The sequence below is a fragment of the Capricornis sumatraensis genome, chromosome 3, assembly GCF_032405125.1.
Source record: "Capricornis sumatraensis isolate serow.1 chromosome 3, serow.2, whole genome shotgun sequence".
Lineage (NCBI taxonomy): Eukaryota > Metazoa > Chordata > Mammalia > Artiodactyla > Bovidae > Capricornis > Capricornis sumatraensis.
Window position 1 is genome coordinate 75,676,269 of NC_091071.1, and position 144,179 is coordinate 75,820,447.

General features: G+C 39.0%; 1 protein-coding gene across 2 annotated transcripts; it reads left to right on the plus strand.

The window, feature by feature from the left end:
• Positions 1-35,865: 35,865 nt before the first annotated feature.
• On the plus strand, positions 35,866-101,007 carry SLC38A11 (solute carrier family 38 member 11). Of its 2 annotated transcripts, XM_068969208.1 has the most exons (12): positions 35,866-35,904; positions 36,582-36,699; positions 40,844-40,918; positions 47,737-47,871; positions 48,841-48,906; positions 50,069-50,175; positions 52,561-52,640; positions 75,062-75,132; positions 75,794-75,955; positions 78,835-78,947; positions 87,772-87,903; positions 100,714-101,007. In XM_068969208.1, the coding sequence occupies exons 1-12, from the start codon at positions 35,866-35,868 to the stop codon at positions 101,005-101,007; spliced, it is 1,392 nt and encodes a 463-aa protein (XP_068825309.1). The 2 variants fall into 2 exon arrangements, with proteins under 2 accessions (XP_068825309.1, XP_068825310.1); XM_068969209.1 differs by lacking the exons at positions 35,866-35,904; positions 36,582-36,699; positions 48,841-48,906 and having other exon boundaries at positions 40,858-40,918.
• The last annotated feature ends 43,172 nt before the right edge of the window (positions 101,008-144,179 follow it).

A 144,179-nucleotide genomic window follows, 5' to 3' on the forward strand; every position in this document is an offset into this window, starting at 1 on the left:
AGATCTTCCACACCACAAAGCCCTACAGATACAGCTCAGCATTTTGTAGGAGCAAATCTTAAAAGAAGTAAAATGCTACCCTCTAGTGGTCAATGTACAAAACTGATGAAAACTTTCATTGTTCTGCCCTCATTACTCAACAGGGGCCAAGGCCTAGGCACAGAGCAGTATCCAGATTTTAAAAGAGTGGGCTGCCCTCTAAGGGGTCGCACAGAGTCAGACACGACTGAGCGACTTCACATTCACTTTTCATTTTCAGGCACTGGAGAAGGAAATGGCAACCCACTCCAGTATTCTTGCCTGGTGAATCCCAGGGATGGGGGAGCCTGGTGGGCTGCCGTCTATGGGGTTGCAGAGTCGGACACGACTGAAGCGACTTAGCAGCGGCAGCAGCAGCAATTTAAAGGACCAGAGCACCTTGATATGATACAAGTAAACCCTTCAAGAAATGAAATTCTGAATCAGGCAGGACTAAAGTGTTTTAAAATAGGACCCAGCACTCTAATTACCATGACTCCGCATATATGCATATTTTTCCTGCAAGGAGTTCAAAATTGACTTAAAATCCAACTTATCTTAATTTCTGGTCCAATCCTTACCATATAGAGACCTATTTAGACTAACTGTTCAATAGAAAATTTATCAGAACCTATCTCTTCTTGTTCCCAGCTCTATGTGTTCTTTCCCTGATCTAAATTCCAGTCAGACTTGATTCAACATTTGTACAGGTCTTGTGTCCTGTTGGCAAGGAATATTCCCAGTCTTTTTGTGTTCCCTTGGATGGGCATGGCACTTGGGGTGGGCCTAATAAACGTTCAAATGAATGAATGAATGAATGAGAATTGAATAGAGACAGACAGATGTCATCAAGAGCAGAACAATCACCATGTTTATGAGCAGAAAAAAATACTATTCATTGTGCAGATACCAATGCCTCCAAGGCTCACTACATTGGCTCGGAGGTTACACAGCACAGGTATTTTTTAAAAATCAGAAAGGTAAAAACAAATCCAAATTAAGCTACCACACTGTCTGTTGACACCAGGAATGGACACCGGTTCTGCCTGTTCCTTCCATAGGATCTATAAGGATTATGCAGGTGCTTGAGCACAAAAGCAGAGGAGAAGAAAACTTGAGAAGATTAGAGCAGGTTCCTCCTACCCTCATGGAATGCTCTTCAGTGGACTGTAGAACTAAACGTATAAGTCAAATAAATGCTTCCTAACCCTAACCCTAACCCTAACCCAAATAAATGCTTCCTGAGAGCTTTGTAGACGTGTCATAAACAACGGCTCCTGTGCTTCTTACCTGACCACAACAGCAAGTCAATCCCCGAGTTCCTGGTTCTGGCTCAGGTCGTGACATGTGAACAGTCATTGATACTGATGGTTGTGATACAGCAACATGTAGCAGTGAGTCGGGAAGATCCGCTGGTGAAGGAAATGGCAATCCATTGCAATATTCTTGCCTGGGAAATCCCAGTGGACAGAGGAGCCTAGAGGGACATAGTCTGTGGGGCCGCACAGAGTCAGACACGCCAGCAACTAGACAACAACAATATTAAGATCCTGCCCAGTCCACTGCTTAAAGGGCCCCTGCTTGCCCTCAAAGGAGGCAGCTGGGGAAGAGCAGACAGCAGGTATTTACATTTGGCTCCAGGATTCTCCACACAAGACCCCACTGGTCCTCTCCACAGTGGGTTGTTTGAAACCACTCCCTTTTTCTGAAAAGCTCTTTTATAGATAACTTAATAGAGGAGGCTCCAGGGTAATTTTTAGTATCTGCCTCTGACTTTCAGCACCACAGTGTGAATAAATAAATTCAATGTTATGCTGTGCTCAGGCACTATGACAACTGAATGACAGGCTTGCCTTTCAGCTGGGATTCCATTTTCCTAAAGAATAGGAAGTGTTGGCAGAGATAGAACATAAGAGGAAAATGAACAAATAAGGGAAAGTGGCCCTCCCCACACACACCATACACAAAACAAGCAACACACATTCACACACACACACTGTAAAATTCTAGTTGCCCGACTCTCTTATAAAACTTGTTTGAGACTACTACCATTTTCTTACCATCTAATAATTCTTTGGCCTCCTTTTATGACAATACTTGGACCCCTCCCTTAAGGCACTCCAGTGGTCTTGGTGAATACCACAATCCTTTCTCTGTCTTTACTCTCTTTGATGTCTCTTCAACATCTGACACTTCTGATATCTTTGATTACCCATTCCCAGAAGAGCCTCCTGATTTTCCTCCCAATATAACCGTTGGTTAGTAGAAGTCCAAGCCACTTCTTTTTTTAATATTCCAAACAATTTGGTGTGTTTTAAGTGTCTACTATTAGTAAATTAAGTGTGAATACATACAAAATACAGTGGCATGATCTTACTCAGAAATTACTTCACAAATCTAAATTTGAAGTTACAAGGCCTGCTGTGAGAGGTATGTGACAGGTGTGTCCTGCTTTTCTATCTGGCTTCTGCGTCTCCTTCAATAAATCTTCTTCCTTACTTTTGCTACAAGATTCAGTCTTCAGTTCCAATATCAGTTCATATATGTTCCCTTGAGCTACTGATCCTGCCTTCTAAAGCCAATGATCATTCCCTACTATGCCTACACAATTGACTTCCCAAACCTAACCTCCCACCTAAGCCTCAGTTCCAATCCCTCCACAGTAATCTCCCACCTAAGCCTCAATTCCAATCCCTCCACAGTTGCCTTCAGGTCATCTAAACCTTCCTATCTGCAAACTGAACACACCACCCTCCCTCTGAGTGGCAAACTAGCTTTCCTATTTCTCCTGTATTAAATCTCAGCTCAGTAAAACCCAAGGATTCCATATGCAGAGAAGAAGATACCTCTCCTATTTGATGAGCAAATAGGATGTTGAGACAGAGAAATCCAACTGGAGGAGCTTGAAACAAAGAAATCCATCTGAAGGAGACTGGTAGAAAAAGCTAGTTACAATGTGATGGATTGTAAGCTGCTAAACCATTCTAGAACAAGAAAGTCCTCAAAACAAAAGACAGAACTTTGAGTTTTTAGATGGAAACAGGAGCGTAGGTTATGGCAGGGTGGGGTGGGTGCTTCCCTGGAGGCTAAGAGGCTAAAGAACCAGCCTGCCAATTCAGGAGATGTAGCAGACATGGGTTCAATCTCTGGGTCAGGAAAATCCCCTGGAGAAGAGAATGGCAATCCATTCCAGTATTCTTGCCTGGAGCATTCCATGGACAGAGGAGCCTGGCAGACTACTGTCCATGGGGTCACAAAGAGTTGACATGACTGAGTGACTAACACACACACAACAGAGTAGGAAGCTATCTCCTTTATGCCACAGAGCCAAGTGCTATTTATTAACTACATGCACATCATAGTAATATGCTGCAAAATATAATTATAAATTACATTTAACTTTTTTTATCCCTCTGTAAATTATTTATTCTGTGAATTTCTATAAGCAGTTGTTAATCCCAGTATTAAAATAATGTCTCAGGAAATCTCACTATAGTCAAAGATTATCCAGTGGCACCATGTACAGCCTCATAGATGCACCAGAGTCAATCTTAAGCAACTTACTACAGGTCCTTGAGTGTCTTCACAGAAGACAGACTGTGCATATTATGGAAGGAAGGAGATCAGGTGATGTTGGTAACTTCCCTGTGAAAAACCCTTCTAAGATTAGACATCATGATTGCTTGCTTTCTGAAGTTTTCATCAAACAGAAAAACGTGTTCCTCAGAGTCCTAATGAGTATTACCTTGAGGTAAGATAATCATGATTGGATATCACCACTGGATCACAATTTCTGTTCTGAGAAAAGTAATAAAGGTTGAAACTTCCCCTTTAAAAGAGTCTCCCATTCTTATTGTTAGAACCTAAACTGTAGGAAGTGGATTTTCTCTGATAAAAAGCTGGACTGGCCCAGGTTACTCATTCAATTCTGTATTTGCAAAGATACTGACTCTTCATGTCTTTCCTCAATTTCTATAGTTCCTTTAACCCCTGGTTTCCATTCCTACAACTCTTTTGAAATTTGCTCATGAAGACTATTGCTGCTGTTGCTGCTAAGTCGCTTCAGTCGTGTCCGACTCTGTGCGACCCCATAGACGGCAGCCCACCAGGCTCTGCTGTCCCTGGGATTCTCCAGCCAAGAACACTGGAGTGGGTTGCCATCTCCTTCTCCAGTGCATGAAAGTGAAAAGTGAAAGTGAAGTTGCTCAGTCGTGTCCAACTTTTAGCGACCCCATGGACTGCAGCCCACCAGGCTCCTCCATCCATGGGATTTTCCAGGCAAGAGTACTTGAACGGGGTGCCACTGCCTTCTGTTACTAATAACCAAATTCTTGAGTCCAGTACCCTTTTCTCCATCTTCATCTCAATTTTAATCAATATCTGACCCTGCTAATGTCTTCCTTTTCCTTGAAACTAATTTTTTTGGCAGTTTTATTCTGGCTGATCTGCATTTTTTTAGGATAGTTCCCTTTCAGTTTCTACCTTTTCCATTCACTAAGAGATTTTCTTTGGTTCTCACGTCTCTCATTTACAACCCCTAGTTCATAGAGCCCCATTTTCTATCTCTCCCCTCTCATTTTCCCAGGCTTAAACACTTGCAGAAATTTTCTCTTACCACTCCTCTAAAACATGAGTTTACCTGATGGAGATTTAATAGAGCAAACGCACTCTCCATAAAGATATCTTTGGACCTCTAAAAATTCAATACTGTTCCCAACTACATTTTCTCCATTTGTATTATTAATGGAAGTTAAACACACAATTCTCCAAAATGACAGTTTTCACTCCCAGAATTGCTTAAGAAAATGAGCACATATAGTGCCCTGAGCTCTAAGAGATGTTAATAACAGTGTACCTCTGTACTCCTTTAAGATATTGACAGCAGTTTTCATCAGGGTAAAAGTTTAGGACATTTTAGTAGGACTCTCCTTTTTTATTGGCCAGGACAGTTGCAGACTCTGCTTATGTCTTCCCTGGATTCACCCACATAATACTGAACTAACACCATGATAAAGCAGGAATATACAAGAGCTTACACCTAATAATTAAGATCCGAGCAAAGCCTTGGTGGTATAACTTGAAGGGAAACCTAGTCATTTAATACAATTAGAGAGAAAAAAAATGCCAATCATAGTCAACACAGATCTAGCCTTAGTTTCGGTTCTAAGTCATCAACAGTCCTTAACCCAGAAGGAAAGATTACATGACTGACCCTACCAGAGAACTTCAGTGTAGCCTAGTCCCAATGCAATCTTGAATTCAGCCAAAGTTAGCAGCAATAGGGCCCCTCTTAAAAGAGCCTTTAACAGTCACCATCATTTCCCTTTAAGTTATTGCACTGGCTCATTGTGTACTTCATTTAGGAAATCTTTGCTTGGGCCATGAATATCTTTCACCACTCCCAGTAGTTGCTTCTATTTTTCCTTTTCAGACCTGCAAGTGTTCACTCGGGACTTGAATAATTTCATGCTCAGGACATGTATAAGATAAAGTGGACTTCTGGACAAAGGACTGGCTCCAGGAATCCCAAAAGTCTGTGGGTGATCATACCAAAGTTTTAATCTTCAAAGTCATGATGACCAAACATTTTATAGCTAAACAACTGGTGTTCCTCCACAATAAGATCTTCTTAGTAGGTGACACTTTGACCAAAATGGGTTATTATTTAATCCCATGAGCTCCTACAATTTATGCTTTCAGGCTAGGACTTCTGGTTCTGGCTCATTTACAAACATTCACAATTTATGCTCTTGTGATGATCCATTTATTGTCAACATGTTTCCATCAGAAAAAAATGCTCTAAATCCACATTTTAAAATGTCTCTATCATTGCAGCATTATTCACAACACATAAAAGGTAGAAACAATTCAAACATCCATCTATGGATGAATGAATTAAAAAATGTGATCTATACGTAGAGTAGAATATCATTCAGCCTTAAAAAGTGTGAGAATTATGACATGCTGCAACATGGATGAAACTTTAGGACACTGTGCCCAGAGAAATAAGCCAATCACAAAAAAGACAGCTACTATATGATTCTACTTATATGACTAACCTGGAGTAGTCAAACTCAGAGACAGAAAGAGTAGTGGCTGCAGGGGCTGGCGGAGAGCAAATTGAGTGATATTGTCTAAAGGGTAAGAGTTTCCATTTTGTAAAATGAAAACTTCTCTGGAGATGGATAGTGGTGATGTTTTCAATACAATATGAATGCGCTTAATACCACTGAACTACAAACTTTGAAATAGCAAAGATAGTATATTTTATGTTACATGTATTTCACCACAATGAAAACATTGGAGGGAAAATGACTCTGGTAATGTATCACTATCCTAGGACAAGTGTGTATTTTTCCTTCCCACTGCAATGTTTTCTCATATTTAATATGTGTTTTTTCTCATATCTCATATATGCTTTTTCATATTTTATGAGAAAACATTGTATCCTCTCAGATACCCCTATTCACACTGAGTACACTGAGGTTCTGATTTCAAATATAATAATTCCAGTCACGGATTATAGTTAATTCCAAGTGGTACAGATTGAAGAATGACTTACCAAGCCTTCAGATACAAAGACAAGCAACAGAGTTTTAAATAACCCAAGCTGGTGATAATTTGCCCACCTGGTGTTCATATTTACTCACCTCACTGAGTAGCCATCTGTCTTTTGTCTAGTGAACTTCAGTCTCATTAACCCTCTTAGCAGCAGATACGATCACAGCCAGCTTTGAGGGAAAGGTGTTCCAAATTTTACAAAGCACTGCAGAGTAGTCTGAGTCTAGCCCCATGCTTTTAAGACACTCTACTCTACAAATGCCTCGATGAAACATAAAAGCACTTTAAAAATTACACTTTATATTATCAGCAACATATTCCTATTCATTATAATTATTATATTACAAAGACTGATGCCGCTGCTGCTGCTAAGTCACTTCAGTCGTATCCGACTCTGTGCGACCCCATAGACGGCAGTCCACCAGGCTCCCCCGTCCCTGGGATTCTCCAGGCAAGAACACTGGAGTGGGTTGCCATTTCCTTCTCCAATGCGTGAAAGTGAAGTCGTTCAGTCGTGTCCGACTCTTTGCGACCCCATGGACTGCGGCCCACCAGGCTCCTTCATCCATGGGATTTTCCAGGCAAGAGTACTGGCGTGGGTTGCCATTGCCTTCCAATTACAAAGACTGGAGTCACTAAATCTATCTAAAGAGCAAAATCTGGGATCATTAACAGTATAGTCTCATAAGGGCAAAAATGTGTGAGTCAAATTTAGAAAGCCAATAGAAATGGAAAAAACAGCAACTTAATGTCTTTACAATAGGAGGACCCCTCATGGATCACAGCCCTGTCATGGCAAAGCGGCTTGTGTAACTCAGGGAAGCTATGAGTCATGCCATGCAGGGCCACTCAAGATGGACAGGTCATAGTGAAGAGTTCTGACCAAAAGTGGTCTACTGGAGAAGGAAATGCAAACCACTTCAGTATTCTAGCTGCAAGAATCCCATGAAGATTGTGAAAAGGCAAAAAGATATGATACCAGAAGATGGGCACCCAGGTCAGAAAGTGTCTAATACGCTACTGGAGCAGAGCAGAGGGCAATTACTAATAGATCCAGGAGAATGAAGTAGCTGGGCCAACGTGCAAATGATGCTCAGTCTGGTGGTGAAAGTAAAGTCCAATGCTATAAAGAACAATATTGCATAGGAACCTGGAATGTTAGGTCTATGGATCAAGGCAAATTGGACATGGTCAAGCAGGAGATGGCAAGAGTGAACATCAATATCTTAGCAATCAGTGAACTAAAATGGGACAGGAATGGGCAAGTTTAATTCAGATGACCATTAGTACAACTACTGTGAGCAAGAATCCCCTAGAAGAAATGGAGTAGCTCTCAGTCAACAAAAGACTCTGAAATGCAGTACTTGGGTGCAATCACAAAAACAACAAAATGATCTCTGGTCATTTCTAAGGTACCCCATTCAATATCACGGTAATCCAAGTTTACATCCCAGCCAGTAATGGTGAAGAAGCTGAAGTTGAACAGTTCTATGAAGACTTACAAGACCTTCTAGAAATAACACCAAAAAAAAAAGGTCCTTTTCATCATAGGGGACCAGAATGCAAAAGTAGGAAGTCAACAGACACGTGGAGTAACAGGCAAGTTTGGCCTTGGAGTTCAAAATGAAGCAGGGAAAAGACTAACAGTTTTATCAAGAGAGCACACTGATCATAGCAAATACCCGCTTCCAACAACACAAGAGATGACTCTACACATGAGCATCACCAGATGGTCAATACTAAATCCGATTGATTATGTTCTTTTCAGTTGAAAACGGAAAAGCCCTATACCGTCAGCAAAAACAAGACCTGGAGCTGACTGTGACTCAGATCATGAACTCCTTATCATAAAATTGCAGAAAGTAGGGAAAACCACTAGGCAATTAAGGTATGACCTAAATCAAATCCCTTATGATTATACAGTGGAGGTGATAAACAGATTCAAGGGATCATATCTGGTACACAGTGTGCCTGAAAAACTATGGATAGAGGTTCATAACATTGTAGAGGAGGCAGTGACCAAAACCATTCCAAAGAGAAAGATATGCAAGAAAGCAAAGTGGTTGTTTAAGGAAGCTTTAAAAGTAGCTGAGAGATATGAAAGGCAAGAGAGAAAGGAAAAGATATATTTAGCTGAATGCAGAGTTCCAGAGACTAGCAAGAAGAGATTAAAAGGCCTTCTTAAGTGAACCATGCAAAGAAAAAAAGGAAAGCAATAGAATGGGAAAGACTAGAGATGTCTTCAAGAAACTGGAGATATCAAGGGAACATTTAATACAAGGATGGACACGATAAAGGACAGAAATGATAAGGACCTGACAGAAGCAGAAGAGATTAAGAAGAGGTGGCAAGAATACACAGAAGAACTACACACAATAAAAGGTCTTAGACCCAGATAACCACGATGGCATGGTCACCCACCTAGCACCAGACACCCTGGAGTGAGAAGTGGGCCTTAGAAAGTATACTATGAAAAAACCTAGTGATGGAATTCCAGCTGAGCTATTTCAAATCCTAAAAGATGATGCTGTTAAAGTGTTGCACTCAATAATATGTCAACAAATTTAGAAAAATCAGCAGTGGCCACAGGACTGGAACAGGTCAGTTTTGATTCCAATCCCAAATAAGGGCAATACCAAAGAATGTTCAAACTATCACACAACTGGGCTCATTTCACATGCTAGCAAGGTTACGCTCAAAATCCTTCAAGTCAGGCTTCAGCAATAAGTGAACCAAGAATTTCCAAATGCACAAGCTGGGTTTATAAAAAGCAGAGAAACCAGAAATCAAACTGCCAACATCTATTGGATCATAGAAAAAGCAAGGGAATTCCAGATAAACAGCTACAATTGCTTCAGTGACTACACTAAAGCCTTTGACTGTGTGGACCACAACAAATTGTGGAAAATTCTTAATGAGATGAGAGTATCAGACCACCTTACCTGTCTTCTGAGAAGCCTGTATGCAGATCAACAAGCAACAGTTAGAACCAGACATGGAATAACTAACTGTTCAAAATTGGGAAAGGTGTATGACAAGGCTTTATATGGTTACCCTGCATATTTAACTTATATGCAGAGTGAATCTTGCAAAATGGGGGGCTGGATGAATCACAAGCTGGACAAGCTGGGATCAAGATTGCCAGGAGAAATATCAACAACCTCAGATACGCAGATGATACCACTCTAAATGACAGAAAGTGAAGAGGAACTAAAGAGCCTCTTGATGAGGGTGAAAGAGGAGAGTGAAAAAGCTGGCTTAAAACTCAACCCTCAAAAGATGAAGATCGTGGCATGTGGTCCCATCACTTTATGGAAAATAGAAGGGGAAAAAGTGGAAACAGTGACAGACTTTATTTTCTTGAGCTCCAAAATCACTGCAGATGGTGACTGCAGCCATGAAGTTAAAAGATGCTTGCCCTTCAGAAAGAGAGGTATGACAACCTAGACAGTATATTAAAAAGCAGAGACATCACTTTGCCGACAAATGTCCCTATAGTCAAAGCTATGGTTTTCCAATAGTCATATATGGATGTGAGAGTTGGACCATAAAGAAGGCTGAGCACCGAAGAATTGATGCTTTCGAACTGTGATGCTGGAGAAGATTCTTGAGAGTCCCTTGGACAGAAAGGAGATCAAATCAGTCAATCCTAAAGGAAATCAACTCTGAATATTCCCTGGAAGGACTGATGCTGAAGCTGAAGCTCCAATACTTTGGCACCTGATGTGAACAGCTGACTCATTGGAAAAGATGCTGGTTTGGGGAAAGACTGAAGGCCAAAGAGAAGAGTGTGGCAGAGGATGAGATTGTTAGATAGCATCACCGATTCAATGGACATGAACTTGAGCAAACTCCAGGAGATAGTGAAGGACAGGGTAATCTGGCATGCTGCAGTCCACGGGATCTCGAAGAATCAGATGTGACTGAACAACAATCAAAGTTATAATGCACAATAAAAATATACTAAACATTAACAATCCAGATAGCATCAGTTCAGTTCAGTTCAGTCGCTCAGTCGTGTCTGACTCTTTGCGACCCCATGAATCGCAGCACGCCAGGCCTCCCTGTCCATCACCAACTCCCGGAGTTCACTCAGATTCATGTCCATCGAGTCAGTGATGCCATCTAGCCATCTCATCCTTTGTCGTCCCCTTCTTCTCCTGCCCTCAATCCCTCCCAGCATCAAAGTCTTTTCCAGTGAGTCAACTCTTCGCATGAAGTGGCCAAAGTACTGGAGTTTCAGCTTTAGCGTCATTCCTTCCAAAGAAATTACAGGGTTGATCTCCTTCAGAATGGACTGGTTGGATCTCCTTGCAGTCCAAGGGACTCTCAAGAGTCTTCTCCAACACCACAGTTCAAATGCACCAATTCTTCGGTGCTCAGCCTTCTTCACAGTCCAACTCTCACATCCATACATGACCACTGGAAAAACCATAGCCTTGACTAGACGGACCTTAGTCAGCAAAGTAATGTCTCTGCTTTTGAATATGCTATCTAGGTTGCTCATAACTTTTCTTCCAAGGAGTAAGCATCTTTTAATTTCATGGCTGCAGTCACCATCTGCAGTGATTTTGGAGCACAAAAAAATAAAGTCTGACACTGTTTCCACTGTTTCCCCATCTATTTCCCATGAAGTGATAGAAATATATAAAATATAAACTGTTAAAAGGAAAGAAGCCATTTACTTAAAATTTAACATAGCTTTTAACAAGTGGATCAAGGAGATGAAACAATTTCAAGAAGAATTATAAAATACAGTAACAGGCATAGGCTATGGTTTTTCCAGTAGTCATGTATGGATGTGAGAGTTGGACTGTGAAGAGAGCTGAGTGCTGAAGAATTGGTGCTTTTGAACTGTGGTGTTGGGGAAGACTCTTGACAGTCCCTTGGACTGCAAGGAGATCCAACCAGTCCATTCTGAAGGAGATCAACCCTGGGATTTCTTTGGAAGAAATGATGCTGAAGCTGAAACTCCAGTACTTTGGCCACTTCATACAAAGAGCTGACTCATTGGAAAAGACTCTGATGCTGGGAGGGATTGGGGGCAGGAGGAGAAGGGGACGACAGAGGATGAGATGGCTGGATGGCATCACCGACTCAATGGATGTGAGTTTGAGTGAACTCTGGGAGTTGGTGATGGACAGAGAGGCCTGGCGTGCTGCAATTCATGGGGTCGCAAAGAGTCAGACACGACTGAGCGACTGAACTGAACTGAAGTGAACTGAATAGGCATAATTAAGCTGTACTTTATACAGAGAATGCACACTTTTCCACAACATTCACAGAATATTAAAATTGACTTTACTGGTTTTAATAAAGCAGCATTTTTACTCATCCACCCCATAGAATATATTCTTTTCACATCCATCGTGAAACTCAGGATGTTAAGAATATTCTTCAGCCCTTAAAAGATCTTAGTCCTGAAGACAGGAGTATTTTGTTGCTATCCATGGGATCGCACAACGTCGGACACGACTGAAGTGACTTAGCATGCATGCATACATTGGAGAAGGAAATGGCAACCCACTCCAGTGTTCTTGCCTGGAGAATCCCAGAGACAGAGGAGCCTGGTGGGCTGCTGTCTATGGGGTCACACAGAGTCAGACATGACTGAAGCGACTTAGCAGCAGCAGCAGCATAATACTCACAGACCACATGTAAACAAAACTCACAAAAATCTCTTTTGGATCTCCTTGCAGTCCAAGGGACTCTCAAGAGTCTTCTCCAACCCACAGTTCAAATGCATCAATTCTTCGGTTTTCAGCCTTCTTCACAGTCCAACTCTCACATCCATACATGACCACTGGAAAAACCATAGCCTTGACTAGACGGACCTTAGTCAGCAAAGTAATGTCTCGGCTTTTGAATATGCTATCTAGGTTGCTCATAACTTTTCTTCCAAGGAGTAAGCATCTTTTAATTTCATGGCTGCAGTCACCATCTGCAGTGATTTTGGAGCCCCCAAAAATAAAGTCTGACACTGTCTCCACTGTTTCCCCATCTATTTCCCATGAAGTGATGGGACCAGATGCCATGATCTTCGTTTTCTGAATGTTGAGCTTTAAGCCAACTTTTTCACCCTCCTCTTTCACTTCCATCAAGGTGGACCTTAAATGCAATCACAAGTGTTTTTATAAGAGGGAGTTAGGAGGAAATTTTACTCCAAAAAAGAAGAAAGCAATAGGACCCTAGGGGCAGAAGTTGAAGTAGTGCAGCCAGAAGCCAAGGAATGCCAGCAGCCACTAGAGCTAGACACCATGAACAAATTCTCCTCGTTGACTTCCAGAGGGAACATGGCCCTGCTGATACCTTGGCTTTGGTCCAATGATACTGATGTCAGACTTTGGCCTCCAGAATTGTGCAGGAATAAAACTATGCTGTTTTAAGCTATCAAGTGTGTGCTTTAAGTCACCTGCAACAGGAAATGAACACACTGACCTGACAGGTATCCACCTAATTCCTCTCTTTGAGATTCTCAATGTATCAGCAATGATACTATCACTTTCCTTGTCACCCAATCACCATGAATGTCTCTCCTTCTTTATAACCAACGTTTGGTGTGGGGAGAGAAATAGAGTGAATTTATATCCTATCTCTTTCTTTTTGGGTGAATAAATTAAACTTTTAAAAATCTCCACAAGAGATAACTACATTGTCATTTAAAAATGAAATCACCTCAGTTTGTATTCTTGTCCTTTCCTGGTGAGACGGCCAAAAATAAAGAAAGTATCTTAGCAACCTAAAGACAGTGGCGATAAAAGAAATGCAAGAAAAGCATAGTGCTTTAGCCAAATCTGTAAAACAATTTCTTACATCTCTTTCTTTTTACCAAAACTTTAGGTTGGTAATACATTTATCACTATAATTTTATTTTCATTGATATTCTTGATGGAAAAGTGATACACTCTGTAGATGTAGAGGGTATAATAAAGACATTTTTATGTCCTAAGACTCAAGAACCACACAGTCTAATGTAGTACTTCTTTAAAGATTTCCCCCAACCAGATTTACATGGGCATTAACGTTCAAAAGATTCAAGCTGGTGACTTCAGTAAAAAAGTAGATCCTGTATTCCCTTCAATAATTAACCAAAAGGGACAGAAAACAAACATTTCTTTTGATGCCCGTATTCACTGTACGATTTAGTTTGGGTCAGCTCAGTGAATGTATCTATGTTTATATTTTTCCTCCTCAATTGTTAAGAGCACTTCACTGCTATAACGTAAATAGAAAGTAAACACTGTGGATTAGTCACAGTCTAACCAGAAAAACAGAAACCATTTCCAGTGTTCACAGTAAAAGGAATGGAAAATACAGAGGTTCATGGGGAATGGTGAGGCGAAGAGTTAAACAGCCACTGTAATTAACCCTGGCAATGGGCAATAGCAGGAGGTTTATCATTCTTAAACTGTAGGAACAATGGTAAAATGAACAATACCTGGAACCAAGAGGCCAGGATGACCCTGCAGAAACTGGGGTGGGTCTGGACACGGTAGAGGCTGAGGCCACAAAGGAGGTAAAAACGACTAGAAGTCATGCAAAGCTGAGAGGAGCAAGGGGTGGTCTCGATTTCTTTCGCCTCCAAATCCACTTGTTACCCTGCCCTCCAGTCTTTCACCATTTACTTGAGCCTGCCTCGCCTTGACTTAATCCTACCAGAAGTCAGCTAACACTGGAGCCTGGGAAAGTCACCTGCAGGGAATCACTTGACCCCCGGAGCAGAAGGGAGAGGAGCGAACAGCACTGGCGGCAATCAGGCCCAGCACGACTCTGGTGAAATGATTTTGTAACGTTAGATAGTGTAAAATATCATTTAATTCAACCCCTTCATTTTACAGAGAGGACATAGGGTCCAGAGAGATTAAGTCATGTACCCAAATGCAAGCTTTTAAATCCCAGCACAGTGTGCTTTTATTAGGATCTACTATTTACTATAAAACTGTCATCTGTGTAATTGAAGCCACATGGTGAAGAGCTTGATAGCTGGGCCAATTTCCTATTCACCCCTAGTATCTGATTCAGCACCCACTGCACAGAAAACACTCAAGAAAATATTTACCAAACTAATATAAATTAAAAGAGAAACCATAGCCCATCGGCCAATTTAAGATGGCTTTAAATATTTTCCAATATGGGTTCCTGTGCAACATAAACAAAAGAGACTGCCAAAACCACATCTCTTATATGTTTTAAAGAAAGCACACATTCTCATTGGCCTGTGATGGTTTCAGCTCTCTGTCACTCAAAACAAGGGCAAGGATATGATCTTCTCTGAACTACCAAACTGACCTTTTATCTGAAATCAGTGATAAACAAGGATGTCAGCAGTGAAAAACTGTATAGATTGCGTAGGACAGAGATATACAAATAAAAAACTAATAAACACTTATGTGGTCATGTGTGTGAGGTGTTGCCTTGAGTGTTTCCCCCACAGCCCTGACCACGGAGTAGGAAAGAAAATGTAGGGAAAAATATGACCCAAGAGGGATACTTAAATAGCATGGTGGGAGGTGGGGGAGCGATGAGTAATTGTGCTGTTAGTAGTGGTTTGGAAACAAAGGAGACAAATCTGCTAAAGATCTTCTGAATTCTTCTGTTACTGTTCCTCTTTAAAGCTAACGCTGGGAATAGGAAGGAAGCGGGAGGTGAGCAGAGAGGAGGGAAAGAATAGAGAGAGGAGAGGAGGGGAGAAACCAGGGAAGGGTAGACACTGGAGATAATGCAAGTTCAAACCCATTTCCTGTCTTTGGCCAAACAGTAATAAACATATTTAATAACTCATTTTGCTGGGAACCCAAGTTAGGTCAAATGAGTGAAACTCCAGCACTATCTAAAATATTAAACTTGTTCCCTTCTTTATTCATAAAAACATGCATTGAATCAACATACTAACACCCGACAGAAGTCAAAGAAACTACAGTTCAGTATTTAGGGAAAAAGAAAATACTATTTAATTTGAAGTGAAGAGAACTGGAAAGATAAAGAGAGGATGGCTAAATAAAAAGGGTTTTCCTTGAAATTACAATTAGTGGGTTTTTTTTTTTTTTAGAAAGCATCCTAGGCATTGGAAGAGAATTTCTGATCCTCAGATCAGTCATCAGTCACCTACCACTGACTACTTATTTAGGGCTGAAAGGAAAGGAGATCAAACACATGAAACTCGTAAGAAAGAAGAAGGAGAAGGAGAAGGTAGGGGAGGGGGAGGAACTATTCTGTTTCACCTGAACTATGCTAAGTAAAGTTCTGTTCAAAACTGTTACGCAAGAAGTCACATTAGGGATAGATGTAATGGTAGGTTTGCCCTTCTGTAAACAATTTTAAAATATTAAATTTTTTTTTAATTTAGGATTTTTTCTAGGTTACTGAAATAAAATGAAACTGTAAGTAGTTGATATGTTAAATAACTTTGTTTTCAACAACTGATGTTAGTGGATTTAGATCAGGAGAATATACATAATGGATTTAAGCTGAAAAAAATTAATATCAGACCTCAAAGTAAGTGGAGTGTGTGCTCAGTAGTATCTGACTCTGTGACCTCATGCACTGTAGCCCACCAGTCCCCTCTGCATGGGATTTACCAGGCAAGAATTAAGTGGGCTGCCATTTCCTTCTCCAGGGGATCTTCCTGACCCAGGGATCAAACTCAAGCCTCTTGTATTTACTGCATTGGCAGGCAGATTCTTTACCACTGAGCCACCTGGGAAGCCCAAAGATGAGTAACTTAAGGTAATTTCAGCTACATCAGGGTTTTCCCTTTCTTTTCTTATTAATAAAACTATAATTAATTGTGTTACCCTGCATTAAGTAAATAAACTAGGAAAAATCAGAAGAAATTCAAAATGCATAAAACAGGATAAATTCAATTTAAAAAGTCATGTTCCCATTTTACTTGAGTGCTGGCCAAAAGATATCATTTCTTAGAAGAAAGGCAATATCAGAATTTAAACATTTTACAGTCTGTATTAGAAAGATACATCATCATCTATCTAGTACGCTTGCCAAAAATATTCTAAATATAACCATGAAGAAATAGTCAGGCAAATCCAAGTTAAGAACAATCTGTGAATGGAATACCTTGGACTCTGTTAACATAAAAACATACAGGAAATTACAAAGGCAGAGAAACTGTTCTTCCTCTCTCCCATGCATAGGGTAGGACTGTACTTCCCAGGCCCTGGTGGGGGTGGGGGGGGGGGGGACTGATTTCAGGTGGACTGATTCCAGCTGAAGATAGTGGTGAGTGATGAGTAAATACTCTGGGCCAGAGTATTTAACTTTAAAGAGAAATCCACCACCATTTTCCCTTTTCTTCAGCACAAGAGAGGAGCAATTTTCTAGGTAGTAGCTGCCCTATAAAATTAGTTTCTGAATGATCACCATAGATAGAGATTTCCTGCCTACCCATGAAGGGTAGTATGAGCAAGCATGAGCACTGGGACAAGCAAGAAACACACACTTGTTATTTAAGCACTGAGGTTTAGGGATTTCTATTTTTTCTACCAGAGAATTAGCTAGCCTATCCTGCGTCTGCTTGCAATGCAGGAGACCCGGGTTCGATTCCTGGGTGGGGAAGATCCCCTGGAGAAGGAAATGGCAATCCACTCCAGCACTCTTGCCTGGAAAATCCCATGGACGGAGGAGCCTGATAGGCTATAGTCCATGGGGTCACAAGGAGTCAGACACGACTGAGCGACTTCACTCACTTATCCTGACAGATAAATTAATCAGATTGCAGAATATACTTGTGAAAGGTGTGTGCTTCAGTCGTTTGGCACCTTATACAGCAAGGGAATGGCTGCTGCATATATTGCTTAAATGTTTAACCCAAAACTTCCAGTTTAGATGAACCCCTGAGTTCATTGTTCATTAACAACATTATAAGCTGCATATTTGTATAACTGTCTTTCTGTAAGCAAGATATTTCTACAGTTCTTTATAGAATTATACTTACATTATATAGATCATTCTTCATTTCTCTTTAGAACTTCCCTGGCGGAAGGCTTGAGACTTTGCTTCCAATGCAAGAGGTACGAGTTCGAGCCCTGGTCTGGGAGCAAAATACCTCCCACATTCCTCGAGGCCAAAATACCAAAACATTAAAATAAGAAAAACAATACTGTAGTAAATTCAATAAAGGTTTTTAAAAATGGTCCACTTTGCCAGTTAAATGAAGATAAACTATTAAAATTTAATCTTAGGGAATCCAAAGACTAGAAGCTAATGGACAACATGTGGCCAAAGAATACATTAGCTGAACTTTATTCCAGGAGTTGCCACCATTAACTGTGTGATTGTAGACAAATTACTCAACTATGCTGAATATATGTTCATATATGTTCAAGTTTACTTCAGGCCAACCAGGCCTAAAAGAAAAATCAAACTCTTGTCAATCCTTTTGCTTAAAGAATAAAATACCATATGTGGATTGTATTTATACCTCCACTTTCTTTCAAAAAAGATTTAAAGCAGATTTCACAGTATTATTTAACACGGGAAAAAACTCTCAAGTAAACCCATCTAGCTTAGTCTACAGACAGATTCTAAGAATACCAAAATTAGACATTATTTTTATCTCTAAATTTCAAGGCAGTTGTTAAGAGCTGTGATTAAACTACCAAAGTAAGGAGTCTTAGAGCAATAACGAATATTGACTACAAATTAAGCTGATGCTCACATATTCTGTCTGGTGATTTGGGAGCCCACTTCTCCTTGTACACTATAATTCAGTGGAAAAAATAGCATACACAAAGCAAGTACTTCAGAATAAGGAAAATTCAGACTTTAAATGAGCTGTCGATGTAATGTGTCATGTTAGAGAGCAATAATGATTAAAATATGCCTTAAGGGCTAAGTACACTTTTTCCGTTAAAGAATACTACAAAGGAGAGGGCTTCAGGGAAAACAATTTTGTCAAAATGGCCAAATCAATGACGCTTACAAGAGTTTCCTGTTCTTGACATCTGAGTCTTATTATAATGCTCTATTTCCTGTATCTCTTTGCCTGAACAGAATCTTGCTTCAGGCAAATTTTTGTCTGAACTTCTATGTGTAAAACCAGGGACTTTTTATCAGATTGCTTCTCACTGGCTACTTAATGATAACAAAGCAATGAAACAGACTGATGCCCTGGGTTGTGCAATGGATTGTCCCAGCCTATCAGTTAGTTACGGGCTTCCCTGGTGGCTCAGATGGTAAAGAGACTGCCTGCAATGCAAGAGACCTGGGTCCGATCCCTGGGTCGGGAAGACCCCCTGGAGAAGGAAATGGCAACCCACTCCAGTATCCTTGCCTGGAAAATGCTATGGTCAGAGGAGCCTGGCAGTCTACAGTTCATGGGGTTGCAAAGAGTTGAACACGACTGAGCAACTTCACTATCACTAAATTGAGAATGAAGAAAATGTGGTTTTCAATCTTTGTTCTGATACAGCTATGTGGCCATGAGCAAACTGCCTGGAGATGATATTTGATAGGCAGAAGAGAATGTACAATTTCTTTTAACTTCTTGAGAATTAGTTTTAGCCTTCTCCTTTGATAACTTGCTCAGTGACTCATAAATACCAGAGAATTATTTAAACTTGACACAATTCCTTAAATGAGTGACATTTTCTGTATTCAGTTATTATCAGCTCAACAAAAATTTATTGAGGGTCTTTTGAATTGTGGATACTGTGTCTGAACAAACTATTTCAAATGATGTGCTTGTGCAAAGTCCTTTCAGTTCATGTCTGACTGTGCGACCCTATGGACTGTAGCCCACCAGGCTCCTCTGTCCATGGGATTCTCCAGGCAAGAATACTGGAGTGAGTTTTCATTCCCTTCTCCAGGGAATCTTCCTGATCCAGGGATCAAACCTATGTCTCCTACATTTACTTCATAAGATAAGATATATGATGTTCAATTCATTAGCCATCAGTAAAATGCAAATCAAAACCAAAATGAGGTATCACTATATTTCTACTAGATTGTCTAATATTTTAAGGCTGCCTATATCAAGAATCGGGAAAGATGTAGAGCAGCTGGAACATTCATACCCTGCTGATGGGAGAGAAAATTGTGCATCAGTTATGAAGCTAAACATACGCTTATCATGTTACCCCAAAATACTAAGTGTTCACCAAGAGAAAACAACTGCCCATACAAAGACCTGTACATGAGTGTTTACAGTAGCTTTATTTATAACAGCTGAAAACTGGACACAAATATACAAGTAAACTGATAAACAAATTATATTGTACCAATTAGTAGAATACTATTGAGCAGTAAAAAGGAATGAACTGATGATATACTCATTGACATGAATGAATCTCAAAATCATTATCCTCAGTTGGTGAAGCCAGACACAAATAAATATGTACAATATGATTTTATTTGCATGAAATTTTATAATGGAAAATCTAACCTATAATGACAAAAAACAGATTAGGGGTTGCCTGAGTTCAGGAGTGGAAGAGGACTGACTGTAAAAATGCACAAGGAAATTCACTGGAGTGATGGGAATATTCTATATCCTGATTGGCAAAATGGTTACAAGGATGTATGTCTTTTTCAAAACTCAGAGCATACACTTAAAATATGGACTGCCAGATTGCCAGGATCTTTTGAGGGAATAAACAACCCTTGGGGTAAAGTTACAGGAACTTCAATAGAGAGACCACCAGTAATATAAGAGGAATTTTCAGATCCCATGAAATCAACCTACAAGAGAAAGAGAAAGCTTTTATCATTTAAGTCTAAAGAGCAGACGCCTGTTTAAAGGACACCAGTCATGAACTTGAAAGAGAAACATTTTTTAGACTCTCAAATGCCAGAGATACCAAAATCTGTTTGGCAAAATGAAGAGAATAAGGGGGTCAAAGAAGAGAAAAGAAGCCACGTCTTCCCTCTGCCTCCTAGACCTCCAGCGCCCACCAATTTTACTGGAAAACTTCAACTATTGAATCAAGACCCTAAGAGTCTATTACCTATAATCGTCATGGGAGCTGTTGCAAATACTATTTTGTAATGAGGGAACATTTTCCTACCAAAGAAATTTTAAGGGGAAAAATAAGAAATAAAAATAAAGCTGTATTTTAATTAGTGTTTGTTATGCCAAGGTGATTTCAAAACAAACACGGTAACCACCAACCATCCCCTGGCCCCCAGACTCCTCTTCTCTGGCTCCAATCAGATTGCCTAGAAAATCCTGAAGCTTCCATCTGTTATAACAGAGAATAGAGTCATTTGGCTAAAATGCAGATGCTGTTGTTCCTTTTTTTGAAATGTGTGTAACTATTAAAAATTAAAATGGTAAAGAGAGAAACTTAATAAGAGCATATGGAAATGGTGAGCATGATTTAGGCTGCAGGTAACAGTTGACAGTGTTAACCAGTTGACAGAGTTAGCCTTTTCTTGTTCCACTGCGTACAAAATGTAAAGAAGGATCAAAGTTCTGCCCAGAGACAGTCAAGACTCGACATTACTACATCCAGACTGGAGTCTATCCTCTGAGAAGAGAGAGGAAGGAAGAATGGATTGAGATAACTGATAAAGAGAAGAAATTGAAAACAAAAGAAGAAGGGGAAAAAGGGGTGTGTGGAATTCCCAGATTCCTGAGAGAGACTCTATTTGGGCTGGCTGGTAACATGAGAAAAGTTTTAAAATGTTTGTACCATCCTCTAGACCCCAAATACACCTCTTTAGAGATGCCAAATTGACTAATAGAAGTCTAGGTGATCTGAAGTCCCTGTAATATTGATCCCAGGTTCTATGCTTCCTACCTTGAGGACTAGATCACTGGATCTTGAAAAATGAATTATGAATAATTTAACCACTAAACATCATGTTTGACTGTGAATATTTTTATTATAACTGCAATCGGTGAAGAGGTTGCCTCTCTCAAATCTTATCAGCAGACACAAAAAGATGTCAGTTGGTGGCTTATCATACACAAAAAGATGTCAGTTGGTGGCTTACCAGAAAAGTAACTAGAGATCATATGAACCAACATAGAAACCTATCACAAGCGGAATATGGCATGACAATAATTTCAGAGTTTGTTGTGTTTTACATTTCATTTTTAAACATTATTTTTAATCTTATCCTTACCCATAAATATGTGGGAAGTATAGAAATGAGACAGAATAAAACAAGTACACAAAGTCTCATAATACTTAAAATAGAAAATTATTTCAAAAGGAATTTCTAAAAGGGAAATAGATCTTTTAACTAGGGTATGGAAAAATGAACAAACAAACAAATGCAGTTTTCCCTCTAGCTGAATCAGGGAAGAGTTAGGGTGCCTGATAACCACTGGGTTTAGAGAAGGCAATGGCACCCCACTCCAGTACTCTTGCCTGGAAGATCCCAGGGATGGAGGAGCCTGGTGGGCTGCAGTCCATGGGGTTGCGAAGAGTCAGACACGACTGAGCGACTTCACTTTCACTTTTCACTTTTCACTTTCATGCATTGGAGAAGGAAATGGCAACCCACTCCAGTGTTCTTGCCTGGAGAATCCCAGGGATGGGGGAGTCTGGTGGGCGGCCGTCTCTGGGGTTGCACAGAGTTGGACACGACTGAAGGGACGCAGCAGCAGCAGCAGCAGCAGCAACCACTGGGTCAGGTTCCAATCCTTCAACCAGTCCATGACCAGCTACTTTGGCTCCCCTACCAAGCACTGAGGAAAAGAGTTTGAGCTAAAGGTGAGCCTGAGCTATGGCCTGCACCATGATCAGCATAAATGGAAACACCACATAGTTCTCAGTTTCCTCTGGAACTTGTAATTCCCCAATTACACAGGGCAAAGTAGGGTTGGAGCTAGACCTTGATCATTAAAAGTAAGATAAAGATGCAGTTATGACAATTCCCCACAAGGGAAATAAGACCGAAAGTATACATGATTTATTTTCAGTTTCCCCATTTAAGGGAAGGGGGAGGGTGGAAGGGGTACATTAAACTCATCAGATTGCTCTTATTTTTCCCTAGAACTGATTAATGGAGAAAATTTAGAGGTTTTCTAGTAGGACACACCCCATACCAAAAACGTTCTCTGATTTTTACATTAAATTTCAAAACATACACATAGCCTTTTTATTATCTTCTTACTCTGATTGATGCTACTATTTCACATGTTCAATCATCAAGTCCATGGGTTCTTCCTTTTAGATGATTCACATTTTGGTTGCAGCATGTTTCACATTATTCAATTACCATTTTCCCTACCTTTGTAGTGGGGACACTCAAGCCCAGAGCAGCATCACTCATACAAAAATTCACTAAGGACTCTGCTGTCCTGTGTTTCTCACAACATCTGGGTCAGGTCCCAGCAAAGCAAGGTCGTGAGAATGTGACCGCCTTCCGTGTTGCTCTTTTTCTGGCCCTTAGGAAATGTAGGTGCTTTTGGAAAGTGGAGAGTGAAAAAGCTGGCTTAAAGCTCAACATTCAGAAAATGAAGATCATGGCATCTGGTCCCATCACTTCATGGGAAATAGATGGGAAACAGTGGAAACAGTGTCAGACTTTATTTTGGGGGGCTGCAAAATCACTGCAGATGGTGACTACAGCCATGAAATTAAAAGACGCTTACTCCTTGGAAGAAAAGTTATGACCAACCTAGATAGCATATTGAAAAGCAGAGACATTACTTTGCCAACAAAGGTCCATCTAGTCAAGGCTATGGTTTTTCCTGTGGTCATGTATGGATGTGAGAGTTGGACTGTAAAGAAAGCTGAGTGCTGAAGAATTGATGCTTTTGAACTGTGGTGTTGGAGAAGACTCTTGAGAGTCCCTTGGACTGCAAGGAGATCCAACCAGTCCATTCTGAAGGAGATCAGCCCTGGGATTTCTTTGGAAGGAATGATGCTGAAGCTGAAACTCCAGTACTTTGGCCACCTCATGCGAAGAGTTGACTCATTGGAAAAGACTTTGATGCTGGGAAGGATTGGGGGCAGGAGGAGAAGGTGACGACTGAGGATGAGATGGCTGGAAGGCATCACTGACTCAATGGATGTGAGTCTGAGTGAACTCCGGGAGTTGATGATGGACAGGGAGGCCTGGCGTGCTGCGATTCATGGGGTCGCAAAGAGTCGGGCACGACTGAGCAACTGAACTGAACTGAACTTGGACATTAAGTTGAAGAAGGTAGTAGTATTTATAACAAACACACAGAGATTCTTATCATTCTTGCCCATACTACTTTAAAACTTTTTTATAACTGGCCTGAGTTCCTGCCTAGCTATGCAGTAAGAGATTACTTTGTTTACACTGACATTTTTCTAGAAAATCTCTGAAGAGTCTCATATCCACCTGCCAATGCAGGAGACGTGAGTTCGATCCCTGGGTCAAGAAGATGCCCTGGAGAAGGGAATGGCAAGCCACTCCAGTATCCTTGCCCGGAGAATCCCATGTACAGAAAAGCCTGGTGGGCTACAGTCCATGGAGTCACAAGAGTCGGACATGACTTAGTGATTATTAGTGACTAAAGAACAACAATTAAGGAGATAGCTTGGAATAGTTGTGAGAAAAAAACACAGCTGAGAAAAGGAAAATTAAAGCAAAATGAACTGAAATTAAAAATAAGTGCCTTAAAAACAAAAGATCAATTTTAAAAAATGCTTTGTTTCTTCTTGCTTTCACTTCATTTTCCCATATGGCTTTCAATATAGAGAAATCAGACAGTAATGATATAATATGTGATTTTTAACTTTATGAAATACTCACATTCCTTCATGTTTTAAAAAAATATTTTTTATCTTGAGAAAGTGCATATGTTCTCTACTTTTTGTTTAGCAGTATATACATGGTAACTCCACCATTAACAGGAGGAAAGTATTTAGTAAAGATCAATATTGTGAGAGAAAGCTGCTCAGTCATGTCCAACTCTTTGCGACTCTGTGGACTATACAGTCCATGGAATTCTCCAGCCCAGAATACTGGAGTGGGTAGCCTTTCCCTTCTCCAGGGGACCTTCCCAACCCAGGGATCAAACCCAGGTATCCCACGTTGCAGGCAGATTCTTTACCAGCTGACCCACCAGGGAAGCCCAAAGATCAAACCGAAAAGTAATGAGAAATAATAATAAAACAAACTAAAATCTGCTTTTATCTAGTTCCAAATGCCCCTTTTTTATTTCTTATGTTATTTATTCCAATAATACATGTTTCCACCTTATTCTTTATATGGCCATAACCTAGCCTTATCTTATTTTTAATTGTAAATGTGCAACTCCAATTCTATCTTGCATCACAGAATTGGGAAATTACAAGTTCCAAAGGAAACTGAAAACTATGTGGTGTTTCCATGTATATTGATCATGGCTCAGGCCATGGCCCAGGTCCAACTTTAGCTCAAACTGTTTTCCTTAGCCCTATTCCCCAGTGCTTGGCAAGAAAGCCATAATAGCTGGTCCAATGGTCTGGCCATTGACTGGATAAGGGATTGGAACCTAACCCAAAGAGAACTCATCTCGAGGCTGGCAACTTGCCAGGAGGAGTTATGGTTCAAAAGGCTATGCTCAACGGAGGTGAAAATATTTAGCTGAACCTGGAAATATGCCAGGAAAATTGAGTGACTAACTGGTCAGCTGCAAGACAGGAATGGATAGATCCACAGAAAAAAAGCCAAAATTCCATGAAAATAAAGATCATGATGGCTGTAATAAACAGAAAGCAAACATCCGGGGCTATTTGGAACACAGCCAAGTTTTCTAGTCCTCAATCCACTGTGTAAATTTTTCTAATAACCACCTCTCCTCATTCGTAAAGAAGCTCAAGTAAGTTTCTGTGACTTGCAAGTAAAGAACATCCAACATCCTTTCTATCCCTCATCATCCCACATAGCACGCCATCATACAACATCTCTGCCTAGTGGTCATGCCCATGTTTAAATATTTCCTGTAGAAATTTACCACTCAGGTTAGCCCAGTATACTTCTAGGTAATTCAGTTATAAAGCCATTTCTTATACTGAGTAAACTTTTATTCCCCTGAATCTTACATTCTCTTAGCTATCTAAAGTTTCATGGAACTATTCATCATTCTGATTACTCTCTTCCGAAAATGTGGCAGCATATTTTGCAGTTCCCCATATTGTGACTTCCATAGCTGAAGACATCTGTCCATGTGTGGTATGACCAACACAGGGTGGCCTGGACTATCACTTTCCTTGTTCTGTGTAATATATCTCAAGTACTATTGGTTAAGATTATTTTCAATGACATTGTTGAATGATTTTCAATTTATTGTTAACCAACAGCACTAAAAACTTATTTTAATATGAGTTTCAGATAACTCACATATCCCCGTCCATGGACCTATGTAGTTGGTTTTCAGATCTAAGATCAGGATATTAAATTTATGAGTTAAATTTTATCTTTGCTAGGCTAAAATTTTACCAGTTTCCAGTTTTCCAACAAATGTCCCTGACCACCTACCCCGGCCATTTATGATGATTTAATCCTCTTTACTGCTATAGAAAATGTCTATTTCATTCACTTGGTGCCTCATTTATACCACTTAATCAAGTTATTTATTCTTTAGTGAAGGTTGACTTCAAGGTACAGAGCTGCTTTATCTTATTTTCTGTATGTAGCAAGTACTATACTCAAAAACTTTAGTTGTAACTAACAATGATCAAAAAATAATATTTTGAGAATATCCAGTGGGTCTTATCTTGTTTATATGGTCAACATCTATGGGCTTACATTTACGTGACAGAGAGGGCTTATGCATTGGAGACTTGTACATTATTTCTCCTCATTATGGAGGATGAGTGTATAATTCTTTTGAAACATGAGTGGATAATTTTTACTTTCAACTGCTAATATTGTGGATATGCTTTGTATCTATTTAAAACATTTCTAGTGAACCTTTGTAAGACAGCACTTGTCACAGGTGGCTGAAAGGTTCATTTGGCTTGTGTTTTCAGCTTTTGAAAATTCTCAGATTTAGACATCAATTTTAAATGAAATTGTCTACACAGCAACAGAGATACACAAAGTGGTTAAATTATGTCACTCAATAAAGTTTAAAACACCACTTCACTTTCATGCATGAAGAATTAATGTATTTTAAGATAACCTACTTCCCAGGTGGCTCAGTGGTAAAGAATCCACCTGCCAATGCAGGAGATGCAGGAGATGTGGGTTTGATCCCTGGGTCGGGAAGATCCCTTGGAGAAGGAAATGGCAAACCACTCCAGTATTCTTGCCTGGAAAATCCCATGGACAGAGGAGCCTGGCGGGCTGCAATCCATGGGGTCGCACAGAGTCGGGCATGACAGAGCACACACACATCTAATTATTGTATGAATCACAGAATGATAATGCACTGTATTTTGGAGTTAAAGGAAAAGCATTAATTTGTTAAATAGAAATATTTAAGACCACATCACAACTTTGTGTCACCCTGTCCCATAATTTATTTATATTTTCTGATATCCTGGTTGCATTAATAAATGGCGATGAGCCAGGCCTTTCTCAGTTTCACAGAGGCCCTTGAGGCAAATGAGCATCATAATCTCATTATTGAAATATTCTCCTGACGGCCCTTATTTCTGGCCACATGAAACTTATTCTCACTTAAGAGCAAGGCTTTTTACAAGCTGATTCCTCTCGAGATTGTTTCTTCCATTTGGTACATTTTTAATAAGAAGCAGTAATCGTACAAATCACTGTGCTAGGTTCAGTGAAGGAAAAATATCATCAACAGAACAAAATAAATGTGATCCTTTCTCTCAAGGAGCTTGTCATTCTCATAGATAGGTCCACAATTACCAACAGCACTAAGTAAAGGACTAGGTATTGTATCGGGTTTAGGAGTAAACAAAATTACCTGAGACCAGAGAGAAGGAGACAGAAATCAGATTCAGAGATTTGGGAAAAGTTCCATACTTGGCCAGCTCCATATACTATGGGCAGTCCTGCCTCTGTCATAAAGTTCTTTGTGGTCCCTTTGTTCCCACGTCCTGATTTTCACTCTATATGCCATTCTTGGTGAGAAAAAATATTTCTGGCCCACATCATGGAGGAGAAGGCAGTGCCCCATAGCACTCTGTAGATTTTTTTATCTAATGGTGTTCAAGCTGAGGAGGGGTGGAAGACTTAAAAAGCATGGATTCTTGTTTATTCTTTAGTTAGTATAGCAAATTCAGAGAAGACAACGGCACCCCACTCCAGCACTCTCGCCTGGAGAATCCCATGGATGGAGGAGCCTGGTGGGCTGCCGTCTATGGGATCACACAGACTCGGACACAACTGAAGCGACTTAGCAGCAGCAGCAGCAGCAGTATAGCAAATTAGGAGTCGAGGGTCTGGAATTGGCAAAACCTAGGAGGCATTCAAAGCTCAAGGGATCTTGGCTAGCTGCTTAACTTTTTAAGTCTTGATTTCCTTATTTGTAAAAAGGGATATCCTTTTCTTAAGAGTGGTTATGGGAATTAAATGAAATAACCTATTCGTTTTCTATAGCTCCTGTAACAAAGTGCCATAAACCGGGTAACTTAAAACAAGAGAAATTTATTTTTACTGTTCTGGAGGCTAGACGTCCAAAATTATGATTATCATCAGGGTTACGTTCTTTCCAAAACATGTAGAGGAATCTCTTCCCGCCTCTTCCTAGCTTTTTGTGGTTTCTTGGCAATTTTTGGTGTTCCTTGACTAGAAGGTGCATCACTCAGTACTTCATTTTCACATGGTATTTCCTCTGCAACTCTTCACTTACTCTTCCCTCTGTGCGTGTCTGTGTCTGTGTGGGCTTTCCTGGCGGCTCAAGTGATAAAGAATCTGCCCGCCATGAAGGAGACACGGGTTTGATCCCTGGGTCAGGAAGATCCTCTGGAGAAGAAAATGGCAACCCTCTCCAGTATTCTTGCCTGGAAAATCCCATGGACAGAGAGGAGTCTGGCAGGTTATAGACCATAGGGTTGCAAAAAAGTTGGACACAACTTAGCAAGTAAAATGATAACAACAAGGTGCCTTTGTAGCAAGATGTTGTTGATCTCTAAACTGAGACACTTCGAAGAATGAAAATGATGCTATTCATATTACAGAGAAACAAGAAGCCTAAATCAGGACTATCTCAAACCAGGTCTTACAGTTACACTAATTTTAGCTCATTCTTGAGTACCTCATCCAATCTGACTCCAAACCAAAAATATCATTTTAGTGGTTCTATGGAATTCTAAGAATTATGTTAGAAAGTATCAAAACACACTAATTATGAAGTCATAATAACAAGGTACCACAAGAATATTCCTCAATAATGAGTAATATGGTGATCATAGAATAAAATTGTAAGAATTATTTTGGAAGATGATAAATCCTGTTTTAAAAAGAACACATATTTTATTTACTCAGCCAAAAGTATCTGAGCAGTCCTTCCAAACCTCTAAAGACTGAGTACCCTCATCTCTGGAAAGTTAAAAAGCAAGAAGAAAAGTTTATCTTGTTTTAGACTGCATATGAAGTCTCTACCAATGCTAGCAGAATTAACAATCTAGTGCTGTGGAAATCACTTCTATTTTTTTAAAAAAAAAGCATCCACTTTTTTTTTTAAATTACTCATCTTCTAGACTCCTTTCCAAAACTGAGGAAAATGTAACTTCCTAGAGATGAGAGTTGAAAATTATTGTCTTTAGTTACAACGAAACTTGAACCTTAATGTCAGAAAGAAATCAGGTTAGCCATCAGGAAGAGCTTTGTAAGCTCAAATTTCTGCCAAGATAAAGCATTCTCTGATTATTTCTAAGAGAACTAGGTGCTCTTAGAGGTCAGTGCTGCAGTGCATGGGGTTGCAAAGAGTTGTATACAAATGAGCAACTGAACAATAACAAGAAGTGTGGACTGTAACCAAATAATAAAGAAAAGTAACAACTCTACGTGAACATAGTATACTATGTACATAATTATACAATCTGATTAAAAAAACTCAAATTTAGGCTCTCTACATTCCTGAAAGTCTGACACCCACGGCCTTTATCTGGGGCTAAGAGAGACTCAAAAAACTGTCTACATGCAGGTGAATAAGCACTTTTCCTCTACATCAAACACTGTCTAATTTGAGTAAACTGTAGGGTCCTAAAACGCTAACTGTGTTTACCTCTGCATGGAGGGATTTCAAGTGATTTTGTTCTATTCTTTCTTCTTCAGGTTTTTTCACTGATAATATAGTATTTTTTAAATTAAACAAATAATACTTTTGAAACTAGAATAAAAAGAGGTTGTAGGAAATATCATTAAAATAAGTATAAAGAAATTTCAGTTTCCAGTCCAGCATATGAGAAGCTGGAATATGCCACTGTATCTTAAAAAGAAAAAAATAACCAAATTGAAAAATCAACAATTTTTCTGAGAACCTTCAGAGAAGTAAGGTCACAGGGCAAACCACTGTCCCTGAAATGAGACAGACCAATAAACAGGGAATCACAGAAGTCCATGGGAACTAGTGCCAGGAGGGGAAATCTGAGCTATAACTGATGCATTTCTGAAGGATTAGCATCTGAGAGATAAAAATTCCAAAGGACCCCAATCATCAGGAGGCCCCACACTTTTGTGAATTTTACCTCCAGAAACTCAACCAAGTTCTCATAATAAATACTGGAGAAAAATCTCCTCTTGCTTCTCGCAGGAGGAGGGAGAAAGAATCACTCCAGAGCATTAAACACTCCAAGCATCTGTTTAACAAGTCTGCTGTCAAGATAAACTGTTTAACCAGAGCTTAACTGACCTGAGGGAAGAAATACACATCTCCAGCCTACTATAACCACCCTGCTTCCCCTAAGGAGGAGGGAAGTACTGTTATGCCCAAGGTCCCGATCCCCAGAACCGAGAAAACAAGACATCCACGGCAATGCAAACGCAAAAAAGGGAATTTATTGCTAGCTCGAGCGAGGGCCGTGGCTGCATCCAACACAGTGGAATAAAGCCAGAGCCCCAAGCACTATATTACGGTAGTATTTATAGGTTTAGGACAAAGACAGGGAATTGGCAAGGTTGGATTGGTTACAAGGGTTTCTTTGCATCTACTAATTGGCTAGATTTTCGCGCTCGTGGGCTTTCTTAGGAGATATCTATCCTCGTCCCGATTGGCACAGACCAGGCTACTGGGAGCATGCTGACAGACTGAGTCCTCCCGTCGGGGGTAATTAATTTTGATCCCGCCTGGGCAGTGTCTCAGCTGTTTCCAGGATGCCTGCTCCAGCCTATTTTAGTCATGGCCTCTATCAGGCCTCAACAGTACCAAGAAGTGCGTGTGGAGTTCCCAACCCAGCGGTATAGGCTTACTAAAAGACTGCGACCTTAAAAAAAAAAAAAAAAAGGGTCTTTTTTTTTAAAAAATAGTAATAATAGGTTATAGTAATAAAAATTAGAGGAGAAATAGAAGATTTAACAATTAAAAAAAAAAGGTTAGAAAAAAAAAGAAGAAAAAAAAAAGGAATGATTTTTAAAATAGTAAAAATATATCTGGCTCTTAAATGGGATCTAATTAAAATTAAAAGCTTCTGCACAACAAAGGAAAATATACGCAAGGTGAAAAGACAGCCTTCTGAATGGGAGAAAATAATAGCAAATGAAGCAACTGACAAACAACTAATCTCAAAAATATACAAGCAACTTATGCAGCTCAATTCCAGAAAAATAAACGACCCAATCAAAAAATGGGCCAAAGAACTAAATAGACATTTCTCCAAAGAAGACATACGGATGGCTAACAAACACATGAAAAGATGCTCAACATCACTCATTATCAGAGAAATGCAAATCAAAACCACAATGAGGTACCACTTCACACCAGTCAGAATGGCTGCGATCCAAAAATCTGCAAGCAATAAATGCTGGAGAGGGTGTGGAGAAAAGGGAACCCTCCTACACTGTTGGTGGGAATGCAAACTAGTACAGCCACTATGGAGAACAGTGTGGAGATTCCTTAAAAAATTGCAAATAGAACTACCTTATGACCCAGCAATCCCACTGCTGGGTATACACACCGAGGAAACCAGAATTGAAAGAGACACATGTACCCCAATGTTCATCGCAGCACTGTTTATAATAGCCAGGACATGGAAACAACCTAGATGTCCATCAGCAGATGAATGGATAAGAAAGCTTTGGTACATGTACACAATGGAGTATTACTCAGCCGTTAAAAAGAATTCATTTGAATCAGTTCTGATGAGATGGATGAAACTGGAGCCAATTATACAGAGTGAAGTAAGCCAGAAAGAAAAACACCAATACAGTATACTAACACATATATATGGAATTTAGAAAGATGGCAATGACGACCCTGTATGCAAGACAGGAAAAAAGACACAGCTGTGTATAACGGACTTTTGGACTCAGAGAGGGAGGGAGAGGGCGGGATGATTTGGGAGAATGGCATTCTATCATGTATACTATCATGTAAGAATTGAATCGCCAGTCTATGTCTGACGCAGGATACAGCATGCTTGGGGCTGGTGCATGGGGATGACCCACAGAGATGTTATGGGGAGGGAGGTGGGAGGGGGTTTCATGTTTGGGAACACATGTAAGAATTAAAGATTTTAAAATTTAATTAAAAAAATAAATAAATAAATAAATAAATAAATAAAAATAAAAATAAAAGACTGCGACCTACTCATAGGACCGCAGAATGCTTCACCTCCCCCATTTTCACCATCGTGTTGCTAAATGTCTATTTACAAGAGTTCCTTTTACCCAGTACATCATGTCCAGCTATCAAAAACAACTGTAAAACATACTGATAAGTAAAAAATAATCTGAAGAAACAGAGCAAGTATTAGAACCAGATTCCAATATGGGAGGAATGTTGGAATTGGAATTATCAGACCAAGAATTTTAAAACCACAATTAAGATGCTAACTATTCTAATGGATAAAGTAGACAACATGCAAGTATAGATGGGCAAGCAGACAGATGGAAATTCTAAGAAAGAACCAAAATAAAATGTCACAGAAATGAAGAATGCCTTGATGGGCTTGTTTGTAGATCAGATGTGGCTGAAGAGTCTCTGAGTTTGAGAATATCTAAATAGAAACCTCCAAAACTGAAAAGAAAAAAAGACTGAAAAAATACTTCATCCCAGAATAGAATACTCCAAAAAAGGGGGGCAACTACAAAAGGTGTAACATATGCACAATAGTAATAACAGAAGGAGAAGAAGAACAGAAGAAATGTTTGTAAAAACAGTGATTGAAAATTTCCCCCAAATTAATATCAGACACTAAATCACAGAAACAGGAAGCTCAGAGAACACCATAGAGGATGAATGCAAAAAAACTACACTTAACAAATATCATTTTCAAACTACAGAAGACCAAAGATAAAGAAACAAATTCTGAAAAAAAATAGGAGGGGGGAAAAACACCTGGCCTATAGAGGAAAAAGGTAGGAATATGCCCAACTTCTCCTCAGAGACTATGCAGTCAAGAAGAAAGTGACGTGAAACCTTGAAAGTGCTGAGAGAAAAAACCTAACCTAGAATCCGGTACCCTGTAAAAATATCCTTCAAAAGTGAAGGAAAAATAAAGATTCTCAGACAAACAAAAATGGAGGGATTCTGTTACCAGCAGACCTGCCTCGAGAAGCTTTTTAAAATTAGTTATTTAGGGTGAAGAAAAAGGATATGTCGGAAACTTGGATCTGCAGAAATAAGAGAAGACACTGGAGAAGTGAATACTTTTATTTTTTTATTCTTAATGGATCCAAGAGATGACAGTTTGTTCAAAATAATAATAGCAACGATGTATTCAATCATATATGCTAATCTGTGTCCTATTAGAATGGCCAAAATGTAGAACACAGACAATTCCAAGTACTCACAGGAACTCTCATTCATTCATTGTACCATACTTGGAGAATACTCAATATGATCAGGATATTGTTAACTTTCTCATACAGTGTTGGATTCAATTTACTAATACTTTATTCAGGATTTTGAATCTATATTTTTTAGTGAAAAGGCTGTAATTTTCTTTCTCTTAGTGTGTTTACATCCAAATTAGGATTACCAATTCTGAATATCTCAAAACTGAAAATGTTGCATTAAAAAAAAAACACACAATTTTAAAAGAAAAAAGCTGGGAGAAGATACGTGCACAATATTGTTGGCACCCCAGATATATAAATAACTCTCACAATAAGAAAAAGACTAACAACCAAAATCAAATGGGCAAAGGATTAAAAAATGAGATTAACAGAGGACAACCAAAATATTTAATTATATTCAGTAAACACTATAAAAAGATCCACATCACTATATATTAAGTTAATGCAAATCTATACAATAATTACATACCATTTTAAAACTCACAAGAACATCAAAAATTTAAAAAGAAACTAAGTCCTGATGTTAACAATGCAGAACAGGAATTCCATCTCAGCTGGTGGAAGTGTAATTGGGACTATCAGTTTCTAGAGCAATTTGGAAATATTTAGTGAAGTTCAATATATGCAAGAACTACTTCCTAACAACTCTACTTCTAGAAAAACGGTCATTTAATATGCTCTACAAGAGTGCAAAATTGGAAATAATCTTAAGGGCTTCCCTGGTGACAAGATGATAAAGAATCCATCTGCAATGCAGGAGACCTGGGTTCAATCCTTGGGTTGGGACGACCCCTGGAGGAGGGCATAGCAACCCACTCCAGTATTTTTGCCTGGAGAATCCCTACAGACAGAGGAGCCCGGTGGGCCACAGCCCATAGGGCCACAAAGAGACGGACTCAACTAGTGAATAAGTACACAGCGCAGGAGGATGGCTAACTGAACTAGTGAGAAAGATAAAATAAATATGCTGTATCTACATATAACATAAAAATATTGAAACAGTATACTGGGTAGACAAACAATAATGCTAACAGGAAAACAGTGCAGTTTGGAACCATCTTTATAAATCTTGAAAATATACATATCATTATATATTGTTTGGGCTTCCCTGGTGGCTCAGCTGCTAAAGAATTCACCTGCAATGCGAGAGACCTGGGTTCACTTCCTGGGTTGGGAAGATCGACTGGAGAGGGGAAAGGCTAACCACTACAGTATTCTGGCCAGGAGAATTCTGTGAACTATATAGTCCATGGTGTCACAAAGAGTCAGACACAACTGAGCGGCTTTCACTTCACTTCATATATTGTTTACAGCTGCACATGAATGAATTAAAACATAAAGCATGCCTACAAAAGATGCACACAAGCTTCATGAATTAGTTGAGTCTAGCAATGAAGTGAAAGGAATGAGGAAGGGCAAAGGGATGTCTATTGTGACATTAAATGCTTATTTTTGCAATTTGAAAAAATATGACAAAATAGTAACGCTTGTTACTTTGATAGTGGAGAATATATGAAGTTTATAATTCTCTTTAGGTTTTTCTACATTTTTAAAACGTTTCATAGTTTTAAATAAATATTTATGAAAAAGAACCTCTTTAATTATTTGATAAGAAGATGTTATATTACCATTCTTACAGTCCCTGAAACTGTTCTCTATGTATTCTCTTTGTGGTTGAATATTCTCTGGGCCTGTCTCCTCATCTTAGGGTAACAGGGGTGAACAGAGGGTCATTTAAGATTCTTTGCGGCTCGGATACTGCAGGTGCCTTTTCTTTCCCATCCCCTGACTCCTCCTTACCCCCTTTTATGGTTCATTACCTGACTCCACTATCCTTCCATCTTCCTTTCCTTTCTGTAAGTCATCTATTCTGAAAACAGCTGACAAAAGCATGCTTAGTAAACAACTCTGCTAAAACTTTAGAAAAGTTTTTTGTTTATTTTCCATTTAAAACTCTTAGCTTTTCATGGGTCATCTCTAACATAAAAGAAGTAGAGGGAGCAGGAGAAGGTGGCAATAGAAAAGAGGCTCCGTGAGTGCCTTCTTACCTGGGTATCAGATTTCAGCCAAGGGGCAGCTAATTTGGGAGTGGACAAGAATGAGGCCATCTTAACTCTGTGCCATCTGGGCAGGTCAGCGTGGGCACAATAAACTGTACTTTGTAACTGGAGGTTGGGTGGGAGGGTTGAAAAAAAAAAAGAGGGAGGGGCGAAATACGGGAAGAGAGGGCTACCCTGTCTCAAAAAACTCCCTGTAGCATCTCCGCCTCAGCAGGAAGGTGCGTTTGTCTGGGCAAACCCGGAGGGGAAAGCGCCTCGACTGCAGCGGCCGAGTTGGAGCGGTAGCCCGCGGGAGGAGGGGCGAATCGCTTCCGCAGAGCCTCAACCCGACTCGCTCCCGGCGCGCAGACGCCGGGCTCGGAGGTCGCGGAGGAGACGAGGACTCGCGCCCGCGAACCTTCCACCTGCCGAAGACCCGGGTGCAGCCATGGGCTACCCGGGGCGGAGGCCCGTCATCCCGCCGCAGGTAAAACTGGGGATGAGACAGGTTCTGAAGGCAGGACCGTTCAAGTTTCCTTCACCTGCAGGAGTTCAGCTGCCTTCACCTGGGGTCTTGATTTAGCACCAAGATTGAGGGCAGGAAGAGAAGGGAGCAGCAGAGGATGAGATGATTAGATAACATCACCTACTCAGTGGACGTAAGTTTGAGCAAACTCCGGGAGATAGTGGAGGGCAGGGAAGCCTGGAGTGCTGCTGTCCACGGATGGCAGAGTCAGACACGACAGCGACTGAACAACAAGGTTCTCGAAGAGAAAAAAAATTGCCTTGATCTTTTTTTTCGTGGGGGGGGGGGGTGCGGGGAGGGGGTCAGGCACTTTTCAATATAACCCCTTTCATTTCACACACACACACACAAAATCACATCATTTGCTCCCTGGGAGATCCTGTACTCTAGGAGTTCATGCAGCAGTCCACGAACTTGGCCCAGCTGTAATCAGCACATTTTAGGATGGAGTGTGTTCAGAAGCTCTGAATTACTAAATATTATTGTTACTTTTTATTATCTTCATCTTCTTACCATTATTGACATTACTTGTTATTATTACTAATACCATGTTAGTCTCCTACTTTGCGTATTTATCTTGAAATTTTCAAAATTTTTGATCTGTCTTTATTTAATCGCATTTTTATATGCTGAAATAGAGCCATCAAGATGACAGAGAAACCCTGGTTTCTGAACATAAGCACAAAGGGAAAACTTGCCGTCAGTCTGCTGCCGTTTTTAATGTTGTCAACTCAATTATAGGGTCTGGTATAATAGGTAAGTGTTTGATTTTTTTTTTTTAATTTTTCAATGAAAAGGCCGAATTTAAGACATTAATTATGTTGCTAGTATTCATAGACTACTTTTAAAGGAAAAAAATTTAAATTATAAAATTGGTTATTTTTTTTCATAAAAGCCTTCCTGTTTTCCAGTGTGCACACCATCAGTCTCTTATACTAAAGATGGGGTGGTGATTCACACACTCTTTCTACACTTGAGAGTATCCTCCGTGTGTGGTAGATTAAGGTGAAGCTGCAGATATAAGATAACTAAAAAATTTTTTTCATGGGCTGTATCTCAGTTGGTAATGTTACCAAGTTTACCTTTTCCCCTGTTTCTGGAATATCTACTGTTACTTGAATCATCTTTCTATAACCTTTTGGAGGTGTACAACCTCCAGATATTTGGATATATTGCAGATACAAAACTTTAATGTGAAAACATAGCAATTTCGTGAAAAATCAAATCCATGTAATATTTCCTTACCCATTTATATAGTATTAAAATTTAAAGTCCAAACTTATTATGATATATTAATTTTAACTGTAATCAATAAATAGAAATTGTTTTTAAATGGATTTTTAAAACAAAGGAGCCAAGTAATCAGAATTGAAAGAAATGAGCGCTCATATTTTCCCAGTCTGAAGCCAGGGGTAAATTTCTGGCAAAATTAAGTGCGTTGCATTATAATAATAAATGCAGCTATTTTTTTTCAGTGCTTCTTATTCTTTTTGTTATTTGAAAACATCCAATTTAAGGAAAAGCTGAGACAAATCAAAATCCTGCAGATGCTCCTTGAGACTATTACTTTTTCCATATAAAGTTTTGACATTTTAGTCAGAGTCATCTGAATTGAGTTACTTCTCTTGACTTTCTCAGACTGATGTGTTTCTTGATTTTATTTTCCATATATAGGCAATTTTTTTCATATGATAGATAAAATGTAGGAACTGACGCAAAGTAATAACTGCTGCTGCTGCTGCTGCTAAGTCACTTCAGTCATGTCCGACTCTGTGCGACCCCATAGACAGCAGCCCACTAGGCTCCTCTGTCCCTGGGATTCTCCAGGCAAGAACACTGGAGTGGATTGCCCTTTCCTTTTCCAATACATGAAAGTGAAAAGTGAAAGTGAAGTCGCTCAGTCGTGCCCGACTCTTAGCGACCCCGTGGACTGCAGCCTACCAGGCTCCTTCGTCCATGGGGTTTTCCAGGCAAGAGTACTGGAGTGGGTTGCCACTGCCTTCTCCGAAAGTAATAGCAAGTAGGGGCAAAGATTTGTTTGAAATTCTGCCTCCATGTGCCCTGGAGGTGTAGGCAGAATCCCGGAGTTAATTCCTAATATGAATACTTTAAGCTGATCCATGTCAGCAACCTTGAAAAGTACCTCTTAATTAAGCTCAGCAAATTTTTTAAAGGGGAAGGTTTTCAGGGAATAAAGCATCCTGGGTAGAAATAGTTTATTTACATTTTATTTTAAATGTTTCATTGTACACAATCTAAAATTGCCCATTTTCCCCCCAAAAAAAGTTCATAATAAATAATGTTACATACTCGGTTCAGCTTTATAAAAAATACCTTTGCCTTCTTATTTTCCTCTCCTTTTCCTACAGAGTTGCCCATCTTGACCCCAGAGTTAGTCTTTCCTCGAATCTCATAACCTTTCTATTCTATTTTCTAAGATTTTTTTTTTTTTTTGGTGTGGACCATTTTTAAAGTTTTTTATTGAATTTGTTACAATATTGGTTTTTTATTTTTTTAATTTTTATTTTTACTTTATTTTGCTTTACAATACTGTATTGGTTTTGCCATACATTGTCATGAATCAGCCACGGGTGTACATGAGTTCCCAATCCTGAACCCCCCTCCCACTTCCCACCCTATATCATCTCTCTGGGTCATCCCTGTGCACCAGCCCCAAGCATCCTGTATCCTGTATTGAACATAGACTGGCAATTCGTTTCTTACATGATAGTATACATGTTTCAATGCCATTCTCCCAAATCATCCCACCCTCTCCCTCTCCCACAGAGTCCAAAAGTGCATTCTAAACATCTGTGTCTCTTTTGCTGTCTCGCATAGAGGGTTATCATTACCATCTTTCTAAACTCCATATATATGCATTAGTATACTGTATTGGTGTTTTTCTTTCTGGCTTACTTCACTCTGTATAATAGGCTCCACTTTCATCCACCTCATTAGAACGGATTCAAATGTATTCTTTTTAATGGCTGAGTAATACTCCATTGTGTATATGTACCACAGCTTTCTTATCCATTCATCTGCTGATGGACACCTAGGTTGTTTCCATGTCCTGGCTATTATAAACAGTGCTGCAATGAACATTGGGGTACACGTGTCTCTTTCAATTCTGGTTTCCTCGGTGTGTATGCCCAGCAGTGGGATTGCTGGGTCATAAGGCAGTTCTATTTGCAATTTTTTAAGGAATCTCCACACTGTTCTCCATAGTGGCTGTACTAGTTTGCTTTCCCACCAACAGTGTAAGAGGGTTCCCTTTTCTCCACACCCTCTCCAGCATTTATTGCTTATAGACTTTTGGATCACAGCCATTCTGACTGGTGTGAAATGGTACCTCATTGTGGTTTTGATTTGCATTTCTCTGATAATGAGTGATGTTGAGCATCTTTTCATGTGTTTGTTAGCCATCCGTATGTCTTCTTTGGAGAAATGTCTATTTAGTTCTTTGGCCCATTTTTTGATTGGGTCATTTATTTTTCTGGAATTGAGCTGCAGGAGTTGCTTGTATATTTTTGAGATTAGTTGTTTTTCAGTTGCTTCATTTGCTATTATTTTCTCCCATTCAGAAGGCTGTCTTTTCACGTTGCTTATATTTTCCTTTGTTGTGCAGAAGCTTTTAATTTCAATTAGATCCCATTTGTTTATTTTTGCTTTTATTTCCAGCATTCTGGGAGGTGACTCATAGAGGATCCTGCTGTGATTTATGTTGGAGAGTTTTGCCTATGTTCTCCTCTAGGAGTTTTATAGCTTCTGGTCTTACATTTAGATCTTTAATCCATTTTGAGTTTATTTTTGTGTATGGTGTTAGAAAGTGATCTAGTTTCATTCTTTTAGAAGTGGTTGACCAGTTTTTCCAGCACCACTTGTTAAAGAGATTGTCTTTAATCCATTGTATATTCTTGCCTCCTTTGTCGAAGATAAGGTGTCCATAGGTGTGTGGATTTATCTCTGGGCTTTCTATTTTGTTCCATTGATCTATGTTTCTGTCTTTGTGCCAATACCATACTGTCTTGATGACTGTGGCTTTGTAGTGGAGCCTGAAGTCAGGCAGGTTGATACCTCCAGTTCCATTCTTCTTTCTCAAGATTGCTTTGGCTATTCGAGGTTTTTTGTATTTCCATACAAATTGTGAAATTATTTGTTCTAGCTCTGTGAGAAATACCGCTGGTAGCTTGATAGGGATACAATATTGTTTTTGTTTTATGTTTTGGTGTTTTGGCTGGGAAGTATCCTTGGTTTGACCCCCAGGGATCAAACCCACATTCTCTGCATTGAAAAGTGAAATCTTAACCACTGGACTGTTGGAGAAGTCCCCCAAACCTTCTAGACTCATCATTGTCTCTGTTTTCCCAGCCAGCCTGTAAGGAGAGCTCTGGGTCATTACTCTCCACATATTCTAGGTCAGGTGTCCCCACACCCTGAGAGTGAATGTTGCTCAGTCTTGTCTGACTCTTTGTGACCCCATGGACTCTACAGTCCCTGGAATTCTCCAGGCCAGAATACAGGAGTGGGTAGCCTTTCCCTTCTCCAAGGGATCTTCCTAACACAGGAACTGAAGCCAGGTCTCCCACATTGCAGGCGGATTCTGGTAAAACCCTGAAATGAACATTATTTGTGTGAATTGGCATCTGTTTTTCATGTGATGCTTTCTTATCGTATTCTGCTACCTCATAAACTCACTCTAGCGACATCTCCTTAATTTACAACATTTTATTCTGCAGTATTATAATGCTAACATTTAATTTTAGTATTCAGATGCACTGTTTACAACTATCTCATATAAATATGTTAATATTCTTAACCTATTGTATACAGTAATTGGGGGAAAACCTCTCTATTTGCATGTTTTATTAATGTGATGGGTGGCACATTTTTTTTTTTCCAGGATTGCCTTATTCAATGAAGCAAGCTGGCTTTCCTCTGGGCATATTGCTTTTATTCTGGGTTTCATATGTTACAGGTAAAAAATTCTATATAATTATTTATTCCTGCAACTTAAATTATGCAATGATTGTTTTATACAAACACACAGATACATCCCCTGTAACTGAATTTCCTAACTAAAAAGTACATCAAAGAATCCGAAAGAATTTAGACATTTATGACTGAGGAGATTTACTTTTCTTGCTAATCCTCTGAACAGATTAGAAGAGTGTTATATATTACCAGGCCTAAATCCTTTTCATGTGCCGTTTTCACTTTCTGCCAATAGTGGTAGGTGGAGGAGTCATTTTAAAGACTGATTAAGGCTGAGACTGTACTCTGAAAATATAGATGTCAGGAATTCCTTTCCCACGAAAAACATGGACAGGTGCACATGAATGAACAGCCTCTTCAAGCTCTGTTCATGCAGATGGCACCAAGAGCCCAGGTTCTCAGCCAGTGGGGGTTCCCGCACCACCACCACCACCCCTGCCAGTCTTCAGAGGTAGCAGTAAGGCACTTCTGTATCCCTTTTGTCCCGCTTCCCACTTTTCATGTAATAAGTTCATTTACACCTATGTTTGGCCACTTCCCCATCTAAGTACAGGCTTTACAACTAGTCATCTTATCTTACTGTGTTTGCATCCCTGCCCTGTCATCCCCCCAGTACCCCTCATGACGAACACAAAGGCTTTCCTCTGCCTTAGGATCTCTGTGCCACAGACAGTCCTCCCCACCTCTGCACTGGTGGCTGCTGTGGGCTGCTATGTGTGATCACCGAGCTGCCTTTTACCAGGTGATGCGAAACACCTCAACAGTCCCCTTCGGTGGAGTGGCAACCCAGGCCTCAAGAGTGTCACCTTCCTATGAGGCTATGAATCCCAGCCATCATTTCCCCAAATGACTGCTAGAAACCCCAAAGCTGGCCTCCTTGCCCCCAGGAGGGACCCATGTGCAGCACAGTTGGAGCTGCAGAGCGCCACCCCCTCCGGGCTGGGCTGCCTCCGGTCTCCACCAAGACAGTGTCCTTTTGAGCTATGCCCCTGGCTTATCTTTTCACTCTCCATCTCCTAAGAGTTCTCCCTTAAATCCCATGCCCAAGAGTCTCTGTGTTAGCTCTACTTCTTGAGACTCTAAGATGCCATCCCCTATAAAATCTCAGTCTTCCAAAACCGGCCTGTAACTCAGCCATCTTTCCTGAGGCTGAGAAATAAAGTAAAGATTGCCTCAGAGCCTACACTCCTTCCTCCCTGCTGTCTTCTCATTACCCCCAACCCCCCAAACCTAAGCTGCTTTTAGCTTCTACAGCTCTTAATTTGTAGCTTAAGTAATAGGAAATCTGTAACTTGGTGCTTATTCGGAGTTGCTGGTGTTTAATTTTTATTTTATTCAAGAGAACATTTAGCACACTAAAAAAATCCCATTCAAGGATTTACCTTTATTGTTTTTAATTTCTTGTTTCCCAGTCAATCAGTATGAACAAATAATTAATTTCCTCCCAGGCATAATAACCATGGCTTATTTAAGTGCACTGTGAACATTTGCACACATCGTAAACCAGAAGGTAGAAAAAAAATTAAATATATATCACCAAAATCTCAACCAACACTTGAGGAGAATGAATAGTTCCTTAAAGCAAAGTCACATTATACATACGCAGATCATTATGTGAATGTTTTTCAACTGATGCTGTATATAAACCTACAGCAGTGTCTAGGAGCAGGCCTTTCCCAAGTCATATATTACAAAATTACTAATCAGTGGAAATTAGTTACTCTTATTAATTTAGTTGCATGATGAAAATCCTTGCATAGTTTTGATAAATAAAGGATGACTATGCAGAAGCAAAAAAAAAATTATAGACTATGATTCTTTTTTGTTTCTTAATTAGGATTTTAAGAGCAAAATCTACAAATAGGGTTATAATATTGAGTTATTCTTTAAATTGATGCTGTAATTATATAATTGTTTGTCTCTACAGTTATTCTTTTGTCTTTTTAAGGCCTTTGTCTTTTTAATGAGATACGTCCAGTTCAACAAATGGTGTTTCTAAGTTCTGTTTTCATGTTTGTGAAATGTTGGGGAAAAAGGAAGAATTGTAAATATTTACAGCAAATGATTTTTAATTTGCTTTAAGGTTCTCATATTTGTTGATTAGAGTAAAATAATTTTTATTGTCTAAGCCTATGGAACGATGTAAAAGAAAATTCACCTGTTGAATAACATAGATTCATTCATGGTTTATCTGTGATTTGCATATAATATACTTAAAGCAAGATCAAAATGTTATAATGAAAGGAAATGTTATGATGATTGATATTTGAGATTCCTAAAACTTTTGAGAGATTTATTTATAGCCTGTATTTTACATGTAAATGAAAGCATCTATTATTGACTAAATTCTTAGCAAATTGTTACTTTTAAGCAATACATTTTGACCTTTGTAAAATTTAGCAGTCTCATTCCAACCACACAGTTCTTCATCAAAACTTCACGGCATCTGTGAAATTGGTTACCTCCTATTACCAGTCGTCACTGATTCCCTTCCTTGGCTAGTAAGTTGCTGTTTAATTTTCCTGCCTTTAGCCTATATCCTTAACTTTCTAGTCTCTCCTTCGTATTACTACAAGAGTTATCTTCATAAAACCTCAGCCTGATCTGTTATTTCCGAAGTCAAAATGTTCCAAAACTTTGTTATGACCATAGGAAAAAAAATTCATTTAAATTATTTTGTGGTTCAGCACAGTCTGCACTTTTAGTCTCAACCCCTGCTAATCTGACCTCTCTTTCACCCTGTCACTGCCACTGCCTTGTGTGGGACTTGGATCTTAGCCATTCTGTATGATTCCATTACCCACATATAGACTATGCCGAACTGACTACCTATGGATAGTACCCCTGCTTGACATTATTTTTTCTTCTCTACCTGGTAAAAGCCTGTTTATCCTTCAGGACACTACTCAACTCATATGTGACGGTTTTTCTACTGTTAAACAAAGGATATAGGATGAATTACTATGTCATTTGTGCTTGTAGAATATTTTAAAATTTGTTTATTAGGTTACTTTATCATATTAAATTTCTATCAGATACGTAGACATCTAGCAATCTTGTTTTGCTGATCATTGATTCATTCAATAGAGTTTTACTAACACTGCTGCCATTATAGCAATAAAGAACATTTTTCCTGGCACATGAAGCTCACAATGTAGTATGTTAGGCAGAAAAAGAAGCACATAGTTGTGACCTTCATAAAAAATACCATAATATAAATATGTGCATGACAATAAGGATTCTGGCATTTAACCTAGCCTCAAAGGAGCAGGCATGTTTTGGGGAGGAAAAGACCCCTTCACTGACTATTTTTGAAAAAATGAGAATGAGCAAAGAAAATAAAAGGATGCTCTAGGCTGACAGAAATGTGGAAATGCAAACGAGAACGTGTAAGTCATTCTGTCTGGCTAAAGTATAGGGTTGATATTGGTAAGAGGGAATATACAAAGTTAGAGAGGTTTGCAGAGGCATTTATGAAGGCTCCCTTGTAATGATGATCATTACCATTTCCTGATGACTGGCCTGACTGCAGCCACTATAGTTAATCTTTCTGACTCCATGGAGTAGGTATGCATGTTTTACTTTTTATGAAGGTGGAAATTGAGACTTTGGCAGGTTAAAATGATTTGCCTAAGGTCAGTAGTTACTGGCGGAGAAGGCAATGACACCCCTCTCCAGTACTCTTGCCTGGAAAATCCCATGGATGGAGGAGCCTGGTAGGCTGCAGTCCATAGGTCGCTGAGGGTCGGACACGACCAAGCGACTTCACTTTCACTTTTCACTTTCATGCACTGAAAAAGGAAATGTCAACCCACTCCAGTGTTCTTGCCTGGAGAATCCCAGGAACGGGGGAGCCTGGTGGGCTGCTGTCTATGGGGTCGCACAGAGTCGGACACAACTGAAGCGACTTAGCAGCAGCAGCAGTTACTGGCAACAGAGTTGAGATTTTGGTTAAATGCATATATGGATTCTGGGGCTAGACTACCAGGGTCTGAGTCCTGTCTCTTCCTTATGAGCCCTGTGACGTTTAGCAGTTTGCTTAAACTTCTGTGCCTCACTTTTCTTATCTGTCAAATGGAGGATTGTAATAGCACCTACGTAGGGTTTTAGTGATGGTTTGAGGGCTGAAGAATTCATGCTTTTGAACTGTTGTGTTGGAGAAGACTCTTGAGAGTCCCTTGGACTGCAAGGAGATCCAACCAGTCCATTCTGAAGGAGATCGACCCTGGGATTTCTTTGGAAGAAATGATGCTAAAGCTGAAACTCCAGTACTTTGGCCACCTCATGCGAAGAGTTGACTCATTGGAAAAGACCCTGATGCTGGGAAGGATTGGGGGCAGGAGGAGAAGGGGATGACAGAGGATGAGATGGCTGGATGACATCACTGACTCAATGGACACAAGTCTGAGTGAACCTCGGGAGCTGGTGATGGACAGGGAGGCCTGGAGTGCTGTGATTCATAGGTCACAAAGAGTCAGACACGACTGAGCGACTGAAATGAACTGAACTGAACTGAAACATGTCAATAAATATAAAGCATTTAGGAAAAGGCTTACCCACAGAAAGTGTTAAGTATTTGTGAGTGCTTTTGTGGTCATCATCATTACTGTCATTCTCATCAGATTCCAAATGCAGTGCTTTTTCTGATATCATATGCAGCCTATAGAAAATAACTAAAAATAGCACAAGTTTTCATTCCTTTAGCATCTGTAGCATGCCAGGCATTGTGGTAGGCATTTGAACATCATCTCCTCATCCTCATAGACTCTTCAAGGTTAAGGTATTGCCTTACTTTTCAGATGAGACTCAGACTTTCATTCAAGATCCCACAACTAATAAACATTTTTTCTGAGAAAAATTATGAAAAGAGTTGATTTTTATTCAAAACCATTAGAGGATTTTCCTGGAGGATTTTAAGCAGAAGACATGGTCGTATTTATGCTATGGTCGTATTCATCTGGTGAGAGAGAAAATGTCTGGAAAGTACTGGTAAGGAGAGGATGGGGAATGAGAGAACTAGTAGGAGTTTTCAGGCAAGAAGTAATAGAGGGGTAAACCCTTCAAGCAGGTTAGAGATTAGACATGAGGAGATACAGCTGAATAATTTATGATGCGGTAGTTAATGGATTTAGGGGCCAAAGGAAAATAGAAGGTGGTGGTTAATGGGAAATATAGTGTGACTCTCAGGTTTCTCTTGATACTGTTCAGTTTGGAGAAATATGAATGCAGAAGCAGGCTCCAGAACAAATATATAAATTAGAATTTGGACACCTAAATCAAGATGCCTACAAGATCTTCAAGGTAAAATATTTACTAGACGGCTAGACACAGAAATCTGGAGTTTTGGGGAAGTCCTGACTGGAGATACAAATTTAGGAGTTCCTAACATCTGTGTGAAAATTGAAGCCGGCCATGAATAAGATCACAGTAAGACATCTGGAAGAGTGAGGGAAAAAAATCCCAGAATCCAGGATTTGGAAGAGTTAAAGAAACTGGTGAAAAAACTAAGTATAAATGGCTCAAAAGGTAGGAAATCCAAGAGAAACTGGTGTCAGAAAGGAAAATGCTACTGAAAAGGCAAATACAATTAATATTTAAGAGGTTTCTACTGGATTTATCAACTTGGAGCTCATTGATGAACTTGTTAAAAGAAATTTCAAAGACGTGAGAGAATCAAGGTGGAAATGATGTTGCGGTGATTTGTATTTTCTTCTTTGTACTCTAATACATTTCTGAATAACGTAAAAGACAAAAAAAATCACTTGTAATGGAAACATGAGCAAGACTAAAAGTAAGAATTTCTTTTTCTTACTGTGATTTTCTTATACTAAAAAGTAAGAATCATACCTTCTGCACAATTGTGTATCTAGTAGAACTGCAGTATTATTCTCTAGGTGCTCAAAAAGCATTGAGTTAAATGAGAGAGAGACTAACTTTTCATTATACATTTTTCTGTATATTTGTATCTTCAATTTCAACTCTAAAATTGGAACTTAAATCTCTAAACAGTAAATTTCAAAAAAATTCTTAGAGTAGCCTGTTAACCTGGGGAAGGTGATGGCACCCCACTCCAGTACTCTTGCCTGGAAAATGCCATGGATGGAGGATCCTGGTAGGCTGCAGTCCATGGGGTCTCGAAGAGTCGGACACGACTGAGCAACTTCACTTTCACTTTTCACTTTTCTGCATTGGAGAAGGAAATGGCAATCCACTCCAGTGTTCTTGCCTGGAGAATCCCAGGGACGGGGGAGCCTGGTGGGCTGCCATCTATAGGGTGGCATAGAGTTGGGCACGACTGAAGTGACTTAGCAGCAGCAGCAGCAGCCTGTTAACCATAATGATTATAAAACAAAGATATTAATTGTACTCTGTTATAAAACAAATTATCTGATTCTCCTCATTCTATTTTTTTTCTGAATGTTTAACAGCATGTTTTATTCTCAGTCTTCACATGTTGAATGCCTGTGAAATATTGGATAATCTAACTTCTGTTGCTTGAACATTTGAGCCACATCCTATTAATAGTTGTTGCATTGGTTATGTTAGGAAAGTGAAATAGAAAACTGAAGCTTTAACTTCATTGCATGGATATGTTAAGTCTGTTTGCATCTTGATTAAAAAGTATATAACTGGAAGCAGTACAGTTTCATGAAAGATAATGTTTTATGAAAATAAAGTAAGCCTTGCCATGGTAATTTACTTTAGCACTGAACTCTTCTTTGAAGCTTGTATTTTTCTTTAAGTCAAAATATTTTTTAAAAAACTAATCTGACATTTTTTTAATGGTTATTTTTGCCACAGATTTTTCCCTCATTCTATTGATAAAAGGAGCTGCCCTTTCTGGAACAGACACTTACCAGTCTTTGGTCAATAGAACTTTTGGCTTTCCAGGATATCTCTTACTCTCTGTTCTACAATTTTTGTATCCTTTCATTGGTAAGGATGAATATGAACATGAATATTATAATCACTTTCATAAATATACAACCATTTCTGAATAAAATAATTTTAATAGTTGTTAGTCACTAAAGAATATTAATAGTTGAAATATTTTCCACACTGGGTTTTTAGCTATATTTCCATTGTTTTCTGTTCCTTTTGGTCTGTTTTCTAATTATTTCATTAAAATAAAGTAAGATTGATTTTCACTGGATTAATGCTTGTAATTCCCTAGTTTGGTGAAGAATATTAAGTTGACCAAAAAATTCATTTGGATTTTTCCATAAGCTGTTATAGAAAAACCCAAACAAACTTTTTTGACCAACCCTGTAGAATGATCTGGGAATAAAAGTAAATGAGAGAAATAATAGATTTCTTCTAAGCTAAAATTTTTTTGAAAAACTAAGGATTTGTGGAAGTCATGTCCAAGGCCAACATGCTACTTTAAGTTTGCACCCAATACTTCTAAAATAAGTAATGTGTTAACATTCACCAATGGCTGAATTGATTTCATTTTAAAAATTAATAACACAGAAGCTGTTATTCAAACCACAATTTCCTTATGTCTCTACAGAAGGCTAAGAATATTTCCCCCAAATATTGCTTTTGAAGTCGTCACAATTTTGTGTTATTTTTCCTCACTTTGAGCAATACATGTGTTCCTAAAGAGTATTTGGACACTGAACTTTAATAACACAACAAATCACATTTTAAATGCCTACCAAAACTCACTATTATTTAAAGATGTTCTGAAAAGAATCAAAGTGAAAATCTTTCTAATGCAAATTGATATTCTCCCACAAATCTGCTGTCTGGTTATTTTTAAAGTCTTACATATTTGTAACCAAAGTAAATATTTGAAAGTAAGCTTATGCCACTATTAGAGAAGTGATAACTGTTTACTTTCAAAATATTCAAGGTGAAACATATGATGATTTATTGGTGACTGTTGTTTTGTGTTTTTAGCTATGATAAGTTACAACATAATAACTGGAGATACTTTGAGCAAAGTTTTGCAAAGAATCCCTGGAGGTACGTCAATATATTTATTTTATATAGTTATTCATAATTAATCATAATAATTTGAAAGTATATATTTGCAAGTGGAGGAATTGGATGACTTCAGATATCCAGTGATATCTACAATCCAATCTGATTCTAAAGTATTAATCCACTTTTATGTATAATTTAGTTCTAATTTAGCTATTTAAATATTATTATTTATGCTACATAAATGCTACATATCACCAACTCTCTGTGTATCACTTTTTCATGAACTATTTATGCTACACCATTTCTTAAACAAGCAAGATAACCTTTGTCCCCATTATTTGTATTACAGTATAATTTAATGTAGTAAAACTAACCCTTTTTCATGTATAGTTCGGTAAGTTTTGACAAATTATCCAGTCATACAAACACAGCCACAATCAAAATACAGAACAAGTCCATCATCTCCCCAAATTTTCCTCATTCCCCTTTGTTGTCAAACTTTCCCTCATCTCCAGCAGTTGGGAACTGCTGATCTGACGTCTCGTCCTGCTTTCGCTTTTCCCAGAATGCCAAAGAAAAGGCATCTTGTAGTAGCCAGCCTTTAGGGGTCTGGCCTCTTTCACTTAGCATATTAAATGTGTGTGGGGGTTTGTTAGCGATGTACTCCTTTTTTTTTTTATTTGCTGAGGAGTTTTCTGTTATATAGATATAAACAGTTTATCTGTCATTCAGTTGAGTTTATCTGTCATTTGGATTGTTTCCTGTTTGACTTGATTATGAAAATGCCTCTGTGAACATTTTAGCAGACCTTTTCAAAATTTGCCAAAGCTCCACTCCCCATTCATCCTTTCACCATATCATGGCTATTTGAGTAATTTAGAGATTGTGAGTCTTTTTTGTTTTGAAAGTTCCTCTTCTAAGCCACGTAATCTCCAGTAGGAAATATTCTCTAAAGGGGCAAAGGAAGGCAGAAGCAGGAAACCTGAGTTGGAGGCAAACTACTGTAACACCATGTGAGTTATAAGTGAATCTGATGCTGTTATTTCTTAGAACCATGAATAGGCTTCATGGCTCTATGAAACTTATTCAAAATTGTCACTTATGTATCATTTTATAGTAATTGTCATTTTCATAATTAAATATTTGACTACTTGGGTCACTGGTATTATTCATATCTAATATAATAATTATTGTATTTCAGTTGATCCTGAAAACTTGCTTATCGGTCGCCACTTCATTATTGTGCTTTCCACGGTTGTCTTTACTCTGCCTTTGTCCTTATATCGCGATATAGCGAAGCTTGGAAAGGTAATTTTTACGTTTTAAATAAGCAAAGAGATGCACTATGTTACCTGCATTAACTTTGTAAAACTACTGCCTATATGACCAAATTCTTAATTACCGTATTCATCTTTAGTTTCTTTTAGTTTGCTTATACTTGTATTAGAGTGAACTTTGATAGTTTATCTTATTTGGGAGAACTGATAGTTAAATGCTTGATGAATATGAAATGAATAGGTCCCTTTCTTATTCATTTTTTAAGGCAGATATTCTGATATCAGACAGAACACTTTAATTTTAGAAAATATAAAGAACTATATTAAACCAACTCTATTTACTAAAAAAAATCTATCATTTTTTGTAGATAGTTTAGACAATTTAAAAGTAAATTAACTTTAATGAAGTAAGAATGAATCAGGTAATTTTTTTGTTGTAAATCAGCTTTGTAAATGGCTTAATTTTTTTTTAATTACAATGTCTATTCTGCCCATTTTTTATCCATTGAATTTAAATATCAGTATATTGATTGGTTAAGAATCTGGCCAATATTTGTGATTCTTATTGCTAAAGAAAAATGGTGATTTATTTGTAATAAAACCAATCAAATAAGTATTCAACTCACCACATATGCTTATCTCTATACATTAGCCTTTATTTGGCTGTATTTTTCTCCCTCACTCTCATAAAATGTTTGTATTTTACCCAAAATGTTATTGGCGCTGCATCTACATTATGCCAAGCATTCTGAGGAAAAAAAATTTTCTTTAAAGAATGAGTCATATATTTTTTCAGTCTGTTTTGAAAAATCCAACAGTTGATTAATTTTACTTTTCACTGTGATGTTTGTGTGTGTACACAGTGGTGAAGCCCCTCCTTCCAGGCAGAGCTGAGAGTGGGGATGATATTCCAGTTTTCTGCCCATGATGTCTTCTTTACATAACAGGGATCCAGAAATAAATAAAAATGTATTAAAAGGGACTTTTTGGGTGAATTATCTGAAATATATGAACTATTTCCTATTTTTTATGTTCAGTATAGACATAAATGTTTTCTTCTGAGAGGAAAAGGCAAGGCATTTATGAGAAGACAGCTAATATTCTATCATACTGATAACATTTGAACATTTTGTCCCGAAATGTCCCTTACAAATGTCATACTGAAGTATCTAAATAGATCTCCCAATGCAAAGCAGAGTGGTTAGGAACACTCGTCTGGAGTCAGGCTGCGTATCTGAATTACCCTTCGGCCACTTTCTTACTGTGTGACCTTGGGATTTTTTTCTTAATATCTCAGTGGATCAGAGGACTCGTAATAAAACCTGCTCTAGTTTAACAACCCAAGAAATAAGATTAATGACAATCAAATGAAATAAAAGCAATTTTATATTTGTCTTATCAGATAAAAAATTCTAAAATGTGTTTATTCATTATAAAAAATTGAGCAGAAACACAAGTTTAATGTAATGAGTGAACAGAACACATACACACACAGGCCAGTTTATATTTTGACCTTTTGAAATAGTAACAGATGAGAGAGAAAGTAGCAGAGAAGACTCTGGAAGCGCAGCTGCTGCTGCTCAGTCATGTCTGACTCTTTAGTTAGTCAGTTAGTTAGTGAAGTCGCTCAGTCGTGTCCGACTCTTTGCGACCCCACGGACTGTAGCCCACCAGGCTCCTCCATCCAAGGCAAGAATACTGGAGTGGGTTGCCATTTCCTTCTCCAGGGGATCTTCCTGACCCAGGGGTTGAACCCAGGTCTCCCGCATTAGAGGTAGACACTTTAACCTCTGAGCCACCAGGGAAGCAGCTTTGTCCAACTCTTTATGACCCCACAAACCATAGCCTGCCAGGCTCTTCTGTCCATGGGATTTTCCCAACAAAGATACTGCTGTGAGTTGAACCCATGTCTCCTGAGTCTCGTGCATTGCAACTGGGTTCTTTACCACTGAGCCACTGGGACACATCAAAGGGAGAAACTGCATGGGAAAAATGGACTAATAGAGCAGGAAAGCAGAAAGGAAGAAGCAGAGGCATCCCAAAATGTGTGAGCGTGTAGGTGTAGGGGGATGTTGTGTAGGAAGGGCCAGGGTAAGATAAAGACAGTAACAAGAAGCAATTATAGATAGAAAAAAAGCACAAGTCAACACTAAAAACCTGACAAAAAGTGAAAACATCACTTCACTTTATGAAATAGTCATATTTGGTACTTGCTGTATTTGTGGGGAAAAAACTAAGAGTGTGATCTGATAAAAATGATAAGATTATTAACAACAATTGGTAAGAATAAACTACTAAAGAATTATATCCTAAAAGCTACATAAATTTAGTCAAGTAAAAAGTAAATCACCTAATATTTTCAATAGAATTGTCTCTATTCTAAATTGATGTTATATCTTTACGTTTTCTTTTGCAGATCTCTCTTATTTCTACAGTTTTAACAACTCTGATTCTTGGAATTGTAGTGGCAAGGGTAGTTTCACTGGGCCCACACATGTGAGTTTCCTTGCTTTATTGGTTGATATTTGACTTATACCCATCATTTAGGCTTTCAGATGATATACTATAGATGCAGAAAAGTTGTGATAGTACCAGAAGCATCACTTAACTTTAGTATTTGATAAAATGCAAGAATGATTACATTAAAATAGACCTACATTTTCCCTTGGACCCTGCATGGCTGATGAGATTAAACTATGTTTACTTACTTATCATTTTAATAACCTGCTCAAAAGATTAAAATAAGGAAGGGATTTTGAATAGAAATAGGAACAAGGTAGTGCAGTGGTAGATAGCAGAAGGAGGGAAGATGATAGACGGTAGAAATTCCTGTCTATCCCAGAGTTAAATCTGTTTTTAACAAAATTTTCACCAGTCTAGGCTGAAATGAGAATGATAAAGAATATAGTGGATGTTTTCTCTATTAAATGAAATACAGTCACCTTGAAAATCACTTTTTTCTCTACTCAGATTGTGTTCTTTTCTTGTATTAAAATGCTTTATCATTTGTGAACTGATAGTGATACTTGGTAGTAATATTTGTTTTTTTATATTATTTGGCTAAATAAAATGTTGGCAACTTGGCATTGGGTCCTCAAATTTTAAAAATGTTACTTATCAGTAAAATTTGAAGTATAAGTTCTATTGATCTAAACCACACAGTTTTTATGCTTTGATTATAGAATAGATTTATCAGATGAGAACTGGATAATTTATGTCTGTAGTCCCAAGAGAAAGCTAGAATGAAACTAGCCTAAATTGGCTTTAAACATAAAATTGGGTTCCCACAATGCAGAATAAATATTTGTTGAATAAATTAGTAAATAATACATTATGGAGTTGCTGTGATACCTTAAATATTTTCTTTATCTTAAATAAGACAAAATTAATTTAAGACATAATGTCTAACACAGTACAAGGAACATGCTGGGTCTTCAATTAATGTTATCTAATAAGAAAACAACCTGGTGAATAGCTATAATTGATAACAACATCCCCAAGGTAACATTTTTTTCCTACTGATCGTTGATTCTGCAAAATCACTTCATTTTCCACTATATATGCTTATGTCAGGCTTTTTAATTTACCAGGAAAATACCGAAAATTATGCTTTAAATTTATTTGAAAAAAGAGTGAAATTTCTGAACTAACTTTATTTCATATGGTCTTTACAAAAAGCATTTATTTTTTAAGGATCTTAATAAAAAGGAAGAGTACAAATATCCATAATATTTATATTAATCTTCTCCTCAAATAACTTAGGAGAAGGCAATGGCAACCCACTCCAGTACTCTTGCCTGGAAAATTCCAGGGATTGAGGAGCCTGGTAGGCTGCAGTCCATGGGGTCGCATGGAGTCAGACACGACTGAAGTGACTTAGCAGCAGCAGCAGCAGCAAATAACTTAGTCCCAGGTCATAGTTGTATTAGTCACTTTGGGCTGCTAGAACAAAATACGATAGACTGGGTAACTTGAATAGCAGATATTTTTTCTCCCCTATTTCTGGAAACTGGCAGCTTGTTGGGTTCTCCCTTACTTGCAGATGCCTGCCTTCCTGCTGTGTCCTCAGTGGCAGACCATGAGAGAGACAGCAAGCTCTCTGGTGTCTCCTCTCATAAAGACCCTAATTCTAAACCTAATTGTCTCCCTAAATCCCTCGTCTTCAGACACCATCGCACTAGAGGTTAGGGCTTCAGCATACGATTTTGTGGGCAACACAATTCAGTCCATAGCAATAGTGTTTTTGAAATATACCTGGTTCACTTCAATGTGGCCATATATTCTTTCATCTAGTAAGCACTTGTTGAATGCCTGTTGCTTCCGTTTTGCTGTGCTGTGCTTACTGCATGTTGTTCATGATCAACTATGGAGAAGGGATTTATTTTAAAAGAAGAAGAAATGACAGTGCAGTATTAGGAGTGAAAAATGGAAGCATGAATGAGGGGCAGTGGCAATGCTGGAGAGTCCTTAGTAGTCCAAATTAAGGAAGGCTTCCCAGAGAAAGAAAAATATGATCTGGGAGTTTTGAAAGAGGAATCTGAATTTTCCAGATAGATAAAAGTATAAAAGGAATTACAGGCCTTGGAAATGTAAGCATAAAAACACATATTAAATTCTACTAGATATACTTAGCATCTATTATTTGTGGTTGTGGCTGTTTAGTCACTAAGTTGTGTCCAACTCTTTTGCAACCCCATGCATTGTAGCATGCCAAGCACCTCTGTCCATGGGATTTCCCAGGCAAGGATATTGGCGTGGGCTGTCGTTTCCTCCTCCAGGGGATCTTCCCAGCCCAGGGATCAAACTCACATCTTATGCTTTGCAAGCAGTTTCCTGCACTGCAGGCGGATTAGTTACCAACTGAGCCACCAGGGAAGCCCATAACATTTATTATATTGGTACTGTACCCAGCTCTGGTTTTCAAAAGCGGAGTTCAGAGCCATAAAAGGCTAATAGCAATATCGAACAGAATACAATAATAATTTTTGGTTAAAATGTTAAATTGTATAAGACAGCTATTTTAATTGAAGCGTTTATCATGAAAAGGAATTCTAGAGAATAAATCAAGTTTTAATAAAAGGTTTTCTAGATCTGATAAATAGAGTACTACAGGACAATATTGAAGGGGAAAAAAAAAAGTAGCTAAAAGGTGGAAGTAAATAAATGTCATTAGTTGACTCCCAGCAGAACATTTTAAAACAATGATGTTCAACTCTCCTTCATATTAGAATTACTTGAGTAGCTTTAAAAAATGCTGATGCCAGACCCCCACTTGCAGAGATTCTGAAGAAATTGATGTGGGGGCCACGCAATTGGGTCTATTCCTTAATGATTGTGAGTCTGTGAATGAACATCTAGAGCGTCTTAAGTTGAAGAGATGAAAATCACATTTTAACTGACACTGTTTTCTAAAAATAGACCAGAGATTTTGTGTTATTTATTTTAGTTATTTTGTGTCATTATTTTTCATGATTCATCCTTCACTTTTTTTTTTTCATTTTCTTCTACATACACAATGTGTGAGATACTGTTGTGAACACAAAAAGAAAATCTCTCTGCTCTGAGGGGCTCACAGTTTAGTGGGAGAAATAAGATGATGAAATAACTGTCATATGTGCATTGTATCTTGATAGAAAGGAAAGAGGAAAGAGAAGACACTTCCTGGTGGCACTGAATGAATTGATTTTTTTATGGCCAAAGAGCTATTTATTTCTGTTATAAACAATATGTGACCTGTATATTTTAACCTTCCTCTAGTGCTAATATCATATTTTATCTGAGTCTATGAAATTTTCCTAATAACAGGGATTATTTACTTAACTATTCCAATATTTAGATGTTAAAGAAGTGTGTTTTTAATACTGTGCTGCCTTTTATTTCTGTTTAAATACTACTGCAAACAACTTCTGTTTGTCCAGATTTACAGTCAGGCTAATCAAACCCTGTGTTCAGGGGCTGGCATAGTAGCTAGTCAGGCAGGCTTCTTTCTGAAAATGTGACAGCCTAGAATGCCTATAATCCATAAAACATGAGAAATTCAATACTCTGTGTGTGTTTTTCCTCATTTTTGTTCAGATGAATGATCAGAAATGCTGTACTTTTTCATAGGGCTTTTAAAGTGGTATTTGAAAAAGAGCTTTAAACCTGCTATCAGAAAGAGAGGAAGGTCTGCAGTGGCTAGTGCTATTGACCTTGTTACTATGGAAACACCTTTTTAGTGGTCATGTTTTAAAAATAAAACACACAATTCAATTTCCTTTCTCATAACTCATAGGGCCATAAATTCTGCTTTTTCATATGATTTCAAATATCTCACAGTCCAACGGCTTTCGGTTCTTTTTGGAAATAATGTTCAGTTTTATTGTATTTCCTAACCTTTTGCTTTCTAAAAACTGAGGTGCCGAGGCAATTTAATTGCTTTCCAGAAAGTGTGCTAGTATCAAAATGCAATAACACAGTTTTCCTTTTTTTTTTCCCCCAAACTACAATCAGAAGCATTATCACTGTGGAACCTTCATTCTGTGCCTCACTAATATTCAGTTCTTTACATTCAGGATGGAAGTAATAGTATGCAGGCCAAATTTACATCTATTTTCTCCTCCTAAAACATCTCTTTTACAATAGTTTAATCAATAGTGCAGTGTTCCAAACATAATTTCCTAAAAACTTACCTACACTTTTAATAGGTATTTATGCATATAAAATATAAAATATGTCCTTTCCAAGGTTCTCAAAACACTTTAGTTTTGTTAACCCCCTATTCATTCTAACCCTGAAATTCCACAATTAAAGCCCCATAGTAAGAGGAATTACAGGGGGGATTAAAGAAGGATCAGAAAAAAATCATAAAGACAGAAGAGTAGTGCATATTTGAAAAGGAAATGATTTGTTCTGGCAAATACCACTGATATTTTTTTGATGATGCATCAATTATTGCCTTTTTTATTGCAAATGAAAAACAATAGAACTGGTTGAAGTAAAAGAGAATTTATCCCCTCACACAGCTATAAAGTTCAACACTGTTTCTATTGTCATATTTCATTGTATTTAGGAGCTCAATCAATAGAATCATAGTTTTTCTTTTTTCATCTGTAAGCTTTGTTTCCGACTTTGGCTGTAGTTTCTGAAGAATTTCCCTTCCTTGTGACAAGATGGCAATGGCAGTCTTAGCCTACATCTATTCAAGTCCGATCCCATAAAAAGAAAAGGAGCTTTCTCTTTTTTTTTTAACCTCAAACCTCACTTCAAGTATTAGTGTGGATTGGTTCTAATGAGAACCCATGATGACCATGCCCTGTATTGAGTTGCTAATGTTTATGTTACGTTCCTACCCTTGACACTAAGGATAGGATCAGCTCAGCTAAAGCACATAGGCTATGGGTAGAAGAAAAGTTACCCCAAGGGAAATAAAGGCAATGATGCCAGGAGAAGAGTAGTCTTGGGACTTCACTGGTGGTCCAATGGTTAAAAATCTGTGGGTTTGATCCCTGGCTGGGGAATTAAGATCCCACATGCTGCTGCAGAGCAACTAAGCTCATGCGGCATAACTAGAGTCCATGCCACAATGAAAGATCCCACACGCCACAACTAAGACTCAAGGCAGCCAGATAAATGAATAAATATTTTTCTTAAGGAAAATTAGCCTTTGCATAGTGCAAACTATAGATGTTCACTTTAAGTGGTAGGAGGTTACTGGTAGGAGTTTCAATCAAATGATATAAGTGGAAGCTAACTTAGAGAAAATTAATACATAAGTTAATTTGTCAAAAAACAAAACCTTTTGTCTTTTAAAAACATCAGTGTATGAAAATCTGCCGACGAATCAGTGGCTTAAATTATTAAGACGTCTGAAAAATATCTTTTACCATAGGAGATATCGAACATGCTATAGATCAAGCCAAAAGATGGAGCCAGAGGTCCCCAGGAGATCTTGAAAAGTTGGAACTCATAATATAAAGTGATCCCTGGAGAAGATGGAAGTAATGGGATAATAAAAATGATCTTGGGACAATAAAAATTTCATATGAAAACACTTTCTGGCCAAGAAAATTTTCCTAAGGCTACTTCCATAGTAGTCAAATGTGCTCACTCGTTTGTTAAAATACCATTTTACTCCAAGTTCTGGAGCACTAGTGTTGAGTGTTCTCAGACCAAATGCCAACATGAAGCAACAAACAGAACCATCGTTTGACTTGAGTTTGCATGAAAATAGAAAAAAAGACAGCTGCAAGGCTATATATTCTCAGAGAAGATGAGTCTAGTCCCTGTCACAGTGGAGCTGGAGGAGCAGCCTAGGCTGGTCAATAGTAAGAACTCATTCTATTCACTGTCAATTGTTTTTTATAAATGGCTGATTTAGTGAAGCTTGCCCCCTGTGTGTTATTTCCAGTTAGGACCCAGACTGGTCTCTGGTATAGATCAACAACCAGAGAGCAAAAAAAGAATAGCCTGTTCTTTCACTTAATAAGCATTTATTAAATATCGTAACTGATACCAGTCACTCTTCTAGGTATTGAGGCTACAAAGATGAGAAAGCACTGTCCCTGACCCCAGATATTTATAGTTTGTGGATGGGGAGAACGGACATTTAATCTTAATATAATATTTAATAGAATTATTATACAGTGCAATGGAAACAGGAAGTGCCCTTAGCCCAACCTGGGCAGGCAGGAAATATGTCAAGATAAGGCAGTATGTGATCATCTGCCTTTAAAACAATTACTTGGGTCAAAAAAGGAGAGGAGGGAGGGGTAGGAAGCTAATGCTGGCAGAAGTGAGTGCGGCCCAGAGATGTGATGTATATAATCACCTAAAATTTTTTTAATTTATTTATTTTTAATCAGAGCATAATTGCTTTAAAGTGTTATGTTGGTTTCTGCCATACAGCAACATGAATCATCCATAGGTACCCATATGTTCACTCGCTCAGGAACCTCCCCCATCTCCCACTCCTCTAGGTTTGTGACATAAAGTTCTAATATTAGGAGATACATTGGAAGGACACTGCCATTGGTTAGGGGAGCAATCAAATGAAATAAAGTTGCCCCTCGAGAATTTTCTCAAAAACTATCTTTATTTTATGTTTTTCCTGTATTTTATCATAGGTTTAACAATAGTCATGTCTCCATATCATCTCTTTTGAAAAACTACCAAGTATGGTACTTTCCCAATCTAATAACCTCTGTTCTCCCAGCCCCAGCCACTGTACAGCTTGTGTATTTGGTGATTCTGAAAGTCTGGCTAGAGTGAACAAAAAAATGATCATAGAGACCAACATGGAAGGAAAGCTTTACATGTAGTGCTGAGAAGGTAGGATTTGTTCTTTAATGATGGGTCAGTTAAAGTTCTTCAGCAGGGCAGTAACCAGAGCAAGACTCCATGCTGAACTTCTCTTGCATCAGAAGTGAGGATAGATGCAGGTATAAAGACCTGACAGGAGGTTATCTATAGCAAAGGCATTCAGGCAAAAGGCATCTGGAACAGTATAAGAGGCAAGGCTGATAGAAAAGAGGAGGAAAAAGAGGAGGGTATTGCCAAGGTTTTCAGTTTGGACAGCCGGAATGGCAGATGGTCCAGAACTCACTACCAAGAGAGGAAAATAGAAGAGGCTGTTCAGTCAGTAACCATTTACTAAATGCTTACCGGGTCAGTGACTTTTCTAGGTGCTGGGGATGTGAAGATCAATATTGCCCAGTCCCTTTCTGCAGGTCTCTTATAACTTATTGGTGGTGCGGTGGGGTGGATAAACACGTAAAAGATAACCTCAATAGATGGACAGAATTAAGAGCAGGGTGCCGATGGGAACCTGGAAGAAAAACCCCAGCTTCTTTTAAGCTGTTAACCAGGATAAAAAAGGAAACAAGTCTGGAAAAACACAGAAGTTTTTTGTTTGTTTTTTAATATCAGTTTTGAGTAACCGCTGGGGTGGAGAGGAAGGAAGAAGAAGTTTTGGAAATGCAAGTCTGGAGTTTAGGGAGATTGGATAGAGACAAGATTGTATAGAGACAGCACATAACAATAAGGTGAAGAGAGGTATGACCCATGTAGAACCCCAGGTAGAACCCCAGAGGTAAACACAGTTGACCCTTGAACAACATAGGTTTGAATTGCTTGGGTCCATTTATATACAAAGTTCTTTCAGTAGGAAATAATACTACAGGATCACAATTGGTCGAATCCAAGAATACAGAACTCAGATAGAGAGGATCAATTAACTATAAGTTATACCTGGATTTTTGATTGTTCTGAGGGTCAGTGCCCTCAAGCTTTGCATTGTTCATAGGTCAGATGTCATAATCTGGAGCTCACATATCTGAAATTATGTTTATTTTAATGGAAACCTTGAACACTTGCATTTAAAAACAAAAGAATAAGTTTTGATGTTTCAAGTGATACCCGGGAAGAATGTTCCTGAACAGTTGTATGTGTTCATGCAGACTGCAGCTGTCTGTAGGACTGACTCAGAAGAAAAGCAAGCTTGGGAGCGAGGAAATGGCAAAGTGCTGTCAGCTGATGCAGAGCTGGGGAAGTGGTCAGAACTGCTTATGTCACTAATAGCTTGTGGTGTGACAGGAAACATGGAGCCTTTGTTTGTGTGCCAGCCAGAGCACTTAACTCCCGGATGTGCCTGGCTGAAGAGGTTAATATGTCAGGCTCTCTTAAAAATGCAGGCTCTGCTGAGATTGTATGACTTGGAAGGTGCCTGTGTTTAGCTGAAAAGGGTTCTTGCAGGTACAACATGTGACGTCCCACCCTCCTGACTGAGGTCTGATGTTCTGGTGATCAGAAGAATGCCTCTGCAGCTTGTTTTCTCCAGTCTTTGAAGACTAGAGATGTATTTGGTAGGGCTTGCTGTCTACTGCTTTACCTTATTATTCCTCAGCTGCTATAAAGATATGGACAAGTGTGTCTTTTAAAATAGGGTGTAAAGCTTGAATCCAAGAATCCAAACAGAGATAATTTTGCAAAATGAATCTACCCCCCACCCCCAAACTACCCCCCATGGCAAACAGAAAGAAAAGGCTTCTGAAAATTTTCTAACATCTGTCTGGATTTTTCAGACTAAGATAAACAGTCATTCTTGTAAAAGTATTTACAAACTGCTACAAGTGAGTCTCTATTTCTGTTAGTATTAAAATATGTTACAACACTAGAAGCACTGCTCCTTAAACAATCTGAACTTTATAATAAGCCTTCATTATGTTGCCATGATGTGAAGATGAACTATGGACAGAGGTTCGTGACATTGTACAGGAGACAGAAGTCAAGACCATCCACATGAAAAAGAAATGCAAAAAAACAAAATGGCTGTCTGAGGAGGCCTTATAAATAGCTGTGAAAAGAAGAGAAGAGAAAAACAAAGGAGAAAAGGAAAGATATAAGCATCTGATGCAGAGTTCCAAAGGATAGAAAGGAAAGATAAGAAAACCTTCCTCAATGATCAGTGCAAAGAAATAGAGGAAAACAACAGAATGGGAAAGACTAGAGATCTCTTCAAAAAAATTAGAGATACCAAGGGAACATTTCATGCAAAGATGGGCTCGATAAAGGACAGAAATGGTATGGGCCTAACAGAAGCAGAAGATATTAAGAAGACGTGGCAAGAATACACAGAAGAACTGTACAAAAAATCTTCATGACCAAGATAATCACGATGGTGTGATCATTCACCTAGAGCCAGACATCCTGGACTGTGAAGTCAAGTGGTCCTTAGAAAGCATCACTACGAACAAAGCTAATGGAGGAGATGGAATTCCAGTTGAGCTATTTCAAATCCTGAAAGATGATGCTGTGAAAGTGCTGCACTCAATATGCCAGCAAATTTGGAAAACTCAGCAGTGGCCACAGGACTGGAAAAGGTCAGTTTTCATTCCAAAGAAATGCAATGCCAAAGAATGCTCAAACTACCACACAATTGCACTCATCTCACTTCCCTGGTGGCTCAGACAGTAAAGCATCTGTCTACAATGTGAGAGACATGGGTTCAATCCCTGGGTTGGGAAGATTCCCTGGGGAAGGAAATGGCAACCCACTCTAGTACGCTTGCCTTGAAAATCCCATGAACGGAGGAGCTTGGTGCAGGCTACTATCCATGGGGTCGCAGAGTCAGGCACTACTGAGCGACTTCACTTCACTCACATGCTAATAAAGTAACGCTCAAAATTCTCCAAACCAGGCTTCAGCAATACGTGAACCATGAACTTCCAGATGTTCAAGCTGGTTTTAGAAAAGGCAGAGGAACCAGAGATAAAATTGCCAACATTTGCTGGATCATCGAAAAAGCAAGAGAGTTCCAGAAAAACATCTATTTCTGCTTTATTGACTATGCCAAAGACTTTGACTGTGTGGATCACAAGAAACTGTGGAAAATTCTTCAAGAGATGAGAATACCAGACCACCTGACCTGCCTCTTGAGAAACCTGTATACAGGTCAGGAAGGAACAATTAGAACTGGACATGGAACAACAGACTGGTTCCAAAGAGGAAAAGGAGTACGTCAAGGCTGTATATTGTCACCCCGCTTATTTAACTTCTATGCAGAGTACATCATGAGAAATGCTGGGCTGGAAGAAGCACAAGCTGGAATCAAGATTGCCGGGAGAAATATCAATAACCTCAGATACGCAGATGACACCACCCTTATGACAGAAAGTGAAGAGGAACTAAAAAGCCTTCTGTTGAAAGTGAAAGACGAGAGTGAAAAAGTTGGCTTAAAGCTCAACATTCAGAAAACGAAGATCATGGCACCTGGTCCCATCACTTCATGGGAAATAGATGGGGAAACAGTGGAAACAGTGGCTGACTTTATTTTGGGGGGCTCCAAAATCACTGTAGATGGGGATTGCAGCCATGAAATCTAAAGGAGATCAGTCCTGGGTGTTCATTGGAAGGACTGATGCTGAAGCTGAAACTCCAGTACTTTGGCCACCTCATGTGAAGAGTTGACTCATTGGAAAAGACCCTGATGCTGGGAGGGATTGAGGGCAGGAGGAGAAGGGGACAACAGAAGATGAAATGGCTGGATGGCATCACTGACTCGAAGGACATGAGTTTGGGTGAACTCTGGGAGTTGGTGATGGACAGGGAGGCCTGGCGTGCTGCGATTCATGGGATCGCAAAGAGTCAGACATGACTGAGCGACTGAACTGAACTGATTTTTCTTGTATTTTTTTTCTAGAATCAAGACTTGCTTTTGGTTCTGTTTTGAATCATGTTTTGTTGGGTGTTCAGTTTAGCTTTTAAAAAAAAATTTTTTTAAGCAGTTTTTAGGTTACAACAAAGTTAAGAGGAAGGTACAGAGATTCCTGACAAACCCTCTACTCTCATACATGCATAGCCTCGCCCATTACCAACACCTTCTACTAGGATGGTACACGGGTTACAATTGATGAATCTAGGTTAGTACATCATCATTACCCAAAATCCATAGTTTACATTAGAGTTCACTCTTGGTATTGCACATTCTGTAGGTCTGGACTATATAAACATGCAGTGTATTTCACTTCCCCAAAATTCCTGTGTGTTTCCTCTATTCGCCCCTTTCCTCCACCCCTAACCACTGGAAACTGCTGATCTTTTTACTGTCTCTGTTTTGCCTTTTCCAGTTGCCTTTTCAACTACAGTTGAAGTCATAGACTAAGTAGCCTTTTCAAAATGGCTTCTTGCTCAAGTAATATGCATGTAAGGTTTGTTCATGTTTGTTCGTGGCTTGATAGCTCATCTCTCTCGTACTGAGTAATAGTCTATCATCTGGATATACCAGAGTTTATCCATCAACCTACTGAAGGATTATCTTGGTTGTTTCCATGTTTGGCAATTAGGAATAAAGCTGTATTGTATTGGTGTGGCAGGTTTGTGTGTGGAATATGTTTTCAAATTCCTTGGGTAAATACTAAGCAATGTGATTGCTGGATCCTATGATAAGAATGTGTTTAGTTTTGTTAGACACCATCAAACTGTCTCCTAAGGTAGTTGTACCAGTTTGCATTTCCACTGACAATGAATGAGAGTTCCTATTGCTGTACATTCTCACCGACATTTGGAGGTGCCAGTGTTCTAGATTCTGGCCAGACTAATAGATGTACTTTTTTGTTTTTTTCTTGTAAGGGGTACAGTGGTATCTCAGTGTTGTTTTAATTGGCATTTCCCTGGTGACATATGGTTTGGAGCATCTTTGCATACACCTGTTTGCTCTCAAGATATCTTCTTCGATGAGGTGTCTGTTAGGGGATCAGGGGATCTTTGTCCATTTTTAAATTGGGTTGTTTGTGTTCTTATTGTTGAGTTTTACATGTTCTTTGTATATTTTGGAGTTAATGAGTCCTTTGTGAGATGTCTTTTAAAGATATTTTTTCCTTGTTTAGCTTTTGATTTTGCTTAATTTTGTTATTCATTTTCCAAATGCTCAAACGTATAAGACCATCTGTCAGTCTTGTTATTTTTACTAGAGACCCCCTTTCAGAACCTTTGTCCTCTCTCTTTTCTAGACAGAGTAATTTCTCAGTTTGCTGTCCCACTGTCTTTCTAGGACTTCCTTTCACCTCTATGTTGTGTTAGACACCCTACATTCAGTTTCTCAAATCTTTGTTTTTTCTTTGTTTTGTCCTTTAGCTAGAGCATCCTGAGTAGTTTGCTGGTGTGTCTGAGTCCTGCACACACAGGGCTTTAACAAAGAGAATCAGCTCTCTCACATCATTAGCTCCCTCTGTGTTGTTGTTCTCAGCAGTTATGAGTGACATTGTAAGCATCCACTTCCCTTTTTTCAAAATGTCTTCTCTTAGTGATGTCTCTTCTTCCACGATCCCCTCCCCTGGGGATTTGTCTTCCGTTTAAATTCCTTTAGTATCATTCTAGTGAGGTCTGAGACAAGAAGTTAAGTTCATGTGTCCCATCCACTGAGTTTAACTGGATGTCCAAGTTTAACACTTGATTATTAATTTGCCTGCAGATTTAAGTATAAATTCAAACGTTTTATTTAAAATACATTTTCCTCCTTAGGAAAGTTGTTCCGTTGTTTGTGAGGCTTGCACTGTGCCATGAAAAACAGCAGAGAGATTGGGGGGCGGGAAGAAAAACTACCTGTATTAGCACTTAATTGAAAGTTTTGGGAAAAGATTTCTGTGTAAAAAAAGGACTAAAATAAGATTTTATATTACTTTGCTAAATATTTCTTTAGCCCCCCCCCCCAACCCCCTGCAAAACTGGGAATCAGTTACCTCTGCCAGTTATTTGTGCATTCAGTGAAGTTACTGTGTCTTCAGTTTGGTAAAGATTAATTTTCCATTGCTTCCAAAGACTGTTCAACACACACACACATACACACACCTGAAGATTCTATAATATGTGCAAGGCCATATCACCTTATTGAAATAAAACATAGGACCTCCAAATAATTCCTGAAAGTGGAACTTTCAGTTTCCTAATGTAGCAAGATAAGATAGCTTCTATCTCTCTATGAAAAGGTAGTGTTAAGAGTTCAAGAAATGAACTTAAATGTTCCTGTACTTATTTATATATTTAACGATGCTGATGATGAAATGCATAAATATTCTTTCATAGTGTTTCCCCATGGTGAAATACAAAAGAAAAACACTTTACTTTTGGAACATGGACAAAATAAAATGCTTTCTATAATCAGAAAAGTATATAACAAAAAAATAAAAATAACCCTTAATTTATATGTACATAGATATATAGATAGAATCTTAAAATTTTTTAAGTTAATGTTATACTTTTTTTCCTCTCAAGTGGTTAGTCTAAGATGTTATCCAAGTGGTGGTGAAATAATCAGGCAATTTGCCTCTCTATCCATTTTAAATGTCAAATATCTTAAGGTTCAATGAGTGCCCCTTTTTATTCAAATGTTTAATTATCTTCCACTGGTGATAGTCTCCATACCACTGTAGCAAAATTGTATCACTACAGAGCAGCTCCTCAGCTTAGCTTGGGAACTTGATACTGGAGCTAATAAGGTATAAACCCTGGAATGAGGTGAGCAACTCCAAGTACCCTGAACTTGAGTGGCTTTCTGCAGCTGGAAGTTGCACTAATTTGGCAGACCAGGTTGTGTAGAAAATTGTTTGGGGTATGGTGGGTGGGAGAGAATACCAAATATTTACTGTGAATATCCAAAGCTTAAATAAACCTTTCATCTTTTTCATCGTTATCAAAACCATTTACAGATATATCATCTGTTATCAAGATTAATCATTCACTTATTTAAAATAAGAATCACTTACCTTTCTCATAGTCCCTTCATTTTCTGCAAGAGTATGAATACCATGGCAAACATTGCATTTCATGTACTTGCAGGTCATTACACCCAGACTAAGACATGTATTATTACTTTAGTGGCGAGAACATGAGCGACGGGAAAGAGTGGAAGGAGCCCCATCTAACACTGGTTGTCCACTATATACCACACTTTTATTTATTTTCTCGTAGCCCTTTTAAAAAATGCTTATTTAGTGTGCTGCATGAGGTCTTAGTTGTGGTGCCTGGGCTTAGTTGCCCTGTGGCACATGGAATCTTAGGTCCCCAACCAGGGATTAAACCCAAGTCCCCTGCATTGGAAGGTGGATTCTTAACCACTGGACCCCTAGAAAAGTCAGATATATAAAATAGAATTAATACTGTCTCTGTTCTATAGCAGAGAAAACTGAGACCAGTGTCATTAAGTAATCTGCTGAGAGTCAGCCTGCTAGTATATCATAAAGGTAAAATTTAAATACAAGTCTGTCTGACCCTAAAGTTCATTATTTATTTTATTTTATTTTTTTCATTTCAGCTTGCTGTAATTATGTTTTTTCTTAGTCAAGAGAAAGTTCTTTCACAATGGGAATTAAGTTCACTATTGTTCTAGTTGTCCCTTATTGATAATATTAACCAGAGTTTTATCGATGGCCAGCAGGAATCACATTAAATGAAAGAAGCAGGCAGGAGCCAAATGGGGATTAAAAGCTGGTTTATTCATCATTAGGTAACACTGACACTTGCTGAAAAAGACTCTGTTGACATCAGTGGACTAATTTCAAAGCTGTTGGCTTCCATTGCAGACTCTAGAAACACACCAATAAATGTGGTTGGTTTCAGCTCTCAAGGAAATGAACCTTGATGGCACCAACAGAAGAATCTAAACCAAAAAGAAATCAGAGAGCAGTTCTATTTGGAGGTTTCTTCAGAACAAAATTAGCCTCTCCTTGTGCAAAAGAAATACTCCTGAAGAGTTGTACGTTAATTATGTTTATTTGATTTTGAAAAACCATTTGAAAACCATTTCTACTTTACAGGTAACTTATTGTGAATTATTCTTTAAAATTAAAAAAAGGGAAGTGCTCATCCTGTAATCTAATCACTTTGTAAAAACAGATTGTCTTCACTTGATTCATATTTAATAATATTTCAATATGACTATGTATTATGTTTTCCTTCTGTCTCTATTCATAATGACAATTTTGATTTATTTCTCAGTATTTTTTTTTCTTTTTTGTTCTTTTTTTCAAATTTTTTAGTAGCCATGGTTCTTTATAAGTTCACAAGATATTCTTGTTTATTGTTCCATGCATCTCCTCCATTCTTCTACTTGCCTCTCAGGAAGTTCAAGTGGCTGAAACTTATGATGTAAACTACACTACAGGAAAAATTACCCCCCTTGAAGTAATTTCTCTAACTCTTTTAGACCATTAGAATGTAATTTTGTTTTTTGCAACAGAAAATGCCTATTGAACTCCATTTAGATCTCTGTTGTCCAACACAATAGCCACATGTGAATTTTTTTTATTTTACAATTTTTAATTGAAATATAATTAATTTACAGTGTTGTGTTAGGTGCAGGTGTACAGCAAAGTGATTCAGTTTTACATATAAATGTCTGTGTATATGTATGTGTGTGTGTGTGTATTCTCTTTAAGATTCTTTTCCATGGTAGGTTATTATAAGATACTGAGTAGACTTCCCTGTGCTATACAGTGGGTCCTTGTTGTTTACTATTTCATATATAGAAGTGTATATGTTAATCCCAATCTCCTAATTTATCTTCCTTTACATGTGACTATTTAGATAAAAGTAAATAAAATTAAAAATTAGCTTGCCCTAGCCATAATTTTAAATACTCAGCAGCCACATGTATCTAGTGGTCCTCATGTTGGACAGCACAGATGTAGAACATTTCCATCAGCATAGAAAGCAATTGTAAGGGAGCAAAATTTGCTACCCCAAAATATGTTTCTTTGGCCAGCGGATTATTTCAAGCTGAAAACAATGAAGACCTGAAAGACTCAGGAAGTACCTTTGACCTTCTTCCTCAGTGCTTAAGAGAATTTAGATAGAGGGACATTCCTGAAATAGAGCTATCTCCAGAGATACCAGCAAAGAGTATGTACTAGGCGTGGAGGAGAAATGGGGCAGGGCCAGAGTTCAGAGTCCATGGTGTGCGCCCTGTCTCCTCAAGGCCCAGCAAACATTTGTTTCCCAAACATTTACTTTTCCATCTCCATGTGAATTGCCTTCCTCACTTTTGAAGTCCCAAACCACTGCCCCCAGCATCCTCTTTTATCTTTAACTGAAGATGGTACTTAAGGTAAGGTTTTTGGCCATTTTGGCAATTTCTCCTGGGTCTCTCCTATGTATGTTGCTGCTGCTGCTGCTAAGTCGCTTCAGTCGTGTCCGACTCTGTGCGACCCCATAGACGGCAGCCCATCAGGCTCCCCCGTCCCTGGGATTCTCCAGGCAAGAACACTGGAGTGGGTTGCCATTTCCTTCTCCAATGCAGGAAAGTGAAAAGTGAAAGTGAAGTCACTCAGTCGTGTCTGACTCTTAGCGACCACGTGGACTGCAGCCCACCAGGCTCCTCTGTCCATGGGATTTTCCAGTCAAGAGTACTGGAGTGGGGTGCCATTGCCTTCTCCTTCTCCTATGTATATCTGTCATTAATCTTTTGCTTAATTTTCTCCTGTTAGTCTATCTCTTGTCAATTTAATTCTTAGAGCAGCCAGAAGAACCTAGAAGAGTGGAGGAAATTCTCTTCCTCCCCAACACGCATTGTATGATGCTGTTCTAGATTACCATACGGAATAAAACATATTTGATCTCTTTGTTTTGTCTTTTTCCCTGCAGCATTTCCAGTGGTCATAACAGTGATTGCCACATTAGTAGTGTTCAGCAAATTAATATTTATTAAAAATTGAGTGAATTGAATGACTTTCCAGCAGGAGGAACATAATTTCAGTCGTAGACTGTGGAAATTTAAGGTTAAAAACTAGGTTCAAATTCAAAAAGCTTTCATTAGAAAATATTGTATAATTATATAAAGTTCAGAAAGCAGTAAATTGGGCCAGATCTTTTTGAAACAGTTTTCTATGTTTGGTTCCGGTCTTTATCAGCAATGGACTATCATGTTTAAAAGTCAGTTTATTTCTCTTTCCCCAGAGGTTAACCATTATCCTTAAGTTGGATTCATTTCTCTTTTCCCAGACATAATATTATTCTAAAGTTGGTTTGAGTCATTCCTGTTCATGCCTTTGTACTTATGCTATGCATTTCTGTATTGGCAATTGTATTTACTTTTTGATTAGAATGTTTATAAAATATACATAAATAATCATGATGGTAAAAAAAAAAATTCTCTAGCACATTCTCTAGCATAATCACTATTTTCTCCTCGATATTGTATTCAGTATATTGGGCTGGCCAAAACATTTGTTCGGGTTTTTCCATTTGATGTTACAGAAATCTCCAAATGAACTTTTTGGCCAACCCAATATTTCCTTTTTGATAAAATTAGCACCAGCTGACTCTTTTTAATTGCTCTATAGCACACAATCTGATGCTTTAGAAATTTAAATTGTCTGCTTATAAGCTTTGATTGCCTTCAACTCTACTGGGTATTGACAAGTTCATCTCCATAGTGTTTACAGTTTTTGGTTCCTTCCGTAATAAGTGTATCTTTTCCTTTCCTGGCAATTTCTTAACATTGCTATTATTGAACTAGATGTAAAATGATTTTTTTAAACTGTATTTCATTTGAGTTTCTCTAATAATTAAGGAGGGTGAGCAACATATAGCATATTTGTTGCCATTATCAATTCCTTTTCCATCAATTAACAGTTGTCTATTTTCATTGGAACATTTTTCTTTATGATATGCAGGAGCATTTAATGTACACTGGATAATAACCCTTTGTTGGCTGTATGCAAGACAAATTTCATCTCTCAGTTTTTAGCTTTTCTTTATTTTTTAACTTTGAATATGGGTTATTCTACTATACATTTTATGCATGTTCTGGATGTGTGCGCAGTCCCTCAGTCGTGTCCAACTCTTTGCAGCTTCATGAACTGTAGCCGGTCAGACTGCTCTGTCCATGGGATTTTCCAGGCAAGAATACTGGATCTTCCTGACCCAGGGATCAAACCCACATCTCTTGCATCTCCTGCATTGGCAGGCAGATTCATTACCACTAGCGCCACCTGGGAAGCCCCTATGCATTTTATATTTACCTTCTATTAATTTAACCAGGTTTATCAATTTTTATCTTTATGATTTTTGCTTGTATAGATTTAAAACAATCTCTGTTCCACCAATATTATGTTTTATTCTTTGAAATTAAATATTAGTTTGGAGAGAACTGATATTACATGATGTCAGTTGAGTCTTCCCATTCATTAATATGGTATATCTCTCCATTTGTTTGTCTTTCAATAAAATTATATCATACTATTAATATTATGCATATTTTTTAGTTTTCTTTACATTGCTATTTTAAAAAACATTTTAACTAGTTTTTATTTGTGTACATCAATCCTATTGAATTTTTGTATATGGAGCTTGTGTCCAGTGAAATTGCTGAATGTTTTTATTCATTCCAATTGCTTATCAGTAGTTTCCCCTGAATTTTCTGTTTGCATAATTATATTGTGTCCACATAATTTATCACTTTCCAGTGATTACATATCTTATCAGTATGTGTTATTTTATCGCAGAAGTTAGGAAATCTAGTAGTATATTCTGGAAGCAGTGATAGTGAACATCATCTAGTGCCTGCCATTAATTGTAATATTTCTAACTTTTCACTTTTTAATATGTCATTTGCTACAGGTTTTGGTATACATTCTTTATTAGGTCAAGAAAGTTCTGCTTTAATAACAGCTTGCTTAATGTACTTGTCCGAATAAACACTAGATTGTGGGCTTTTCTACATGTTTTGAAATGGTCAGTCATAAGCTTTTTTATTATCCATTAATCTGTTAATGTGATGAATTATACTAATAGATTTTTCTATTACTGAACTACTCTTGCACTTATTGGAAAAACTCCTCTTAGACATGATTCTTTCTCTTACACATCGCTTGATTGCATTTGATAATATTTCATCTTCCATTTCCAGCATCTAAAATCAGAGCCATCTATGCTTTACATTCTTATACACACTGGGTATCAAGATAACACAAAATATATCAAGAAACTTTCTCTTTTTGTGTGTGTGTGGAACCATTTTTCTGGACTTCCTGTGGCTCAAACGGTAAAGAGTCTGCCTGCAGTGCAGGAGACCAGGGTTCAGTACCTCGGTCGGGAAGATCCTCTGGAGAGGGGGATGGCAGTCCACTCCAGTATTCTTGCCTGGAGAATCCTATGGACAGAGAAGCCTGGTGGGCTTCATGGTGTCACAAAGAGTCAGATATGACTGAGCAACTAACACACATTTTTCTGTAACTCAATCCCAGGCTAATTTATAAAAGATTGGAAAACCATATTCAGTGTCTCCTTCTCTTTCTAGATTTGGACATGTTTTTCCCTACATGTAACATGTTTTTTGTATTTTTCCTCTTATGAAATCAGCATTGTTAAGATGAACACAGAATCCAAAATTATTGTAGTTACTATTTCTCCATCTTATCTAGGAATTTCAAGGAACCATATGGACTAGGAAAAGCAGTTTAAACTTAAATGAAGGAAGAAAAATAAAACATACTTTTTTATTACTCATATAAGAGTCAAAAAATAGGGTACCACCACAATCTGTACTGAAAGGAAAAATTAATATTCAGTCAGTTCAGTTCAGTTCAGTCACTCAGTCATGTCTGACTTTGCTACCCCATGAATTGCAGCACGCCAGGCCTTCCTGTCTATCACCAACTCCCGGAGTTCACCCAAACTCATGTCCGTCAAGTCGGTAATGCCATCCAGCCATCTCATCCTCTGTCGTCCCCTTCTCCTCCTGCCCTCAATCCCTCCCAGCATCAGAGTCTTTTCCAATGAGTCAACTCTTCGCATGAGGTGGCCAAAGTACTGGAGTTTCAGCTTTAGCATCAGTCCTTCCAAGGAACACCCAGGACTGATCTCCTTTAGAATGGACTGGCTGGATCTCCTTGCAGTCCAAGGGACTCTCAAGAGTCTTCTCCAAACACTGCAGTTCAAAAGCATCAATTCTTCAGCGCTCAGCTTTCTTCACAGTCCAACTCTCACATCCATAGATGACTACTGGAAAAACCATAGCCTTGACTAGATGGACCTTTGTTAGCAAAGTAATGTCTCTGCTTTTCAATATGCTATCTAGGTTGCTCATAACTTTCCTTCCAAGGAGTAAGCATCTTTGAATTTCATGGCTGCAATCACCATCTGCAGTGATTTTGGAGCCCCCCAAAATAAAGCCTGACACTGTTTCCACTGTTTCCCCATCTATTTCCCATGAAGTGATGGTAATATTGCTGCTGCTAAGTCGCTTCAGTCGTGCCCGACTCTGTGCTACCCCATAGACGGCAGCTCACCAGGCTCCCCCGTTCCTGGGATTCTCCAGGCAAGATCACTGGAGTGGGTTGCTGTTTCCTTCTCCAATGCATGAAAGTGAAAAGTGAAAGTGAAGTCACTCAGTCGTGTCCGACTCTTAGCGACCCCATGGACTGCAGCCCACCAGGCTCCTCTGTCCATGGGATTTTCCAGGCAAGAGTACTGGAGTGGGGTGCCATTGCCTTCTCCGATGGTAATATTACTAATACGCAAAAACCCTAACAGGAGAAGTAGATCATTTAAAATATTAGAAAGTTAAAAATCTTCAAGCTTCTACAATTATTAATGCTGCCTTTTCTAAAAAAAATTTTTTTTAAGGACTATGGGCCAAGTTTATATTTTTCCACATTAACGTGGGAATTTGACAGGTATGCTGCTATGGGTGATGTTCACTGCAATAAGAGCAGTGAAGGCAGCAGGTGGCAGCAGCTCCCACTCAAAAATCTCTGAGAGTCTGAGCAAGCCTTGTAACAGCAGGAGGCCTCCCTTGTATGCTACTTAGTTCTTCTGCGTTTGTAACTGCTCATTTCAAATATTCAAGGCAGTGACATAATTCATAAATCGCACTAACTCTGACCAACCAAATGAGACATTTTTTGTGTCTACGTTGAGAATGAATCACAAACTTACAAAATAGATGGTTTTACACCCAGTGCCTTTCTACTTTCTAGGACCCTTCTTTCCTCTCCTCCTCTTTCGTCTTTATGCATTTTGGGGGTCTCACTCAAGGCTTTCCTTTTCAGGGAAGCTGGCCATACTTTTGGACCTTTGCTACTTTCTATTAAATGACACTATATAATAATAACAATGTTGAGACATAAGCTAATACTATTAACCATTTATGGAATACTTACCGTATGCTAGGTTCTCTCCCAAATTTTACATATTTTTCTCATTTAATTTGTGTAATAACTCAGTGAATTAGGCATTATTATTATTATCCACATTTTATAGATACCAAAACTGAAGCACAGGGACTTCCCCGGTGGTCCAGTGGTTAAGAATCCACCTTGCAATGCAGAGGATGTGGGTTCGATCCCTGGCCGAGGAGCTAAGATCCCACATGCTGCAGAGTGGCTGAGCCCAAGCACCACAACTACTGAGCTCAGGAACCCCAGCAAAGAGCCGGTGCACACAATGAAAGATCCCGCATGCTGCAAATAAGCACTGACACAGGCAAATAAATTAGTAACTAAATTTGAAAAAAAAAAAAACACACAAAAACTAAAGCACAGAAAGGTTAAGTGCTTTGTCTAAGATCACTAATAAGTAGATAGAGCCAGAAGATCAACACAGACTGGAGACTGTGTTCTTCACTGTTCTTCAGGGAGACCAATCTGTGACTATAGACAGGTTGGCAGATACTTTAATGACACCAGGGAAGAGGGTTATTCAGGCAGGTTTGAGTGCATATATTTCTAAAACCTCTTTGAGAAGTGAATACACAGGTAGGAATTAGAAGTGACTGACAGCTCAGTAAAGAAGAGATGGACAGACCAAAGAGACAAAGCGCAGCTTCTTTACTGACTGTGGAAGCTTGGCCAGATGCGTCATCATCCAGAGCCTGACTTTCCTAATACTTTAAATGGTGATAAGAGTACTTCAGTGTTACTGTGAAGGTTGAGATAGCATAGGATATAATTCCTAGAACATCGTTAAGGACCTTTTCAATTAATATTAATTCAGTCCACCTTTCTCGATAAAGTGTAGTGCCAACTGTGAATTTCCTTTGGGTAGGATGAGCCTGGAAGAATGAGTTAGAAGGAAATGAAGGCCAGCATTGATTAATTGAGGAAGAATTTTGCTTTATTAATGTTATCTTCCTCATTGAGTATCTCAAATATACATAACAAATGTTTCTTATTAAATTGACAAGCAAATAAAGTGACAGTATTAAGTAATCTATTTAAATATATGAAACTAGATTCTTTCTGAGTATATTCGGCATACATTTTCAAGGAGCAAGGTTAACAGATTACATCAGTATTCTTGGGGAATTTATTTACAATTTTAAAAAGATGAATGAGGACGCCTTATAAATTTCTGACTTAAAGATGTTCAGCTTATAGCATGACATCATTTCTTGTTTTCTTGTATGCTTATGCCTTAATTCTTCAAATTAACTGATTCTCTTCTAGACCAAAAACAGAAGATGCTTGGATATTTGCAAAGCCCAATGCCATTCAGGCTGTTGGTGTGATGTCATTTGGTGAGTACATGGTTTCCAAGGTCCTTTCTCTATGTGGGGTCTTCTGCACCATGAAAAAGTGCTTTGCCTCATATTTGTGTCTGGAAAGCAGATGTCATAAGTTTTAGACATCCTATTAGCAGCGTATGATCCAGTTTGTGCCAGCATAAAATTAGGTGCAAACCATTCTCACTCATCCCTAAAATTTGCTTCAATTTTAACAAGTCTTTTCCTCATGCAGAAAACTCATTAAAGTATTGCTTCTTAACTTGAAAATCTAGCAAGTGTTAACAGACTTCCTCCTTGCACACAAAGTATTGTGAATTGGCCAGGAGTCTAGAGTGACTCTGTTATATCCCAGATGGGAAAGGAAGCCCTGGGCTGAAAATATGGTGTTGTTTAGATTTGCTTTAAGATTGGAAAGGCCACTAGGAAGTGGGAGAGAAAGTTGGATAGGCCTGGTTTATATCAAGAGTGACATGAAAAGATCACATAAGCCTAATACAAATGAAATTTCTCATTCCTACAGCTGTTAGATTATTTCTGGCATTTCTAGTAAATTAGTATATTTGAACTTCAATTCACTAGTATTTCAAAGTAGCATATGTCTCTGAATTTTCCATGGGAAAAGGAGAACTATGTGATTTGCTTTAATAATGCTTTTCCCCCCCTTGTATTACAGCATTTATTTGCCACCATAACTGCTTCTTAGTTTATAGTTCTTTGGAAGAACCTACAGTAGCTAAGTGGTCTCACATCATCCATGTATCTACCTTGATTTCTGTATTTATCAGTATTCTCTTTGCTACATGTGGATACCTGACATTTACTGGCTACACCGAAGGTAAAAAGAGAAATTCTATCTTAACATATTTTGGTGTTCATATGGAGTGGTGCTATCACTTGTCATTTTATTATTATACCTCATGCTCTACTTCAAAGTAGAACATATTCTCTCCTCTACCTTCCTTCCTTTCCTAATTTTCCTAATCTTCCCCTTTTTAAACTGCTAAGCTTTTTCTGTAGTCCATTCTCCCTCCTTTGATGCTTTCACTTCAAAGCACATGAATTTTGGCTTTCCTCTCTACTAGTCCGCTGCAGTTTCACTTTCAAAGACAACAGTATCCTCTCAACTCATCAAGCTAACAGTCCTCTTGGTTCTGATTCTCATGGACCTCTCTGAATTACTTAACAGTTCTGAGGACTCCCCGTAGAGAAAAGAGCTCAACCATATCATCCTTCACACCCTTCATGTATTTTTTTTCTCCTGAGTGCTTCCACTTTGCTTTCAAATCCTATCTCCTCTCCTTCTTTTCTTCTGTTCATACAACAACCAAGGACATTTCTACTTAGTTGCTCTGCTCTTGCTTTAAATACAAAATATCACCTTTCCCACAAAACCAGCCCATTTCTTCCCCACCTCCACTCTCACCCCAGGACACTGAATTCACTTCTTTCTTCTGTTCATCCAACAACTGAGTGGTCATCTCTTCTACGTCCTTGCCTCTTACTTCACTCATCTATGTAGTGTGCTAGTTAGGTAGTCTGACAGCCTGCTAAATGCCGTGATTCATGCATTCCACGGCTTCTGCAGGCCTATTACTGCATTTGACCTTCAGACAACCCTAGGAAGGTAAGTGGAATAACTAGTTTTACCCCCTGCTTAGAACACAAAGAGGCAGAGTAACTTGCCCAAGCTGGCTGGTGACAAAGTGGAAACACGGCTCCTGACTTTCAGTCCCATTTTCTCTTCATTGCGTCTTGCTGTCTACCCCATTTTGGTCCCATATGACTCACTAATAGCTGTCTCTTAGCCTCTAGTTCTTCTTGGCTTACTTTTCAGATGACATTGAGGTACTCTTGGGTGAATGGTGCATTGTTCTAAATTTAGGTTACAGGTGACTATGATTATAAGCAGAGAGTTCTCAAGAAACAAAGAAAGATGACTTCAAAACAGAGTGATTAATACCATAATCCCAATGCTATCAAAAATATAATACCTGTGTGTGCCATTAGAGTATAATAATGAAGTGACCTTGAAAGTCTTGATAAAAATTATTTCAAAACATTGCCATATATCACTAAAGCTGCACAGTTTGAAAGACAAATGGCCTTTAGGCTCCAGTCTCCACAGAATCTTGGCTTCAAAATGCCTTTTCTCTAAAACAGAAACCCTTTCTCTTAGTCACACCTTCCTGGTGTTTTTTATCAGTAGTAATTGTTCAGATATAATTAAGTCTTTACATAACAAAACTGACAGGTTGATTTTGGTCTTTTTTATTTTTTTCCTTTTCTAGCTATAATTCCCTAAAACACACTTACAGTCAAGCTAGAATAAGCTGACGTTGTTTCTTTAGGCCATTTTGCCTTAGGCAAATCCAGTCTTGTTTCTGCAGGCCTCTTTTCTCTTTCATTTCACATACTCCAGCTTGTGAGCCAGTGAGAACTCTCCATTGTGCTTGAATTTTCCAGTGACTTTTGAAAAGATGCAAGGCCTGTATTTTAGTGGAAGTTAGAGAACAGGGAGCTTGAGTCCTTTTTCCTAGAGTGTTGGAATCTTTTCTGTCAACCTTGAACCAACCACTACTGCGACTCTTGCTTTGTGATTTAATCTCCTTCTGCCCAAAAGGGACACTAGAAAATAATGTACGTTTACTCCAGTTAAAAGGAAGGAGGGGAAAAGAGTCACTTAAATAAGTCTTGGGAAGAAGCAAGTCATTTAGTCTTTTAATGAAAAATAAGTATACAGAGGATTATTATTAATTTTTTTTATATATGAACAGTGTGCCAGTGTGTGACTTTTATCTAATTTTCTATTCAGTTTAATTGAAAACTGTGACAAACATTTTAAAATGTAAGTATTTTATTTAGGAAATAAACAGCCGCAAATATTTGTTTCTATATTGGGAAACTTTTTGTTGACATGATCTGTGCTCTCATTAGATCCTGTATTTCTTCACATGTGTCTAAGAAAATAGTCTCTAAATAAGAATTGGTTCAAGGTATATATGGTCCATCATTTAGTTTGGAACTAATTAAATATAATACTTTGCCTGGGAACTAACCGTATTTTCACCACTTTCAATCAGTGCATTTATACCTGGGTTCCTCAGATACCATGAAAGAGAGTGTGTTTGGAATTCCTTGCTGTAGCCCTGAGTTTGTGATTAAACTCTATAGAGTGATATACAGGAAATTCAGCTCCTTACATGTACTAGTCTACTGTTCCTTTCAGGATTGTCCTTGATCTAAGAATAACATTTCAAAGGAAATTTGTTTATTTTAACAAACTTTTTTTTTTTTTTTAATAATGAAGTCACTTACTTACTAGAAACAAAGACCAGAAGCAAGTTTATAAAATCAGTGCACAAGAATTTAGGGAGTTGATTCTGCTATAAGAAGACAATGGATAAAAGTATTTTTCAGACGTTGATACAAATTTAAGGCTAATCTTCTAAAAACAAACAATGAGAATAAGAGAAAAGCCATTAGTGATAAATTTACTTTCAAGTGGAGCTTGTGCTAGTTTTAATACCCAGCAGTAATTATGTAGCTTTTGAATGCAAAATTTGTATTTAGACTTAGTTGTCTGTTGTATTAATTAAATTAAATGATGTTTATGTATCTTTAATTATATAATAAATATACAGTATCTCATTTATTAGGTATTTATCTCAAATATCCAGTATCTATTAAGTAAATCTATTTTATATTGTTCTCTAGGAGACTTGTTTGAAAATTATTGCAGAAATGATGACTTGGTAACATTTGGAAGGTTTTGTTATGGAGTCACTGTCATTTTGACATACCCGATTGAATGCTTTGTGACTAGAGAGGTAAGCACAGTCTCTTTCAACACTTTAGCTAGGTCATTTCTCTACTACATTAATTTAGTACAATTTATAAATCATTTGATTCTGCAAATTCCTAAGTGCATGATAAGAAATATAATTCATGAAATTTTCTCTTTTACGCAGTTTAAAGATAATTCATATTCAAATGTTTGCGAGTTGCTTTTTCAAAAGTTGGTTGAAAATCATGTTTGGTGGTTTAGTTTATATTAGTATAAGTATAAATATTTATACAACTGCATTCCAAAATGAATGTCAGCCTTTAATAGAGTCAAACCAAGATTTTCTTTTACTCATTCTGACAAACAAATTAAGCAATAAGGTTTAAAACATGTTTTACAAAATTGTCTTTTGGCTAAAATGTTTTATAAGCCAACATGTATCAAAGGCACCATAGGACAGATATGATCAATTGTATTATCTTTTAAAAGACTAAAATATTTTATCTTCCATGAAAATTTAAAATTTATTTTAAACCATTAGTTTTAGAGATAATTTTACTTATATATTTGCTAAGTTTATAAATATTTATTTTATATAAATATAAAATAGGTTACAAATAGCTGTGAAAAGAAGAGAAGCAAAAAGCAAAGGAGAAAAGGAAAGATATAAGCATCTGAATGCAGAGTTCCAAAGAATAGCAAGAAGAGATAAGAAAGCCTTCTTCAGCGATCAGTGCAAAGAAATAGAGGAAAACAATAGAATAGGAAAGACTAGAGATATCTTCAAGAAAATTAGAGATACCAAGGGAATATTTCATGCAAAGATGGGCTCGATAAAGGACAGAAATGGTATGGACCTAACAGAAGCAGAAGATATTAAGAAGAGGTGGCAAGAATATACAGAAAAACTGTACAAAAAAGATCTTCATGACCCGGATAATCACGATGGTGTGATCACTCATCTAGAGCCAGACATCCTGGAATGTGAAGTCAAGTGGGCCTTAGAAAGCATCACTACGAAAAAAGTTAGTGGAGGTGATGGAATTCCAGTTGAGCTCTTTCAAATCCTGAAAGATGATGCTGTGAAAGTGCTGCACTCAATATGCCAGCAAATTTGGAAAATTCAGCAGTGGCCACAGGACTGGAAAAGGTCAGTTTTCATTCCAATCCCAAAGAAAGGCAATGCCAAAGAATGCTCAAACTACCGCGCAATTGCACTCATCTCACATGCTAGTAAATTAATGCTCAAAATTCTCCAAGGCAGGCTTCAGCAGTTCGTGAACTGTGAACTTCCTGATGTTCAAGCTGGTTTTAGAAAAGGCAGAGGAACCAGAGATCAAATTGCCAACATCCGCTGGATCATCAGAAAAGCAAGAGAGTTCCAGAAAAACATCTATTTCTGCTTTATTGACTATGCCAAAGCCTTTGACTGTGTGGATCACAATAAACTGTGGAAAATTCTGAGAGAGATGGGAATCCCAGACAACCTGGTCTGTCTCTTGAGAAATCTGTATGCAGGTCAGGAAGCAACAGTTAGAACTGGACATGGAACAACAGACTGGTTCCAAATAGGAAAAGGAGTACGTCAAGGCTGTTTATTGTCACCCTGCTTATTTAACTTCTATGCAGAGTACATCATGAGAAACACTAGACTGGAAGAAACACGAGCTGGAATCAAGATTGCTGGGAGAAATCTCAATAACCTCAGATATGCAGATGACACCACCCTTATGGCAGAAAGTGAAGAGGAACTAAAAAGCCTCTTGATGAAAGTGAAAGAGGAGAGTGAAAAAGTTGTCTTAAAGCTCAACATTCAGAAAACTAAGATCATGGCATCCAGTTCCATCACTTCATGGGAAATAGATGGGGAAACAGTGGAAACCTTGTCAGACTCTTTTTTGGCTCCAAAATCACTGCAGATGGTGACTGCAGTCATGAAATTAAAAGACGCTTACTCCTTGGAAGGAAAGTTATGATCAACCTAGATAGTATATCAAAAGCAGAGACATTACTTTGCCGACTAAGGTCCATCTAGTCAAGGCTATGGTTTTTCCATTAGTCATGTATGGATGTGAGAGTTGGACTGTGAAGAAAGCTGAGCGCCAAAGAATTGATGCTTTTGAACTGTGATGTTGGAGAAGACTCTTGAGAGTCCCTTGGATGGCAAGGAGATCCAACCAGTCCATTCTGAAGGAGATCAGCCCTGGGATTTCTTTGGAAGGACTGATGCTAAAGCTGAAACTCCAGTACTTTGGCCACCTCATGCGAAGAGTTCACTCATTGGAAAAGACCCTGATGCTGGGAGGGATTGGGGGCAGGAGGAGAAGGCGACGACAGAGGATGAGATGGCTGGATGGCATCACTAACTCGATGGATGTGAATCTGAGTGAACTCCAGGAGTTGGTGATGGACAGGGAGGCCTGGTGTGCTGCACTTCATGGGCTTGCAAAGAGTCGGACACGACAGCGACTGAACTGAACTGAACTGAAATATAAAATAAACATTTATTTATGCATAAATTTCTAAATATGTTTATTATGAATTTTTATCTATATCTATATTGATATATTTGATTCATAAAGTCATTTCCAAGTTATATTATATCATCTGCCTGGATTCATAGAGGAATATTAGGTAAAAGAGAACTAATTCCTTTTGCAGAAAGTTGGATAATGTGGCTTTGTCAGGAATCCCTTATACAGTAAGCTAAAAATCCCCTGTACCATTTAGCAGAAAAACATGATCCTGTTTCATAGTGGTTCTTTCAGGAATCACACTGAAAAGGCTTAGTCTTAGGATCTATTCCTAGAGATTGTTTACACAGTACACTGTCAATGGATCTGATGTGTGAAGGGAAATGCCTGCAAAGCTTCAAATACACTACCTAATGGGCAGGCTTCTAGAGGCAGACCAGTGCTTGCCTTATGCTGATTCTGGGTAAGGAACAGCACAGGGGAAAGGAATGAAGACATGGTCAGCACTGTGTATGTCCCTTACAGTTAGCATCTGTCCTCACTTACAAATATATAACCCACAGGCCAGCTCACCTCCTTGAGTACAGGGAACAATACATTGAACTAGAATAATTTGAAATCAAAGAGCTAACTATGTTGGATGCAGGAAATGGTTCTATTTTAGTTTCCACCCAATACTTTAGGTTCACATCTGATCTCTAGATCAGCAGTGACAGATGGTTTATTCTCATGTGGTTTCTGGTGAGCTGCTTGTGGACTTCTGAGTCACTCCACCTGCACAGCTTGTGTCTTCAGGACTTAAGACTTGTGTTTCCTTTAGCTGCCATGACAGGAAGACAGAAATCAAGGTCTCTGCCATGGTAGCAAATAGTAAGCAGAGGAGCTTTGTATATTCCTCACCCATTCACTTCCTTTTTCTTTCTCTCCTTTCTGTGCACACACACACACATGCACACACACAAATATATGATTGGCATTAATATATCAAAATGATTTCTACTCAGAGGTAAAGTAGTTGGCCATGTCCAAGGGTGCCACAAAACCAGTCTACCCCCTAATAAATATCTGCACCAGTTTGCCCCACTGAGTAAACTTCATCATTAAGAATGCACTTGAAATGAGAAAATATTTGGAAGGACATTACCAATTACCAAAAAACCGAAATGAGTAAAAATGATTAGTGAAAGTGAAAGTCGCTCAGTCTTGTCCAACTCTTTGTGACCCCATGGACTACAGAGTCCCTGGAATTCTCCAGGCCAGAATACTGGAGTGGGTAGTCTTTCCCTTCTCCAGGGGATCTTCCCAACCCAGAGACTGAACCCAGGTCTCCTGCACTGTGAGCAGATTCTTTACCAGCTGAGCCACAAGGGAAGTCCAAGAATACTGAAGTGGGTAGCCTATCCCTTCTCCAGCACATAGTCCCAACCAAGGAATCAAACAGGGTCTCCTGCATTGTGGGCAGATTCTTTATCAATTGAGCTATCAGGGAAGCCCAGTGATTCAGTTCAGTTCAGTTCAGTCGCTCAGTTGTGTCCGACTCTTTGCAACACCATGAATCGCAGCACGCCAGGCCTCCCTGTCCATCACCCAACTCCCGGAGTTCACTCAGACTTACATCCATCGAGTCAGTGATGCCATCCAGCCATCTTATCCTCTGTCGTCCCCTTCTCCTCCTGCCTTCAATCTTTCCCAACATCAGGATCTTTTTAAATGAGTCAGCTCTTCGCATCAGGAGGCCAAAATATTGGAGTTTCAGCTTCAACATCAGTCCTTCCAATGAACACCCAGGACTGATTTCCTTTAGGATGGACTGGTTGGATCTCCTTGCAGTCCAAGGGACTCAAGAGTCTTCTCCAACACCACAGTTCAAAGCATCAATTCTTCTGCACTCAGCTTTCTTTATAGTCTGACTCTCACATCCATATATGACCACAGGAAAAACCATAGCCTTGACTAGATGGACCTTTGTTGACAAAGTAATGTCTCTGCTTTTGAATATGCTATCTAGGTTGATCATAACTTTCCTTCCAAGGAGTAAGTGTCTTTTAATTCATGGCTGCAGTCACCATCTGCAGTGATTTTGGAGCCCCAAAAAATAATGTCAGCCACTGTTTCCCCTGCTTCCCAATCTGTTTCCCATGAAGTGATGGGACCAGATGCCATGATCTTAGTTTTCTGAATTTAAGCCAACTTTTTCACTCTTCTCTTTCACTTTCATCAAGAGGCTTTTTAGTTCTTCTTCACTTTCTGCCATAAGGATGGTGTCATCTGCATATCTGAGGTTATTGATATTTCTCCCAGCAATCTTGATTCCAGCTTGTTCTTCTTCCAGCCCAGCGTTTCTCATGACGTACTCTGCATATAAGTTAAATGAGCAGGGTGACAATAAACAGCCTTGACGTACTCCTTTTCCTATTTGGAACCAGTCTGTTGTTCCATGTCCAGTTCTAACTGTTGCTTCGTGACCTGCATACAGATTTCTCAAGAGACAGACCAGGTTGTCTGGGATTCCCATCTCTCTCAGAATTTTCCACAGTTTATTGTGATCCACACAGTCAAAGGCTTTGGCATAGTCAATCAAGCAGAAATAGATGTTTTTCTGGAACTCTCTTGCTTTTCTGATGATCCAGCGGATGTTGGCAATTTGATCTCTGGTTCCTCTGCCTTTTCTAAAACCAGCTTGAACATCAGGAAGTTCACAGTTCACGAACTGCTGAAGCCTGCCTTGGAGAATTTTGAGCATTAATTTACTAGTATGTGAGATGAGTGCAATTGTGTAGTAGTTTGAGCATTCTTTGGCATTGCCTTTCTTTGGGATTGGAATGAAAACTGACCTTTTCCAATCCTGTGGCCACTGCTGAGTTTTCCAAATTTGCTGGCATATTGAGCGCAGCACTTTCACAGCATCATCTTTTAGGATTTGAAACAGCTCGAGTGGAATTCCATCACCTCCACTAGCTTTGTTCGTAGCGATGCTTCCTAAGGCCCACTTGATTTCAAATTTCAGATATCTGGCTCTAGGTGTATTTTCACACCATCGTGTTTATCTGGGTAGTGAAGATCTTTTTTGTATAGTTCTTTTATGTATTCTTGCCACCTGTTCTTAATATCTTCTGCTTCTGTTAGGTCCATACCATTTCTGTCTTTTATTGAGCCCATCTTTGCATGAAATGTTCCTTTGGTATCTCTAATTTCCTTGAAGAGATCTCTCGCCTTTCCATTCTATTGTTTTCCTCTATTTCTTTGCATTGATCACTGAGGAAGGCTTTTTTTTTCTCCTTGTTATTCTTTGGAACTCTGCATTCAAATGAGTGTATCTTTCCTTTTTCCTTTGCTTTTTGCTTGTTTTCTTTTTCACAGCTATTTGTAAGGCCTCCTCAGACAGCCATTTTGCTTTTTTGCATTTCTTTTTCTTGAGGATGATCTTGATCCCTGTCTCCTGTATAATGTCACGAACCTCATTCTATAGTTCATGAGGCACTCTATCTATCAGATCTAGACCCTTAAATCTATTTCTCACTTCCATTGTATAATCATAAGGGATTTGATTTAGGTCATACCTGGATGGCAGAAAGTGAAGAGCAACTAAAAAGCCTCTTGATGAAAGTGAAAGTGGAGAGAGAAAAAGTTGGCTTAAAGCTCAACATTCAGAAAACGAAGATCTTGGCATCCGGTCCCATCACTTCATAGGAAATAGATGGGGAAACAGTGGAAACAGTGTCAAACTTTACTGTTTTTTGGCTCCAAAATCATTGCAGATGTTGATTGCAGCCATGAAATTAAAAGACTCTTACTCCTTGGATGAAAAGTTATGTCCAACCTAGATAGCATATTCAAAAGCAGAGACATTACTTTGCCGACTAAGGTCCATCTAGTCAAGGCTATGGTTTTTCCTGTGGTCATGAATGGATGTGAGAGTTGGACTGTGAAGAAGGCTGAGTACCAAAGAATTGATGCTTTTGAACTGTGGTGTTGGAGAAGACTCTTGAGAGCCTCTTGGACTGCAAGGAGATCCAACCAGTCCTTTCTGAAGATCAGCCCTGGGATTTCTTTGGAAGGAATGACGCTAAAGCTGAAACTCCAGTACTTTGGCTACCTCATGATAAAAGTTGACTCATTGGAAAAGACTCTGATGCTGGGCGGGATTGGGGGCAGGAGGAGAAGGGGACGACAGAGGATGAGATGGCTGGATGGCATCACTGATTCGATGAATGTGAGTCTGAGTGAACTCCGGGAGTTGGTGATGGACAGGGAGGCCTGGCATGCTGCGATTCATGGGGTCGCAAAGAATCAGACACAACTGAGCGACTGAACTGAACTGAACTGAACTGAATGGTCTAGTGGTTTTGCCCACTCTCTTCAATTTAAGTCTGAATTTGGCAATAAGAAGTTCATGATCTGAGCCACAGTCAGCTCCTGGTCTTGTTTTTGCTGACTCTATAGAGCTTCTCCATCTTTGGCTGCAAAGAATATAATCAATCTGATTTTGGTGTTGATCATCTGGTGATGTGCATATGTAGAGTCTTCTCTTGTGTTGTTGGAAGAGGGTGTTTGCTATGACCAGTGCATTCTCTTGGCAAAACTCTATTAGCCTTTGCCCTACTTCATTCTGTACTCTAAGGCCAAATTTACCTGTTACTCCAGGTATTTCTTGTTTTCCTACTTTTGCATTCCAGTCCCATATAATGAAAAGGGCATCTTTTGGGGTATTAGTTCTAAAAGGTCTTGTAGGTCTTCATAGAACTGTTCAACTTCAGCTTCTTCAGCATTACTGGTCAGGGCATAGACTTGGATTACCATGATATTGAATGGTTTGCCTCGGAAACAAACAGAGGTCATTCTGTCGTTTTTGAAATTGCATCCAAGTACTGCATTTCAGACTCTTCTGTTGACTATGATGGCTACTCCATTTCTTCTAAGGGATTCCTGCCCACAGTAGTAGATATAATAGTCATCTGAGTTAAATTCACCCATTCCAGTCCATCTTAGTTCACTGATTCCTAGAATGTTGACATTCACTCTTGCCATCTCCTGTTTGACCACTTCCAATTTGCCTTGATTCATGGACCTGACATTCCAGGTTCCTATGCAATATTGCTCTTTACAGCATTGGACCTTGCTTCTATCACCAGTCACATCCACAACTGGGTGTTGTTTTTGCTTTGGCTCCAACCCTTCATTCTTTCTGGAGTTATTTCTCCACTGATCTCCAGTAGCATATTGGGCACCTACTGACCTGGGGAGTTCATCTTTCAGTGTCCTATCTTTTTGCCTTTTCATACTGTTCATGGGGTTCTCAAGGCAAGAATACTGAAGTGGTTTGCCATTCCCTTCTCCAGTGGACCACATTCTGTCAGACCTCTCCACCATGACCTGTCCATCTTGGGTGGCACTGTCTAGTTCTAAATTGTATTTGATCTTTTCTATCTTGTCAAAAATTGATTACTATTTGTTTCATTGGATTGTTTGAATCTCTCTAATTAGGATGTTAATTCCTAAGAATAGGAATCATCTCCTAGACATTTTCTCTTAGCATAATACAGTGTAGGACATATTAAATAGGTGTTAAATAGGTAACTGGGCTTACCAGATGGTGCTAGTGGTAAAGAACTTGCATGCCAATGCAGGAGATGTAAGAGACACAGGTTTGATCCTCAGGTCAGGAAGATCCTCTGGAGGAGGGCAGGACAACCCACTCCAGCTTTCTTGCCTGGAGAATCCCATGGAAAGAGGAGCCTGGTGGGCTACAGTCCATGGGGTCTCAAAGAGTCAGACATGACTAAAGAGACTTAGCACACACACTTGGTAACTGTTGAGTGGTAACTGTTGAGTATCAGTGGAAAATGGTAATCATCTCTTCTCCATTTTTGTTAAGGAAAGGCAAGATAAAATAGACTTAACTTGTACCAGATAGGATTTAGATTATATGAAGTTAGTTTCCTATCAGTAAAGAATATTAAACATGCATTATTATTAAAAGATACTGTGCTAACTCTTTCCTTAGAGGTCCTTCAGATAATCTAAATAGCATCTGTAGTTTGTGTTAATAGTAACCGTATTGGACTCAAGGAAAAAGAATAAGGTAACTTCTCCAGGCCTCTCTTACACTTCAGAAATATTTTTGTTCATTCAGTAGTATGCCATGTTCTGAGTCTGGAATGTAAGCCAATGCCTGTCTAATAGTTCAACAAAGAATACTTGTTATTGATATGTGTGTGTGTCTGTGTGTAAATAGTTTGGAAAAGATACAACATTCATTCATATGACTTAAGATTTGATTGACTGCCTTACTGTATTTTATATAGTCCCAACTACTATAATATAAAATTCTCTTTTAAAACTCCTGCACAGCTCTGAGAGTCCCTCTCTAAATAATCTGTTTCTCTTTGGCAGGTAATTGCCAATGTGTTTTTTGGTGGGAATCTTTCATCAGTTTTCCACATTATCATAACTGTGGTTATCATTACCATGGCCACACTTGTGTCACTGCTGATTGATTGCCTTGGAATAGTTTTAGAGCTCAATGTAAGTACATTTGAAGATTCTAAAAATCTCTTTTAAAGTTATATTTGCATTTAACAGGAGATATATTTTCCTTAATAAAGGTGTCATTTTCTGAACTTGAATGAAAATGTGCTTGTTATAGTAAATATTTGCATAGATGATATTATATGGTTTTCAGGACTCTATATTTTAGAGCAGTGGTTCTTCAATGGGGGAAATGCCCTTCTGTCCCCACCCCAGTGGACACTTAGCAGTGTCTATAGACGTTTTTAGTTGCCACAACTGGGTAGGCTGATGCTAGTGGTATCTAGTTGGTAGAGGACAGGAATGTGGCTAAACATCTCACGATGTGCAGGGTAACCCTTACCACAAAGAATTATGCAATCCAAAATGTCAATAGTGCTGGAACTGAATTACTGGTTTAAGCAGTTTTTCCATATTTTATATTCTATAGTACATAGATATAATTGAAAATAACTATAAATTAAACAAATCTAGGGGAAATTCCTTTGCAGAGTAAAGACAGGTCTAGAGAGACATTAAAATACGTAATGAAGGAAGTTATATCCACTTACCCATTCACTTACCTTATTCTTTAAGTATTTCTCTCTCTCATTTCCTTTGTAGTCTCTACTGCTGATTTCCAAATCTATGTCCTCATCATATCACATTTGAATTAATATTGGGGTTTTGCTTCAACTAGCACATATTTAAGTTCTGCTTCCAATTTATCACCATCCTGCTTAAAAACTCTACTCTTCTCTCAACGAGCACAAAATCTGTTGCCTTTATCATCTGACCCCAAGCTATCTCTGGAAAGTTATTTACCACTAACTTCCCATAGCTCTAGTCGATCTTATTTTTGACCTATGAGTAATCCATATTAATTCTTTGTTTTATCCTTTGGCTTATGTTTATTCTTTCCTGTAATTATTTTTTTTCTTTCATTTCTCTCCACATCTTACAAAGATTTAAAGTCTAGTGCAGCTTTAATATGTTTATTTGTTTATCAAATATATATAAATAATTACAATTGAGCTTTGAACAACATGGATTTGAAATATGGAGTCTACTTTTACACAGATACTTTTCAATAAATATGTACTACATGAACCTCAGTTGGTTGAACCTGCAGATATGGAGAAACAGAGTATGCAGAATTGTATATGTTATATATGAGCTTCCAACAGCTTAGTAACCCCCAACTCCTGTGTTATTCAAGGGTCAGTGATACACTACGCCACAAAAGCAGAGATACAAGGATGGGAGGAAATCAGAAAGGATCTGTGCTTTTGTGGAGCTTACAATCTCACAAGGAAACTTAAAAGTTCAGCTACTATATAGGCAGTGAAAAAGAGAAAAGAATGTGGGTGGACTCCTAAAAGATACTTTTTAGAAAAGATTGACAGAATTTGCTAACCAATTCAATTGGGAAGTCAGGGGGATAGAGGGGTGCATCAAGAATGACTTCTTGGGATCCAGCAATTCCTCTTCTGGGTATTTATCCATAGAAAACAAAAACACTAATTTGAAAATGTGTATATACTGTGAAGTTCTTGACAACATGATTTCAACAGCCAAGATACTGAAGCAACCTAAGTGTCCATCAAGAGATGAATAAATAATATATGGTATGTATATACAATAAAACACTACTCGGGAAAAAAATAAAATCTTTCCATTTTCAGCATCATGGTTGGATATTGAGGATATTATGCTCAAATATTATTTCAAAGTGAAATAAGTCACACAGAAGAAGACAAATACTGTATTATCTTACTTATATCAATATATGGAATCTGAAAAAGATTAAACAGAACAAAATGGAAACAGACTCATAGATACAGAGAACAAATGAGTGGTTGCCAGAGAGGAGGGGCAGGGGTGAAATTGATCAAGGAAATTGAGATACAAATTTCCAGTTGTATGATAAATAAGTCATGTGTATGTAATATACAACACAAGGAATATCTATAATATTGCAATACTTTGTATGGGGACAAATTGTTACTAGAGTTGTTCTGATGACCATTTCATAATGTATGTAAATGTCAAATCACTATTTAGTGCACCTAAAACTCATATAATATCATATGTCAACTGTATTTCAATTTTTAAAAGTGACCAAAAAAAAGTGACTCCTTGATTCTACTTAGTGGAAGTAGGATAATGAGATCATTTGGTGAAACATGCATAGAAGTGATTCTACTGCTTTAAAGTCTTTCCTCTCCCCCTTCTACAATCCTTCTGGAATTTCTACTCAAAACCACACCACTTAGCATTGATCAATCATGTCCCACAGGGAGGGTGGGCTTTTATAGATGGAATATCAAGTTATCTTTTACTCACTCCACTGAGAATTAAGAGGGGGTGAAGGTATTATTTCTTCCAGGTGCCATTTGGTTTTGAAATCCCAGACAAAGGTAGTGGAAGATTCAGTCAGGAACACACTGTTGGGAGTTTTCCTGTATCAGATCATGTGGAAAGTAGAGAGTAGGCAACTCCCCCAACCCTCGTATGACTAGGGAAACATCTGTTCCACCAGCAATGGAAAGAAAGTTCATAGGAAACATGGAAAATTATCCAAGGTAACTCTTACCTACTTCCTCATTTTGCATAGGCTAAAGGCTAGTAGGTTCACTGAAAGTCATTTCACGTTCCAACCTTGATCTATGTAAATGCATGACTGCAACCTACATGTAACTTGATTTAAGTACTACCTTATATCATGTATGGTCTGGACTGTCCATAAGCTTGCCTTTGCTATCAAAGTACAAATTCTTTAGAGACAAGAATGGTGCTTAATTGCCTTCTCCATCCCCCACAGTATAAAAAGCACAGTGCTAAGAACACAGTGCTCAAATCACTGCATGCGCCACTGTCCATTGGGAGCACAGCGAAGGACCTATGTCTACAAATGTTCCTGGACATGGAAGGCATTCTTTAGTATGCATGATCGGTCCTATCTGACTCTTTGTGACCTACAGGCTATAGCCCACCAGGCTTCTCTGTCCATGGGATTTCCCAGTGAATAATACTGGACTGAGTTGCCATTTCCTACTCCAGGGGATCTTCCCAACCCAGGGACTGAGCCCACACCTCCTGCATCTCCTGCATTGGCAGGTGGATTCTTTACCACTGAGCCACCTGGGAAGCCCATTCTCTAGTTGTGGCATCAAGCAATTAAGTGTTACAAAAAATTGTTGGGGCTGACAGTAATGGTAATCCTTTAATTATGCTGAGGAGCACAATTCCCAACTCTGTTATTTCTTGTCTTGTGAAATGTCTCATTTGAGGCCGCATGTTTGTTTGAATATTGTAGGACTGTGATATGAGAGAACATATGTTTATCAACTGCTTTACTACTGACTATTTTGATAGCCTAACAGTTTTTGTTCCCTTTAAGTTAACCAAGCATACACATATTGCTTATTTTTCAGGAATGATATATTTATGTATATTTGACCATTACTTTCTGTTAATTCCAAATCTCCCTGACACTTTGCATAACAAAATTATAAGCACATAATGGTGGGCTACAGTCCATGGGGTTGCAAAGAGTCAGAAATGACTGAGCAACTAAGCACAATCACATTAAATATTCCCAGTTGTGCCTATGTTGAAATTTTTTGTGGTTAAGACAGAATTCTGGTGTTGTAATAAAATAATGATATTTCATGAAAATCTGTTATGGAGTCAAGATCTGAGCTGAATTTGAGGACTATTTTTAAAAATTTAAAACATGATTCTAGATCCAAAGATTTAAAAAAAAAAGAAAGAAAAACCTGCTATATAGACATTTAAGAAGAGTGCCAAATTGTCATGATTTAAGGCAATGGCACCCCACTCCAGTACTCTTGCCTGGAAAATCCCATGGACAGAGGAACCTGGTGGGCTGCAGTCCATGGGGTCGCAAAGAGTTGGACACGACTGAGCGACTTCACTTTCACTTTTCACTTTCATGCACTGGAGAAGGAAATGGCAACCCTCTCCAGTGTTCTTGCCTGGAGAATCCCAGGGACGGGGGAGCCTGGTGGGCTGCCGTCTATGGGGTTGCACAGTCGGACACGACTGAAGCGACTTAGTAGCAGCAGCAAGAACCCAATTACACTAGTTTTAAGAAATCTGAGATCTCCATTCACTTCCAGACCATCTGAGTGTGTACTTTTTTAATCAGTGAAAGTCTTTTTGTAAGTGCAATGTCACAGTCAGGTCTTTGTTCAGCTCTGTTTTGTGTGGGTATTTGTTATGTTTTATAACATCAGATCAAGCAGCAGGTCACACAGCCCTTTAGAAGCAACTAAAGCATGTGATGTTTCCCCTCCAAACAACAGTGTGAGCTAACACGTAGGGAGCATTTACTCTGAGTCAAGTGTTTTGCATATATTATCATCATTAATCTATATAAATTTCACATATGAAGATATTGAGACACAGAGTGATTGGCACCATTAACAGGTCACACTGGGTTTTTTTAAATGAAGTATGATCTATATGGGCTTCTCAGGTGGTCCTAGGGGTAAAGAACCCACCTGCCAGTGCAGGAGACAGAAGAGACATGAGTCTGATTCCTGGGTCGGGAAGATCCCCTGGAGGAGGGCATAGCAACCCACTCCAGTATTCTTGTCTGGAGAATCCCATGGACAGAGGAGCCTGGCGGGTTACAGTCCATGGAGTCTCAGAGTTGCACATAACTAAAGCGACTTAGCACCCACTCATGCATAGTTGATTTATAACATTATATTACTTTCAGGTGTACAACTTAGTGACTCAATATTTGTATAGATTATACTCCATTTAAAGTTATTACTAATATGAAGCAATGGCTATATTTGCCTATGCCATACAATACATCCTTGTAGCCCATCTATCTTATACATAGTAGTTTGTATCTCTTAATCTCCTTCCCTTATCCTATCCCTCCTACCTTACTCCCTCTCCACTGTAGCCACTAGTTTGTTCTCTATATCTGTGAGTTTGTTTCTTTTTTGTTATATTCACTAGTTTGTTTTATTTTTTAGATTCTACTTATAAGTGATGACACAGTGTTTGTCTGACTTACTTCACTAATCATAATGTTCCCTTGGTCCATCCACATTGTTGGAGATGGCAGAATTTCATTCTTTTTTGCCTGAGTAGTATCTGAGTGTATATGTGTGTATGTGTACATATACTACATCTTTATTCATTCATCTGTCGATAGACACTTAAATAGCTCACACTAGTTTTAAGTGGTAGAAAGTGAACACAAGCTTTCAAACCCTGTTGCCCATGTTTTTAATCATTATGTTAGTCAGAGATTTCCTAAGTATAAGGCTTTAAATCATGCAAAATAAATGTATTCATGTCTCCTTCCATTTTTTAAGTTAAAAATCTATGCATTGAGTTTACCTGTAAGTGAGGTTAAGAGTAATTCAGAATACACATAGATAGACTTTATAAAAGGGTTAAATACAAAAAAATGAAATTAAAAGTTTTTCGTCTAAGCTGATAATGTTTAGCTAATAGCCTTTACCTTAGTTAATAAGGTAGTACCTTAGAAATTCTTTTCCTATTGTGGCTTCTGAATCATCATTAAGTAGAGTAAGGATCTTTACAGGTGATGATATAATGGAATCAGACCTTCAATTTGCAAAGTTAAGGAAATGATATTACTTAGTATAACTAAAATAATATAGAATAAAATTATTCAGACTTATATTAGTTATTTAATAAAAAGCAAAACCCCATTTAGAACTTAGCTTCCTTTTTATTTTATTGTTTTCATGGCAGTAGAACAAAATGACTTATTTTCCAAGGCAAATGCACCCTCAACTTTAAAGGATTCATTTTAGAAACAAAATAAGTTCCATTCTTGTTAATAACAATCCAACATCTCGGCACTAGTGTTGCTATTAGAGAAAGGAGGCATCTGCAGTAATTGGGTCCTTTGGGTTTCTACTTGCAGCGGAACAAAGAGAAAAGATGAAGCAGCTGGTGCCTGTGGCCAGGCTAACCAGCCCAAGAAGCACTGTGTGCAGCATACAGTGGAGGGAAGAGAGCAAACCTATTACCCAGCAAGAGCACACAGAGCGAGCGAGCCGTAGTCCAAGCCGCCGAAGACCTCTGAGCTAGAGTTTCTCTTTAAGGTATAGGAACACATTTCATGAGTCCAGGTTGATTACAAAATAGAAATTTTAAGGATGTTTAAGCATTCTTTTCTTTAGTTTTCAGTCTCCTTGCATCAGATGAGAGGTTTCTGTTCAGGTAGGAGAATTCAAATACTTTTCCTATCTGTACTGCCAGTAAAAATATTCAACACCTTCTGTTATTTCCCACCTGCAAACTGCAAAATGCCCTGGCATCAGTAGTGTTTTTTATCGAAGGATAGTGCTTTCCCCTTTTATAAATAAGCTATATATTTTCTTGTCTCTCGATAAACAGTTATGGCATTTATGTGCTGTCAGGAAATTTTGAAAATTATTACTAAGCCAGTGGTGTATCCTCTGACAAGGCTATATTAGATAGATGAAATTAGTTGGACTAATTTATAGGGAATGGGCTTTCCAGGTGGCTCAGTGGTAAAGAATCCTTCTGCCAATGCAGGAGACACCGAAGATGTAGGTTTGATCCCTGGGTTGGGAAGATCTCTCGGAGGAGGAAATGGCAACCCAGTCCAGTATTCTTGCCTGGAAAATCCCATGGACAGAGGAGCCTGGCGGTCTACAGTCCATGGGGTCACGAGGAGTCAGACACGACTGAACAACTGAGCACACACATACACACAATTTGTAGGGAATAGAGCAGATGTTTTTATCATTTTACTGATAATCTTGGGTCCTAGCAACAATCTCTACCAAGACGGAGCTTTCAAATATTAAGGAAGTAACTGCTATCTAGACAAGATACTCAACTGGACTTCTTCCAGTACAAACATAAGCTATAAAGTTTTCCCACTAATTGCTACTTTCCCAACCTTTAAGAATTATGACATAAACAGAACACCCATTGCTTTGCGCTGCCCAGCGAGTTAGGTTTGGAAGAGTCCCAAAATACTGACTGATGACAGCTTCTGAGCAGCAGCTGGTTGCAGTTTCCACCCGGATAGCACTTTCACACTCCACAATTCCTGAAGAAGTTGCTTCACATGTTCCTATGAACAGCCTTTTATCACTCTTTATCTCCACACACACAGACACGCACACGTACACATACTCACATATGCATGCACTCACAAACATATTGTTGTTTAGTCACTAAGTTGTGTCCAACTCTTTTGTGACTCCATGAACCATAGCCTGCCAGGCGCCTCTCTGTCCATGGGTGCCAGGGTCCAGCCCCGGTGGATCCAGGGAATTCGAAGGGTGGACGGCATTGGCGTGGAAAAACTCGTTTATTTATTAATATAAGATTAGATTAAGAAACTGTAGTGCAGTAGGAAGATTAAGTGGAGAAAGAGGGCTGAATAGCTTGGTTTACGCGGAAGACCAATAAAATTCCAGACAAGGAATTTGCACCATCTACGTTGGGCCACCGGTGCCCGCTTGAATATCTAAGGGTGCCTCGCCTTAAGCTCCCTTTCGTGCGGATCTTAATAACCAGGGCAAATAAGTAGACCTGGCGAGCCTCTGCGCCCCAGATGGAAATTCAGCCTGAAATTAAAGTAAAGAGCAGAGGAAGAAAAGGGAGAGAAAAAGAGAGAGAGAGACACGGGGGGAGCCAGATTTCCAAGAAACCAGGCCGAGACTAGTCCGAGAAACTGGTCCAAGAATCTGGTCCATCCTTTATTGTTCAGAAGGCCTTTTATACTTTTGATAAAACATGGAGATCAATGGGTAACACAAAGTTATGCAGCGTTAGCAGTCCAGACTCTTATCAAAACCAGGCTTTTCTCTCTGCATGCCTAATTGTATACACAAGTCTTAGGTAATTTACATCATCTTCCAGCCAAAAGGGCCAATTTAACATTTTACAGCCTTTTTTCTGATAAGGGTTTGTCAACCACAAGACTTATTTGTGTTGATCTTCCCAAGGTCTGGTGCCACTCTCAGAAAGCACTAAATAAAGTTACATTCTTACACAGCAAGGATACAGCAACTTATAACAAGTAGAGGGAGTACAGTGATTTACAGCAAAAGAGAAGCAATTAACTCAAAAGTCTAGTGTTGCTCACATCAAAACTACTATGTATCTTTTTCTACATCCTGCTTACATTAACATCTTTTCAGGTGCCTAAAAGATAAAGAATATGGAGGTCTGGCAGCAATCCTTGAGTCAACAGTGAAAACCCTCTACCAATATAATTTTTAACTCTTTAGAAAAGACTCTGTATCTTTAAGATGATTTTAAGCTTTGTGCCTCCCGCGGTTGGGGGGCTGTAAGCAATTCACAAGCTGCAAGAGGTCTGGGGAACCTGTTAGGCAGGCTAGAGAGCTATCAGAGGGGTTTAACTGAAACATCCCTTTCAAATGCAGAAGACTAAAACCCTGAATTGACTTTTTTCCAGAGAATATCAGAAAAGTGGAAAAGCAGAGCACAAAAGCCGGCAGATTTTTGCTGGGGTACATGCTTAGGAATATCCAGAGGGGTCCCTGAAGTCTGAGCACACCTTGCGTATGTCAGCTTCCTTCCTCATGACCTTGTCACGGGCGGGATTCCTCACACTGGCTTCCGGCACATGGGATTCTCCAGGCAAGAATACTGGAGTGGGTAGCCATTCCTTTCTTCAAGGGATCCATCCGAGCCAGGGATCGAACCCGGGTCTCCTGCCCTTGCAGGCGTACTTTCTACTACCGAGCCACTAGGGGACTCCTCCTGTGTTTGCATTTTTTATTTTTAAAAATTATTTCATAGAAATCAAAGGATAATTATTATAAGCATGGATTAAGTATTTTTTATAATTCAAGAAACTTCAGTTTCACATGTCATAATGGATCCTAAGAAATACATAATTCATTTAACTCGGCTGCTGTTGCTGCTGCTGCTAAGTCATTTCAGTCGTGTCTGACTCTGTAGCCATATGAAAATTAATCCTTTATATGCCGTGTACTTTTGTAGGTATTCATCTGTATTCAGGTACTATGAACAGCAAAATTATGTTGCTCATATATTTCAAATTAGAAGATGACACTTAGTATTTTCTCATTCTTATGTCTGTGACTATAGAAATATTTTCCATGAAGTGTGGTTCCTCCTATTCTTCCTCAAATTTTTAGCTGCTGCCTGGCTAGTCTGACTTCATGTGCTCCTCTTAATTGATATTTCTCCTGACTTGCTGTTTTTGTTAAAAACTTGTATTTTTGAAATCATATGATGTATATTTTTGGTATGAGAGTAGTACTTAGTATAAAGCAAAGTAAATTCAGTAAATGATGATACTGAAAAAAATCTTTCTTTTAAAAATATTTTTTTTAATTTTTATTTTTACTTTATTTTACTTTACAATGCAATCTCAAAAATGACAGAATGATATCTGTTCATCTCCAAGGCAAACCATTCAATATCACAGTTATCCAAGTCTATGCCCCAACCAGTAATGCTGAAGAAACTGAAGTTGAACGGTTTTATGAAGACCTACAAGACCTTTAAGAACTAACACCCAAAAAAGATGTTCCTTTCATTATAGGGGACTGGAATGCAAAAATAGGAAGTCAAGAATCACCTGGAGTAACAGGCAAATTTGGCCTTCGAATGCGGAATGAAGCAGGGAAAAGACTAATAGAGTTTTGCCAAGAAAATGCACTGGTCATAGCAAATACCCTCTTCCAACAACACAAGAGAAGACTCTACACATGGACATCACCAGATGGTCAACACCGAAATCAGATTGATTATATTCTATGCAGCCAAAGATGGAGAAGCTCTGTACAGTCAACAAAAACAAGACCAGGAGCTGACTGTGGCTCAGATCATGAATTCCTTATTGCCAAATTCAGACTTAAATTGAAGAAAGTAGGGAAAACCGCTAGACCATTCAGGTATGACCTAAATCAAATCCCTTACAATTATACAATGGAAGTGAGAAATAGATTTAAAGGCCTAGATCTCATAGATAGAGTGCCTGATGAACTATGGAATGAGGTTCGTGACATTGTACAGAAGACAGGGATCAAGACCATCCCCATGGAAAAGAAATGCAAAAAAGCAAAATGGCTGTCTGGGGAGGCCTTACAAATAGCTGTGAAAAGAAGAGAGGCAAAAAGCAAAGGAGAAAAGGAAAGATAAAAGCATCTGAATGCAGAGTTCCAAAGAATAGCAAGAAGAGATAAGAAAGCCTTCTTCAGCAATCAGTGCAAAGAAATAGAGGAAAACAACAGAATGGGAAAGACTAGAGATCTTTTCAAGAAAATTAGAGATACCAAGGGGATATTTCATGCAAAGATGGGCTCGATAAAGGACAGAAATGGTATGGACCTAACAGAAGCAGAAGATACTAAGAAGAGGTGGTAAGAATACACAGAAGAACTGTGCAAAAAAGATCTTCACGACCAAGATAATCATGATGATGTGATCACTAATCTAGAGCCAGACATCTTGGAATGTGAAGTCAAGTGGTCCTTAGAAAGCATCACTACGAACAAAGCTAGTGGAGGTGATGGAATTCCAGTTGAGCTATTTCAAATCCTGAAAGATGATGCTGTGAAAGTGCTGCACTCAATATGCCAGCAAATTTGGAAAATTCAGCAGTGGCCACAGGACTGGAAAAGGTCAGTTTTCATTCCAATTCCAAAGAAAGGAAATGCAAAAGAATGCTCAAACTACCGCGCAATTGCACTCATCTCACATGCTAGTAAATTAATGCTCAAAATTCTCCAAGCCAGGCTTCAGCAGTTCGTGAACCGTGAACTCCCTGATGTTCAAGCTGGTTTTAGAAAAGGCAGAGGAACCAGAGATCAAATTGCCAACATCCGCTGGATCATGGAAAAAGCAAGAGAGTTCCAGAAAAATATCTATTTCTGCTTTATTGACTATGCCAAAGCCTTTGACTGTGTGGATCACAATAAACTGTGGAAAATTCTGAAAGAGATGGGAATACCAGACCAGCTGACCTGCCTCTTGAGAAATCTGTATGCAGGTCAAGAAGCAACAGTTAGAACTGGACATGGAACAACAGACTGGTTCCAAATAGGAAAAGGAGTACTTCAAGACTGTATATTGTCACCCTGCTTATTTAACTTATATGCAGAGTACATCATGAGAAATGCTGGACTGGAAGAAACCCAAGCTGGAATCAAGATTGCCGGGAGAAATATCAATCACCTCAGAGAAGGGGACGACCGAGGATGAGATGGCTGGATGGCATCACGGACTCGATGGACGTGAGTCTGAGTGAACTCCAGGAGATGGTGATGAACAGGGAGGCCTGGCATGCTGCGATTCATGGGGTCGCAAAGAGTCGGACATGACTGAGAGACTGAACTGAACTGAACTTACTTTACAATACTGTATTGGTTTTGCCATACATCGACATGAATCCACCACGGGTGTACATGAGTTCCCAAACATGAACCCCCCCCCCCGCCACCTCCCACCCCACACCATCTCTCTGGATCGTCCCCGTGCACCAGCCCCAAGCATCCTGCATCCTGCATCAAACATAGACTGGCAATTCATTTCTTACATGATAGTATACATGTTTCAATGCCTCTTTTAAAAATATTTTAAGGTATAATCTGTTCTTTTACATCACCCAATTTCAAAATCAGTTTTCTATGATTTTCCCCTGGGGTTACTTTACCAAAATAATGTCAAAAAGTTTTCAAACTGTAGGTGATAGGTGTATAGGGTTTTGTTATATGATTCTTTCTTCTTTTCTGTATATTTACAAATTTCCATAATAACTTTTCAAGTTTGGAAAATATATATTTTGTGGAATGCTTCTTTTTCATTCTTAACCTTACCATATTTACTGAGTGCCTATTTAAAAAAAAATGCTTGTGTTTTATGACTTAAGAAAGTATCATTTATCATATGATTATATTTAATATATTTTAATCATATATTTCTTTTATTTAAAATATAAATAATGTTTAACATAATCAAAAAAATATATTATCTAAAATGCATTTAATTTTAACATTATTTCATTTGCAGAATTCCTTACAGATTTGGCCTCCTCAAATGGAAAGTCTCTTTCCTTTGAAGTCAGTAACTTGTGGTCTTTTTATAATAGATAGCAATACTCCCTGTAATTTTCAATCTGACATTCCCCCTCAGGTTGGACTTATCCATAAACTAATGTGGGGGAAGGAGGATGAGTCATAGCTATTTAGTTCTGCTGTCAATTTTCTAGGGTAATTAATGTGAGTAGTTTTACTTGAAAGAGGATTTAGAAATGCTATTTCATGCTAAGTACCCTGAGGGGTACAGTTTTCCTTTCTCATACAGACAGGCACCTACTTTCTTACAAGGTCAAGAAAAGAAGAGAGAAGACGCATGCCCTGTGTACACCTCCGAATATTCCCCTTCTGTACACAGTTGACAAATAGACCTCTCAGTTTTAAATGGCAGAGTAATTTGAGATGAAGAGTATAAGGAAATATGATGTGAACTTTTAAGAGTTTGCCAGGAATCAGCCATACCATCAGCTTTATTTTTTCTATTATTTTCTGATTATTATTTCTTAAGCCTGATACACTATTATGTTATTTTACTTTTCTGATCTGTAAATATACCGTTAGAAAAGGAAAGTCTTTCTTGGAATTATTTTTCTTTCCTTTGTTTGATCCAACTGAAGCTGTCATACTTGTCACATGCATGATGACAGACAGATTTTCTAGGTGTTTTTTTCTAAACTGCCCCAGAAAGGCTCCACTCAGTAACATTATCTTATTTCTTGTTTTCGATATGCAGGGCGTGCTCTGTGCAGCTCCCTTAATTTTTATCATTCCATCAGCATGTTATCTGAAACTGTCTGAAGAACCAAGGACACACTCAGATAAGATTATGTCCTGTGTCATGCTTCCCATCGGTGCTGTGGTGATGGCTGTTGGATTCGTCATGGCAGTCACCAGCCCTCAAGACTGCAGCCACGGGCAGGAAATGTTCTATTGCTCCCTGGACAATTTCTCCCTCACAAACATTTCAATTTCTCGTTTTCAACTGACAACACAACTTTCAATTTTAAACGTCAGTATCTTTCAGTGAGTTGCGTCCTTTAAAAAAAATATGCATTTTTATAGACTTCTAAATTGCATAATAACATTCACACATGTTTTAATCTCCATATTATAAAATTATTTCTTTGGCATTTATCGGGATTTGGTTTCTTTACTCTTTAGTCCAATGTAAAAGATAGAAAGGAAAAGAAAGTTGAGTGTATTTTATCTTAAACCCGGGAAAATATAAATGTTTTAATGACCGTACTGCATAAATTTTAAAGGCAGAAGGAAAAGTAAGGCCTTTGACATTTGCTGCCATCCTCTCAAAGAACTTTTCTCTTCTTAAACCAATATATTGTGCTCTAAAATGAGTAGATGATTGTGGGTTTAAATTTTCTGTGTGTCCTTTAAGAAAAACAGAGGGCTTTTTGTTTTTTAAAGTCTAAGGAAAACTCAAGACGATTAAAGAGGCTAGATATCCCAAGACTAAGTGAAGCTCTCCATTGTCATTTCAGTAGCATGCCTTGTTGAGAGGGAAGTGAGTCCCTGGAGTAATGAGTAAAGTCCTGTCCATGTTAGGAAGCATAACTCATAGACTGGGCATACAGAGCAAGGTCTGTGAGGAATCAAAATTACCTCAAAAGTTTTGATCCTGTGATAGTATAATGGTAGTGCCGTTAAATAAAGTATAAAATGGGGAGAAACCACAAGTTCTTCTAAGGCACAAGCTCAAGGGATCAGTTCTGCATCAGCTGTGGTGCTGTTGAATGTGAAGAGCAGGTGGGCAGCTGAATTTTCAGACTAGAACCTGAAGAGAAGAATCAGGGCTCCACAAGAGGTATTCTCATTACTCTGGGGGTCCTCAGAGAGACTCTTGGATGCTCTTGTTGACTAGATTCTCCAGAAGGAGAAAGAAAGATGGAGTGTGCCATGTGGGGTATTTATTTGGCTTCCCTGGTGGCTCAGACAGTGAAGAATTTGCCTGTGAAGCAGGAGACTCGAATTCTATCCCTGAGTCAGAAAGATTCCCTGGAGAAGGAAATGGCAACCCACTTCAGTATTCCTGCCTGGAGAATTCCATGGACAGAGGAGCCTGGTGGACTACAGTCCATAGGGGTCCCAAAGAGTCGGGCATGACTGAGTGACTAACACATGTAACTAATGGAAGAGAGGGGGAAAGCAAGATCAGGTGGGCTAAAAGGACCTGTAATGCAGGCTGACCGAACCTCAGCCAGGTCCGCAAGGAATCTGGAGAACATATGGCCCTTCAGAGTTGTCTCAGTTCAAATGAAATAGCCAAGTCTGAACACCCCTACCTCCAATAGTCCTTGCACGTGGGCAGCTCTTTGCAGCTGAGCAGACCCTGAAGGAACTGAGAGCTGGAGGTGGTTGGCTGATGGCTGGGTCACCAATGCTTCCTTGTGGGGGGGTGGGGGGGTGGAGATCTGTGTTCATCACAGCTGGCCTCAGTTTTTAATGAGAATTTTTTTATATATCAATGAATATTTCATGTTTTCATACCCATGACAGTCTTTAAAAAAAAACACAGGAAAATTTGGGCCCATTTGGATGGCTAGCTTAAGTCATGTATCACCCACGATTTCATTTCTCACCTTTTCATTTGTATTTCAATCAAGTTGACAGTCTATAGTATTATATTAATTGCTGTCGAATAGTGAGAAAATATGACAGTTAATACACACCTAATGTGTTTGTACAAATCACAGCCAAAAAAAAAAAAAACCACAAGAAGTATATAATGAATAGTTTTGCAGCAGTTTGAATACAAAAGTGGTGAAAGTTGAGTTGTCATGTGACTTATAATAAGAAAGGCCTGTTGAAAGCAAAAAAAACTGCCCTTAGCCAGCAGGGCCATGCTCAGGCTTTGAGTGGTAGTATTCACTTCAACAAAACATCATCCATGCCACTAAATTAATACAAATTCTTTTGGCTATATAGCTTTTCTGTATTTCATTTATACAGTTGGTTTTTGTAGTTGGTTAAGAATCATAAAGTTAGGTGATTTATATCCATTTTTATATTGATAACACGTTTTGGTGAAATACTAATAAAAATACTAATACTAAAAAATACTAATCAAAATGCTTTCATTCCTAACTGAGAGAATGTGAGAAAATTTTGCAGCAGTTCATCCCTACATTACTCAGGACTGAGAAACACTGACCTACATAGTTATTAGATAAAGTCATAGGAGATGAGATTTCCAAGGGTGTACAAAGAAAAGTTACGTCAGGGATAACGTAATTTAGTGCTTAACCTTCTATTATCTTGTACTTTTGCTGTTGCTTCAGATGCATTAGCCTTGGCTCAAGTTGGTGAAAAGTTCCAGATAGGAACTGAGTGCTGCATTAATGCCTAACAAATATTTGTTCTGGTTTTGTGTTTTCCAAATCAACTGTAGAAAAAGACTACCTTGGACCCAGTTATTAGCTGCAAAGTTTACCAACATCTTTCAAATTATGGTCGAGTAAGTGTTAGAAACACATCTATTTCACAAGAATACTAACTAATATTTTGCCAACATTCAGAACTTCGAGAACCACCCCTTCTATGTTCTGCCTTAAATTAATGAGGTTTCCACTGAAACTTATTCCGAGCGCCTGCTACCTCTTACCTCTAATAAAACAATTTGAATATTTAATCCAGTTTTGCACCATGGCTTATTTGACCTTATAAAGTTCTTAATTTAAAAAAGGGGGAGAGGGAATAGTACCATTACACACTAATACAAACATAGAGCACTACATTTCCTTTAAAGGATATAGATTGGATGGCATCTGTGAAACTTACTAATTGGATCCTTGTACCTGTCACTTACAATAGGATCTCTAATCTCAACCCTAACTTCCAGTGTCAAAACAGGGAGATTGCTTTTCCTCTGACCAGCTACAGTGGTATCAAGCAATAATTGTTGTCTCTTGTCTTTCCTAAAAGGACTCTGAAATCAGGGTTATCCAACCAGGAAAATCTCAACTAGTCCTCCTCTGGAGTCATACTGCGCAGCACACATCACCTTAATGAAAGATTAATGTATTGGAAAGGAGCAGGCCTGCTTCTGGTTTATCTGCTGTGATCTTCTCAGGGAAGCAGTGCTAGTCTGTTTTTCAGTAGAGCTGGCCACTGACAGGGCAGGTGTTGTCAGTTATTCTCAAGCATGGACCAGCAAGTGACCGTGAGATGAGGGACCCATCAATGCTTCAGTGACATTGATAGAGGTAATAGTTAGCTGCACCAATCAAATAAGCCTAAAGGAGATCAGTCCTGGGTGTTCATTGGAAGGACTGATGTTGAAGCTGAAACTCTAATACTTTGGCCACCTGATGTGAAGAGCTGACTCATTTGAAAAGACCCTGATGCTGGGAAAGATTGAGGGCAGGAGGAGAAGGGGACAACAGAGGATGAGATGGTTAGATGGCATCACCGACTCAATGGACATGGGTTTGGGTAGACTCCGGGAGCTGGTGATGGACAGAGAGGCCTGGTGTGCTGCAGTTCATAGGGTCACGACTGAGTGACTGAACTGAACTGAACTAAATCAAATAAGTTCCTTGAAGAATTTGTAATTATTCTAAAAAGTGTAGAAAGGATTTGCCCAGATAACAGAGTAGACATGCAGAGTGAATGAGAGGTACCATGAGCAGAAGAACATAAGACTGGGAGAGAAAGAAAACGGTACTGTCATCCTCTAGAGCCGTGGTTCACAAACGTCAACATGGGTCAGAATCATTGAAAAGAAAGTGAAAGTGTTAGTTGGTCAGTCATGTCTGATTCTTTGCAACCTTATGGACTGTAGTGCACCAGGCTCCTCTGTCCATGGAATTCTCTAGGCAGGAATACTGGAGTGGGTAGCCATTCCTTTCTCTAGGGCCTCTTCCCATTCCAGGGATGGAACCCAGGTCTCCTGCATTGCAGGCAGATTCTTTACCATCTGAGCCACTAGGGGAGGCTCAGAATCATGGGAGAGCTTGTTGAAATACAGGTTGCTGGGCCCCACCAACAGTTTCTGGTTCTGGGGTTAGGCCCGAGAATTTGCATTTGTTCAAAGTTCCCGGGTGATCTGACTGCTGTTGATTCAACAACCATATTTGAAAAAGGATGGAGGTTGGATGAAAGAGAGATGCCAGGTGGGACCATTGGTTCAGAGGCTGAGCAGAAGACAAGCAGCATGTAGAAATGCCAGGCTGGAGTTCAGAAGGGAATGGAGAGTGGACACAGGAGAGAGAGCTCTTGGCAAAGTAACTGTACTTTTCCTTTGTCTCTTTGAAAGCTCATTTGGAGAAACTCAAGGAGGGGAGAGGAGAAACCCAGACAGGAAGATTAGTGAAGAGTAATGACAAGGGAGGGGAGGACAGCGAACAAAGAAGGAAACAGATTATGGTCTAAAGACAACACAGCTGCTGTGTTAAGCAGAAAGCCTGGTTTGGAACCTACAGGCATTCAGGGAAGATTGTGTGAGCTCCATAGTTCTTATTATGAGAAGGAAGAAAATATACGGTTTCCTCAAAAATACACCAAATTTTCCTAGGACTAATCCAAATGTCTTACTTGGGAAAAAATTCTTATTTGGAACATGAGTAAGACTGGGTTGTACTCATAATAACATCATACAGATAAAGAATGCATGTAGCTATCTTTAAAGGATCATTCCACTAAAGTCTGCTCATTGAAAATGAAGATTATCAATAAATTTAATTTTGGAATTTTTTACTATATTGTTCCTTTATAGTGTTATGCTAAATGTTTCCTTTTTTAAAAAAGGCACATAGAGATTTAGCCTGTCCTTCATTCCTCACACCTACCTGATTCTGGTTCTTACCAACTCACACCCAGACTAATGCCACAGCCTCTTACCTGAGCATTCTGCTTCCAGGCTCCCCTCCCTTCAAGATTATTTGTGCATCACTCCAAATCATTTCACTAAATGAATGCTTTAATAACACCAAATGCCTGTTCAAAAGCTTTCCATGATAAACTCTTCTGCTTACAGGATAAGGTACAAACTCTGAAGCTTGTACAATATGGCCTCAACTTGTCGTTCTGGCCTCATCTTCCATGACAGCAGGAAGGAGCTCTTTTTTCTGGACAAACTAAAGCATTGCTTTATACCAAAATTGCTTTCTGCGGCTATTGCCGTTGCTCTTGAATTCTTGCCATTTCCTCATCTGAAATATCCAAGCCCTCCTTTCTCATCCTCATCACATTCTGTTAGTTCTTCAGTCTTCTCCCCATGCCATCCCGGACAACTCTGCTGCAAGGTAATTTCACCTCCTTTGGAATTCTTTGTCTTGCAGTTGTTATATGAAGAAACCATGTCCAGCCAACCAGACCAAAAGTTGAGGACAGTGTGTTTTAAAGTCTCTTTTTATTCTTCATAGTCCATAACATGGTGTCTTGAACGTAGTAAATACCTAAGTATTAGAAGTGAGATTGATAGTATAAAAAGGGAAAATGGTTGATTGTACTTATAGCCAAACCTGTTAGTTTAATTGCACTTTTCTAACTATAATGATTGTCATTCAGTGAAGTAGCAAGTTAATGTGATGCAGTCATTCATCTAACAAGTTGGTTTAGGTAATTAAATTGAGGTTCTTGTTTTGCTTCATTAAGCACAGAAGCTTCACAGAAATTGTTTAGAATATTCTTTAAAGAATTCTTCAAGTGCGTACCAATCAGCACATATCTTTTTGTTCATTTTGACTGCTAAATAAAAATTTTCTTGTCTCTTTCTTATTTGCAAGCCGCTCGGGCCTAAGACCATGTCATACTTAGTATTTTTTGCCAATATATACTCATATATCTTACTCATTCAAGATGCTTGGATAAACATTGAATAACTTGAATTTACCTAATTCAGAAGTATTTAAGTAAAATTTATAATTTTCAAGAAAAGCTTACTTTAATTCCTTCATTTATTATTGTTCCTAAAAAAACAAACAGTCAAAACTTTAAAGCATACAGTTACCACCTTGTTTAATCTCATCTGACAGTTTAGTAATTTGACAGAACGCTAAAAAGAAGAGGTGGTTTAGGAACATGCAGGCAACAATTTAAGGAAAACACCTGAGGCAACAAAAGATTTTGCAGTTTAAAATTTGAAAGGCTTTGAAAATTTTTATTTCCAAGGCATAGTGGCAGCTGTGTGTTTATTATCTTTTAATTTTATTTTGCCAGAGGACAACAGGGCTAGTTCCAGAAAAACAAATCCACTCCAGGCTTCTTACAGTCAGGTCCCTTTCATAACAGTAGTGTTCGTTAGCTCTTTAGGCTCTGGGAGAAAACATCTTCTAAGAAAAAAAGCAAAATTATTGTACCCCAGAATGACAGCCTTTGGGTGACTTCTGACATTTCTTACACAACTTTGCATTCTTGTAAAGTCTTAAAAAGAGTTTTCTAAGTTACCTTAACCCTTTTAACTGTTGTTTCTCTGTTTGCAAGACATAGACGAACTGGAAGTTGAGTGATATGACCTTGAGTTTTATGTGCTCTGTGTTGCGAAGCATTTCATAATAAATTTAAATTTGTTAAAAAAAAAAAAAAACTATAAGAAGAGAGAGGGAAGGAGTTAACAATAAAAATATTTTTAAAAAATAGGGCTTAGAAAACCCCTGGGTTTTGTAGAAGGGGGTAGTTGATTGCACAAACCTAGTGGGAGGTGCTAGAAGACACTCTGACCTTTCAAAGTAGATATTTTAAACAAGACTAAGAAATTTAAAATATTAGCTTCAGGTGGAAGTTTTTCTCAGAACAAATGATTTTAAATGTATAATCTAAATGCCAGCTGAGGACTCCTCACCTCCAAGTGAACTGGTTAAACCTGATCCTAAACCCCATCCCACACTCAGGAGCCTACTCCTTAATTTTGGTAAATTATCCTGGCTTACATTCTTACGCTTCTCTCTGACACCATAAACCAATGTTCTCTTGCTCTGTACCTGTAAAAGTCCATGACACTCCAGATACAAAACACAGTCCCTTCAACAATTTCCATAAAAACCTATTCACATCATTTGTTTTTGTTGTTCAATTGCTAAATCATGTCTGACTCTTTGCAACCTCTTGGGCTCCAGCTTGCCAGGCTTCCCTGTCCTATCTCCCGGAGCTGGCTCAAATTCATGCCCACTGAGTCGGTGATGCTGTCCAAACATCTCATTCTTTGACGCTCCCTTCTCCTTTTGCCTTCAGTCTTCCCCAGCACCAGGGTCTTTTCTAAAGAGTTGGCTTTGCATGCATTGTGTATATTCTGTGTTGTTGTTGCGCCTTTTGAAAATTTAGAGTGCTTAGGAGGAAGGGTCGCATAGGCTTTACCTCCTACGCTCCTCCTCTTCTCATTTTCCATCTCCTTCAGATTAACCAGCACCTATTTCACTGTGACTTCCTCAGTGAGGTCCCAGCACCTCCAAGCCTTTAGAAGACCCTGATTCCACTTCACTCCGTACCTTGTCATTGTATTTTGTCAATACAAATTCCATTCTCTTCCTAGGAAGAGTTCAGGTGGAAGCTGTGTCAACACCTTCATGTTTTTCCATTTCCTGACAAACATGTACACCATCATTTATATTCTGAATTGCACTTATGGTGGCTTCACTGTCCATAAAAAGAGAGGCCCAGAAGACTTTTGCTTGCAAAAAAAAATTAAAACTTGGAAAAAATAAAATTTGAGTTCATGGCATTAAACAGGAACTGTTCCATTTAAATGGGTGACAGAAGGTTGACCAACTCCCACTGTGGTTTCCCAACACAGCGAACCCGCATGGCTTAAAGCTGTGTTCCCACAAGCCCCTCCTGTGTGTCTCCAGCCAGTGTAGTTTCTCACCTCAACACCTGTACTATTCTCCAAACAACAGCTGTGTGTTTGCCTGCTTCCTCTGCACACCAGATAAAACTGGCCTTTCAGAATTAGATTAGAGCAAGCCCAGCTGTTTTGGAAATCCTTAATCACTTATTTTTGCATGCCTTTTTTTTCTAAATAAATATTAAACAGCTTAAAACCCATAGTCATTCATATTTTTTCAGTGTTTAGACTGCCTTGCATAGAGTAAGTGACCAAAAAAGGGAAGGATTGAGCCATGAAAGTTGATTTGGGAGAGAGATTAAGAAAGGGATGAATGAGCAACCTGGAGAAAATAAAGCAGCATCACCAAGTACCAAATGTCTAGGGATTAGGTCCCATAGAAGAATAAGAGCTCACATGGAGCTTGAGGAATCCTTCAGCAAGTTCATTTGTTCTACCGTTTCATCTGTGCAGGAGTTATTGCTGCCATTGCTGATCCACATGTGAGACCAGTGCTCATTCTCATCATATCTGATTTTCTATTTACTGGGAAGGTATTTGCAGGAAACACTAAGAGAATTTTTTAATAATTGTGTCAAATAGATCCATGAATTATTTAATTCCCCACTTTGACTGGAGGAAATCCTCTAAAAGCCAAACAGAACCCAATCGCAGATCAAATAAAGACAAATGCATCAAACCCATAACTGGGTTCACAAACGTGCAGCATCTATTGGTGATTAAGACCTGGGGGGTGGTTATACTGCCTGCCTGAAAAGTAGAGTCCATGGACCAATAGCACCGGCATCACCTCGGGAGCTCTTTGGAAATGCAGATTTCAAGGCCCCACTCCAAATCTAATGAGCCAGAATCTGCATAAAAACAAGAGCCCCAGCTTGTTCACCTTCAAATTTGAAAAACACCAGTGTGCAGGTGGCCCTGTTCTTTCTGAAGGGGCTTCCCAGAATCCGCTAGGAATCTTAGTTAAATAAGAAACCACCTCCTGGAGAGTCTATTACATCCACATAAAGGGCTTCTGTTACTGATGAGAATGTGTGATAACACATTCCTGGGAATTTAGGGACGAAAAACAAGTGTAAATCATTGATTTATGGCAATAACAACTAAGTCCATTTCTGTTTATTGTGTTTTTCTTTCTGGAACAATCATGCATTTAAAAAATGATTTTTTCCAACATGGTCTAAAATTGAAACACATTGACCATATATTTTCTTTGGATCATAATGGCAGGTGTTTTTTTTTTTTTTTTTTGTAACTGTGGTAGAAGCAATGCTACAAATGAGGAAAACAAGATTTCCTGTTGATTTCTAGTTTGTATGTAAAGAGCTCAAATGAATAAACCAGAAAGTTTTTAGCATGGAAACATGCCTTGAGTTTATGATTTTATCTGTCATAGACAAACAGCAGGGGTGGGTATGGAGTCAGGATTATCTTGGCAATACATATTTAAACTCTGAGCATAGTGTTTATATTTAAATGTATAAAGAGGATATCTTAATAGATTAATGTATGAAAGTGACTAAAATTCTCTTTACTTATAGATTAAGTAAGTAGGTGATTAAGCAAAATATTCACTGTTATAAGATATGCTTTTTAGACTGAAGAGCAGGTTAAAATACACTTTGCTTTAATGAAGATTAACACGTAACTACTTTGTTAACATTAAAAACTTAATGAAAGGTATATGCTTTATTTGGGTATCCCACGTGGCTCAATTGTAAAGAATCTGCCTGCCAGTGCAGGAAACACAGGTTTGACCCCTGGGCCGTGTCATCCTTGCAAGGGTTGGAAAAGAATTTCCACACATGAGACAGAATGGGAGGGAAATAAAGTTTATTAGAGTGGGAGACTCTGTTAGAAAATCGGGATAGCTCAAGGAAGAACCAACGTTGAACAGGGGTCCTTGGTCCACTTTTTTTTTTTTTTCCTTGGTCCACTTTTATACGCAGGGTACAAATAATGGGATAGGGGTCTTGCAAATCATTTGTTGATTGGATGAGGCAGGTATCCTGGGTGGAAGGAAGAGTAAGGCAAATACCTTCTCCCTATAGGGTAGGAGGGGAGACAGGTTATACTGCTCAAAAGGACTGAAAATCCATTAATAGTTACAACATAGGGGAGGGAAGGATGATAAGGGTCTCGTTTTCCTGTTCCTGCATTCCAAGACCCTCCTTGGTTTTATCTGCTCTTTCATCCTTGGGTCACTACTGGCCAAGAAGATCCCCTAGAGTAGGAAATGGCAACCCACTCCAATATGCTTGACTGGAAAATCCCATGGAAAGGAGAGCCTGGTGGGTTACAGTTTATGGGGTGGCAAAGAGTCGAACGCAGCTGAGTGAGTGAGCACACAGGCATGCTCTATTTACAACTCAGCAGGGACTTCCCTGGTGGCACCATGGATAGTAGACCTGCCAATGCAGGGGACACAGGTGCAGTCCCTGGTCTGAGAAGATTCCACATGCCGAGGGGCAACTAAGCCCATGTGCCACAACTCCTGGGCCTGAGTGCTGCAGCTCTGGAGCCCGTGTACCTCGATCCTGTGCTCAGCAACAAGACACACCACTGCAGTGAGAAACCCACACACTGCAAGTGTTGTAGCCATGCGTTCCGGGAAACAAACTCAGTCAGAAGGACAATGCAGAGAGTGGAGTGCAGTTTATTACACCGGCAGGCCCAAGGCAGAGTCTCCTCTTAGCCAAGGACCCTGACCAGTTTTTGTGAAAACCTTTTATACCCTAAGTGTACTTGCTCAACACACCTCCCAAAATTCCTTGAAACTAGTCTGGACAAGGTAAAAGAGAGATATGATCAAAGTTAACCCATGATTCATGCGTCACAAGACTAGATAAACAGTGGACATTTATCAATAGGACTGTGGTCATAATGCAGTTTACGACTTTGTTCTGTTACAGAGATAATTAGCATATTCTTGTAGGCAACGGAGAGTCCAAGTACAAAGTCCTGAGGCTCTTTTGTCTGGGGGGGTCTGGTTTTCCATTGGTATGCCACTTCTACAGACACCGGGCGCAAAGTTCAGTGTCTTTTGGGAGGGTGAGCATGCATGTAGCCTAATGTTCGCAGCCTGGCCTAAGATGGAGTCCAGCTCTGTTTCCTCCTTCACAATGAAGAATAGTCCCTGCTTGCCACAACTAGAGAAAACCTGAGCACAGCAATGAAGACTCAGTGCAACCAAAAATTAATAAATAAATAAATTTTGGGGGGGTAAGAAGAACTAAGCAAAAGCTAAGTCATACAACTTAAATTTTGTGAGGGTTTGGTATCCAGAGAAGGGAGAGTATTCCTCATTCTAATGTCAAGAACGCTTAACTATGAGGGTGAGCCACAGAAAGTCCTATCTAGGTGAGGAAAACTGGTTTCCTCAGCCACCATGTGACAGGGCTTGAGATCTGAGTCCAAAACCAGAAGAATGAGTCTCAACCTTGTCCTTATTCTCACAAGCAAGGGATCTAATCTTTTAAACCATTTCCCTCACCTGTAACATGAAGAAATCATAATATCCTAGGTTTCTGGGAGAGTTTTCTGTTAATTTATTGATAATTTGAGTTACTATCTACTATATTGCTAGTGCTCGGTCACTCAGTCATATCTGACTCTTGCAACCCCATGGACTGTAGCCTGGCAGGCTCCTCTGTCCATGGGATTTTTCTAGCAAGAGTACTAGAGTGGGTTGCCATTTCCTTCTCCAGGGCATCTTCCCAACCCAGGGATCAAACTCATATCTTCTGCATTGCGGGCAGATTCTTTACCACTGAGCCGCTTGGGAAACCCATGGACTGTATTGCATGTACTTATTTTCTCCCATTTGCTTTTTTCTTGATGAATTAATGATATCATGCCTTTATGAATAATGTATTAACTTTAAAATATTTGTTATTTATCTTTTAATTGTGTTATTGATTATTTTATCTGATGAAGTTTTTATTTTACATAGCCAAGTATTTTTTTAAGATTTTTTTTAATAGTATTTGCTCTTGCATGTAAGAGTACAGACGGACTGTTTCTGATTTACAATTTCTTGCCTTTATGATTAGGCAAAAGCGATATGGATTCAGTAGAAACTGTAAATTTGAGTTGTGAATTGTGATCTTTTCTCAAGCTAGCCATATATGTTGCTTTTCTCTCTGGTGATGCTGGGCGTGGCAGCAGCTCCAAGTCAGCCACACGACCAGGAGGGTAAATACAGGCACATTTGCAAGTTTTCTATAGCCATATGAGCATGCTGTTATTCACCTTCAGTGCAGTATTCAATAAATTACATGACATATTCAACTCTTTATTATAAAATAGGCTTTGTGTTAGATGATTTTGCCCAACCGTAGGCTAATGTAAGTGTTCTGAGTACATTGAATGTAGGCTAGGCTCAGCTATGATGTTCAGTGGTGTATTGAATGCATTTCGACATATACCATTTTCAACTTATGATGGATTTATTAGGACTCAAGCCCAGGCACATAGTAGAGGAAGATCTGTAGATAATTCTTCACATCAATCTTCTAGCTTTGAATTAGCTACAATTCACTCATGTCCTTTATTTTTATCATAAAATTATAAAGTACAAATTGTAAGTTAAAATGAAACATGTATGAGTGTATGTGTGTGCACTCAGTCAGTTCAGTTCAGTCGCTCAGTTGTGTCCGACTCTTTGCGACCCCATGAATCGCAGCACGCCAGGCCTTGCTGTCCATCACCATCTTCCGGAGTTCACTCAAATTCACGTCCATTGAGTCAGTGATGCCATCCAGCTATTTCATCCTGTTTTCCCCTTCTTCTCCTGCCCCCAATCCCTCCCAGCATCACAGTCTTTTCCAATGACTAAACTCTTCACATGAGGTGGCCAAAGTACTGGAGTTTCAGCTTTAGCATCATTACTTCCAAAGAACACCCAGGGCTGATCTCCTTCAGAATGGACTGGTTGGATCTCCTTGCAGTCCAAGGGACTCTCAAGAGTCTTCTTCAATATCACAGTTCAAAAGCATCAATTCTTTGGTGCTCAGCTTTCTTTACAGTCCAACTCTCACATCCATACAAAACCACTGGAAAAACCATGGCCTTGACTAGACGGACCTTTGTTGGCAAAGTAATGTCTCTGCTTTTGAATATGCTATCTAGGTTGGTCATAACTTTCCTTCCAAGGAGTAAGCATCTTTTAATTTCATGGCTGCAATCACCATCTGCAGCGATTTTGGAGCCCCCCCAAAATAAAGTCTAACACTGTTTCCACTGTTTCCCCATCTATTTCCCATGAAGTGATGGGACCAGATGCCATAATCTTCGTTTTCTGAATGTTGAGCTTTAAGCCAACTTTTTCACTCTCCTCTTTCACTTTCATCAAAAGTCTTTTTAGTTCCTCTTCACTTTCTGCCATAAGGTCATGTCCAACTCTTTGTGCCCCCATAGACTGTAGCTTGGTCAGGCACCTCTGTCCATGGGATTCCCCAGGCAAGAATACTGGAGCAGGTTGCCATTTCCTATGCCAGGAGATCTTCCTGACCCAGGGATCAAACTCTCCTAAGTCCCCCTCATTGGCAGTCAGGTTCTTCACTTGGGAAGCCCCTTAAAATGGAATAACAGCACAAATCGAAAACAAAGATCACCACACTGTTAATATTTTGGTTTACTACCATATAGCTATTTTTCTGTGTATATTTTTTCCAAAATTGAGATAATGGTATTGTGACCTAATAAGAAATATATATTTAGTCTCTACTCCAGTTCCTGACACAGAGCTCCTAAAACCCTTGTAATTTCCTAAACGATAGGGTGCTCGGAGCATCTTTTGTCCTAATAGTCGATCAGTCTTTGACACAGATTCCTTATACCAGAGCTTTTAAGACCCTTGGAATCTCTAGAAAGAGGACTGTCCTTTTTTATGCTAATGAGAGGACAGTTCTCTCATTAGCATACAGAAAGGCATGACTAGGAGTTTAAACTTTTATTCCCACCTGCAACCTGTGGAGAAGAGGGGATGGAATGGAGATAGACTTAATCACCAATGGTCAATGGTTTAATTAATCTTAAGTAATGGAACTTCCCAAAGACAACAGGGTTGGGAGAGCGTCCTTCTGGGAGGGTGGCCTGTGTGGAGAGAGCATGGAAGCTTTGTGCGGCCAACCAGCCCCAATACCTTGCCTTGTACATCTCCCCTGATGTGTTTCCTTCATGATAAATCAGAAATAGTGAGTAGGTTGTTTTCCTGAGTTCTGTGAGCCATTCTAGCAAACTGTCTAAACTGAGGAGGGGATTGTGGGAGCTCCTGAGATAAGGCTTAGTCAGAAACCCCAGACATCTGGACTCATGACTGGCATCTAAAGCAGGAGTGATCTTATGGATGACAAAAGACAAAGAAGCAAAACCATCAAAAAAACATGAAAATCAGCCTGAAGAGGTTTGTTTCGATTGATCAAAGACAGGATGATAAGACCATCAATCAAGATAATAATAGCAGTGATTTAAAATAAATCCTGTATTGTAAAACATTGGTTCTGTTTCCTTTATTGTACAATATATCTTTGTAGCTTATTTATACCTAATAGTACCTATTTGGGAACTTTTTTATATTTTATTATTTTTTAGTATTAAGGGAAAAAATGTATGAGCTCATAATCTGGTGCTTGTGAAAGAAATTTTATCTGTACCCAGCTTAAAGAACAGTTGGTATGAGAGTGCTAACAGAGTGCTCCTGGAACTCAAGTAATATTTATTAGTAATACTTTATTTTCCTTTTTGCAAAAAAAAATAGTAATCAATTATTAATATTTTTCTTAGCTTTCTATTATTTTTGGGCACAAATGTAGTTGGCTAGAATATAGACAAAGCAAGCTTATCCTCTAATTGTGTTGAAGATTTATAATTATTGGCCTTTCCTGATGGCTCAGTGATAAATAATCCACCTGCCAATGCAGGAGTGCAGGTTTGATCCCTGATCAGGAAAGATCTCACATGCAGAGCAGCAGCTAACCCCGTGTACCACAACTATTGTGTTCTAGAGCCCAGGAGGCACAACTACTGAGCCCATGTGTCACAGCCACCGTGCCCAAGAGCCCGGGATCTGCAAGGCAGGCCACCACAGTGAGAAGCCCACGCACGACAACTAGAGAGTGGCTCCCACTCACCACAACTAGAAAAATAAGCCAGAGCAGCAAGGCAGATTCAGCATAGCAAAAATAAATAAACAAAGGAAAAATTTTAGAGGTTTATAATTATCATCTGCTGTGATTTTTTTAAAATGTAGTTTTTCCAGCATGCAAATGTGACTAAAAGACAGACAGTTTCCAGATGGGGCGCTCAAATTTACGGCATGAATAAGTCACTCCTCAGTGGGTTCCTTTGAACACTTGCTTTGGACAAGTTTCTGGGTAATCACAATGCAAAATAGTTCCCCCCAAGACCACACATGAAAGATCACTGATGTTTTCATGTTCCCTCTTCTTCTCAGCAGTACTCAATCCTGGTGCTGTCCGCAGGAACACAGCACCTTCAGAGTGCATGGCTTACACAACTCACAGGATTGCAGAATCACAGGCTAAAAAACGTTTGAAAAGGCTCTAAGTCTCTGTTGCAGTGTGAGAAATTTCAGAATACAGATGATATAGTGTTGAGGGAATTTGCAAGTACACAGTCTCACATTCCTCAATAAACTCGGCACAGGTTTAAAGTTTTAAGCAGTCTGTTCTTGGATGGCTTCACTTTTATTCCGCTTAGATGCAGCTGGCCCCTCCTTTGGCCTTGACCCAGGGTGACTGTCCTTTCTTGCTAGACTTTCCATCATCCCAGGCCTCCTCTGAGTTTTACTCCTTTCCAAGTCAAGTTTTTTGCAGTCACATGGAAATTGTTCTGGTAGCTCCAAATGTGAGCTGAGAATTTTCTGTCCAACCTTCCTCTGAAGTCTGGGCAACAACAGCTTGCCTGAATAAGCATCCTCCTTGGAAGAAAAGCTATGACAAACCTAGACAGTATTAAAAAGCAGAGACATCACTTTGCCAACAAAGGTCTGTATAGTCAAAGCTATGGTTTTTCCAGTACTCACATACAGATATGAGAGTTGGACCATAAAGAAGGCTGAGCACCAAAGAATTGATGCTTTTGAACTGTGGTGCTGGAGAAGACTCTTGAGAGTCCCTTGAACTACAAGGAGATCAAACCAGCCAATCCTAAAGGAAATCAACCCTGAATATTCATTGGAAGGACTAATGGTGAAACTGAAGCTCCAATACTTCGGCCACCTCATGCAAAGAGCCAATTCATTGGAAAAGACCTAGATGCTGTGTAAGATTGAGGGCAGGAGAAGGGGGCAACAGAGGATGAGATGGTTGGATGGCCTCATCAACTCAATGGACATGAGTTTGAGCAAGCTCCAGAAGATAGTGAAGGACGGGGAAACCTGGCACGCTGCAGTCCATGGGATCACAAAGAGTCAGACACAACTGAGCAACTGAACAACAATACCAAGCATTCTCCCATAATAAGTATATCCCAGGTTTCCTCATAATTGTTTTACTTTTTTTCCGCTCTCTCCTTCATATGCTTCAAAATTTTAAAAAACTTGTATTATCCTCTTATTTCCACTCCTGATCACACACACCTAAGGGTTCCCCACCACCACTGTCCAGGCCAAATTCTAATGGAAGTTTCTGTGAAAATGTGCAGGCTCTAAATGCATCCTTAGACTCGTAAACTCTGCCTCACAGTTGAACTCTTTGACCCAGAAAAACATGGAGAATCACACTTCGCAACTTAAATGCAGACAAGGCAGATTTGTGATAGCCATGTGTAGAGCACAGCCCTGGGGATATTCAGATTCCCTCAGAGCTTCTCTTCCAAAATCAGCTTTGTACAGAGAAGCAGAAGTGTGCTAGAGGCACTGCATTCCTGGGAAAACCTATAGCTAGGTACTGAGTTAGGTGGAAGTTTGATAGTCCATCCTTTGCTTCAAAGTGGGACAAATCTAAGATGTAATTTATGATCCGGAGTATCCTGTGGAATCTGAGACTCAGCAATCATCGGAAATTTCTCTCTTCCTGGTTTTCTTCCCCATTTTCAGTCCTACTTCTTCCACTTTCTTCCATGATTCTCCCAGGAACACTTCAGTTCAGTTCAGTCACTCAGTTGTGTCCGCCTCTTTGCGACCCCATGAAACACAGCATGCCAGGCCTCCCTGTCCGTCACCAACTCCCAGAGTTCACCCAGACTCGCGTCCATCGAGTCAGTGATGCCATCCAGCCATCTCATCCTCGTTTGTCTTCTTCTCCTCCTGATCCCAATCCCTCCCAGCATCAGAGTCTTTTCCAATGAGTCAACTCTTCACATGAGGTGGTCAAAGGACTGGAGTTTCAGCTTTAGCATCACTCCTTCCAAAGAAATCCCAGGGTTGATCTCCTTCAGAATGGACTGGTTGGATCTCCTTGCAGGTCAAGGGACCCTCAAGAGTCTTCTCCAACACCACAATTCAAAAGCATCAATTATTCAGCACTCAGCCTTCTTCACAGTCCAACTCTCACATCCATACATGACCACAGGAAAAACCATAGCCTTGACTAGACAGACCTTAGTCGGCAAAGTAATGTCTCTGTTTTTGAATATGCTATCTAGGTTGGTCATAACTTTTCTTCCAAGGAGTAAGCGTCTTTTAATTTCATGGCTGCAATCACCATCTGCAGTGATTTTGGAGCCCCCAAAATTAAAGTCTGACACTGTTTCCGCTGTTTCTCCATCTATTTCCCATGAAGTGATGGACCAGATGCCATGATCTTCGTTTTCTGAATATTGAGCTTTAAGCCAATTTTTTCACTCTCCTCTTTCACTTTCATCAAGAGTCTTTTTAGTTCCTCTTCACTTTCTGCCATAAGGGTGGTGTCATCTGCATATCTGAGGTGATTGATATTTCTCCCGGCAATTTTGATTCCAGCTTGTGTTTCTTCAAGTCCAGCGTTTCTCATGATGTACTCTGCATGTAAGTTAAATAAGCAAGGTGACAATATACAGCCTTGACGTACTCCTTTTCCTATTTGGAACCAGTCTGTTGTTCCATGTGAGTGAAGTTGCTCAGTCGTGTCCGACTCTTTGCGACCCCATGGACTGTAGCCTAACCAGGTTCCTCCGTCCATGGGATTATCCAGGCAAGGAAACTGGAGTGGGTTGCCATTTCCTTCTCTAGGAGATCTTCCCGACCCAGGGATTGAACCCAGGTCTTCTGCATTGTAGGCAGACACTTTACCGTCTAAGCCACCAGGGAAGATCATGTCCAGTTCTAACTGTTGCTTCCTGAGCTGCATACAGATTTCTCAAGAGGCAGGTCAGGTGGTCTGGTATTCCCATCTCTTTCAGAATTTTCCACAGTTTATTGTGATCCACACAGTCAAAGCCTTTGGCATAGTCAATAAAGCAAAAATAGATGTTTTCTGGAACTCTCTTGCTTTTTCCATGATCCAGCGGATGTTGGCAATTTGATCTCTGGTTCCTCTGCCTTTTCTAAAACCAGCTTGAACATCTGGAATTTCACGGTTCACGTATTGCTGAAGCCTGGCTTGGAGAATTTTGAGCATTACTTTACTAGCATGTGAGATGAGTGCAACTGTGCAGTAGAGAGTGCCAGGCTGTGATGGAGCAGGAACAGCCAAGAAGAGCTACCCCGTGTCCGAGGTCAGGGGCGGCTGGGAGGAGCCACCCTGCGTCCGAGGTCAGGGGCAGCGGCCGGGAGGAGCCACCCCATGTCCAAAGAGCGATGGCTGCGCAGGCACAGGAGGGCCTAGAGGAGCTATCCCACGTTGAAGGTCAGGAACGGTGGCGGTGAGGAGATACCCCTCATCCAAGGTAAGGAGCAGTGGCTGCGCTTTGCTGGAACAGCCGTGAAGAGATACCCCAGGCCCAAGGTAAGAGAAACCCAAGTAAGATGGTAGGTGTTGCAAGAGGGCATCAGAGGGCAGACACACTGAAACCATACTCACAGAAAACTAGTCAATCTAATCACACTAGGACCACAGCCTTGTCTAACTCAATGAAACTAAGCCATGCCCGTGGGGCAACCCAAGACTAGCGGGTCATGGTGGAGAGGTCTGACAGAATGTGGTCCACTGGAGAAGGGAATGGCAAACCACTTCAGTATGCTTGCCTTGAGAACCCCATGAACAGTATGAAAAGGCAAAATGATAGGATACTGAAAGATGAACTCCCCAGGTCAGTAGGTGCCCAATATGCTACTGGAAATCAGTGGAGAAATAACTCCAGAAAGAATGAAGGGATGGAGCCAAAGCAAAAACAATACCCAGCTGTGGATGTGACTGGTGATAGAAGCAAGGTCTGATGCTGTAAAGAGCAATATTGCATAGGAACCTGGAATGTCAGGTCCATGAATCAAGGCAAATTGGAAGTGGTCAAACAAGAGATAGCAAGAATGAATGTCGACATTCTAGGAATCAGTGAACTAAGATGGACTGGAATGGGTGAATTTAACTCAGATGACCATTATATCTACTACTGTGGGCAGGAATCCCACAGAAGATATGGAGTAGCCATCATGGTCAACAAAAAATTCCAAAATGCAGTACTTGGATGCAATCTCAAAAATGATAGAATGATCTCTGTTCGTTTCCAAGGCAAACCATTCAATATCACAGTAATCCAAGTCTATGCCCCAACCAGTAAAGCTGAAGAAGCTGAAGTTGAATGGTTCTATGAAGACCTACAAGACCTTTTAGAACTAACACCCAAAAAAGATGTCCTTATCATTATAGGGCACTGGAATGCAAAAGTAGGAAGTCAAGAAACACCTGGAGTAACAGGCAAATTTGGCCCAGGAACACTTAGTAAGTCTCAAATGTTGATATGCGAATCTGAATCCTCATCACAAGATTAGCTTCAGGAGAATTAAAACTGGGTCCATGCCATGAACATGCCAACATTTAATTACAAACAATCCCCTGAATTCCAATCATCCCAGATTTACCAGAATTTGAGAGGAAGAAGTTTGTACCTCCATTCTAGCTGCTCCCCCCCCAAAATAATCTAGAGATTAAATTATGCGAGGCAATTCCCTGGCAGTCCAGTGGTTAGGACTCTGCACTTTCACTATCGAGGGCATAAATTCAACTAAGACCCCACAAGATGAGCGATGCAGCCAAAAACAAACAAGCAAACTATACCCCGCTAATTCTTTATATCGTATTAATTTCTTAGGTATACGCTTAAAAAAAAACTAGTGTTCAATTCCATATTTTTAAAAATCAAAATTTACCCTTATAAACAAAGGTCCCTCAAAGTTTACCTATGTGGGTTTTGTTTTGTTTGTTTGTTTTTTTGGTATAAATTAAACAAAAAAGGGATGGATTTAGTTTATCCATATAGTAACCTGAATACGATCTCTTGTTCTGTATCTTTGCTCCCAAATATTTTAGATTATTTTCTTTTATAACACATGGCTCAAAAACGTGATCAGTTCCAGAAGTCATTACAGTTGATTTGGTTTATAAATCTAACTTTAGCACATTGCCAAGTTTACTATATAATATTTAAGCCATGTATATACTGGCTTCCCAGGAGGCACAGTGATAAAGAATCCTCCTGCCAATGCAAGAGATGCAAGAGACGGTTTGATCCTTGGGTTGGGAAGATCCCCTACAGGAGGAAATGGCAACCTGTTCCATATTCTTGTCTGGAAAATTTCGTGGACAGAGGAGCCTGGTGGGCTACAATCCATGGAGTCACAAAAAGTTAGAGATGATTGAGCACACACCACCACAAACATATATATAATAATTCATAATTTGAATTTTTCACTTAATGTCAAATTTTTAGAGTTTTTTTTATGTTACAAAACATTTCTAAATACATGAAAACCCTATTAATGAACACATATTTTATGTGAATAAATTCACCTTAATTTTATTTTTTCCAATTTTTCTCAATTATGAATATAATACAGTATAAAAAAAATTTTTACTGTGTATAAATAATCTGGAAGGAAATACACCAAAATATTATATTTATGTTAGGATGTTTTCCTTTTTTCTGCTTGTCTTTATTTTTTAAATAATTATCATGGGAATATTTATTTTCATAGTGATAAATGTCAAGTACAAATGAACAACAAAAGAAAACAGAAATGTTTAAAAAGCATAACTTCCTAAAATAGTAAGCTCACATGATTTTTATAGAGTTTTAAAGACATCTGCATGTTAACCCGTGAAGAAAAAGTTCCAGATCATGGTTTTTTGTATTGAAAATCACAAGCTATGCTTCCTCCACCTACAAGATTACTTAATAGAGCACAATTCACAGTTGCTAAATGAATGATGTTTTGTGATTTTAAAAAATTAACTTTTATTTGGCCTTGTGTTCATTAATTGATTAAGCAAGATATTTCACAATGAGCATCACTATGATGAGGCAAGTTGTTTGGGGCTTATATAACATGCAGAGATTCAGAATTCATATTCACATGTAAAAACCCTTAATCAGAACAAGAACATCTACTAACATAAGCAGATTGAACAGGAAACAGAGCAAGATGCAAGAATTTAATATTTGTCCTCCCTAAATCCAAAGCAATGATTTGTGTTTGAAATGTACACTTATCAGTATTTTGGTTATCATTTTATATATTTAGTCACTGATTTTAATATCAGAGTTCTAAGGAAAGGCTTTAATCTAAAAAATACATTATATACTGTTGAGTACCTTCGACTTTAATTTCAGACTTTTTACACTTCAAATGTGAACTTGTCTTAATTTGTTGGAAAGAATGTGAAGATTTATGGAGCTAGTTTATGAAACAGAGCACTTCTACTGAGAAAAGAGTTCTGTCTTATCAATACTAGATAAAAATATGACTTAGTTTGATGTAAAAGTTTCAGTCATTTATAGGTGTTTCTACAATGATTCTTCCCTTAAACTTGTTTCAAATACATTACATATGTAACACCTCTATATCAACACTCAAAATGCATTAGAGCATCTAAAACAGCAAAATATCACCAAACTTTAGCTCCCACTCAATTTCCATTCAGTAATCACTGTCATAGCATTTCTTTTTTCCAGCCATTCTGTCTGCCAAGAGCAAAACCATAGCAAAAATGGGCATAATTCTTAGGAACAGAAATTAGACATAAGATAAAGCCTCATAGAACAAACAATCAAAATTTTAAAAAAGATTTAGTGACATGAGACAGCTATTCTACCATAGCAAGGGGCTCTGGATAGTCTGTCTCAGGGGGTATGAAAAATAAAACAACTGTGTATGTAGTGGACCCATCTGGACTCAGGCTGAACTGAGTCACTTTGAGTTCAGTCACTTTGGAAAGTCACTTTGACCTTTCCGATAACATGAGCTTGTGATTATTCATGGAGGAGAAACTCTTTTGTGTCATCTACAAAATTTGACCTCTACAGCTTTAACTTTATGGGAAAAGCGACACAAACTTACTTTCCAGGTAATGATTTAAGAAGGAAAAATATTTATGAGGTACAAGATTGTAATGCCTTATAATTCAAGGTGTAAGAAAATAAGTTTTTTTCTTCACCTAAGAGGTTTTTCATTGGTGTAGATAAAAATACATAAATAGTTACATACATGTGTACATTAATGAAGTATTTGGAGAGTTAACATTTTAAGAGCACATGTAATCAATGATGTCTTGCATGAACTCAAAGTGAGAAAAGTCAGCGTGCACGACCTTTGAATGGAAAAAAGGCAGTCTGAACTGTCCTCAGTAATTATTTTGGCTAAATAAAGTCTGATGCAATGAAAGAGGTTTCAAAGTTCTTTTACAGAACCTGAGCAACTCAATATAATTCGTAAGCAGTGAAGTCTTGGGAAGAATCATGGCAACTTATTTAGATTAAAATCTAACAACTAATAAAAACATTATTCTTATTGTAGGCATCATACATAGCCCACCTTCTCCAGCTTTGTGAAAATATTAGAAACAAAGCCAGAAATTTTTTCTAGAGTTATTCTAGTAATTTCGATCAGCTATAACTAGTGTTTGAGAACACAGATTTTTAAAAGATAATTTTTCATGCCCTTTACTTATCATCCAGTGCACATCCCTAATATTTGCATATCAGTTAATCTTCTTCTTTAGTTCTCAGTAATGTGAATGCAACTAAACAGGTCAAAGACAGTGCCAAGATTTTCACACTGTTTCTTATTTAAATATTAATCACACACACATATGAAACACCTAAGAAATGTTGCAATGAAGAGCCATGCTTAGGCTAGAATCCTGGAATGGTTCATTGCCCCATGGATGAACTATAGAGCATCCTGGGGACCAAGCACTTCTCCCAGCATGTTAAGGCCCGTTGCAGCATTCTTTTAGCTTTTGCTGTTTGTTCAGTATAGAAAACAAGTATATAAGGAAGTAGTGAGTTTATCTCATATTTGTTCTTAGCCAGTTTCCTTTGCCCTACACCCCTCCCTGCTACTTAGAGATTCACCCCAGCTTGCCTCCTCCAACGCTAGTCTGAGGAGTGCCCTTTGTTGCCCTGGCTGCCCACCAAATTTACCCAGAAAAGGCCAAAACAAATAGCACCATTGACAGACATTACTAAATGTCTGTCACTTTGCCAGGAGCTCCAGCAGACTCACGACCCCCAGGGGGTTTCCAGGGGTGAGTTAAGTCTAACACACAAATCCCTGGGCTTTCTGGAGCTCTCTGCTGCCTATGGATCAATGCTCTTCTCATAGGCAGGGGTGACGATGATTTCAGGATGATTTTTCTGACTCATTTACAGAGCTTGCCCATGGCATCCGAGTATAACAGAGGTAAAGATGATGTCCCTCCAAGAGGAGAGAGATTGGTAAATAAATGGCTGCCTAGTCACACCAGCAAAGCAACAGCATTCCAAACTATGCCTGCCCACTAAAACCCCATGGTATAGGATTTTAAAGTACTGACAGTGGGAAACCCACTGAAGGAGTTTGAGAAGAGGAGATGTGTTTTTAAAAGATTATTCTGCCTGCTATACGGAATACAGATGGAATAGGACGAGGATGGAGCTAAGGAGGTGAATCCAGGGTCCGCTGTAGTCATACAGGGAAGAAAAGATGCAGCTTGGTTTAAGGTACTGACAAGTGGGTGGTATTATCAGGAAACAGTGTTCCAGTTTACAAGAGTTTATCTGATGACCTTCTTTGTGGTAAAAATCGCATAGCAGAGCTTATCACAAAGGCCACTTCTAGTATCCCAAAGTACAACTGTGCCATCTCTGTGTCACCGTGTGTCTATTAGCTAACCTGCCTATGCTTCAACTTCCTCTTCCACAAAATGGGCCAATAGTAGGACTTTTGCCTATGAGGTTATTTTGAGAATTAAGCACTAATACTTATAAAGTTCTTAGAATGGAGTTTTGCACATAGACAGTACAAATAAATACAGCTAATATCATTAAATTTCTGTTCTATAGAATGGCAAATGGGTGGGCATAAGTCAGTCTTTCAGTTGTTATAAAGAGAAGGACAAAAAGACAGGCTTGCTTTACCCCACTGGTAAGTATTAACTGATCCATGATGAGCTAGTCTTTCTACTCACTGGCTCTCGGCTTACAGGACTATGAATGTCTCTACTGAACAGAATTCAGTTTTGTCCACAGCTGATTCCTGCCCTTGGAGTCAAAACATGGGAGTCTTTAAAAAACACAAGCAAGGTTTTGTTATCCTAACCGGGTTTTCCCTACAGGGAGAAGTTAGGGTATTTCTTCCCTTCTCTCCGGGCATCCTGAAGAATCTCTGGAGAGGGTCTGTGTCTCTTCTGTGGCTCTAGTCCTGTTAGTAGAATCCTCCAAGTCATCTTTGAGGCTTCCCAGGTGGCTCAATGCTAAAGAATCCATCTGCAATACAGGAGATGTGGATTTGATCCCTGGGTTGGGTGATCCCCTGGAGAAGGAAATGGCAAACCCACTCCAGAGCTCTTGTCTAGAAAATTCCATGGACAGAGGAGCCTGGTGGGTTACAGTCCATGGGGTCCCAAAGAGTTGGATACAACTTAGCGACTAAACAACAACAACAAGTAGCATCCTCACCCTTTGCCCAATGATCATGTGATGTCTAGCCGTAGCCTGAGGCTAACTTCTGGTGTCTGGGAACCACACACATTTATCTATTGTCCTTCCAGTCCAAGAGTGATGATCAGAGTTTCTCCGAGCTGCCTGCACCACCCCTTGTCTAGCTTCTCTGTGTTCCATCACCTGGGTGACCAATTCTCTGTATTAATTCCCTGTTTGAGAGATCGCAGGTAGTTTCTGTTTTCCTGGCTAGATGATGACAGAACATTCATGGAGCCGATATATTCATGGAGTTGATGTAATACAACACATTGGCAAAGATCAGAGCCCTTTATGCACAGAATTATATAAACATTTGGAGGCAGGAAATTTGGGAGGGCATAGTTTATCTTCCATGAGCTTTCATAATAATTTTATCCATTTATGTATTTATTTTGGCTGCCCTGGTTCTTCCTCACTGTGCGCAGGCTTTCTCTAGTTGTGGCAAGCAGGGGTGTACTGTTCCTGACGGTGTGCAGGCTTCTCATGATGGTGGCTTCTCTTGTTGCCGAGCACAGGCTCTAGGGTGAAAAGTTTTCAGTAGCTGTAGCACACAGGCTGGGTGTTGCTGCTCCCAGACTCTGGAGCTTGGGCTCAGCACTTGTGGCACACCGGCTTAGCTTCCCCAGGGCATGTGGAAACTTCTTGGACCAGGGAACTCAAACCTGTGTCCTCTGAATTGGTGGGCAGATTCTTATCCACTGCACCATGAGGGAAGTCCCACGGCAATGGTAAATGATGCTTAGACTTTTGTTGGAAAGATAATAGCTGCTTTTTTTTTTCCAGAAAAAAAAGAGAAGTGTAAAAATAAAACCTTTTTTTTTTTTTTACTAGTTACTGTTAATAAGTGAATTAATAAACCTCTCCTCTATTGTATTAATACTTGTGTACTTCACAGTAGGGTTTGGGATAGGAGGTGGGAGAAGCAGTGTTTATATATATCAGATTCAATTTCAGTTTGTTAGATTGGAGCTATTTAAGATAGCATAGATACCAATTTAACATCAACTCTATGATAGCAGAGTTTGTAAGAGGTGGGTAGGAGAGAAATGAGGATTTATTAATCAAGACTCATCTGACCCCTACTCCTGTTAAATGAAAGACCAGCAGAAGGCAGTGACAGTTACTAAGGAGGAACAAGCAGGCTTTGTAATCACAGCTTTCTGCTCGCCTGGAACAAGAAAACAGGGAGGGAGGGATCCTTCCTTCCAGGGGCAGGCTGGATATGTTCCTTTGAAATACACTGAAGTATCCAACCTCACATTCCACCTTAACCCCTAGGTAACTTCTTTTCAAAGATGTATCCCGAGTTTTCTCTTTTTATCCATGAGCACAGATCCCTGTTTAGACATTGCACATAAGAGCATCGGCTCACATGACTTTAAATCTTACAAATCAGTTATAATCTTCATGGCAATTGATATATCCCAAAGGCCTCCAACAATATAAATATCCAAGAATAATTCTTAAATATCCAAGAATCACTCAATCTGAAAGAACTTACTTCAAAAAGTATAAAATATTCTAAAATTTGTAGAGTTTATCACATTTATTTTGTAGCCAATCCAGAAAGTCTATATGCCAAACAACAATCATTATTAACTCATCTATAAAACTCATCATTAAGATGCATCTCTTAATTTCTCTTCATTACATGCTTTCCTATAAGTCAGTATCTATTCTATCACCTTAAGATTCCAGGAAGGGATCAAACAGCAATGAGGGTCTTATCTTCCACAGGAAGAACCACCTTAAGCTTTACAAAGGCTGCAGACGGCTCGCCTTTCTGTGCTGGAGCCTGAGAAGAGTGAACAAAATCACTCCCCTGTTGGTAAGGCAGAGTTGGCAGCTGTCTCTTAACAACTGAATCCCAGGGCTAAATAGTGCTACAATGTCTTGTTGCATCAGCCTCAGTCTCCTGGAGCAGATTCAGAGTGTCCTTTTTTTTTTTTTTTAAGATTTTAAATAATAGTAGATTTTACAATTTTCTACTACAGTAGTTTAAAATCAAATTGTGTTATCAAAGCCGACCTCACTTCGAAGTCAATAATAAAACATCAAAAAGTATTACAAATTATAAACAGACCAACAGAAGGCTGAGAAAATGTGTACATATAGTATAGAGTACATTTTGGTATAGAATACATACAGTATAGATAAAAGAACCTAGTTTAATTATATTGCTCTCGCACCTGAAAAAAAATACTTGACGTTAAGTCCTTTCCACATTAATTCCTAAATAACTTCTCTTCAAAGACATATCTCTTGAACTTCCTCTTCCTATTAAGAGCACAGAGCACTGTTTGTACATTGCATAGGAGAATTCCAGGATATTACTCACAGGTCTTTAATTAAATCTCTCCTTCTCTCCTTTTTATTTCAATTTTCTTCCTTTCCATCCCCCTTTTATTTTTTCGTTTTTCTTTATTTAGCAAAAACCTGGTCCCTACCATTCCCTTAAGTTCCAACCCTTGTCCTGAGATTTACTCTATTCCTTTTTCCACAAAAATATCTTAAAATTTTACATACATTCACCTCCTAGCTCTTCAAATTGTTTGAAATCAAGAGGTTACCACCACATTTTAAAACTTCAGATGTCTTTTGTTAAAATTAGCAACAAGATCTCACTGTCACCAGCAATTGACAAAATTGACGATAAAACCATTGTAATATTATTAAGAAAATTCATTCAGCTATTGGAAACTATTTATGGGATTCAAGGTCCAGAATGTAATCTACATGCTTCCATTGCATCATTCCCTACTCTTGGGTTGTTTTCTTTGTGACAAAGCTGGTCTAAATTGTGCAATGAGTAATGAGGAAAAGATCTGTGTTTCAGTATGAGTAAAGGGGTAGTAAGAGCAGCATTTCCTCCCCTAAGTCAGGAATAGGCAGAGTGGTAGCCTCAGCAGCATCAGAAGCGAAAATGAGAACTAGCAGATGAACCAACGAGAGGACCCTGTTTCTAAGCACCTCTAAGGCAATAAACTGAGAAACTTGCAGGAAGAGCTGAGGGAGCTCATTTCTGGCAGACTCACTGGGAGTTCAAATCAATGTGATTTGGGTTACATGTATTTCTAACAAATTAAAAGAAGAATAAACCAAAATTCATAAAAGACTCAGATATTAGAAAAACTACACTGTAAACTTTATGGATTTTACTCTAACAGTAAATATTCATTCAGTGTTTTCTATGTATAGGGAAGAAAAGGAGTTACAGACTCTATTATCGAGAAATTCACAATCTACAATAAAACTTCCAAATAAAAAGACGAAATTATAAGGCCCTTAAAAGTAGCCAAAATTTCATGAGCATATATAAAAAAAGAAAAATTTATTTCTGAGATGAAGATTCAGGTAAACTTTAAGTGGATCCATGAAAGGTAACACAGTGCCAATGTCTAAAGGAAAATCTGGATGACAGATATAGGCATAAAACCCATTTCCATCATTCATCAATTAAGGAATAGAAAACCCAAAGTATAAATTAAGCTAACTGGCTTTAGTCTTTTTGCCCAACAGGAATTTCTGGCTAAGTGACAGTGCAGCAGCTCCCACCCAGTATTATCCATGCCTCGGGCTCTTTTCATTGTTTGGCTTTACCTATTTGATCTTCCCTGGTGGCTTAGATGGTAAAGCGTCTGCCTACAATGCAGAAGACCTGGGTTCAGTCCCTGGGTCGGGCGGGCAGATCTCCTGGAGAAGGAAATGGCAACCCACTCCAGTTTCCTTGCCGGGAAAATCTCATGGACGGAGGAACCTGGTTAGGCTACAGTCCATGGGGTCGCAAAGAGTCGGACACGACTGAGTGACTTCACTCACTTCACTCACTCATTTTAGTCTTAGACCCCAAACCTGATAGTCCCTGCTCCACCAGGCATCTCACCCCTGCTTCTAAAGAATAAGGAGGAAGGAAGACACATAGGGGTGATAGCACAACATGGTCAAAACTCCCTAGCAGACGGCCACGTACGTCTTCTTGGTTGGAGCTATGTCACAAAGCACTTTTTGTTCTAAGGGAGGTTGGGATATATAGTTGTTGTTGTTTTTTAATCTGGCCACACTGTTCCACCCTTTCAAAAAAAGTCATGGTTCTCCTAAAGAAAAAAAAAATAAGGAAAAAAGAGTATTATGGTGGTATCAACAAGGATGTGCCACAAACCACTTAACAGTGCAGCCTAGGTACAAAACACTAACTCTTCTCAATGTCAGTTTCTTCAGCTGTGAACTGATTATAATAATACCTTCCTATTAGGTAACTGAGTGGGGATTAGAGGTACTGTATTTAGGATACCAGTGTGGTCCTGATGTGGTAGGAGCACAAGGTAATATAAAGCTGCTTTTATTACTGTTTGGTTGGTTGGTCTGTTAACCAACAGACCAAGACTATTGCTTGGTTGATAGGATGTATTAGATTTCAACAAATAAATATGGGAAGAATAAAACTTAAGATAAAGAAAGCAAGATTGCAAAAACACGGAATTAGGAAAAATGTATAAGAAAATTTAGCATGTGTTCAGAAAATTTTATATAGTTTAGGACGATGATCATCCATGTGAAAGAGAAGTGGATGGTAATGCTAGAGAGTTAGGTAGGAACTGGATCATAGGATGGGGAGGAGGGATGTAAGAGTCAAGTCAGAAGATTTGACATCTGGGAAGTCAGTGAGGAATCAGTGACGGTTCCAGTGCAAGGTGAAGTTCAAGCTACACATTATACTGACCAATTTGACAGCAGTGCATGAAATATACTCCAGAGCTGGAGAGAAATCAAAGCAAGAAGAGTAGGGGAATTAATTTCTATCCACACAAAGCACAATAGAAGACTAAAATAAGCTTATAGCAACAGAATGGAAAAGACTGATTCAGGAGGCATTTTTAAAGCTTTAAAAGGAGAGAATTTGGCCTCCAAGAGAATATAAAAAGTCAGAAAGGTCATGAGCTTAGCTTCAAGTTTAGGTGTGTCATTACCCAGGGTGGAGGGTAAAGAGCAGGCCAGGGAGAAAGAGGACCAAATTTAAAAAGGAAAAGAATGGAAGAGGAAACTAAAGGAAGGGGAGAGAAGGAAAATTACTAACAGCAGAAATGCTTATCCATGTAAAATAAGACGTATGAGGAGATCATATTCTATAGGGTTGTTTGATCTGCAAAAAGAATTTTCTCAGACAATTTAATGAGTCTGTAATAGCTAGATGCTTAATCCTAGTCATGCGCTCATCTGGCTGTGTGGGGCATCACCCATGTGCCCTGTAGAACCTTCCTTGTTGTTGCAACTGTATTAGAATAGAAATAGTCCCAAAGTAGGCAGATGAGCTTCTGAGGAATTCCCATTCGTTTTTCACTCTCATTAGGATGTAAGATTAGTCCTCTGGAAACATCTGGGCACAGTTCGTCCTTCCTAGAGGTGGAAGGATGATTAATTTACCTCTTCGGTATCACTTGCAACGTGCGGATCCTGGGATCCTCGGTTCTGGGCTGGGTTTCTGCAGTTAACAGTCACGGTGGAAACCCAAGGAGAAAGCAGACTGGGGCAATTGTTGCTGGAATCGAGGCACTCAGCCACTATGAGAACAGAGTAAGGAATATAAGTGGTCGATTGACTGAAGTGTTTGCTTATCATTTTTAGCACCAGACATTTAAAACTGGGCAAGAAGCCCCTTTGAAAAATGATGATCTTAAAAGGCTGAGAATTAATTGTTGCTTTGATCTGCATTTCTGGAATTTTTGGTTATGTAGATTTTAGCATTGTATGTAGCCTCAAATAAACTAAGTACATTCTTAAGGTTGCAGAAAGGGATAATTGAATCCTAGAATCCTATTTTTGAAGAGTTATTCTGAAAAAGATTTTAGTGAAAGCTTTTACACAGATTCAGTCCTTTTCATTAATTAGCCATTAATATTCCCAGTAAAAAATTCATTTTAAGCTTCAGAAACCCTTTTTTAAAATGACATCATATGTATTTCTTCCAGTATTTTGGTTTACTTTAGTAATAATTGTTTCTCCCTAATGAAACCACCTATGTCCCTAATGACACCACCCATATGGCAGAAAGCAAAGAAAAACTAAAGAGCCTCTTAATGAAAGTGAAAGAGGAGAGTGAAAAAGTTGGTTTAAAACTCAACATTCACAAAACTTAAATCATGGCATCTGGTCCCATCACTTCATGGAAATTAGATGGGGAAACAGTGGAAACAGTGACAGACTTTATTTTTTTTTTTTACTCCAAAATCACTGCAGATGGTGACTGCAGCCACAAAATTAAAAGACACTTGCTCCTTGGAAGAAAATTTATGACCAACCTAGACAGTATATTAAAAACCAGAGACATTACTTTGCCAAGAAAGATCCGTCTAGTCAAAGCTGTGGTTTATCCTGTAGTCATGTATGGATGTGAGAGTTGGACTATAAAGAAAGCTGAGGGCCAAAGAACTGATGCTTTTGCTCTGTGGTGTTGGAGAAGACTCTTGACAGTCCCTTGGACTGCAAGGAGATCCAACTAGTCCATCCTAAAGGGAATCAGTCCTGAATATTCATTGGAAGGACTGATGTTGAAGCTGAAATTCCAATACTTTGGCTACCTAGTGTGAAGAACTGATTCACTGGAAAAGACCCTGATGCTGGGAAACATTGAGGGTGGGAGGAGAAGGGGACAACAGAGGATGAGATGGTGGGATGGCATCACCAACTCAATGGACATGAGTCTGAGTAAACTCCGGGAGTTATTGATGGACAGGGAGGCCTGGTGTGCTGGAGTCCATGGGGTTGCAAAGAGTCAGACGCGACTGAGTGACTGAGTTAAAATGATCTGAATGAAACTCCACAGGACGTACCTGCTGAGCCTCAGACACTTAGTTAATATTGATGTAAAAAGGCACAGTTTTATTCTTCTAAATCTTCTCACTTGTTATCAGGACAAAATAATTTCAAGAGTCAAAGTGGTTGTAAATAAACTCATGTTAGAGGACTGACTGATTAAAAATCCTGCTTTTCTCATCTTTTTGATTTTGTGAAGTTACAGATCCCATGAGCTTATAGCACTTAACCTTAAAGCAGTAAAATTGCTAAACTGGGTATTGTATGGTATTCATAAATCACCTTATAATAGAAAAAGACTGAGGCACATCCTGAAGTTGGCAGCCATCTGTAATAAAACTAAGCCGTCTTCTTTCCTCCTTCAGGTTCTTGGAAGCATTCTCTTAGTCTTTGAATCTCACTCTGAGGTTCAAGCCTGCTAAAAGAACAATGTCTTGAATGTATATAGGACCTTCCTTGTACAGTTTCTTGGCATAAATACCAATGAAGGAAATAGGAGACATCTGTTATAATCTCCTTCTACTTTGCCATAACTACAAATTTTATAGACTTAAAAATCAAGGGTTAAGTCGAGGTCATCCAGTTAGAGATTAATTTTTTAACACAAGGTATAGTGTTCCATTCATTACCTTATCTTTATTACCTTAAAAATTACACTCAGCATGGCTTATAAGTTTAAACTTCATAAAACACAGGTTAGTGTCTGAACCAAGGTATCATGCCTTACAAGCAGCTTGCTTAACAAACCCATTTGCTCAGCACATACTGTCAAGTTAAAAGAATTCAAAGAACTCAGATTTGGTTGCCTTTAATAATTCTCATTATGACCTACTAAATTAAATTACAAATTGAAATGCAGCTGTCAATGATGCTGTTATGGCTAATGAAAAGGTTTCAGTCCCTAACACACATCTCCAGAATATTTATTTTCATGAACGTGTTCTATTTGCCAAGTATTAATGAAATATGTGTAGGGCTAAAACTTTGTGTTTGAATTCTTAAGGAAGATCACAACACCTAACTCAGAGAAGCGGGGCTATGGATGAGATTCCATTTAGTATTATGCCAATTAAGCACTGCTTTCAATTAGTACTATTGATCTCAACTACATGTCAGAGACTATGCAAGGCCCCTCTTCATGAACACTGTGACATCTCTTCCCCCTCACGCGTGGTGAGGTAGACATGGCCATCTTCACTTCACAAATGATATTTCGGGATTCTGAAACTTAGTTTGATGCTTTGTCCATAAGTTTCAGACTTGCAAAATAAGTTGATGTTGTCTGCATCTCGCACGGGGGCTCAAATATAAGGTAGTACTTGATGAAATTTCAGTATTTATCCTGAATTGGTTAATTCATTTATAAACTGGGGTGACATTATTAGCAAACAAAATAATTCATACTTGAATAAGGTGAAAATTCAGCTGGGCTGTGACAGTGGGACATATTGTGAAGCCTTGTGTGTTTGTGTTAATCTCTCAGTCATGTCCAGCTCCTTGCGACCCCATGGACTGTAGCCCATCAGGCTCCTCTGTACATCGAATTCTCCAGGCAAGAATACGGGAGTGGGTTGCCATTCTCTTCTCCAGGGGCTCTTCCTGACCCAGGGATCGAATCTAGGTTTCCTGGATTCTTTACCATCTGAGCCACCAGGGAAGCCATATATATATATATATATATATATGCATGTATGTATATGTATATAAACAAATAAATTGTATTTCATTGATATATATTTCTATATTGTCTACATGTTTATTGGAGCAAATATTAACTACAACTGAAGAAAATAAGTTATCAGAAAATGGTTAATTTTGGCTAAATTTCTTTAAAATCTGGCAATGTGTACATTTAATTTATGCTGAGTCTCTGTAATATGTGCAGTGGAAATTAATAGCAATAATAATGAAAACCATGTATGCTCATATTCAAATGTATTACTATATGCCATGTAGCTCTCTATATATTTACTCATGCCAATATAGCATGCTTTCCTGCTTGGTTTCATATAGCCCTTTATTTTTCATACCTAGCTTTGAGGATGATATTAACTGGCTGCCCAGACAAAAAAGCAGGCCAGTCATAGTGATGTGTGAGTGAGTGAGTGAAGTCGTGTCCGACTCTTCGCGACCCCATGGACTGTAGCCTAACCAGGTTCAGGGAAGATCATAGTGATGTGTATCCAGATAAAATTAAGTCGCTGTAGGATCTCTGTTTCTATTTGGTCAACTGCATGTCATGATCACCTTTGGGTTAATCTATGGCACCACACCCAGACTTAGCAAAATGATGTAGGAAGTCTGAACCTTTTATATTGGTCCTAGATCATAACCAGAGAAGGAAATGGCAACCCACTCCAGTATTCCTGCCTTGAGAATCCTGTGGACAGAGGAGCCTGGAGGGCTGCTGTCCATAGGGTCGCACAGAGTCGGACATGACTGAAGCGACTTAGCATACTTACAAGCATTGGAGAAGGAAATGGCAACCCACTCCAGTATTCTTGCCTGGAGAATCCCAGGGACAGGAGTCTGGTGGGCTGCCATCTACGGGGTCGCACAGAGTTGGACACAAATGAAGTGACTTAGCAGCAGCAGTAGCAGCAGCATTTACTCTTCATAACTCTTTGAATTAGAGGTTTCTATTATCCCCTTTCTGCAAATGAGGAAATTGTAGCATAAAGGAAGTCAGTAACTTTCCAAGTTTATATGTGCAGCAAATGACACACAACGCAAGCAGTATGATGCCTAAATGCAAACCCTTTAACCTTACTCACCATTCCATACCTATTTGAACTCCCCTGTAGTGTAGTTCAAAGACCTATGAGGTAATATATCATTCTGATAGTTGTCCTTTGGCATTGAATTCTAAATTCCTACTCCCAACCTGATTTAGAAATTAGAGAACCAAATTACATTCAGCTCATTTCAACGCAAATTTGTTGAGAACCTGTCAGATGCCAGACAGTCCTCTGGTGGTTTGCAACATATAAGCTCCCTTGGGACAGCTGAAGTGGTAGAAAACAGAAAACAAACAAACAAAAATCTTCGCTTGAATTCTCCGTAAAGCAAAGCCCATGACTAAGGGCTAATTAAATGTAGGTGGTTAATTTAGGAGTATGATCTCAGTGGACAGGACTTAGAGATGGTGGGGGAGGGGGGTGGACAAAAGAATGTGGAAGAATCAATCAATAGATGAAATAAGTTGGCCACCATTCTGGTTGCTCCATTCCAGGGGATACTTTGTGTAAAGTGTCTGGGAACATCTGCCTGAGGGGAGAAAATGCTCACCTCCCATTGGTCTAGAATAGCGCTGTAGGATTAACCCTCCTTGCCCCCAACTTCGGGTTACACTTATTCTGTACCCAAATTAAGTACACTTTGACACTTATTTTGTACTCAGCAGGTTTCCAAAGGTAAAGTGTTAGTTGCTCAGTCGTGTCTGACTCTTTGTAACCCCATGGACTGTAGCCCACCAGGTCCCTCTGTCTGTGGGATTTTCCAGGCAAGAGTAGTGGAGTGGGTTGCCACTTCCTTCTCCAGGGAATCATCCTGATCCAGGGACTGAACCCGTTGCCCACAGACTACTTTATCCTCTGAACTTAAGGTTTCCAAAACAGTCTGCAAAGAGGTCCTCAGGCTGGAATTCAAGATGTGAGTCTAAGGTGAGGTATGTTCAAGTTTCACACAAGCTGCTTGAAGCTGATCAAAGCCCTCAGGGAACCTGTGTTCATGGCCAAAGTTGGAATTCTAGGTGAGTTTAGCAGGATGGAGAGCTTTGGACAAGTTGTGTTCACTGCGACAATGAATAAATACTAGTAAATCATGCAGTATTTGAGAAAATGATAGATGCTAATGATAAATCAAAAAAAACAAAGCAGTTGAAGGAGATTTGGAATGGAGAGGGTGAAAAATACATATATATATTGGGTTGGCCCAAAAGTTCGTTCAGATTTTTACATGTGATGTTACAGAATAAGTCTGAAACCTGGGTACGTTGGTCAGGGCAGTCCTCTTTTAAAAGGGAAATAATTGAGCAATGACTTGAAGCATGTGAAGGAACAAGTCACACAGATAACTGAAACTGAAAAGTCATCTGAATACTCTCAGTCGTTAAGAACTGCTGAGTAATTTCCATCTCTAATCTTTTTCACTCCAACATCTCTTGTGGGGGAGGGGCAGACTTTAGATGTTCTATAAAATGATTAACCAAAAATTTTGGTGTGGTTTTCAGGTACCCCATTGACTTCTTTGAGTTTACTCTGCTTTTGTTTCTTTCCTGTCAAACAAGGCAAGTTTGTATTATTCTTAGATAACCAAATTAAGGCTAACAGGACAACAATGTAAAGAATGTTTCCAAATCAGACCTCTCCCCTGGACTCCAGACCTGACTGGATCTAACTGCTGACTTACCATCCACTTGCAGGTTTAATGGACCCTTCACATTTATCATGTCTGTAATTAAACTCTTGACACTCCCTCACCCCATAGGTACCCATTTTAGTTTTCAGTTCAGTTCAGTTCATTGTTTCATTTTCCATATCATAATCTTGGTGCCATCCTTGGTTCTTTCCTTTACTTTCCATATTTGCTTTGTTATCCTTCTATAGACTGATACGGCTTCCTTTGGATCCTGTCATTCCTCACTTAAAAGGCTCTAGTGGCTTCCTATAAAAAGAGCTGGACTTGGCAAGCAAAATCCAAAGTCCAACTCTGATCTGCAAAGGTCTTCTGTGTTCTGATTACTCATTACCTCTCTGACCTCATCCCTAGCTCCTTGTTCCAAGCAGACAACTTCCTACCCTTCTAAGCCTTTAAACTTGATTTTTTTTTTCTTTTCCTGCCTGAAATGGTCTTCTCCTAGATATTGGATGATTAAGTCCTCAGTTCCTTCAGATTTTTCTCAACTGTCACATTCTCAGTGAGGCCTTCCCCACCCGCAAACACTCCCATCCCCACCCAAGGGAATAGTACAGCTTCCCCACCCAACACTTCAGTTGCCCTTCTTTGCCTGTTCTTCTTAGTGTTTATCACTAATACCTTTCTTTCTCTTTGATTTATTGTCAGTCCCTGCCACTAGCATCTAAGCCCCTGAAACAGTGCCAAGCCTATAACATGCTCAATAAATTTTTGCTAAATGAAAAAATAAACAAATTGTTCCAGAGCCATCCATTTGCCTCTAGGATAGTTATGATGACTACAATAGAAATCCAAGGGCGGTGGGGGGGTGGGGGTGGGGTGGGGGTGGGGTGGGGAGGGGGAAGTTCAGCTTTTGACCAACAAGGTGTAAATTTTTAGGGAGTCCATAGGCTCGAATGTCAAAATTTGTTGAGAAACAAAATACTTTTCAAATTTATTGAGCTCCCATGAATGTATTAAGAACAAGGCTGAGGGAATTCCCTGGTGGTCCAATGGTTAGGACTCCACACTGTCACTACCATGGGCCCAGGTTTGACTCCTGGTCGGGGAACAAAGATGCACAATGCTGTGGGGGAAAAAAGAGAGCGAGAGAGAACAAGGCTGAGCAAATGGGGTGGTAGGGTTTTATTTCAGATCAGAGCGAAGAGGAACCCCATGGTTTGGCATCAGCTACTTTCTTGTACCACATTGTGAGTGTACTGAAAGTCGGTGAATTGCACACTCTAAAATAGTTCAATGGTGACTTCAGTGTGTGAATTTTACCTGGTTTTAAGAAGATCTCTGTTATTTGCAAGACTCCAGAACCTTTATTTTCATTATTATTGATGTATTGATATATTTTTCCGTCCTTGTTGCTAATATGTATGTATTCTATTTGTTCTGCTTTTTCAACCTAAAATTGTTCAATGCATTGTTTACCATCTACACGGTTTCCACAGTTTTTGTTTTGGTGGCTGTGCATATTTTAGTCACTATGTATATCATAACTTAATCATTTCTCAACTGTTTAGTGGTTTTCTCTTTCTTTTCAATTTTTAAGGAGTCCTGATCTAAACACTTAAATAAGAATGTTTAAATTTCTTTGTAGATATTGCATTGATGTTTCTTCCCCAAAACAGAATTTCTGACTCTTTTTTATATTTTTTTTACTGTTTCTATTGTGGTTTTTCTCTGATTGCTGTATAGTAAGAATATATGACGGAGAAGGCAATGGCACCCCACTCCAGTACTCTTGCCTGGAAAATCCCATGGATGGAGGAGCTTGGTGGGCTGCAGTCCATGGGGTCGTTAAGGGTCGGACACGACTGAGCGACTTTACTTTCACTTCACTTTCTTTCAGAAAGGAGGAAGGAGTAGAAACCTTTCTCTTCTAGGAGGGGTGATATTGGGAAGAAAAGGCTGCTGCTGCTGCTAAATTGCTTCAGTCGTGTCCGACTCTGTGTGACCCAATAGACGGCAGCCCACCAGGCTCCCCCGTCCCTGGGATTCTCCAGGCCAAGAACCCTGGAGTGGGTTGCCATTTCCTTGACAGGCAGAGAAAACAACACTTCAGAGGTCTATTATGATCTACCTATATCTCTTAGGACTAAAATCCTGGGAGCTGGGTATTAGCTAAGTTGAAAGGAGAACAGGAATCAGGAGCTTTGACCCCATTTCCCACTTTGTACTCTGGTACCATGAGACCATCCTCACAGTGGGGAAGGGAGAGGAGATTGTAATGGTATCGAGGCTACGGATGGAAACAGATAAAAAGGTGGTTACAATGAGGAAATCAAAGCATTTCTTATAGCAAAGCACTTCAAACAGGCAGTCAGACCAGGACAGCAAGTGAGAGATACATCCAGAACAAATGAGAGGTCTGTGGTGCAACCCATGATCAAAGTGAAATTGGTAGTCGCTCAGTCATGTCCATCTCTTTGCAACCCCATGGACTGTATTCTGCCAGGCTCCTCTGTCCATGGGATTGTCCAGGCAAGAGTGCTTGAGTGGGAAGTCATTCGCTCCTCCAGGGGATCTTCCCGATCCAGGAATCGATCCCAGATCTCCTGCATTGCAGGCAGAGTTACCATCTGAGCCCCCAGGGAAGCCCAACTAGATAGCACACATAGCAAAAGCAATTAGTTCTACCCTAGTCAAGATAAACAGACCATAATTTCCATACATTTCACTGATGAACACCAGCAAGACACTCATGGATTGGAGCAGACTGGGTTAGGTAAGTCAGTGGATGTCAAATATCAACCACTGCAAATCCAGACCAGCACAAAGACCATAATGAGGACCTCATCTCTCTGATGAGGACCCTCAATTTCCCTTCATCTAATGCCCTCCTTTGGAAGGAAGAAAGCACAGGACAAATAGTCTTGACTTTTAAATTTTGAGTTTTTAGTCATAATCAAATTATTTTAACTAGAAAGAAACTGTCTAAGTTGAAAGAAAATGATATACCTTGAATTGACAAATCAAAATTTTTTCTTTTAACTTCACCACGAAACTCGCAGGATCTTAGTTTCTCGACCAGGGATGGAACCAAGGCCACAGCAGTGAAAGCTGGAACCCTAACCACTGGACTGCCAGGGAATTCCTGGCAAGTTGAAAATTTGATCCCTACCTCAGTTATCCCTGCTGAGTGAATTGACAGCTCAGGAAAACTTTATCAGTAATAGGTGAATAAACATATGTATACTTACAGCTAATTCATGTTGATATATGATAGAAATCAAACCAATATTGTAAGGCAATCATCAATCAATTAAAAATAAATAAGTATAATTTTTTTAAAGCAACACTTTCTTCAAACATCTGTATAATAATGAATTTTCTATTCTACAGCTAAAGCAAATATGCGATCCCTTACCTCCCTAACCAGGAAATAAGTTGTTGATCTGAAACCAACCTAATTAATCAGTTCTTCATATGTTACTTCACAGGGATCATTATAAGGACAGGACAGAATTTCAACTCTGTCCAGGATCTTAGGGTCTACACTTCTGAGAAAAGTTCTGTAGACAAAAAAAAAAAAAAAAAACTTTTATAATTATGGAAATGTTGGCTCTCAATGTAATCTGGAGTATATCATATATAAAAACATATATGTATAAAAAATACACACATAGTTTAGTCTACTTTCTTCCTTTCCCAAGTTTCCAGTGAAATTCAGGATGTACTTTCCTATATATTCATCATGTGGTCAACCAACATCCAACCTAGAAACTGGTTGGGTTCCTATCTTAAATTGTTTCCAAGTGGAACACCAGTCAAATATACAGTTCTGTGACTGCAGGTAAAAAGTACAGATCAGAATATCCTTTTTATTTATTAACTGTTTTTGGCCCCCAAAGCATAGCTTGTAGGATCTTAGTCCCTGGACCAAGAATAGAACACAGGACCATTGCATTGAAAGTGCCCAGTTCCAGCCACTGGACTGCCAGGGACTTCCCAGGATAGACCTTCAGCTCAGTTCAGTCACTCAATCGTGTCCAGCTTTTTGCAACCCCATGGACTGCAGCACAACAGGCTTCCCTGGCCATCACATATCCCAAAGTTTATGCAAACTCATGTCCATTGAGTCAGTGATGCCATCCAACCATCTCACCCTCTGTCGTCCCCTTCTCCTCCTACCCTCAATCTTTCCCAGCATCAGGGTCTTTTCAAATAAGTCAGTTCTTCGCATCAGTTGGCCAAAGTACTGGAGTTTCAGCTTCAACATCAGTCCTTCCAATGAATACCCAGGACTGATCTCATTTAGAATAGACTGGCTGGATCTCCTTGCAGTCCAAGAGACTCAAGAGTCTTCTCCAACACTACAGTTCAAAAGCATCAACTCTTCAGTGCTCAGCTTTCTTTGTAGTCCAACTCTCACATCCATACATGACTACTGGAAAAACCATAGCTTTGACTAGGCAGACCTTTGTTGGCAAAGTGTTTCTGTTTTTTAATATGCCGTCTAGGTTGGTGATAACTTTTCTTCCAAGGAGCAAGTGTCTTTTAATTTCATGGCTGGAGTCAACATCTGCAGTGACTTTGGAATAAAAAATAATAATAATAAAGTCTGTCACTGTTTCCACTGTTTTCCCATCTATTTGCCATGAAATGATGGGACCAGATACCATGATCTTAGTCTTGTGAATGTTGAGTTTTAAGCCAACTTTTTCACTCTGCTCTTTCACTTTCATCAATAGGCTCTTTAGTTCTTCTTTGTTTTCTGCCATAAATGTGGTGTCATCTGCATATCTGAGGTTATTGATATTTCTCCTGGCAGTCTTTGATTCCAGCTTGTGTTTCATCCAGCCCAGTGTTTCTCATGATGTACTCTGCATATACCTTAATTAACATAATATTTGTTAATTAAACCATTTTCTTGTAAAACAATGTAAAAATCTTGGTTTTATTCAATAGCAGTTTCTACTTCTACTTCCATGTTTGTCTGGGAAAGACTAGTTCAATAGCATCTATAACAGGATCTCAGCTTTTGCATTGATCATGTAACAAAGAAATTTAACCTGTAGTTTGCTGAATTTAATTGCTATTTTTGAAATAAAAATGAATAGTATCCTATTGTTGCTTTTGTTTGTCAGTAACTGGTTAGAAAAAGTTTCCTGGCTGAACAATTAAGCTAATACCATAGTAATTACTTAAATTATAGATTGGTGTTGAAGACTTACTGAGGAAAATTGATGACCATGAAGAGTTACTGACTAACCAAGACCAACTACTCTATTCATCTTATAAAATCTCTCTCCAGAATAAGGCAGGCAAAAATAATTTCAATATTACTTGACAAGATACAACTTGATCTAGGTATTCAAGTCATCTCAAATACTGTAACTGGTTTTATTGTATACATAAAAATGAAAGATATTCTATAAGAAATCTAAAGGTAAAGCAAAATATATACATATTTCACCGTTCTTTTCCAAGTGCAATTTATTAAAAATAATTAGCTCATTTTCCCTATGAAAAATAATTTAAGAATAAATTTCTTTTTACTACTAATATCTCTATTTACTACTAACATCTGTATTTACTTATTGCTCCTACTGATCACATTCTACATTCAATCATTGATACCTACTCTTCTTTCTCTAGGACCAGCTCTCACTTACCCAATTATAGCTGCTCTTAAATAAGTAGCATGAGTGTGTGCATGCTAAGTTGCTTCAGTCATGTCCAACTCGTTGACACTCTATGGAAATAAGTAGCATATCATACTCAAAAAGTATACTGTCTCAATTTTCTTCAAAGAAAAAGTGATTAGAAGGAGACTTCCCTTTGTGGTCCAGTTGTTGAGAGACTGCCTTCCAGTGCAGGGTATGCAGGTTTGTTTGCTCCCTGATCTGGGAACTAAGATCCACATGTCCCTGGGCATAGAGCACCTGCATGCTGCCACTAGAAAGCCCACAGGCTGTAACAAACATCTGGTGCAGCCCAAAACAAACAAACAAGCAAGCAAAAAACGATAAGGGAATGTTGATATCAAAGCTATCAGTGAATTTGCTTATTGGAAAATACCGTTGCAAATTTGAAACAAGACAATGATAAATTACCAAGAAATAGATCCAGTGATTTTTATGTTGAAACAGAGTAAAAACCTAATTTAACCAACTGATTTGGAGAAATATGATCTTTTCCTCTTATCTAACGTTATAGGAATGTCCAAGACCAAGAGCAAGGTAGTCATCAAATTATGAGTGTTTCCTTCAAAATTTTTAAAGCTAATAGTTTAAAAAGACAAGCTAAACACTCTTTATGCTGTAGTAAAATCTCAAAGTTAAAAACCATCAATCAAAATAAAATTATAAAAAGTTAAGTGTGAAATCTCAAGTGGATTTAATTATATTTTAGATAATATAGCATTTTCAAAAAGTTGAAAACATGACTATAATACAAATATAATGTCAACTGTAGAAAAACACACAGTCTAAAAGTTGCAAGTTATGCCTTATTGAAAGTCAAGTCGCTCAGTCGTGTCCTGGACTGTAGCCCACCAGGCTCCTCAGTCCATGGGATTCTCCAGGCAAGAATACTGGAGTGGGTTGCCATTTCCTTCTCCAGGGATCTTCCCAACCCAGGGATCGAACCCTGGTCTCCCACATGGCAGGCAGACGCTTTAACCTCTGAGCCACCAGGGAAGCTCTATGCCTTATTAGGGGCCCTTATTGAGGACCATGGGCTTCCCAGATGACGCTAGTGGTGAAGAATCTGACTGCCATTGCAGGAGACACAAGAGATGTGGGTTCAGTCACCGGGTTGGGAAGATCCCCTGGAGAAGGGCATGGCAACCCCCTCAGTATTCTTGACTGGAGAATCCCATGGACAGAGGAGCCTGGCAGGCTAACAGTCCATAAGGTCACAAAGAGCTGGACATGACTGAAGTGACTTAGCACACATTCACGAACACTGAGGGCCATAGCCTGGGAGACAGCCTTTCAGATAGCTCTAAGGAATTACTCCAAAGAAATAAGGGAAGAGCTAGGCTATATAGGAGTTTTTGCTGGGAACCAAACAAATGAAAACAACGTGTACTCAAACACTGAAAGATTACTGCTAATCACAAAAGACAAATATCTCAAATTGGCTGACAGCCAGGACCCTCTCTGCTTTTGGAAGCTCTTTGT

Bases quoted from the DNA above. Each gene is read 5' to 3' on its own strand.
- SLC38A11 (XM_068969208.1), top strand. From the start codon at position 35,866: ATGGGCTACCCGGGGCGGAGGCCCGTCATCCCGCCGCAG. The intron at 36,700-40,843 runs GTAAGTGTTTGA...TTTTTTTTCCAG, and splicing joins TATAGGGTCTGGTATAATAG to GATTGCCTTATTCAATGAAG. The intron at 48,907-50,068 runs GTACGTCAATAT...ATTGTATTTCAG, and splicing joins TTTGCAAAGAATCCCTGGAG to TTGATCCTGAAAACTTGCTT.